Below are 134,697 nucleotides of genomic sequence, written 5' to 3'. Positions count from 1 at the left end.
ACATTCACCATGGATTATGGGCTAAAAGGGAACCGTGACATCATTTCATGTGCCCTCCTATCATGATGATCCATCATTCAGTCTAGTGCAAAGTACTTAACAACCACTTTGCTTTCCAAATGTAAAAAGAGGGTAACAAATGCTACTTCATATTAATAACATGCTTTGATGACAAAATATAATACAGCACACCCCAAATACCTTTCCTACCTTGAAAACAGAAGTACAGGTTTTAATTTCTGGTACCACATCTATGCATTGACCCACTGCGAGGGCAGGGGAGCAGATTTACACCAGAGGCCTTCTGAATTGCCTCACACCAAGCAGCTTGTGAAAAAACAGAAATCCTCAGAAGACCAAATCACCAGCAACATGTGCAGTGCCACCATTACCTTAGCAGAAACTCTCCAAGAGGCTACCAAGAAATTAAACTGCACTGTCTTCCCAGTGCTTTCCTGACACGCAGCAGTGACTGAGCACCCTTATTTTCATCTTTGAGGCAAGCTACACATGTTGGCCTGTACACAGAACAGCCAGCTGGGCCAGGCTGACATGGAAATATTTCTGTCCATTAAACACGGAATTTTACCATTAGCATCCTGAAGACAATACTGATCTGGGCAGAGTGAAAACAAAAATAAACACCGGACTGTCATTAATTCAAGCAAATACACCACTGTGTACGTGGTTCTGAGCTACACTCTGCTTCAGTCCTCATCATCAATTTTGTGCTCCTGAACAGAACAAGGTTTTATACCAGCTGTTTATTAACAGGACTATCATTTTCCTAAAACAGCAGCAGAGATTTGGACACACAAAATTATTTCCTTCAAAACATCATATTGCATTTGAATGCAAGTCTGTTTTTAAGATAAAATAAAAAAGAAACAAATAATTTCCTTCCCTAGAACCACAACCAGTCTGGTGCCGCCTGGGATAGCCACACTTACATGCTTGAAGTGTGGCTGCAGCCCGTTGAACACTTCTCAAACCCACTTCTCAGCTCCTCTTACTCTCCTCCTGGCATCACGCCCAGGCAGGGAAGGCTAAAATGAGGGTACATCCCTCAGGAAAGGGAGTCATGGCCCTCAGCAGGGTACTGTGCCTGCCCACCCCAGCCAGGTGCATCTCGTTGCTGTAAGCCCCTCCCTGGGGGAGCAAGGAAGTCCCCAGCACAATGAAATGAGGAACAAGTTCCCAACGGGAAAGTCACAGTGATACTGAACACACAAACACCACCTGCTGAGGTGGCCAGCAGGACATTGTCAACAGAGGGATGCCACTACAGCTCTCACTTCCTCTGCTCAGCATCACATAAACTGTCTCTTGTCAGGCTGTTGGAAACAACACAGCAGTTAATTGATCCCTGAAGGAAATGCCAAGGAGGCAGGGGCCAGCTCACATAAAGCCCTCTAACTGCACCTGCACCAAGTGCCATGGAAAAGCACCTACCCCAGTTACTCATGCTCAGGAAGCTCATCTGCTTGGAAGAGAGCAGATTAGAGAGAGAGAAGTTATTGATCATGTTCTGCTTGTTTTACAGGGCTTCCTCAAAAGAAAACACATACCTGAGTTGTCTTAACACTAAGACATTCAAGAACCAAGGGGCAAAAGAAGAAAAGAAAACCCTACAAAGCCCACTTACTAAATGAAGCTAAGGACATCTGCTTTGAAGAAAGACTGATGTGGATGCACTGCTACTAAAAATGGTCATCACACCTTATGCTAAGCCAGGAAAACAAGGGGCTGTCTGCCCAGGAGGTTTGATACTCGAAGACAGCCACATGCCCTGTATCTGCAAGGAGACTGCAGTCACGGGCTTGCCAAGCTCTGGTGAGAAACAGGAGCAGCACACATTTATATGCACACACCAATATGACTGAGCAGAAAAACCTCTGAGCGCTTAGCTGGGCTTTCTATTTTAAGAACTGGTATGATTCACGTTACCTTGGCTCTAAGTGTTTTTCAGTCTTCACCATATCTACCCTCATGATAAGCTCATATTAAGCAAGCACTGAAAGCCCTGACATTTCAGAGCTGCAGCGCAGAGCAGCCGTACATCATGCCGGAGCCTCGGGCATCAGCAGGCAGCTGCATCCAGGTCTCCCAAGTGCATACTCTGTGACCTTGCCACTCACTGCCCTTCCTGCTGATGTACATGTGGAAACAAACAGAAGAAAGATCAGAAAAATCCCTGCGATGCACTAAGTATTGTTCTGGTGTGGCACAGTGATGAAACTTGCAGGGGAGGGGGAGATGGGGACAAAAAAAACCCCAGAGAAGTGTCACCACTTAATTGAAAATTAAGAAATAACCAGTATTAACTAGTTTAAGTGAAGCCTCCCTTTGCCTCATCTGCCTGACGCTGCCAGCAGTTGCCCACTTGTATCTTTTTCTGTTCTTCAGCTGTATTAATGCATGCTTTCATGACAAAATACAGGTGGACCTAGTATTGCAGCTAGGGTCATAGGCAGGAAATACTGTCAAAGAAGGAAGGATCTAGAAATGCATGCACTATTTGGGATTATGAAAAACAACTTTTCTATTAATAGCATAGGCAAAAGTTCTTATATCCTACAAAACACTTACTTAAAATAATAATTTAAATTTTTGTACTTGCTAATAAATATATTAAAGTGGGTTTCACTGTTCTTGCTTTGTTCTTTTCAAATCTCAAATAAAATAATCAACAACAGCACTCTGCATTAAATATTTTATCTGTTTTGACTCATTTTTTTTTTTACTTATAATGCTTTGAAGAGGCTAACCACTTCACTGCAAAATTTTGCACCACCAACAAAACCCAAAGGATTGTAAAAGGCAGAAAGCATTAATATGCATCTTTATACCCTACTCAAAGAATGTAAGAACACAAACATTTTTCCTGCAAGAAACTTTAGGTTGATCTGACAAGAAATGGCTGTCATTAGAAGTTGAAATAAACAATCTGCATGCTAAAGTTTTCCTCAGGTAAGAAGAGGGCACTGAGAGGATCATTGGATAGGAACAATTAAAGGAAAGTACTGTCACAGCCAGAACTCTAAGTAGTATTTGGAATATTTCAAATCTCTGGTTGAATACTAACATTCTACTACATTTTCTAGCATTTCACACAACATGTATATATGCAATTGCATTATTATTTTGGTCCTCTATGTCAAAACATCATAGTACGAGAAAACATTTACTGTAAGGTTTCTTAAAATACTTTTTAGTTTAAAAAACCTTTTAAACAGACAAAAAGATCTGTCTTAATAACTAGAGATTTAAAATTAGTTTTAATGTCTGGTCAAATAAATTAATGTCATGTACTACAATCTGTAATATACAACACATTAAAGGATACAGAGGGTCTTTTAGTCAAAGAGATTTAAAATAGATTTATAAAAATAAATACCATTCCAGGTTTCTCTATATCACCAAACTGAGATGGGGAAAAAACACTATGAAAGAGATGCTGTGGTCAAGTGATGCTTGTCCATTTTTATGTACAAAGTAGAGGCAAAAAAAGTATTTTTCTCTGTCATAACATGAGCTGCAGCGATGGCTAAATAAATAACAGACCTGTCCACTGGAGCTGATGCTATCCTGAAAAGAGGAAAGGATGATTCTATTTGTCCAAGGTTTCAAAAATGTCACATCTTGTTTGGGAAAGCAGTCAAGAGATGCATCCTGAAAACCACATAAGATTCAATTTCTCTTCAAATGGCCAAGTTGAAGCCAAAGTACTTTTATATTTTTTAATGAGGGGACATACTGATCAGGACTGACCATTAACAGTCCTCTAAATTCCTCCTTCCTCTTCTGTCCTGTGGAAATAAGCAAGATTTCAACAAGTAAGATTAGACCACCACTTCCTACTGTTCCTAGGAGAAAATACGTCCTTCTCAAGCTGCACTGAAGCTGAGCTGATGCAGGTGGCTTTTTTGGCACAGGAGAAAAGGTGCCAACCCATAGGGTTGATTGCAAAGAACATTGGGACTTGAAGGGGTGGACTCTGAAAGTAGAGGAGAACACTCTGTGACAAAGAACTATCACAGCTGACCCTCCAAAACTGCCAATGTATGAGGCAATGCAGGTCTCTTGTCCACTCCGTACTCCTGTGCTGGCAAGAATGGAAATGCCTACAAGCCATGGAAGTGGAAGGTGTTTCACCACATGTTTATTCACATGGTAAGAGCTACAGGATGCTGCAGCTGCTGCAATTGAATCCCACGCTGTCAAGAGCAGTACTGAAATCTCTGCTGAGAAACAGGAAGAGAAAAGAAGTTCCAACTGAAAGTACAACTGTGAAACTGAACAAAACAAACAAAACCACCTTTACAGCATCATCACCCTTAAGACTCCATGATGCAATGCAAAACCTGCAGCTAGGATGTTTTGTACATGCAACTCCACCCGGTCAGGGAGGTTTCATGGACCTGTAAAGAAGCTGCCTTCTCTGCAGGACTTGAGGCAGACTGCAGCTGTACCAGTTACCAGGGGCTCTGCAAAGGAGAGAAGGCACAATCAAGCCTGCACTTGGACTGGGGCAGAATAAAGCCACCCCAGACTCTGGCCATCCACCTCCTCAGCTCTGCAACACCTAGTGACTGGCTGTTCACACAGAAGCTGTGAGCTCAGAGCAGATCACAGATCAGGCATGTGCAGCTGCTCCCTCAGACATCCCTGCTGCTGAGGCAGAGCACTGCTGGCCTATCCCAACATCGACTATGGTTTCCATTTAATACATACACAGCCACGCCACAACACCTGTGAGACGCTTCTAGGTCTGAAGAAGATGAAAACACACACATTAATTGAATGTCTTCAAAAATACGGTACTTGAACATTCTCAAATCACCTGTAGCAAACTACTGCAGGAGGAGAACAGCACATTGATGCAAGAGAGGCATCCTTCTGGGGAGGCCCAAGAGCAGCAGTGACAAGCACTGACACGAGCCTGTCTGGTTTCATTTGCTATACCCACACAGCAACAGAGAGAGCTTTATGGATGAGCAACCTTAGTGGATCACTCATTTGGGCTAAGTGCAAGGCAGTATCTTCTAGCTCCCTCAACACCATTGGAGAAGTACTTGCAGAATGTCAACTCCCAACTATAGCTCTAAGGAAAGTTTGTCATGGCTTCAGGGTAAAAGAGGAAACAAGACTGAGACTATCCATAGAAGAAGGATGCAGAAGAGGGGAGAACTGTTTTAAGTGGCAAAGAGAAGAAACAATGAATTGACTACTCACAGCTTCTCATGGCCCAGGATGAGACAAGGAAAACAAAAAGTTACAGAAGAAACTTCAAGAGATAGTAATTGGGTGAAGAAAAAAAAAAGTCATTATGTACAAAACGACTTTGAGAAGCTCCATGCTATGGCATATTGCAGAGATTGAAAAGCAAACCGATTGAAGAAAATTAGGCAAAATGGAGAACAAGGGCTATTAAACATAGTGTCATGTCAATCTGCTGGAAATCCCAAAATCAAAATTTTACAAGAAACAGTCAATAGAATTGAAAATGCCTTTTTCCCCTAGGTGTCCACTGCCAACCATTATCTGAGACAGCAACTGGCCTAACTGAGTAAGGTAAATCATCTGAAACCACACACACTCATAACCCATTAATTCCTCTCTGTGCTATGGATTTCATTGTTTTTTAATTCATCGCTTCCTAACCTGACCTCTGTGGACTACAGATCAGATGGGCATCTATAAGGCTGTGATAAATATTGAAATGAGTATGTTTATCAAATAAGATTTTGCGTATGATAAGCACAACCAACAGAGATTCTGACACTTGACATACTGTTGCCCTTAAAGTTTGTTGATTGCTGTTCATGGAACTATCCTGGTCAAAATTATTAAGTAAAAGATTAGATCATTTCAGTGTACTTGAGTTGTTGATTTTTAATTTTTTTAAAGGAAAAATCAAATAAACAGTTGTACAAATTTAGTATACATCCACCTTAGAGTCCTATCCACTAGGGATTTTCTTTTGGATTCTCTTCTATTCTGTAGAGATTCAATCCCTTTAACAACGAGACTTCCAATTCTATGCCTTAAGTTTAAGAACCCACTTCATTTTCTTACAGTTTGCCAAATCTGGATAACTAACAGTGTTCTCATGTGATTCTTACAGGTTTATTATCTCAAACCTTTCCAAGATACACATCTGAAGCTATTCTGTCTCTCTCCTCCCTCATAAGGAAATAAGTCAAAACCTTTAGCCATCATTGTATTGCTGCATGCTTGAATTCTACAAGCTAAATGCTTAAAAACCCGTTTAAACTATTTAGAAAAACATAACCATGCTTAAATTTTTGCCTGTAAAGCCCAAATGTGGTGGTGATCTATCTCATCTGAGCCACTCATTTCATCGGTAAAATCTGTCTGAGCTTCTTTTCCAACCGCAATGGCAAAGCACAATGCAGCGCAGCCCTGCTAACAGCACAGAATCAGGTGGGAGGAGAGGCTAATGCTGGTTTTGTGTAGAACAGAATTGCTAAGCCCTGACCCCTCGAAGACAAAGCCATGGTGCAAGAGTAGTCAAGGCCAAAGCTCTATTTGCAGAAAATCAATGGGTTATGCACAATAGCAGCTGCACTCAGATGTTCACAGCTCAGCTGGAGTCTGTAGATCTGGTCTCTAAATTCAGAGTATTTGACGTTGAAAACTTAAAAAAAAAAAACTCCAAAAAAGCAGTCCCCCCCCTCGCCCCGCTTTTTTACAAATTTAAACAGTCAAAACAGAAGCAAGCTTTGAACTAAAATTCTTGAAATTGAGATGAGTGAATCCCTTCTCTTTGCCACTCCTTATGATCTTTGGTAGCCAGCCAAATGGCTCAGCTTAGCTTCACTTTCCACATCAGTCCAAAAGTTGAATAAGTAATAAAACTTGCATGAGGAGAGGGCTTTATAATCACATTAGAGACATACAAGGGAGACCGGTTACCTCGGTTCACCGGACAGCTTGAACAAGGCTTCATAATGAGGGACAGGTGTTGGCACCAATTAGGAACACTCAGCTCACCACTGACATTGGCCCCTCAAAGCACTGACTGCACTTTAATCCTCTAAGCAACATAAAAGAAAAGCAGAGTGGGCAGAAAAAAAAAAAATCTAAAAATGCCTCTGCAGAGGATTGAAATATTTTTGCTTACTTAAGGGAATAAAATAGAAGTGTCACAAAGCTGCAGAAAGTTCACTATGAAGAATCTTGAGTATATCAAGAATCTAAATCTTCTGCACAAAAAAGCACGGTATTTAATTTTAGGAAGGGTATCACCCTGTATAGTATGCATTCATCATAACTATCAGAATTTATCTTCAGAAAAGAAGCACAAAATAAAAAGGAGTAGAAGCAGCACACGTAAATACTGAGGTAAGATAAAATTATTCCATCTATGCCTACCAGCATTTCAAGCATTATGGGATACACAAGACAGATTTTAACTGAGATTATTAAGGAGTCCTGCAGGCTGAAATGTTACTGTTAACAGCTTCTTTTATGACTTCCTCCCCTTTAAAAGACCTTATATTCCTTTAAAATTCAGAAAGCTTTCATTCAAAAGGTGATATCTGAAAGTTGAAGGTATATAGATTCAATTTACACATTGTAAACACCAACACACACATATTTATTTATTTATTTATAAGTACCAGCTCCTCCTTCACTTACATGCCAGGTCATGAGGTAGATGTTTTCACTTCAGCTGATGACATCACAAGCTCCTAAAAAAATGAAAGGAGTGCTTTTAGGTAGTAGGAGTGACATCAGGCATTTTATGTTTGAGCTACAATTTAATTTTTGGCAAGTAAGTGAAGGTTGTATTATATTTTCATTGCAACTTTCCCAAGCAAACAATATGCCCAGAATATAAAGCTTTAAATTCCACAATTCTCATTCGATATGTGGAAAATTTAAAGGTATCAGCTATATGTGCACATACTGTGATAGAAATGCAGTAAGTACTACAGCTAAAAACATTATAAGAATAATTATAAGAATATTCTCAAAGTTGATTTTGCTATCCTCTTAAAATAAATGAGAACCAACTTTACTAATAGCAACAAAATGAAATTTTAATTAGTATCTTCTCTATGCTGTTTTGGGAATAAAAACTCTTCAACAAACACATTCAGACAGATACACACTTATTCAGCTGGCTTAAGGTGTTGATTTCTCCTTATACACTGATGCTTTCTTCATTCAAGAGGGTCTTCTATGAACCACGCATGCTTAGAAATTCATAGGAGGGCAAACAAAATAAGCATAGAGGCAAAGCTCCATGTGGCTCCTGATTTAATTCCTCACAACATTCCTCCATCCTCTCCTTGACAATCTCGAATAGCTTTGCTATCCTGGCAGGGATTCTGCTTACTCGCCCTTTTTAATCTAGTCCTGAGCCTCGAGCAATATTAAATATGGGAATAGAGGAATTTTTCCCTCCACCAACTGCTCACATTCCCCTCCTGCAGGATCATGCACATGTATGTTTTGTGCCCTATTGTAATGCACATGGCAAACACACCCAACAGATGAGCTGCAGCGCTCCTCAGAGATGTCAGCAGTCCACCCCATGCCTTGGAGCAAAAAGTTAACAAAAACAGGACAGCTAAGAGCTGTGGAGGAAAGTATTAGAGAGCAAAAATGCAAGTAAAAACTAAGGAAGCGATAACTGCATACCCTGCCAGAACAAAAAGAATTAAAAAAGGGGATATGACAGTGGTTTTACAACTGAAATAAGGCAGTTTATGGCTAAAATGTCAGCACCATGCTCTAACATCTGCGCTCCTCCACCCATCTGGAGCACAAGAAAAAGATACAACCACCCATCCACTGAGGAGTGGCACAGATCCCATTACTCATTACAACTATTGTTGCTCAACTTAGGCTGTGGCATCAAAGGAAAACAGTTCCTTACAATCTGGGGGGTGAGGAAGAGAAGGGGAACATATAATATATTGCAGCTCCTATATGCTGACTATGCAAAATTTTGAAATTTTTGGCTCTACTAATTCTCTTCGATTTAAAGTTTCACCTTTGGGCATTTTTTGTCTTTGTGTATTTGGTGGGGTTTTTTTGGTTTGTTTTGTTTGGGGGTTTTTGGTTTTTGTGGGGTTTTTTGTTTGGTTTGGGGTTTTTGGGTGTTGTTTTGTTTTCGGGGTTTTTTTTGGGGGGGGGGGCAGCAGAGGTGCTTGGTTGGTTTGGATTGGGTTTTTTGGGTTTTTTTTTTTTTTTAATCTTCCTCTTCCCATCTTCCTGACATTCTCCGGCTATACCCCACATTAAGCAATTAACTTTGAGCAACACAAGAAGATCTGTAGATCAAAGCAGCACCAGAGCCAAGGTTGTTGAAACATGAATCACACTATGTGGGTCGGGTTTTTAACTTCAGATAAGCAGACACACTCTTCCACCACCACACAGATGGCCCGAAGCAATCCACAGAGTCGGTGCAGGAGCCTCCCCCAATTCAGAAGGACCCAGCTCAGGGGCAGCAGGAACACCTGGCACACAGAGAGTGGGGGTGACCACAGGGCTGGCTTCAACAGCCTACTGCTGCTCTGCCTATTACTACCCCTCATGGTACTCTGCCTCTACCCTCCAGCTAAGAAATGCCAAGAACCTCACCCACAAAATGCACTGGAGGAGGGAGGGCAAGTGAAGAAAAAAAAGTAAATAATTAACAAATGGCTGGCTAAATTTTCCAAACATGACTTTGAATGAATTTTTCTTATGACATATTTCATTATGGGATAATTCTTTAATGTCCCAATTGAACTCATTTAATATAAGTTTTCCATAGAAACACAAGCAAAGCCCTGGTTGTGGCAACTCAAATGGCACCATTAAAATGCAACACAGCCTACAACTTTTAAGTGTGAACAAAACCACAGCTTTTGCCTCCCAGCTGAACTACAAAAACTAATATATTTTTGAACTCTTCATTAAAAACACATTTATTTGCTCAGCCAAATGCCAAGATGAACTCTGAAGTACTGGAAGGTTCAACTAAAATTTTTTTCTTTCTCTAATCCTTACAGTATACAGTCATAACCTTCAGTCCCAACTTTATTTATTTCACAACCATGAACAAATATACAAAATGGGATGATACAGTTTCCCCCACAAAATACTAATTTCCCCTCCTTGTTTTAAAAGCTGTCTTAACATATTGATTGAGAAATACTAAATTAAGTCACCTCAAATTAATGATCAGAGGGTTCTTCCCCAATAGATTTAAAAAAAAATGGAAGAATGCCTACCTCCCTGTGAGCAGCAAGTTCAGGAACAGGGAAAAGAATGCACAGGAGATATTCACCCTCTCCTCCAGACTGCCAACAGACTTAACCCCTACTTCCCAGGAGCATTTGAAAAAGTAATGGGCCAGAAACAGAAATTGTGGCATGAAGGAACAGAAAAAAAAATATAGGAACAAAAGGACAGTGTAGACACAGAAAACAAACTTAGAAATGCACAGTAGCTTTTTATAAATACTGCCTGAAAACTAAGCATCACCAGGGAAAAAAGCAAGATTTATTTCTTAAAATACAACTTAAAACAACAGAAGGCCACTTGGAACACAGATCTATTTTGGTAGTTATCACTACTGTTATACCATCTCTCTCTGTGTAATTTACCACAGTGCTTACCAACAGCCAAACCACCAAAACAAGAATTTGACTGGTTGAAAATAGAGCTTCACGCTTTTCTCGTCAACCATCCCACATACTGCACTGCCATTTGCAAAAACAGAGATGGTCACAGAAAAAAGACCTGCCAGGGTGCTGAAAAAGGACAGCCAGGTAGGACCAAGAACTCAGACTCTGCGTAACAGAGGCTCCTCAGCCTCTCCAGGAGAGCCCCTTCCATGCTGTGTGAAGAAAGTTTGTCCAAGCACTTTAAGCACACCTTTCCCCATGCTGCTCAAGTCTTTACCAGGTCTCTCCCAGCACTGGACCTGATGATTTCATCTATTCCTTCTAGACACAGTTTGAACACCAACTTAACTCTCTTGTTAATAGGTCCTTGTCTTTTCTCCAGACTAAATAATGTCTGCTTATAGGACATCATCTACATTTCTGATTCTTCTAGTTGCTGCTGTCCACCACCCTTTCCAGGGCTGGCACAGAAAACCAGTATGAAGCTGTGATGTCCTGAACAAAGTCTCCTACCTGGATCCTTCTCTACACAGAAAGTGCTATTCTCTTTTGATAGAAAAATATCCTTTACTGTCATGAGTTGCAGATAGCAATCCTACATATAAACTCCAGTGCATTTGCTTTTGCAATAGCACGACTGTTTTCTCAAATCCTGGCTGTGAGCAGTTACTGTTGCTGGGGCCCACTGCTCCCAGCCTGCAGGCATGCAGCCAAACCTTTATACCACAGAGCTGCCCCTCTATGCCCTGCTCAGCCCCATCCAACCCCTCCTTCCAGACTCCTCCAATCTAAGTAACTCTGAGTTCAAAGCATCTTCTCAAGTAGGCACGCAGCTCCACCCAGCTCGATTCAGGTATTGAATGAACAGAGTCCTCATTCCTTCACCCACATCATTAATTGCAAATATTAATTCACCTGTCTCGCTTGAAACTAATTAGCAATTATCCTCTCAGTTTTCTCAGGAGCTACAAACATTCCTGTGAGCATTTCAGCTAATCCATGCTTCCTTAGCTAGCTTCAGGTAATATTGACTGCCTGATAAATATTGTGCAATTCCTACCTCAAAGATTTGAAGTTTCAAAGCTAAATTAGAAAGCTGGTCTTGGGTTGTTTCACATATCCTCCATAAATAATCACAGGGATATAACACATCTTAGGTGGGAAAGGTATTAGAAAATAATTTTATGATTTCATGGGATTTTTTACAGACTGTTTTAGATATCTAGCACATACAGACAGATCTCCATGGACTACCAGTAAATGCCACAAAGACCTCTTACAAAAGGCAGATCAAAAATTTAATACTACAAGACAGCAAAAGAAATAAAGCCAGTAGTTTTTGAGATTATAAATATAGTATGAAGCAGAAAGGTAATGGTACTCTTTCCCTTATAGTTCTGAAAAATCATAACAGAACAAGTATCCAAATACCAACACAGTATCCATCATATTTAACTGAAGAGCTATTTCCAGGCAATACTTATCCTACAGGGATTAGAGGTAGAAAAGAAAGAGCCAGTAAGCTTTAAGAAAAGTCTTGTAAAATCCCTACAAAATCTTTATAGCAAACAGTGTTGGATTTTGCTTGTAGTAAACTGATGTGTTGTTTATTCTTCTTCTTCACAAGCTTCTAAACAGTCCTGACTACCGTGAGTACTCTGCAGCTTCTCTATTTTTATTTCTCTTCCACATTGGCTTAGCCAACAAAGTAATTCAGTATAAATTCACAATTTCATTGTAAAAATCTAAAGATAGCCCATCTCACCTTAAGGCAGATCAGAGACACTGAAAGCATTTAGTAAAGCCTGCAACTCTCTACCACCTTCACTTCTTTCCACTGTCACAAAACTATTTCATGACACCTCTATGCAGCAACAAGACTATTCTTAATAAGAGCCGCTGATTTAGTAATTCCCAGCAACCAATTAAAACTTGCTGGAAAAACAATTTCCCACAGTGGCTTACCCCACTTTCAGACAAACAATGCAGCAAGATGTCTAGAAGGATAGGTTTCATAAAGCAAGTAACAAGTAACATCAAGACATTTTATGAAATGCTCTGAAGTGCTGGGCCCCAGGCACTCAGATGGTGACCCAACACAGCAGTTATTTAGCTTGTGTGTAGTGCCAACCATTCTGCAAAACACTGGAAACATCTTATCGATTACTTGAAAATAATTATTACACAACATAAGTAACATATACATGCAAGAAACTGAGTCAGGCTGAAAAAACTGCCCTTACAGGGAAAAAACTACTAAGAACGACATAAACAAACACCTACTTTAAAATGCAAAGTTGTTTACATCCTTCATGTACAGGTAGATCAGCATTAGTCAAACAAAAACCTGGGTCTGTAGGAGATGAAATGTAATGAAATAATTTTTAAGAAATTCATTTAAATGAAATTCAAGAAAGAAAAAACAAAAAAGCTTAGGCTTAGCATTAAGGAAACATCCTGAGAGTCAGAACTGCTGACCCATGTCCCCAGGGGAGCACTAGAGGCTGTAGCTCTTGACGTTTAAACAAAGATTGGACAAGAGTCCTGGTTGCTGTGCTGCCAACACAACATGCTCCGCAGAGCTCAGCTCTTCTCAACCCAGCCGGAGGGCAAGGCAACAATAAACGGGACTTGAGTATAAAGAGCACTGCACAAAGTGGTTTGTTGGGACTGTCTGCACTGAAGACTGGACCTCACCATGCAGACATGGTGCTGTGGAGAAGCAAGTACTGTGCTACTACTACATCAGCTACTCCACAGAACTTACTGCTGCATGCTAGAGAGAGCAAAGTAATCCCAGGCAGCTATTCCACCATTCCATCCCTCTTCCCTACATCAGAAACTGAGGGACATATATATATATATATATTACAGACATATATATACACACACACACATATACAAATCCCTGACAGATGCTATGGTGTACAGTGGCATGCAAGGACAGTTAGTGCACAGCAGCTCAGATCCCTGCTCCTCTTTTGTGGGATGAAATACTAGGGAGATGTGTTACTTCAGCCTGGTGCAAGATGCATCTCTCTCTGAAGAGCAGGTATTCTCTGCAGCAGGACACACCTCAAGGCAGAGGAATGTAGCAGAAAGACAAGACAAATGCATGAGGCAGAAGGCTGCAGTACAAGATCTAAACTAAGATAAAAACATCGAAAACTGGCAGGAGGCTTCCTGATGCACAAAGTCTGGAATGGGGTACAGGCAGAAACAACAAAAGTATTTTGGCACTACCTACTATTCAGAACTTGAAAACAGCTCTATGAGCCACAGAGCAGCAAAAACAAGCTCTTTAGGAGGATCTGGAGCAAAACAAAATAGATGCAGTTCTTGAGGAAGGAGAACATTACATGTCCTGCTATTAGCCACAGCCACATGTTGGCCAGTTGGATTTTAATTATCAACCCACCTCATTCGACTTTTACCTCCTGTACTTAACAGATGTGCTTGTGTGCTTTTCCTGTAGCTGAGTGATGGCAGTACTGTTCCATGCTATTTTCTGAAGGGAGGTTCAAACAAACATTGCAGAAGCAATAATCTAGATGACCTAGAAGCATCTTTTTTTCCATAGCCAAGTTCTATTACTTAATGCAACTATATTTGTACAAAATTAGGGACCTTTAGTGGAGATCTTAAAATAAAAAATAAAACTATTTAAGTCTGAGAATCTCTAAAGTATGGTAAGATAACAGATGCTATGTTTCTGATGGCACAACTATGCCACTTCCATATTCTACACAGCAAGTCCCATGACGCCACCACACACACAAGAGTCACAAATGCTAAAAGCAGTGTGCAGATCCTCCACACAATGACAATATGAAATATGAAAGGACTTACTTAAACTTCGGACCAAAGTAATACCAAACTGTGCACCTCACTGCATTCAAGCTAGAGCTCCAGAACAAGAAACAGCAAACCCCACAAGGTTTTAAATCCCCATGCAGCAAATGGAAAGGTCTTTACAGTGGGATTCAAAGTGCCTAGCATGTTCAGGACAGCCAGCTCACACATCAAGTAGGGAATGATGCCAAGAATCTCTCTTCTCACAGATTCAACTACTGATTTGCAGCCCTGTAAATGGATACCTTCAGGAACCAGATACATGCTTGGACTTTTCTTCCTCCTCTCCTCACATGCACTCTTCAGGCATCAAATTCAACATCACACAAGGTGTCAGCAGTTGCCACATCTGCAAAGGCTGTCCTTATTTTTCACCCCGTCTTCCCAGCCCTCCTCTCCTGTCCATCAAGAGTCTGCCCTAGTGCTTTCTCCCTTTTCCTCAAACCTCTTCCATTGCACAACTGCTGCTGCCTACCTACAGCACTTAAGCATCTACTGTCATTCCCATCACTTCACAGGAAGACCACACTGTGCAAGCATTTCTTATCTATGTTGTGGTATTTTGCTTCAACCATCTACTTGCAGGATGACCAATTACCAGTTGCTGGAGAGTGTCAGGAGGAGCCCCTGGCTCAAACCACCACTCGCTTTTACACAACAAATGAACCTGTTGAGCCTCTGTTTCAATCCTAGCCAATGCAAATAGGGAAAAAAAGGAAACTACAAACAAAATGATTGAAAATAATTTATGCCTGGATTACAGGAGGAACGTTATCTAACAACTGGATGACAGCAAGAAAAGATTTTGTCTCCTTTTCTGGATACATTAAGTTGTGATGCTCACCAGTGTACAACACAAGGATTCAGAAAAGCTACAAAGCACATGCTTTCGAGTTTCTTCAACTGCTCAGGCTATATGGAATTTGAGTTAAGAGCAGCGTAGATATACAAAATATTTCCTGGCCCTTAAGGGGGGTCTCAGTGGCCACAGAAAAATAACCCTCATAAACAGCTCAGTACTAAGAATACTCACATAAAACCATTTAGTCAGTATTTAACTGAATGACAGCTCCCAGAGGAAAAAAAAAAAGAGAGCAAGAAAAAGGTAACTGTTAATTTCACTTGCTTATCAGAGTGATTTAAAGTACTTCTGACATCCTTTATGAAACCTGGGACATTGGTATTTGTGATTTTTCATAAGGAAAGCTTTGTTCTTTCATGGTCAAACATCACCCCAGCACCCAAACTGTCACCTTCCCCTGCAAAGAAACTGCATAAATAAATAAAGCACCCAAGCTTTGCACTTAGACCACAAAAACACAAGGCTTGGAGCACAATCAAATGATGATTAATGAAGCAGCAGACACTAGAACACAGTAAACAAGACTTCATCAGCTTCAGCCTCTGTGGCTGCAAATCCCATAGCAGCAACCAAATATGCCTTCTTCCTTGAAGATGATCTTAAATGGTTTGAAAGGGTTATGTTGGACTTCTTTTTTTTTTTTTTTTTTTTTTACTGCTATGAAGGAGAAACTCGTGTCAATCCTTTTCCAAAGTCATTCCCACTCAGTTAGACAAAACACATGACAAGCTCTGAGGAACAAGCAGGGAAACTTTGGTCTTGGTGGAGTCAATGGCAATTAAAGCCAGCGCCAAAATAAAGCCAGAAATTAGCAAAACATTTATCTGACGAATTTGTGAGCAGAATTTCTAAATGACAAAACTGAGTTTATTTCTTCTTTAAATTTCTGATGCAAATATATTTGGGAAGGGTGGAGGATTGCAAGACCAAGTTGTAATGAAAGAAAACTATTCTTTTTTTAAAGCACTCATGGTCAGAAAAACTTACAGTCAAAAGGAAAAACCTTTAACAGAATTGTCTAAAATATTTAGATCTTTCTGATTTCTTGTAGTTTATTAACATAAGACTTCCACTATACAAAACTGTTACCTTTATGGAGGCAAAACTTCTGATACTGTTTAACAAGGGATAAAACTAGACTTGGATAGTCTCCCACTCACATCATTACGGATGGGCTTCCACCAGTTCCAAGAAGGACAGCAGGCAACACTGCCCTTCACAATACACTGGCATTTAAAAATAAATAAATAAAAGAGAAAACTGGCCTTAATAGGTTTGCTCTTGTAAGAGTTTTACATTACTTCTGCTTACCTGAAGTACAAAAACCTTTATAATCCTGCCAGACCTGGGAAGCTCAAAAGCAGAAGTTAACAATGGAGCTGAACTTCTTCTCCTTTGAGCGTTGCCATCATCCAGTTAAATCCACAATTCTGACTGACTAAATCCCTATGAACCTAGAAGAGACCACAAACAGGCAGAGGTGCCATAGAGTACCCTATTGTGTCATAAAAAACTTTAAAAGATAGATCTAAAGACACTTTGTTATGGCCAAAGGAATCTGGTACAGGAGTGAAGCTGACTCAACTGGTACAGCCCTTGTGCAAAGACTGACACTAATGTCACTTCAGAATTAGGTGTACATGACCAGTCGGATCATTATAAGAGTTACACCAGAGCAACACCTTCAAAGCATTATGAAAGCTGGCTTCTTTGATAGAATGATCTTAGGGTAGAGTCCCTAAAATTATTTACAGGGGGAAAGAAAAAAAAGCATTTTGACAAAATTATAATAAGGTAGCAAATGGTTAAAAAGGGTTTGATACAAGTAACCACGAAATATTTAAATGTTTTAAAAGTTACTCCACTAAACCAATGCTTTGCCGCTGCCTCACTTTTTCTAGCAGTTCCTCCTCCCTATATAAAAGCAAGTTTGCTTTGAAACACTCCTATTATCTGCACCCAAGTAAATACAATTGCTGATGTGTGTTTAAGTCAAACATACAGATTTAACTTCCTTAACCAAGCAGAATTTATCTATGTACTGGCATAACACAGAAGGGTTTTTGTTAAACACTAGCTGAATAGTTATCACACAAATACCAACATTCACCAGGAAAAAAGCTTTATATCACAAATGCTTCTTTTAATGAATTTTTAAAAACACAACTTGAATGTGCAGTGCATGATGCTTTTGTACATACACATATGTAAATCCCCACAAACATACCAGCCACAAAAAATAAAACCTCAGAAAAAAACACTGGTGAAGGAAAAGGCCCCCTTTATCAGACTGAGCAAACTTACACCAAAAAAAGCCAAACCAACAAGTCTCCCAAAATACTTTCAGGTTGACTGCAAATAATCTGGAAGTTCATACTGTGTGTAGTCCGGTACAGGAGACAAATTTAATTTTACCTCAATGATTTATAAGGTTTCAAGGAGACTGTGAGATATTCACTGGAAACACTGTTTTCTCCAATACCAAGGAAAAAGTTGGAAAGTTAAGTCAAAAAAAAGGAGGGACAGCTAAAGGGAGACTACAAAGGCATCAAAGACACAGATGGCTGAAAGAGAAGTAAGAACTACAAACCACGTTCAAGTTTTCATCTGCCATTGAGGCATTACTTTTTCCTTTTTCTAAGTTTCTTCAGAATTTATTTCCAACTCTTAACCCATTCATACTTCAAAAATGGATTGATTCAAATACAGAAGTCAAGCACACAGAAGTGAACACAGAAAGTAGTTCAATAATCTTAAAAAGAGAATGGCACCTGCAAAAGCTACTAGACTTTAGTAACCTAAATTAATGTACATCCCTGTTTGCTGCTACATACAGAGGCTTCTGAAAATCCAGAACAAGTACATAGAAGATGCCAAACAAAGGACCTAAAACAGCACTTAAACCAGATTAATTCACATAATGGGAATCACAGGGCTCTGACTGATACTGAGCTGACTGGCAGGAGTGTAAGCTTTCTAACAACTTATGTTCCACCTTCTGAAGTTTTATGGCATTTACAGAGGAAGAAAAATGAAAACATCATGCATCAGATCCACATGTATTCCGTTTTAGGCAACGGAGGAAAGAGTATTAAGAATACTAAGTACGGAAACAAAGTTTAACCTCCTCTTTCATGAAGCTCAGTGTAGAGTCCCATTTTCTACAGTATTATAGCACAGATATTCTGTCTCTGTATAGGTGTACACAACCAAATAAGTCAAGTCAGATCTCTATCAAAACTGCAGAAACACACATGAATGTAACCTGCCAGTCACTGGCAAAATCTCATTCAGTTGCCATTTTAAGTAAATGCTTTGTACACTAGCTGTACACTTAAGTATTTGGATCAAAAATACGTTTACTACTAACTTCAGCAAACTTAGGCAACTGAAAAATAATTGAATAAAGAACAATTTCCACAATTTTCATAAAATATCACTAGAAATTAAAGTATGATACAATAAAAAGTACAAAACTACAAGAATCAAAATTAAAACACCTGAATTTATGGATACCAGTTGCCAAGGGCATACAAAATCATTATGCATCATTTGCATTTATATAAAAATACGGAATTATTTCATCCCATGGATTTTTTCATACTTTTCTTTTTTGGCCCAAAAAAGTGAACAAGCACTAACCAAAGAAAGTGAAGAAAATTAGTATCTGTTATACTTCCTAGGTATGCCAATAGCCATTACAATATTGTTGCTCATAACATGTACCTTATATTAAGACCTACTTTTGGTTCCTCCCTCACTCTTAGCACATTCTGTTGCAGAGCTGCAAGTTCAAATTTGTCAAGCAAAATGCTTCACTTACTTCTTAAGATTGTTCATTTCATGCTACAATGGAAATGATTACATTGTCAACGTAAGGAAGACTGCAACTTCATTATCAGGTTTAAGTATCTCCCTTTCAATTACTTAAATGACAGGCAATTTGATTTTTGTAAAAGAACACAGCTGCTCTTGAATTAGGCCCAAGCCTCAGAGTTGCTAGACCTCCCCCAAACAAGGTTAAGGCTGTCAAGGCATAGCAGCAACGCTGACAACCAGTACCCCTTCCTTTTTCAGTGCTCCAGTCAGCAGTTTAGGGAAAAAAAAAAAAAACAACAAAACAAACAAAAAGCTAACATAAAAAGCTGTTATCTGTGCCTGAAATGAGCGGTTTTTTCCCTCCCTCCTATCAAACAGCATCTAACAAGTTTACATTGCACTGCAGAGTAATCACTCGTTATCACTATTTCAGTCACTATTCTCCTGCTGGGAAAAGAGTCAATTAGTATGAAAGGAGGAAGAGGAGCACCACTTTGCTACTGCTCTTTCTATCCAAGTATTAATAAAAGTGGGAGAGGTACTAGTCCTACCTCTCTGCTGAGGCTCCTCCTGGCCAGATAATTGCTGAGCCTAACATTTTCCTGTGTGTCTCTAGCACACTCACATACTGAGTATTTCAGCTCCACCAGGTCTTTGGTTGGCTTGGCTTCTTGCTAAAGCCAAAACCTGGGCAGGACATGGGCACTATTTCCTATGACGAGTCCTGTACTTGAGGACTTTGATATGAAAACCTGCAGATTAACACTGAGAGAATGTTAAATAAATACAAGCAATTAAAAGCAAAACAAACAAAAAAGAGAATTAAACAACACAAGGAGTCCCCCTAGGGACATCTGTTTCCTCCCTTGACAGGGTACACATTTCTCCTATACACTTGTGTATCCAGTGGTTCAAGATATCAGGTTTTCTGATGTCAGCAGATAGAAAATATTACCATTTTATTCTGCTATACTTGATATGTAGGGGAAGATTTAAATAGCTGCACGCTAAAAATACTAATTTTCTCAATACCACCACAGTCTATAGAGGAAGCGTTATTTAAAAACTGTCTGATCCATTAAACCAAGACTTACATTTTTAAGTGGTATGAATGAAAGATCATAGTTTAGTTATGGTTTTCAAGGGCTTGTGAACAGTCATGTTACTGTAACCCTTGTCTAACACTTGTAGTAAATCCATAATTTATCCCCAGATTTAAAAAATTTCAGTCATTCAATATTACGTCACAAACTATACAGCACAATTAAAGGCACACGTTCTCCTATGCAGTTCTCCTCTCACTATTCTGTCATCAATCCAACAGCACATTCCAAAATAAGAACTACTTGAAAATATTAAACACAGCTTGGAAAACTTCACAACAGAGTCACACAAAATTAACTACTTCCAACCAATGTTCCTGGTCAGTTGTTTCACTTTGCAGCACCTTGTGTGTGGGGTATCACCTCTCCCTCTGGAGAGGACCTCAGGCACACCAGCCTCTGCTCACCCACCGCACTGCGCTAACGCACAGAAGCTGTTGGACTTGCTGTGCACCAAACAACTTGTGCAGGCATGAAACTGCTCCCTAGGACATGAGCAAGAGCCTGAGCCTTTCACCAGCAAAGGCTATCAACAGTCAGGAGCTTTAAGCAGATAAGATAGACCCTCAGAAAATATTTGAGCAAGAACTTTTTAGAGCAAGGTGGGAAAAAAAGGAAAAAAGAAAGAAAGGGAGCTGGGGGAAGCCCAGAACAGTAGATTAGCAAAATAATACAGAATTCCCTCAAGACTGTGTGACAAGCATATTCAGTTTAGCAACCAGTCAGGCATGTGTATAAACCTGTTTCTTAGCATCTCCTAGAGCTCTAATTAAAACACAAAGAGGCATTAACGACACGATATGTTCACTATTCAATTCAATAGTCAAGAAACACAGCACTTTAATCTAATGCTGTAACAGGTGTACTTTGAAGAAGAAAAGCACTCTAAAGTTTTCAAAGTTTAACATGCTAAGGCAAGCATCCCAGTATTTAATCCAGGAGAAAGTTATAACAAATAGCATCAGCAGTCACGAGCTTATCCTCCCACCTTCTCCTGCTTCTCTGAAGAGGGCGACTAAGCAAGTGCCAGTGGAGCCTCCGCAGTCATGCCCACAGCTCTGGGTCTCTTCCATTCTTTAAATCCTGTAACGCCTGCATTACAGCTCTACAAATGCAGGAGCTTTCCTTAGGTCCAAGATCATGCATCCCAGACTGCTCTAATCCCCAAATTCTTGATCTCCTACACACTAAGATATTAAATGTTGGAAAAGTTCAGATGTCACCTAGAAAAGGGTAACTTGGAAGCAAATTAATATGAAAGAGTGAACAGCCCAGGGAAACAGGGAGGTGCTTGGTAATTACATCGGCATCTTTCTACAGAAGGCAACACCCAATTCGTCACATTACATTTCTAAAATTTATTTGCCAGATACCTTCTTGTAGTCAAAATAAGTTGAAGTACCAATAAAAGTAGTATCTATAGACACAATTTTTAGGTGTTCTGAACATCACAGGTGCAGTTGTGGCTAGAAAATAGCATAAAGAAAAGTACTTTTAAAGTGACAGATGTAATTGATCATTTAACATGAATAAATATAGAATAAATCAATTCTCAAACCAAATCTGCTCTTTTTATTAGCAGCATTAGATTAAAATAAGCTATGTGCTAAAATGCAAAATTTCATACAGTTATCTCACTTTTCAGAGCTGCCATAAAGTCCTCCAGATCTCCAGCATCTCTCACTCCCACCTGACCCAGCCTCCGCCAGCACAAAACCTGCCAGGGCCTTGACATAACATTTTGTACATCAGCTCTTCAAAATGCAAATAGCATCTGTTGGCTTCCATTACATAAATATCCCCAATAAGAGCTATTATTAACTTGTTAGTTTCCATTTTAAGTAAAGTATGTAAAAATTGTATTTATATCTCCAATTACATGAAGCCTTGAGCATGATAGGCACTTCAAATCTTCAGAAAAGAGAAACACCACACAATTTCAGAGGTTCCCCTCTCCATAAAATTCAAAAGCCCCGGAGTCCCCTTATCTATAGCTCCCACAAAAACTGTGGGAGTGGAGAGATTAAGTAGCGTGTGCAAACAGCAAGTTTTGGTTCAGTTCATTTCGGTCCATAACAAAAGAAGTCACCAATCAAAACACAACATTGCTACTGATCTAGACAAAACAGTAAATTTTTGGTTATAAAATTCATTGAGAGAATGATACCTATACTTAATAGAATATTAACTTTTAAATTTTGGTTGAATACAACATTCTTTGCTATGAAATTGCCCAGTATTTTCTGAAGAGTGTGCATAACACTGCACCATCAAACCCATTCAAGTAACAGCCCCCCAAAGCACATACCAACTTCTGAAGGAGACTTCTAGGGACTAAAGGAGAAAGACAAACCACAGAAACAGATGATTACATGACATTTCCATCCATGGATGATAAAAGATGCACTTCAGAAATGGGTGGACATTCCTTCTCCAGATGCATCCCATGTCTTGCCAAGCTAACCAAAAATATGCAGGCACTATGCCCTGCTTCTCACTCACTGGGGCATGATGGTCAGAAATTAATTACAAAGATTGAAACAAGCGACCTAAATAGATCATAGGGAACACTGTAGGAGTGTTTCAAACTCAAGTCATCTCATACAGGGTATAGCTTCACTTCTCCCCATCAGGTCTAACAAATCCAACCATTTTCACCATGGCCTTGGACTTGCCAACACACTAGCCAGGAGCTGAGGTCACCAGTCAAGACATCTCCCAGGCCAGCTGCAGCAAGCTCTTGGGGAAAATGCTCTACGGCGTTCAGCACGTGGTAGATACAACAGTGACCATGCACACGTGTCTCTGTCCATGTGTATATACATGTAAAGTTGTACAGGTAAAAATAATACTCAGTTGTAGATAAGAAGACATCATATAAATTCTTCTCCACAAGCAAATCATCCAGGTCTATGAAAAGTATGTATATACTAAAAATCAAAAGGCCCACAACAATCCAAGTTATCCCAATAAATCCCAAACACAAACTTCCTGATCTTCCGCCGTTGAGAGGAAGTCTGCAGAAATGCAGAGAAGAAAACAGCTGGGTTTATTCTAACACTCACTGAGATCTCTCTATCTATCCCAGGTTCTTACATTTACAGTGGATTTTCATGGTTTTAACGAGATCCCAAATGAACACGCATCCTTGCCAATAAATGCACTGCACATGTTCCTAGATCAGCTCTCTAGCAAACCTTTGTGGGTATCTGCTACATGTACATAAGGCAAATATAACAAAAAAAGACCTACAGTCGGGCCCACCTCAGGAATTTTTCCCGCTGGGGGAGGGAGGCTTGCTCTGTAAAAGGAACTCAGAAAGAGGAAACATCGAAGCAGGGACAGGTAACAGAAACAGTTCTGCTATTTTGATTACTTTTACTGCATCTAAAGTCCAAGTTTTGCAAATAAAGCTTTCTTCTCCTCCTCTCTGCAATAAAAACCGGGCATGTCATGTCTAGTCTGAAAAGAGGTCAGAAGTTCAGTTAAAAAAAGAAAAACAAACTTTAGATCCTAAAAGTACTAATTTACTTTTACTTTGAAAAGGTACATTCTTAACTAAAGAGACTTCAAAGTGCATTTTCTCCCATTGGTAAGTGCAGGTAAAGATTTTTCCGATGTCTTCTTAAGGAACTCTGTGGGAAGCTTGAAAGTTATGCAAACGTGCCTTCATCCAGGTCGACCTTTTCGGCCCAAGGCTCTCACATTTTCAAGCCAGCTCTCTAACCATCACTAAGATGCAGTCTCACTGTGTAGAGATGAGCAAGCGTGCTTAAGATGCTCTACACAACAGCCCACAACAAGCACCAACCTGATGTAAAAAATCGGCTGCTGATTAAGCATCTTGCAAGCATCAGGACAAAATACATTCCTCTAAATCTTTCAGTTTCAGTGCAAAGGCTCTTTTACAATAATAGAGAGGCACAACAGCTTTCAAGTATCTAGTGTGCAGTAATTGAAGGCTTTCTAATCACACTTGAATGTTATCTTCAGCATCCCTTTTCTCCTGAACATGAAAAAAAGCCATAGGGCTTTGAAGTACACTGCAAATTTAATGATGTTTTAATAAAAATACATAGCTACTCATTATAACAATTTGCAAACAATAGCTGAACTCCTCAAGTAACTACAAATGCTTTTTATAAAATAACTCTAGTTAAAAGACAGAAAAAAGTGGCGTTTATTTGCCTGTTAAGATGCATTTTGGGGTGCCCTGTACCAAATTCTCCCATCAACCATCCCATTATTATTTGCAATGATACTTTTTCCCCATCTCCAGCCGCTAACCATGCCGGTCGCGGAAGCCATGCCTTTGCAGGAAGATGAACAGCACTAAGGAGAACAGCACGCAAAGGAGGAAGGTTTGACCCGGAGAAGTGAAGCCGGGACCTTGCCGCTCCTCTGCCTCCAGCACAGGGGGCACGGAGGCGCCATCCGCCCCCGCCGCTCAGGAGAAAACTTACCTCGGCGGCGCGGCCGGGCGGGCTGCGCTAGCGCTTCATTGTCAAACTCAGTTCTAGCAAGTTCCTCGACATACCGGCGGAGCGGTGCTCGGCGGCGGACAAGCGCCCGGCTGTCTGTCTGTCTGTCTGCCCGCCCGCCAGCCACGCCCAGCCGCGCTCCGCAGGGCCCCGCCGGCCCGGGCACCGCCGGCTCGCCGCCCCTCCGGGCTGCGCCGAACAAAAGGGCGCTTGGCCGGGGGTCGCCCGGCCCCCGCCGGCCCCCGCCGGTCCCCGCGGGCGCAGCGCCCGCCCGGCTCCGGAGCCGCCGCAACTTTTCCCTCCGGACGCGGCCGGGGCCGCAGCGCCCACCCCGGACGGACGGGCCGCCCCCGGCGCGGCTCCGCGCTCCCCGCCGGTGCCCACGTACCCGCGGCGCCCGATGCCTCCCCGCGCCCGCCGCCGCTGCCTCCTGCCCGGCCTTGGCGCCAAACGCCGCCGCCGCAGGCCCGGCGCCTCCCCCGCACAGGCCCGGCGCGGCGGCCCCGGCGCCCGCCCCCCGCCCCGCCTCCATGCGGGCAGCCCGGGCCGCGCTCACCTCCCGCCGCCGGCCCGGCCCGGCGCGCCGCCGCCTCCTCCTCCTCCTCCTGCCTCGGTCGCTGCCGTGGGCGGCCGCGGCCGTCAGGGCTGGCGCTCCCGCCGCGGCGGCGGCTCCTGCTGCGGGTGCTGCCTGTGCCGTCCCGCGCCGGCGCGCATCGCCCCCGCCCGCCCGCCCGGGCTCTGGCCGGCGGCGGCTCCCGCCCTGCTGCCCGCGGCCCGGCCCGCTCCTCCTCCGGCGGCGGCGGCCGCACAAGAGCCCTATTGTATTATTGACACTGCTGGGCTCCAGGCCCCGCCTCTTCCCCTTCCCTCCCTGCCCGCGCCGGGCCTTCCTGCCAGCTGCGCCGGCAGAGCCGCCCCCCGCCCGGGGAGCGAGCGGGAAGGGGGAAGGGGGAAGCGGGAAGGATGAAGGGCAGCGTGTCCGGGGAAGGTGCGGAGCGCATGGCCTGGGAAGAGCGGCTGGGGGAGCCGGGGATGTTCAGCCTGGAGAGAGGAGGCTCAAGGGTGACCTTATCACTTTCTACAACCACGGGAGGAGGCTGAGCCAGGTGGGGGGCCCACCTCCTCTCCCAGGCAACCAGCGACAGGACTAGAGGGCATCATCCAGAACTGTGATGGGAGGTTCAGGTCGGGCGTGAGGAAGAATTTTTCCACAGAAAGGGCGGTTAGACATTAGAATGGGCTGCCCAGGGAGGCGGTGCAGTCACGGTCCCTGGAGGTGTTTTAAGAAAAGACTGACCGTGTCACTCAGTGGTCTGGTTGACAGGATGGTGTTCATGGGTTGGATTCGATGTTCCCAGGTTTTTTTCCAGCCTAAATCATTCTGTGATTTTGTGAAGGGGCTGGAAGAGAAGGTCACAGTCTCAGTCCTTCCAGTGGGTGTCGGGGGCTGAGAGGAGAGAACCATACCTGAAACCGGGTGAGAGACTGAGCTGGTCCCGCTGCTCCCCTGTATTACTTTTCCCTTTGCCGCTCAGAAGATGAGCCAAGGGGCAATGCCTGATCTGCATCCCTGAAACCACTGGCTACCGAGATTCAGCTTTGAACTGGGTATCTGGTGGCAGGGACAGAGGTGGCCAAGCTCCTCAACACATGCCTCTTACCTTGCAGCAGCTTCTGAGGACACAGTCACCCATCTCAGCCCAGTCCAGCATTAAACTGAGAACATACTGCCTAAGTGGCAAAATTTGTAAAATAATGAGTATAAAGTTTATCTTAGGGCAGCTTTTAGCCAGCTATCAGTGTTAAATCATTCAGTCCATGACAATGAAACAACATTAGATAGAAAGCACAGTAGGAAGCATCAGAATAAAGGAAACAGTGGCAAAAATTCAGCAAACCTCCTCCGTCGTTACGCCCCACACCCACACTCATTTCCCATACTGCTATTATCGAGTATCATTTGCGTCAAACCCTCTGGAAACCCCTTTTGCCTTCCTTACCAGAAGGACTGCTGCAAAGAGTCTTAGCTGGAGATGATCCTTCAGCTGCTGCAGCCCCGTTTCTCCATGCACACAGTAACAGGCATGGAAAGGCTATGGAGACTCGGCAAAAAAAAAATTGGAACCTGGGGACTCTGGGGTCCAGGCCTTCTCTCGAGGCCGGGCACAGAGAAGAAACAGCAAGATTATAATAAGTGCAAAGGAGAAAAAGGAAGAAATAAGCAGCAAGCACAGAAAGGATAGTTTGGCATGCCTGAACTGCATTTCTACAGTGTTTCCTGACAGCAGCCGAAAGATGAAGAGAAACAGATCGTAAGGAGACACTGCTTCAGCCAAATGTTCCATCTAGCTCAGTCGAGCCTCCCACCTGCTCTACCAAGTCACGGGCACCTTGCACTGACTTCCTCTTGGCCCATGTGGGCATCCACAGTAAGATACATCCCCTGAGTACTCTCCAAGCCTCCAAGTACTTAATCACATTTCACAAGCAGTATGTGAAGCGTCTGTTTAGTAACCCTCAACAAATCACTTCTCCAAGTACTTGTCCAAGTCAGCTCTCACTGAATTCTTGTAGGCTTCTGACTGTAAATCACTGCTGGCAAGGACTTCCATGCATCTACTACCTGCTTCAAAACAAAAACAAATAGTCTTTTTTTCTTTACAATAACTAGTTCACATTCCTGAGTGTAATATGAGGCTTTCTCCAAATGCAGTTAGACCACAACTAAACAGCAATGCTGACACATATGACTTCCTTCACACACCAGCAATCACCTCATTTGCCTTCAGTTCATTTACCTGCCAGAAAAGCACTCTGAGCAGCTTCAGGAAACCACAATATCGAGTAAAACACCAAGAATGCTGCCCCTACCACTGCCTCTTGTAGAATCCTCTATATTAAACCAGGTGGACCAGGCAGCAGGGCAGGCAATACTGAATTTAAGATGAGATTTGAAGACCCAAATGAAGGAATTCAGAGTGATAAAACCAAGTTCATGTACTACAGACCTGTTACCTAAACATAAAAGAAATAAAGTCTGAATGAGTTAAACTAAACAAAAACCATTTTCAAGTACCAATATCCTCGTTAGGATTTCAGAACAATTTATAATTTCTGTGTGTCCATGAAACCTGCTTAGTAGAGTATACACACACACACACACACACATATAGTGTTTAAAGTATCCATCATTCTGAAGGACAATAAAGAATGTATATTCCCATCAGTGAAGGAAACATCCCTACAAGAAGTTTCCTGCCAGATTACTTTATACATTAATCACTTCATCAGGAACAGATGCGGTCCAACCCAGGAAAGGTGTTTAGCAGATATCTTCATTTCCCATGACTGGAATCACACACACCTCCCTACACTGGCTGTCACATGTCATGAGAAAATGACATCCAAGCTTCTAATTCTATAGTCGATCCACAACTGTATATGGTGAGCTCATAGCCAAAAGATAAATGACATAGGAAAACCTGCGTCAGAAAGTCTGTGGGGCTACCTATTTCAATAAATGCTTTACATTCACTGTGTATTTCTACAGGAAAACCAAGCAAGATGAATAAATAGGAAGCCGATTGTACATTTTTGTTCCTCTTAAAGATATGCAACACAGTTTCTACATTTGCTCCCAAAAGGATGAACTACAGATGTTCTTATGCACCTAGAGAATATAAGGAATTTACAAAGCCAGATGTTAACATGTTGATAAAATGTAGCACAAACAGGAAGTCTTCCCAAGGACAGAATGACCTGGAAACTAGAAGAGGTATGAACAGGGTAAAATAATGTATGCACATATACCATACCCAAACTGAACCATGTCCTAACTCAGCTATACAAAAGCTGCCTGTGGTATATTAGGATATTCAGAAAGTTGCACCGAAGTAATAATTAACGTTTGAGAAGATGGTCACACAGTTTAACGTGGATCTGAGCCACAAAAGGAGCACCTCTAACTGAAATACCTAGAAGTACTCCAGTGAATTTCAACAACAACAACAAAAAGTATTTTTTATGCTGCATCTGCTATTGTTAATCAGATGCCAGAGAATAAAAAGGCAACAAACACATCACAGAGGAATAGTCGGGGGAAATAAGCATTAGAAAGGCCTGGTAAGTTAATTCAAACCCCTGACCTCCAAGTCTTTGTGGCATTCCCAGCCTGCACACAGAAGCCTCCATGGCCAGTGATTCTAGTTGACTCTGATAAAAGAAATACACGGATACCAAAGGCTGGTATACCAATTTTCTTTGAAATCTGTAGATGCTGCATAAAACTCCCTTCATCAGCAGAGCAGATACCATTGATGAAACCTTGATACAATGTCCTTGAAATCAGAGCAAGCATCGGCAGTTACTGGCAGGAGACAGAAAAGCTTAACTCCTTTATTTTCCTTTCACAGTGAGCAAAATTACTGAATCGTTACCATAAAGTAGAAACATGCACCTACAAACAAGAGCATGTATTATGACTGTGGAGAAACTTTCATTCTTCTGTGGAAAAAATGCAAAGCAGAATCTCAAGGATGGCTAGCCATCTTTAAACCCTTGTGACTAAAAATGTTTCTGATACTCACTAGTAGAAATAGAAGCAAAGAACACTCAGAGCTTCAAAAGATAGTTTTTAAACACTGAATCCAATCCTTTAGCACTTGTTGTGGCAGCTATCAAAAGATGCCCTCAGGTCATAGTACAGCCCTTCCATTTTATCTCCAGTACCCTAGAAAAAAAGGCCCCTGAAGTGTTTTGCGTTTTTTTTCTGTGGTGGGACTTCAGAAATGGGGGGGAGGATCTCCCTTCATAAAAAGATCAGCACATTCAGACAAAAAAAAAGTAGTACTTTCACAATCACAGACCATTTACTCTCTCAAGAGCAAAATGTGCCAGCTTCACTTCCCAGGATCTGACAAGTTCAAAGTTCTGTGCTTAGGGAGATCTTTGATTTATCTTTCTCCTTCTAAGACAGTAGCACAGAATGGAGAAGGCTACCAGTAGCTTTCAAAACCGATAGTATATACAGCTCTGTACCTTAAATGCATGGAAGTAAGTACCTAACAAAAAAAAAAAGAATCAAAGAATACATCTTACACTTGTATTAGTGAGGAAATAAAATTGCCTAAAAGACCTGGAACGTTAGCTGCCTCTCTGGTGATGTACATCAGTTTGGGGGAAATCCCCGCACAGCAGACAGCATCCATGTAAGTAGGGGAGTAGGGCTGCTGTTCCCTTCAGTGCTCAAAAATCAGAGCTCTGTGGTCACTCACCTTTCCATATGCCCCAAAAGGTTTAATTTTTTTTTTTTTTTTTTTTTTTTTTTTTTTTTTTTTTTGAGACACATGTGTTTAATGGCTTAAACAGGGAAGAAAATAAAAAAAGAGAGAAAACAAAATAAACAAACCCAGGCTTTCCACGTTTTCTGCCCTACGACAAAAGGTTCCTAAAAATAAATGTGTAGACTCTCAAATGATATTATGAACGGTGACTTCACTACCACAATACTTGTGCTAAAATGAAGTTGGAAAAGCAGAGATACATACCACTGTCATCTAGACCCAGTCCTCTGAGCTCCCAGTACTTCAGAGGTGCTTTGCCTTAAATTCTGCCTCATCATTTGGGTAGAACCTATAATAGCACATTGCTTTCAACCTTTGCAGTTTGGGAACATCAGACAAACACTCATTTAAACACTATTCAAGAGCCTTTAACCATCACTGTAATTTCCTATCTATCAACTTTACCTGTTTGAGGGACAAACTTTCTACAGCTGTTTTAACAAAAGGATACAAGCAAAATCCACACATATTTGAAAGATCTAGACCCTTGCAGCACTGGCAATTTTACAGCCTTGAGCAATTGGAAAGAGGATGACTTGTACTTGACACATGCTGGTCACGTTGCTTAATATACATTCTGGGAAAGTACCCAGATACTCTGGCCATGAAATTGTACATAGCTGGGGATTATCGCTAAAATGCATTAAAAAAAGAGGAATGAGCAGTTGCACATTTTTCTTTATGTACTCAGAAAACTTCAGAGCTCTTTTAAAAGCTCCTCTCACTTCCCCCTCCTTTTCTTCTCTCTTACTCAGAAGCAGTGATGACTACATGTGCCTCAGGAAGACTCTGACCACAAACATTACCAGCAACAGTCTTACAGCAAGTGGGCATGCTGAAGAGATGAAAGCAGTAAAAAGCATTTTTCTATCAACCTGGACACCAAGATATTAATGTCTGGACTGTTAATGCTCCATGACTCCCAGGAATTCAGTTAATCCTCCTGCACATCCTGTTTCTACCAGGTTTGATGTTTGCAAAGTTTTGCATATGTAGATGGCTGTGTTGAGAGACAGAACTCAGAATAGACAGCTTTAAGAAAAACCTCCAGGATGGCAATACAGCAAGTGATTACTTTCCAGAAATTGTTGTCCTCAGCAAATTACTACAGCTCTTACTGCAAGCTCTGCAGTCAATGCCCAGGGAATGGGGTGGACTCCCAGAGTTAGCTGCCTTCCAACATATTCTACAGCAAAATGCAGTACTTCAGCACACAGCTTCAGGAAGTGCTACGGCCAGTTGCACCACCCCACTCAAATCCATAGAGGCTAGAGACAATACGTGCAATCGGCACTTATTCATAGCTTTTGAAACTGTTGGACTAGAATTTACATGTTTTAGATCAGATTTAAACGTGCCTTGGAAGAGCTGTTCCTGCAGACCTCCAGAGACCTGTGTCACCTTTGTGGATTCAGGAGACTTATGCATTAATTCAGAAAAGAAATGGCACAAAGGTCCCAACAAGTTAACAAGGAACTTGATAGCAAAAGATCTAGAGTTTAGGAACTAATCAGGCAGGCAACTGGGCTGCCCCTAGGTGTTAAAAGATTTATTTCACTATGTCCTGCATTAAATTTTTAGGAAAACAGTATCTTCCGAAAGATGTTGATTTCACAGGCTATTATGAATGCTGATTTAAATTTGTGCAGAACGCCAAATTCTGTATTAATAAAACCTAAACACTTAAAAGCCAGCATTTAAATAAGAAAATATTCAGCTACAGAGTTTTACTCATGCTTAAGTCAGTTAAACTTTTCTTCCCCTTATTAGTCAGAATGACTTAAGCATATATTTTGTAATAAAAGTTTAAGGCTGCTTTATGGAATTGAAAAAAATCTGTCCAAGTTACGTAAGTGCAGCCTGGTATTTGGATTAAAGTCATGTAAAAACCACATGTATATTAGATATGACAAAAGAAAGTTCTAGCAGCTGGAGCACAGATACTTATTCATGTTCATATTCAAAGATGTGATTGGTAAAAATGGTGAAAATACTTAAGGGCAGCTTTGCTATGACTCTGACACTACATAAGAAAAGATTATTAGGCAACTTGGATCCAGCTGGTGTAACATGATAGTTTTTAAACTGTAAAATTGTATAATAATAGCTAAAGGTATACCAAAAGCTTCGATACTTTAAAGCTTCACAATTTTACTCAATTTCTTCAAAAGACAATTGTATTGACACAGTACTTTATATTCTGTCCAAACATTTATGCTTAGTGAGAGTTACCCTAGACCACCTCTGCTTGGAAGAGTCACATTTCTGACCAGTTTAAAGCTACGTTTGCAAATTTATTAAAGGTTTACCTATTTTCAGGAAGATTTTACCATTTTCAGATATTAAATAGACCTGCTTTCTAAATTAACAATTTTACTACTATAAGCACAACCATCTCTGACTGAGGAAAAATCCCTGCTGTCAAAAAATCACCTTTTTCAGAGGATGAATGCCTAGAGAGTTAATGCTTATTTTCTACTAGCTATGAGTATCTATTTCAAGATATATCCCTGTTTAGGCGTGGAAATTAGTTTTTATACCTACTATAATGTAATTGTTTTTCAATATGCTATAATTTTAAAAAGTCTTCAGAATCCAGAGTTCAAATATTTCAAATGTTTATTATGAATCATATTCACAGTGTAATACAAATTACATTAAAAGCTACACAAGAAATGTACAAAGAATACATGAAACACGTACCATTCTATAATGCAAAGAATTCCTGGCTCTTAAGCTAGAAGTGTTCTTAACACCTGTTAGCAAGAAATTAAAATCAAAAGATAGATAAATAACTGAATTGAGAATCTCCTTCATTATTCAGGGACTTTTAATTAAAAATTCTTGATGTCAGTAAACAGACCATCCATGTTAAAAACAAAAAAGCAACACTGCTGTTTCCCAGCATGTAGAAAAGTTATTCCATTGTTTCAAGCCTAGATTAATTTTCAATTAATCATCCTGTCCTCCAGCAAAAAGAGTCACAAAAGTCCATTTAGCACTTTGTTTCCAGAGCAGGTTGATGATACAAAAAATAAGCTATAAACATACACATGATCATGTGTCAGCATGTAACTTTGGAAATCTTACATGTGAAAGTTTAGAGACCAAGGTAGTCTGGTAAATGTACTGCTGATAAAAATCACACAATGACAGCCCTGAAGTACATTATACAATTTCAATGTACTGTCCATACCAAAATAATACATTTATTGTACATATCTAGATTAATTACTGTACATGTTTATTGATGAATTGTGCTAGTACTTTGGAAAGTAAGATAAAATTTTTAGTTCTTTTTACAGCCTCACCTCACGCTTACCAAAAAAAAAAAAAAAAAAAAAAAAAAAAAAAAAAAAAAAAAATTCCTGGCTGGCTAAGTGCAAGTAAGTGGTAATTTCTACTACCAGTTGGATCCTGATGGTGGCTTGATTTTTTTTCACTTTGTCAAATAAAAACATTTCAAAGAAGTGGCAATTTTCTTACCTCCAGTACAGCAATGGTTTATTTTATTCAGGAGATATTATTCCTTATTTAATCTATGCATAACTATAACAAGAGGTCCTACATATTCTCTAATTTAAACTAATGGCAAGCATTTGCCCAGTAGCAACAAAATGACAGCTCAGAACCTCTCTTGGGCATTACAGAATTATGAATTTCAGAAGAAGAGATTCTTTCATGTGCTAATTCAAAAAAAAAAAAAAATAGAGATGTGTTTTTAGCCACCCACTTTGGAGCTCCAGAGCTGTGCAAGTGATGAGTCAAAACTTATTTTCAGTTAAGATTTGCAAGATGTTCCCTTTTGATAGATGACCATAATGAGGAAATTGCTTTAGCACCTCAACACAGACTCAATCCATTCAGTGAATTGTCAAGGCCATGCAAACTGGCAAGCCATGTTTTAATTATGAAATTTGGTTTTGTGTGTCTGCATGCACAATTGGTTCAAGTATTACAGTGGGCTTGGAAACCTGGACTAAAGCTTTAAGTTCGTGTAGAAAAATCAGTAAGGATGTAATATGCAAAAATAAATCAATCACGTATTTAATACCCATATAGATTTGTATTCTAAAATGCATTATTTAGCAATAAGCATTATTACTGAACACTATTCAAAGGTATCTCACGAAACACTAGTAGCACTTCTTCAGTCTGTCTTTAGAATTAATACAAAATAAATCTTATGGCAGTGTGTAGCACTTTACAGCACTTTTTATATTACTGCTGCATGTAAAAGCCTTCCCTTGGGGTCTAGCAAGGAAGAAGGGGGTTTTAATGCCATCAAAGTCCTTCTTGTCTACTGGCTATGTCCCTTCTAGTAAACAACAATATGCCAGAGGTTTATTGCTTCAAATGCAAAGAAACCTAATGTATATCCCATGTATGAGCTGGCAGCTGTGTCACCGAAGAACCTGAGCAGACCTCAGAGTAGCTTCAGCAGAGCACTCATGCTCAGGATTCACCTCAAAGCAGAAAAACCTGGCAAGTGCTCACTTACCAGAATGCTGTTGTGACAACTCTCACCATAAATGGTGCTGCAAACAACTTTATTCAAAAAGTGTGCTGAAGCAGAGTAAGCCAAAATCGCAAACTGCTTTTGAAAGCATGCTACAAGGACAACTAATTTCAGACTAAGTTTCAGAAAAAGTCAATGACTACAGCTTCCTTCCTGGACCCCAGTAAAGACAAATTTGCATGTGGAAAAATTTTGAGGGGCGAGTTTCACATAAATACACTTTCTAAAAATGTGAAAGATAACAACTACTACTGCATCAAAGTTGGATCAGGATGCACTTTTAAAATATGTATAACCATTAGATCTCAAGAAACATTCAAGTGTCAATAGATGTTTAGAAATCACTGTAAAAAAGTTAGTAGAAAAGTTCAATTGGTTTTTGAAGTTAAACTTAAGTTTCAAACACAATGCACGTGGCTAGCTATGCAGTTTACTCCAGTTCAGATAACACAGTATCAAAAACCACCAGTGGCTTTATAAAAGGGATGTATGAGAAATACAAAATTAAATAACAAAATTACTGCAATATTCAAGCCAAGTGACATCCAAGTGCTGAGACAAACCGTATGTGAGCACCTTCATGCTAAACTTTACATTCCCATCTGCATGTCAGCAAAGTTGTAGAAATTGTCTACATCCTGAGATGCTGATGCTTTGCTTTCCGATACAAAAACCTGTTTTATTAAACAAGAAAATAGTTATGCATCAGTAAAAAGCAGTCATGCTCATTTGAAATCAGTAATGCTTATTTTTAGTCTTGCATTTCCTGAGAGACAACACTGTTGGTTCCCACTGTGTGACAGAACAAGTTCTAGTATTCTCTTAGCCCTGATGGGCATCCACCATTTATTATCATCACCCTTTCCTAGCACACATACTGGCTGCATTAACCCTTGCCTTCAGGATCAGGAGTTTGGGGGTTCATTATTCAGGGGTCACAGCTTCAGTTAGTATCTATTTAGATGTATTTTGATTGGTAAAGTCAAATCTCTCCAGGAGAGCAGGGGAAAAATAAATACACAAAATCCTTAGACTACTACTTTCCTTTAACAGAGAGTTTGTAAGAAAGACTTCCTTGTGTTATATTACCCTCAAAAAAACTCTGCTGCTTCTCCAGACTATTTTTTTAAAAAGTAACTTCAATTACTTTTGCATTTTTCAAGATTTATCAATGTATGTGAAAGTCCAAGGCCCAGGACAGCTACCTTTGAAAGCTTTCAGCAGATCAACAATAGTTGTCTTAATCAATACCCAATCAGTTGAGTAACAGAGACCATTGTGGCTGTTCACCCATCTCAACATGCATGGAATAGCCTCAATCAAAAAATTAAATGAGATTACTTATTACAAGATGACTGTTTTCCAGAAACTGGGCAGCCTAGCTCCAAGTAAGTCTTTTGAAAGGAACTGAAAGACAGCAAGGAGCTTCATGGATGCTACGTCTCAAAGGCATTCTAGTCCTTTTTGAACAGCTGCCTGAAAGCAGAGTTTGTCACTCTCCTGTTACCAGGAGTGGTCTAAATGTTCCTATAAACTTTCTCAAAACCATTGCCATTTAGAGAAAGAGAACAGCAAGGAAAGAGGAGGTGTGGTGTAAGGAAGCTAAAGAGAAAGAAGCTGACAGAAGAAATAAGAACACTGTCTTTGAAGGAAGGCCTTGTGTGGTATCCTACACAGCAAAAGTAAACATGGAAAAAAGTTGAAATCCCACCATATTATCTTTGTCATGGTTTAATAGACAGGACACCACAAAGTTAAGTGACTAAATCCAAGACTTGAAGTGGAACTTCTTTGTACTATAATTATAGAACTTGACTTTTCTATTATGTGAAAAAACAGCTTTAAGTGGAAATCTTGTATTCTTCAGTGGATATGGGGATTCAGAACTCTCTTTCCCAGGACAATTTTCTTATCACCAACAAGTAACTTCTGTTTTGAAGACAAAAAAACCAAAACAACTACAAACGTATATTCCAATTTTGTTACCCATAAACCTAAAAAGATTGTGTAGTATGTCAACACCATATCTTGACCATGACATAGCTCAGACATTCTGTAATACTTTCTGTGAATAAAACAATACACCACCTTACCTTGGTCCCACTAAAAACTTCATTTATAGTGCTTTGACACTGTTCCACAGCACCATCTCCATTGAATTCCAAAGCAACCACTGGACCTAGAAAATAGTTTCATCTAAAAATCAATAGTACTTTCAAGCTTGGCATTGAAACAGAAGATTTCTCAACCCACAGGGAATTGTGAAGCTTGCAAGAAGCATTTTATTTTTTTGCTTGAGCAGCCCCATAACAGCAGATAAGGAATTAAAAAGACTTAAACACATTAGAGAAAAAAAACTACAGTGTTATTACATACAGTGCAATTCCATGCTTTTTTTTTTTTTTTTTTTCTCAGAGATTTGGGCAGGATTCCAGTTTTACTTCTTGAAAGGCAGCAATAGCACAAAAATGCTAAGGAGTGCAAGGCATCATGGAAGTGAGTCAGACTATGCTGCTCAAATAGTGAGCCATTTCACAGACATCTGGAGTGGGACTGAGTCATTCAAGCATTTTTGCCTAAGCCCCAAGACAGAAAATTGCCTGATTCTTAGACTTGTTCTCACCCACTGTTTGCAGATCTGCTTTCTCTGGTTTCATTCTGACATGGTATTTCTTCCCACATGACTGCAATATAGCCCATAAGCTAGACTATCATCTTATAAGTGCAATGACTTTTGTCCTATTCTTGCAATGAGCATCACAGACCTCTCATGTCACCATGAAAAAACCTGCATGTTGCTACCAAGTTTGGGAATGTGTAGTGAACTTTAGCATATAACACATAACAAGATGTCGGTACTTCTGCAAGAAGAGACAAAACCCAAATGCAACCATATCAATAGAAAGGCTTTTGAAATACTCTGACAGTACACCAGTTATAAACAAGAATTTTAAACACTTATCTGCTTTATGTACACCCATACTGATTTCCTTAAATAATTTATACAGAAACACTGAACAGCCCAGTGGTTGAGCAGCACAGGTGACAAGCTAGAAACAGTCTAAAAGCATGAGCTTTTTTTGACCACTCCAGGCAGACCTGTATGTGGCACTGCTCCTGAGATATACGACTGGACCACTAGAGGGGGAGCAGAAACACAAAATACGTGTGAAATAACTCATTTCTGATGCCTTCAGGAGTTTTGGCTGGTTTAGGGCCTCACTGAGGCTTCCAAAACTCATCACAACAAGGTTTTACAGTATGTCCTTGAAATACAGATTTGTCCTTCATTCTTCTTTCTTCTCCAGAACTCTCTAGTGACAAATTTCTATATCAAGAGGAGAAAGAAAACACAAACTGACCTTTTTCCAGGAGTGGAATGAATTCTAATGCACTCTGCTGGAACACTCTGTGAGCATCCTCTGCCTTCATTAAGACTTCTTTAGTCTGCACCAGCTGAAAGCCTTTACTAGTCATCTGTTAACAGAGGAAGAATTCATGTTAAAAATGCTTCTAAGGCAGAGTTCAACTTGAGTATTACACTGTAATAGACTCATTTTTCCCATACACATTAAATCTCAGAGCAAAGGGACCCTTTTTGCTCTTTTCAGAGACCATTTGCTTTTTCTACCCTTCTGTTTATTTTCATTCCATTCATCCAGATTTTCTCTTCTGCCCTAGTGCACCTAGCGGAATAAATGTGAATGTTTTTGTTTTATACATTAGGGCCCAGGGTTATGTGTTTTTCCCCACAATCCCTCACAAGCAGAAACTAATGGGAGTCAAAGGCATTCAGCATCTGGAAACAAGCAGTCAGTTCTCTTTACTCTGCCATCATTCAGTCAAGCATTAGCTCAAATTCTCATCTATCCACTGCTGATGTTTTCAGTTTTGGAACAATAGTTAACAATGCTTGAAAACACATATACACATCTCACCCCCTCATTTTTACTCCAAATCTAATATGAAAATAAAAGCATGTGGGAAAGGAGCAAATACATTTTTACTTCCACAACCTCCATTAATCTACAGAGCAGTTAGATTTCTACAGAAACTCACTAACTAGTCCTCTAGCATCTTCTTAACTCTAACTTCTAAATAACTATTAACAGAGGAGAACACATCTATTACCATCCTCCTGTAGCTATTCATTCATCAGAAAAAAAAAACCACCCATAAGTATCATTATCTCCTTTCACCCAAGTAACTCAGTAGCTCAGTCCCATAAAAGTTCAACTGGGCAATGGGGAGAGAAGGAGACACTGTACAGCTTTCTTTCCTTGCAGATAAAAACCCAAGGGAAAGGGCTCCACTAGATGTTTAGTTGACCACACAACACTGTGATCAGCAGCTTTTACAGATTCTCTCAGATGCTGTAGCCCATGGTTACTGGCTCTGCTCTGTGACATCCTTGGCACTCGAGGATGGTGAAAGCAGCCAGCCACTCCCAGGTTTTAGCCCCAGGAAAGTACAAACTCAGCAAGCTTGGAAGCTGTGGTCTCATAGGAGAAAAAAAAAAAAAAGAAAAAAAAAAAGAAAAAAAGACAAAGAAAGGGGGGGAAAAAAGACCAATAAAAAATCTATTTAAGTCATTGAAGACCAGTCATGACAAACACTCACTGCCCCTTTCAGAAAAAAAAAGTTCCAACAATGGATGACATGGGGATACATTTTAACAATTTTTTTTTTTTTTTTTTTTTTTTTTTTTTTTTTTTTTTTTTTAGACTCTCTGATAGTACTGGAAAAACTTTCAGGACAAACTTTTGTTAGCTGAGACTTTCAATACAATAAGCTAACAAGTTAATTGGTTACATCTCTTTCACAAGCATTGTCAATCACTTACCCTATATTTGACCAAGTTCATCAAATCAACTACACATTTTCTTCAGAGCATCACTTTGCTGTGCTATGATGGAAAAGTACACCAGAACTGTTAGAGGACACATGTGCTACTCACAAGATGTCAACTGTAAAGCAACTGACTGATCAAATGAGATTCAGTCTCTTATCTTCCTTTAAGGTTTTAAACAATGCAGTTGATCAGTATGGTCAGTAGACAGAGCTTCTATATTTGTCCTTCAGGGAGAATCAGAGGCTGTCTAGAGGAGAGTTTAATTAGGAATTGAAAAACCTGAATGAAGACAAAGGTTGCTTACCTCATCAATTAACTTCCTGGCATTTGCAGTTGTGTAGTCACCAGCAAAAAACACAGTCAGACACGATTCATCACTGTTTTTCTGTCTCCGCCCTCGAGTTATGGGTATTATGCTCTTTGCAGCATCAGTAGAAACCCTGACGACTTTCAGCTCCTCAGAGCTGGGCAGAGGAACGTAATCTTGGACTACAGCAGTTTCAGGCAAAAGGCCCCAGTTATTTTCTCCAGACACAGGGGTAAAGTCATGGATGTTGCTCCATGTGTTATTGAAGATACTCAGACCAGCATCTTTAAATTGTAAAGCCAGCTCGGGATAATAGTACTGGAAACATCCAAATTTCATACCTGTGGAGGACTCAATAATGGGCTGGGTGGCACAGCACAAGAACACCTCCAGCTTTCTGCAGTCCCGCGTGCGGAACTGCTGGCAGGCAACCACACACTTACAATCTTTGCAGTCACGGAAAAACACGCTGCCTTTTATGGGTCCCAAAAAGATTTGGCAATTTACGCAGTCGTCAATCGTGATTGTAGCAGAATGGTCAAATATGTAGATTTTACAGTTCTCGCAGTCCTGTATGACAAATTGTTGTCCTGCTACTTTTCCAGGCAGTCGACCAACAGTTTCATTTTTAAGTCCGGAAAAAGTGTAATCTTTGGGGTCAATCTGAAGGAGGAAAAAAATAAAAAAAGGTTAAATTCTTCAAATGCAGAAAAATATTATAATGCTAAATGCCCATTGACTTGCACTGATTGAAGTACCACTGAATTGTACAGGATAAACTGCCACAATGAGTGATGAAAGATCAGAAGCAACTCTTAACTAAACTACTGGAATACACAGTATTGAGATACATCTAAGAAATGAAACTACACTTCTGAGATGCTCCAGGGGAATAAAAAAAACCAAAACCAAACAACTCAGTTTGTCCTTTAATAAAGAAAGGGGCAAAGGGAGCTAGTTTTAACTGTGGACTTTAAAATGTTTCAACAAAGATGATGGTTCTGAATAGAGTCGTAACTATAACAAATAAACTATCCAACATACTTACAGATTCATAAAGCTGGAGATACAGTATTTCCTTTTTGAGTAGCTTTCTTGGGCATATTTTACTGGACCTCAACATATTGCAAGGAAACCTTGTTGCTGTCAAGCAGTATCTTCTCTATTACGTTTGCAAACTATAGAGAGCTCATTAATCTGTGCCACAGCTTTATCTTATGCCAACAATGATAAGATTTTTGTGCTGACAAAACATATAAGATTGTTTTAGCTATGTCCAAGAAGCGAAAACTGGCAGTGGTGGTACAGGGGGCATGTTTGCAGATCTCCTCCACACTCCAGCATCCCTCTCACTGGGGCAGAACACTTGAGAGAGGCTGTGGTTTTTCCTGGGACTCTCCTTTAAAAAGCAGCAATTCACGAGCCACACAGCACCTAGGATGGATGCAATACAGGTGGCAAAGATGAATAATACAGCCCATGCTGTCCTAGAACCAAAGAAATCTGAGCTGGCTTATTTCTAGGTATGTCTCAAGCCAACTGCAATTCCTGGAGCAAATTCTACTCTGCCCTCTTGTGAAAGCTCATTAAAATAGCACTTGGAAGCATACAAGTGAATGATTAATACAAGATCATTTCACCAGCCTGCTATTTGATTATCTGCCTTGAGGCTCATAAAATTTGCTGTACCATAATCAGTTATTGTGCATTACCACAGTTTCAGTGTAGTGAAATTTCTAAAACAATTTCTTCCTAGCATGTCAAACATTGACACAATCCTTAGAGATCAGCAAAAGGCATAAACCAGAATGGCCTAGCACCAGACATTCATTAAACCAGCCTAGATAGCTTTAGACTGGAACAGTCAAAGGAAGCTAAAAATCTCTACCAGCTGATAAAATATATTTTGTTCTATGCAACCTGTATGACCTTCAGACAGGAAAGGAGGTTTGCAGCTGATGGATCTTCCAAATAAAAAGCAAGTTGAGACAATGAAGATGGCTTCCAGAATTCTCAATCATATTTAATACCACTAGTATACATCCAGGACAGTTAGCTGGAAGTGTTACAAATAAAATTGGGAGACTCAAAAGATAAGGGACACCTCATGGAGACTCAGTCACACAGCATGCTTTGGATTCAAACTCTCTTTAGGTCTTTAGTCTCAAGTAATGTTACATATTTGATCCACATAAAAGTTATTTACCCTCATATTCTCTCTTACTTGAGAATATAAATATTAAAATTGCTTTTGGACATATCCTTCCCAGGCATCTCCTAGAACATTTGTGTATGTTTGTGTATATCTGTGTGTTGGGTTTTTCTTAAATAACCACAGAAGACAGATTTACTGCTTTCAAAAGAGGCACCTAGGAACAGTTAATTCTCTTAGGAATGAGAAGTTCAGTGTTTCCAGAACTTAAAGCTTTTTTGAAACTTGGAACCTAAGCACGTCTTTCTGAATTGCTCTGCTCTACAAAGTCTCTGAAGCAGCACTAGCTCATCCTGCCCAGTGGCCTTTGCAAGGACATGTGAAACTTCATGTTGCAATTTTATTTAGGCCTAGGTGAAAAACCTCGGTTAGTCAGAAAACTCACAGCTTATAAACAGTTTCAAATGAGAGTTTTTGAGTAAGAAAAGTAGTCAAGTTAAAGATAATTTTTCGGCTTATTATAAGGTTCAAGAGCTTCTCTTTATTTGCCTATTTTCCAGAATTAAGAGTTCCATTCTGACACAGTTTTTACTTCTCAGTTTGTTGACCATGCCAGGGAATTTGCACATTTCCTTTAATTTTGCTTTGCAGTTATCCTTTTAAAGACTAAGGGAATTTATTGATTAACACTGCAGTATAGACCAGAGGGACTGCATGAAATAGATTTGATACTCTTTTCCCCCAACTGGGTTATTGCCCCTGAGAGGAGGGGATATAAGACTATAGCAGATATAAATATTTCACTTCTCCTGGGTAAAAGAAACATGCCAGAGAAACAGGCCTGAAGGCAGAACCATAATTTTCAGGATGCATCCAACAGCTCCTTACATGGTCACAGGATTATAGAATAGTTTAAAAGTTTTAGAAAAGACCTCTAAGTCCATCAAGTGCAACCATTAACGTGACACTGCCAAGTCCACCACTAAACCATGTCCCCAGCTGCCACATCTACACATCTTTTAAATACCTCCAGGCACGGTGACTCAACCACTTCCCTGGGATGCCTGTTCCAACTTTTTCCATTAAGAATTTTTTTCCTAATGTCCAATCTAAGCCTCACCTGGAACAACTTGAGGGCTTTTCATTTTGTCCTGTCACTAGGTACTTGTGAGAAGAGACCAACTCTGACCTCCTACAGCCTCCTTTCAGGTGGTTGTAGGGAGCAAAAAGGTCTCCCCTGAGCCTCCTTTTCTTCCAACTAAACAGCTGCAGCTGCTTCAGCTGCTCCAGACCTTTCACCAGCTCTGTTGCCCTTCTCTGGACATGCTCCAGGACTTCAGTGTGCTTACTTCTTTCTTGAAGTAAGGAATCCAGAATTCAACACAGGATTTGAGGTACAACCTCAACGATGCCAAGTACAGGTCATGGCCCTAGTCCTGCTGGCCACACTACTTTTGATACAAGCCAGGATCAGCCATCGGCCTTCTTGGTTCATGTTCACCATCTCTGAATTCTTCAGGTATCATCAACAGATTAATATTAAATCACTGCAACCACCTTCCTTCCCCTGACAGTGGAAACCAACTGTTTCTTAAGCTCTATCTTGGCAACATAGCAAAAAAAGCGGGCTAGGAAAGCCAAAAGAAGCTGAAGAAATGCATCTGCAGTCTCATACAACCATAACCAGGGCTATGTACATCTCTCTGCCCATTCATTTGGTGCTCCATTGGCTATAAAATCTTAAGCACATGGCAGGTCAGGAAAACTCAACTATTTGATAACTCATTTACTTGTCCTTTTCAAAAAACTTTGTCCAAATCCACCCATCTCACTCAGACAGATGGTTTACTCTACAGCCCATAACAGGTTTTTTAAATGTCTTTTTTTCCCCAGGCTGATATAAGTTCAAAAGGTGACAGTATTCATAGCAGTAACTTTTAATATTTTCAGCTGAATTTAAAGAGTTCTTGAAGTAGACGAGAGTCATACATTAATAGATATTGGCACAGCTCAAGAGCTGAAACCTTCTAACTGAAGTGGCTATGCACAGGTTCAGGAATTACTCCATAGAATGACCTAAAATAACCAGATGTGATGATGAAAAAGCAAGCCCTTCTTACAGGGCTAACATTTTTCCTTCTCTAAACAGGCACAGAAGCCTAATCTTTGGTTATTAGCAATTACAGTGGTGAGAAGTCTGTTACAAAGAGCTAGAGGACAAATTGTAAGGAGCAAGGATTTTAAAGAACAAACAAAAGGAGAGAAGTGAACATAGGAGTTTGTCGTGGCTGCTTACAGCTCTAGGACATCCTGTTACAAGTGCAAGGTGCTTTAAGCAGCTTTCCTTCCTGCAAACACTTGTCCTGCAAGAAGGTCAGGGGCTATGTGAAAGTGGCACATGACGTGCATCTCTTCGGCCACCATTACGCAGTTTCCTGGCACCAAAACTGGGCAGCTCCCACTTGGAAGAAGATTTGGAACAACTAGACTCTCACAGTTGTTAGTGGTAACCGTACCTAGAATCATAAAGGATCCCACCACCTTGAAGTGTTTCTGGTATGAGTTCATGTCTCAGCAAGAACTTTTTCATAGGGTTCTTCAGGGAAGGAGTTTCAGTCAACAGTGGTATGCCCCTACAAATATGAGCAGGTACTGCTGCTCTTAACAGCTTACAGTTCTGCTCTAGTTACTCATGTCTAGGCTGCTGAGAAAACAGTTTGTAAGGTATTTCTAAACCACTACACTAAAGTCTTCTCTTTTAAATTTTTTCTCAAAAATTCATCCCCTATCTCTCTATGTCACTACAGATAGCAGTTCAGAAATGAACTTATATACAGCTGATGACATACAAAAGTTGGCTGCTGACCCAGTAACATTAAAAGCTGCACCTACAGGGTAAGCACACCAACTTAAGAAGCTTTAAGCACTATTTTTGTCAGCAGGGGAATTAACATAAGGGAAATAAGAAAGAAAAGTGCATTCCCAGGCCTAGACACTTCTGCATATTCATACTTAGATGGGTTTGGTGCCCTCAAGTAATGAGTTGCAACATCCTCTGGAGATTGGTTGTTGAAGTTACTCACCCACTGGCAGATTTCAAGATTCTTGCACAACAAGAAAAGGTGGAAAGAGTAGAGCAGGTTCCTGTCACTAGCAAACAGTTTTTCATTTTGGAGCATGTCCTGCACACCTTGACTTTAAAAGTGGCCAATACAACAGTCTGAATGCTCATTTCATTCTATTCTTGGGAATCTTCATGCTTTTCCATAATGCCCATAACAGCATAAAATGGTCATTCACATTCAGCAAACCACAGCTAATTACTGCATACAGAAAAAGTGAAAGAAGAAAGGAAGTTATCACAAGCCTGCATTTGATCTAACAGGAGATATTGCTTAATACAAATCTTCTGACTGTTTCTCAGTTGATCTAACCACATTTGAGAAATACAGCAGTAGTTCTTCTGGTGCACCAAGAAGCATAAGGGAGATACACTGGATTTAAGGACAAAATAATTCATTGTTTAGAGAAAAAAAAAGTTATTTTATTAATATTCCAAAATAAAACATGAAGTGGCTACTAAAGAAGATCTAGACGGTTCAAGATACCCAAGTCAGCTCAGACCATTCATGAAGAATCCTCAAATGTAAGGTAACTAACAAAATACTATCTAGGATTTAGGCAAAAAGTTTAACCTCTTGAGGTTTTTTAACTGCTTAAATACAGCTACACAACACAATAACAATGATGCATGTTTCCTATCAACTAAACCAGTTAAGTTGCAAATCAGTTGACATAAAACAAAACTTTACTTGTTCCTCCTAAAACTAAAAAAAAAAAATATATGGGAAGGAAAGTTCCTCTAAGCTCTAAATGCCACTGTGATAATAATTAATCTAATCCTACTTCTTTGAACATGAGACAACAGCAAAAAAGATGATGCAGCTATTGTGTTTCTTCTGCTGTGGAGGTCATGAGTGTATCTGCCACCACAAGACACAAAAGCCCCAGTTCCTTTCTGTACGTACCCACATTCAGTTACTGCTGTTAGTCATACAGTGTGAAAGGAAAGCAATCCAGATGGAAAGCTGCCTGAAGAAGGCTGAGAAAGGCTGAGAGAGACTCTCACGACAGCCCAAAGACATCAAGAGACATAACAAGTCCTCAGGATGCAATGCAGTAATATCAGACTGGAATAAACTGTGCTCTGCTTACACTCATGGACTGAGAATCCCAAAGCAAGAAACTGAATACTCATCCTTCTCCTCTCTGTTTTCAAGATAATCTGATCCTTTGGTTCTTCTACTGTGCCATAAGTAATCTTCACACAGTTCTCTGAACTCAAGGCTCAGTAAGCATTACAGACACTCCAGCAGATTTACAGTACAATCTAAATTTGATTAAATTTAAAATTTTTAAATTTTAAATTTGATTAAATTCATACCTTAAAACTTCTCTCCTCACTTAATAAAGTCACACAGAAATCTGAAAAGACTCCTCAAAGTCATATACTTTCCTTAATTTCAGTTCAACTATCAGCATCTTATAATATTTTCTATTTAAAATTTTCTACCACATGGTCCATTTTTGGGACCATTACACAGGAGTTACATGGTCACTGGGATATCATCATATTACTCTTTGTCTAGAGCTACACTAGCAGGCAGTATCAATACTAATCATCTTTTACCATCAGAACATGGTTAAAATAGGCTCAACTGGCAATCATGTCCTTCAGAGGCAAAAGAAATAGTTTCGTTGGAGGAACCCCTCAGGTTCAGTCACTGTCTACACATCCCTAATCACACAAATAGGCACACAAGTGTGCCTACAATTTCTACCATGTTAGCATGGCATTAGTTTACAGGAAGACAGCTGGAGTGTCTGAGAAGCAAAGACATACTCACCTGCAAGAACATACAGAACATAGTTTACAAAAACTACAGACAATTGCCAAACCTGCTTGTTAAACTGCACTATATAAACACAACTGCATGACTGGGTAGGAGAGCCTAAAATTAGAAACACATCACCAACCCAAATGGTGGAAATAAACATCAAAAGACAACATATCTGCTGACAAAGTTGAGGTTTTCAGGGTTTAGAATACAATTCAATGCACTTGATGAACAAAAAGGAGTCTTGATGCCACAAGTTTTTCAACTGACTTCAATTTAACTTTGTGTACAAACACAAACTTGTGAAATAAATAAGTATATGTGAAGCATCAGAAATTATAAAGAAATAGACAACAGGACAAGGTATTACAGACAACATTTAAAGCTATTACATTAACACTAACAGGGTATCACTTAATACAAACTGGGATCAACAACTTTAGTGCATCAAGCGCTCGGTACTCCTTCACCTAAGATAAGGTGACTCCAGGTGCTTTCCTGGTTTAATATATTAATCTTACACCCAAAAAAAACAGTGAAAAACAAGGCTGCAAAGAAGAAGAGAAATTAACTTAGACATTAAATAGCCATCCTTAGGCTGTACAGTACAAAATTAGGCAGCTAATTTGATGGTTTACACAGTTCACTAGCACAGCCCAAACTCACTGATTCTCCTGGTTTCTAAGAGTCTTTTATAAAAAAGAAGGAAGTTTTACATGCAATACATAATAACAGTTTTTTTACTCCACAGAGATAGATTGTTGGTGCTGTAACAGTTTCATATGTTATCTTGAGCCTACTTCCAGCAAGTTAACAACAATCATCTCCTTAGCAACAAGGCTGGCTATTCTCTGAATCAAGTCTTTCTATACCCCGACTTTCCTTCTTTTAGTTTTCAAAGTTAGCTTTATATAAGTAGATGGGGTAAAAATTGTCATACCTGTTGTGCTTTAGCTGGTGAATTTGCTCTAAAACTAAAAAATAATATTCCAAAGGCTGATTTAGTAATTTACTTTTAGACAGACTAAGTTTTGTTCTGTCACTCTAAAATATGGCTTCACTACAGCCCCTCCCGCTGTGAGAACAGTCTCCGTACAAGTGACAGGCTGTAATCCTCCCCTGCTCTTGTCTGCTCCCTAAATATCCGCTATCCACTCAAGGCAACAAGCCCAACACAGATTGCTCATCTTTATCCCCGAGGAACCCATTCCTCCAGGCCACGCACACACTCTCCAGCTCATCTCCATCCACGCTTGTCTTAATCTACTTGGAGAGACTTAAGGGACACCCTAGAGCACCTGGCCAAGTTTAAAAAACAAGCAAGCTAAACATTCAAATAAGTTCACACATTTTCTTCCCCGTACTTGTAAAATATGGCCTAAAGGTTTGAGGATTTTGTTTGTTGAAACCACATCAATTAAGTTTATCACCTGCCCCAGTTTCTGCTTCCCCCACCCGAAGGCAGCTGGAGAGGCAAAGGAAGGAGGCCCAGTAAGGCTACAATGACATGACATATTTAGGAAGTGAAACTTGAAATGAGCCTAGGAAGAGATACATTTTATCCAGCATTTAAATGCTTTCCCGCTTGAGTCTTCATGACTGCCTCCAGGAGCTCTGGGAACAGCATGGGAAGGGATTTGTCTTCTTCATCTGTCATTTTAGGGCCGAATAAGCCTGTTCTACTTCCTCTTTTAAAAACCCCAAATCTTTAAATTATTAAAAATATATATATAAAATAAACGAGCGGAAACAGCCAAGCAGGAAGCATCAATGTAGACAGTCAGGACACACGGCAGGAGTTGCATGCCCCGCTGCAATGCCAGCCGGGGGGGCTCTCCCGGGCACAGGCAGCTCCCCAGCCATCAATCCCGGTTTGCCCGAGTGAAGCGGCACCCAGGGGACCCCGCGCTGTACCGGGAACCCCGGCGGCAGGCAGGCAGACACCCGCGGGGACTGTCACAGCCGAGCCGCCTGCCCTGCCCTGCCCACAGGGCGCTGTCCCGCCGGGAGGCAGCGCCAGCCTCGGGAGACCCCCGCGCCGGGGACCGATATTCGCACCGCGGCATCCCGCCTGCACAATTGGAGACTGCCTGGTAAAATCCTTAGGCTAAACACTTTTTAATTGCTCAAATGAACGCTCTGAACTGCGCGGACCGAGCCGTAGCAGCGGGGCCGGGGAAGGCGCGCTCCCTGCCGGAGCACACGCCCCGCCGCAAACAGCGGGCGGCCGGAGAGGGCGAGACGCTGAGAGAGGCGATACCCCAGCCCCAGCCCCAGCCTCTGCCCTTGCCCCAGCCCCGGCCCCAGCCGCCGGGGCGGTACCTTGGCTCGCAGGTCCCAGCTGTACTGCGGCGCCTTCGGCTCGCCGGTGGCCGCGCCCTGCCCGGCTCCCTGCTGCTGCGGCAGCTGCCCGTCCTGGGCCGGCTTCCTGCGGCGGGAGAACAAACACCCCATGGCGCTGCTGCTGCCGCCGCCGCCCGGCGGGGAGAGGCCGGGGAAGGGCTCGCCAGCTCCGCGCCGCCCCGCCCCGCCGGCTTCCGGTTTTCCCCCGTCTCCCGGAGCGACCGCGACATTTCCCCCGCCTTCCCCTTCCCCCTCCCCGCCCCGTCCCGCTCCAACCATCGCCCGGAGGCGCCTGGCGGGGCGGTGCCTGCAGCGGGCGGGGCCGGGACGAGAGGGACAGCGCGGTTTGTCACCGAGGTGTGTCAGTGATGGCCATCGCTCCCTGGCCCCGGGAAGGGTTCCCCCGCCTGGCCCGGCCCGGCCCGGCCCGGCCCGCGGGAGCGGCTCGGGAGAGGCGGCGGCCGCTCGCAAACCCGGTACCGAGGTGACCCTGTGCCCCGCCCGGAGCCGTGTGCGGGTTCAGCTGTGGAGGTCGGGGGCAGAACGCCCGGTACGGTACAAACCGACTGATCCTGCACCACGGCCTTTTCCTATGGATACGCCGGCGCGGTGCCCTCGGGACGCGCCACCGCCGTGCTCGCCTCCTGAAAGGGCTGCCCCGGCAAACGCGGCTTTTTGCAGGTGTTTCAGAGCAGCAGAAGCAGCGAGTGGCGGCAGGAGAACCCCCGGCATTCTACTGCTTTGTGCCTCCTTTTGCAAATAGTTGAGCTTCCTATGTTGGGTTGTGGTTTGTGAGTTTGTTGTTTGGCTTGGTTTTCTTTGGCTGTTTTTTCCCCCCAGAGGAAAAAAACCCACCCTTTTTTTTTTTTTTTTTTTTTTATTATTATTATTATTATTATTATTATTTAATCAGACTGTCCAACCAGTCAAAAACAATTTTCTCGAGATTTTACAGATTTGTTATCTGTGGTTGAGGCAAAGTATTTCAAAATTGTCTGTGATGCTTTGTTCAGTTCCTTCAGAAAGTACCCACCTGCTCTGTTGGTAGTCCCCCATGGGCCACACTGCAGATATTTGCAACCACTTTTCATGGACTACAGGGAAATCCTTGCTCCAGCACCTGCAGCACCTCCATCCCCTCCTTCTTTTTCGACCTTGCTGTTCACAGTGGTATTCCCCACTTTTTTGTCCTCATTCCTCTCTCTTTCATTGGTACTTAGTGGTTTTGCTCTTCCTTAAATGTTTTCCCAGAGGTGCCACTGGTGTTACCGGTGGGGCTCAGCCATTCCCCATCTGTTGGAGCTGTCTGGAAGTGGCTGTGTCCGGCATGGGACAGCCCTGTTTCCTTACAGAGACTACCCGTGCTGCCAGCACCTGACCTACACCCGGTCCATACCCACCAACAAAAATTCAGAGACATTTCGTGATGAACAAAGGATGATATTCCTGCTGTAGGAACAGAAGAGATAAGAAGTCAGGAAATGTGGCAGAGCAGTGCTGTGCCAGCTGAGCAGGCTGAAAGGCTTGTCCAGCCCAGGGCCCCGAGAACAGCAGAAAGGAGGAAGTGAAACCAATTGCTCATAAACGGTAGCTGAGGAGGAGGGGTGACTGACACCCTTTTTGGCATCATCTGTACTGCAAAACCATATGCCTGGGCAGTAGTGAAGCCTGCTCTGAGCTTTTGAAGCTACAGTTCAAGTCAATAGCTACCCTCAACACCACTAAGCACAGTTTTATGTCTCAGTCAAAAAGTGGATTTGCTCTATGAGTTGTTTTCCTGGATTTCTTGGGCACCGGTTTGTTTATCTTCATCTAATCCTGTGTGCACCAGCTCTTTCCTCCCAAATTTTGTCTCAAACCAGGACACACAGTGTGTCCAGCTAGGACAGTTTGAGACTGTTTGCAAATGCAGGAGTCTGATACACCCTCCCCTCTTCTAGCTCACTCTATGGAAGTCTAACAGTCCTCCCAGACCCCTGTGTATTTCCTACAGATTAGCTGAGTTCTGCAGCATTTAGGCAATCAGGCCCCTCTCTCTGTGCATCCATTAAAAAACAATAGAAGGAATAAAAAGCAACATTTGATACATTTTTGTTAAAAACTAAAATCCCATTTAATTAATCTAAAATTAATAAAACCTAAAACTATGTTACCAGAACATTGTTATCTCACCTCATCTATTGGATTACCTGTTGTTACAGAAAACTTTATAGTCTCTGTGTGTAAAGAGACATCTTTTCCTGCTGAGATGTATTCAGCTCTATAATGCTTTATAATGCTTAGCTCTATACTCTCATTGCTGTAGTAATGCTTTAGAAAGATTCAAATGCAAGAAAAATAAAGTTACTTTTACATTACTAATGAGAAGAGGCAAGGCAAGTACAAGTTTCTGAGTTGGGATTTTCCCATGTTGCCATGATTGATATACTTGTCTAGCAAAATTATCAATCCCATAAGAACACAGGGGTTTTGTATGACTACAGCTGATCAAGAGAGGCCATAGGTTTTATTTCTCTGACATAACACAGCCTCTCAAGCTCTAGGCTGTTTCCTGACACCAAAGCCCCAGAGTACTTATTCCTAAACAAATTAATATGACTTATGATTTATGAGCACATAACTTGTTAAGAAATCACAAATGGGTAGTTCAGTTCTTCATTCTCTATATTCATCTGCCAGCCAGACCCAACCCTCTTGGCTTCTGAGATTTGATACAATCATAGCCTGAAGTGCAATGATACAAGGTTGCAATTGTATCATAGTCACTACCAACCATGACTACACTCACCTGAACTTCAACAAACTGCTGTAACTAGTGATTTCCCTCATGGGGATGTTGTGAAATATATCTAATTACAGTGTAAAACAAAATTTTGTGATCTCCAGATGTGGTATCTAGGTAACTGAAAAGTAAAGCATTTTGTTTGTAAAGGTTATATTGTAAGGCATTTGGTGAAAGAGACTTGCTCTATCGATAACTTCTGGGCACACGCAGCTGGCAAGGAACCTTTCAGATCCCTGCTGTCCTTCCCTGGGGGGCACTGATGCCATTCTCAGGCACATGGGCAAAGCATGTGCATGGGCTGTGTCTCCATATGGACTGGCTCTTATCCCCACATTGCTTGGTAGTGCTTGAATGCCCACAGGTGAGATCTGGCTCCTTTTGTTTGACACTCTTCTGCATTGCCCCAAAAGCACAGAGAGGAAGTTCTCAGTAAACATCACGACCTGGACTTGAGCAAGTATCTTAAGGAAGCAAGAGCTCACTGTGTGCACATCTGCACTTCTGTCATGGGTTAGAATCTCCTTGTCTTGGTGGTGTTGGAAGCTTGACAAAATGCACAAAGCCAAACTCTCAGACCCTTCTTCTTAATGAGATTCATTGCATTCTGTGTGTGTCTTAAAGCTCTTGTAATCATACCTTTGTGACAAAATTGAAGTGTGTCTTGTTTAAAGCAAGTTTTTAATCCTGTTGGTTATAGAGAAGATTTTCAAAATATAATTTCTAAGACATGAAAATAAAGAAAACAAAAGAGCTTAAATACTATTACTTTCTAAAAGCTCCTTTCATGTTTTCTATCAGGAAAGGTTTTAAATCCTGTGTTTGGGATCTTAGCAACTTATCTAAAATTGGTATAAAACTTTGAAAAGAGTTCCTAGTTAAGATTAGATTAACCTATACTCATACAAAATCATGAATTACCGATGAATCCTTTCACAATATTCAATTCCTTACATAGTATTCAACTATGGGAAAGGAAGGGAAGGATACTTTACTGCTGGGTTCACTCCCTGAGACTGTTTTCATACACATTTAAGACAGAACTGTCACAGAAAGCATCCCTTTCCTCCAGCAGGTTATTTAAATCCCCAATCACCTATGCAGTGGGACAGCACAATGTTTGCACAGGCTTGGTAAACTGTGTTGGGAAACAGTTGAATGTGTAAAACAACCATTTCAATCAGACATCTGTGCATTTCAGTCTCCTTTTTTCCTTTTTTTTCTTTTTTCCCTTTTATTTCTTTTTCAGAAGCAGATGATGAATATATAGACTATGATTTTCACACAGAGTCATCACATGCTATGATATCATATTGGCCTTTTTCAGTCTCTTTAGCAGATTCTCTACTGCTGGAGATTCTTGCCAGACTGAACACCAAGAGAAGCTAGTCTGCAACTTGAGACTGGGTAGAAGAAATAATATGGCTAATTTTGCGGCAAGATGTACTAGAATCTATTTTGCATTGCTAAGGGTGATTTTGGACTAATGTTCTCCCCATTTTCAAGCAATATATGGCTTTTCAGCATCTCCTTGCATACAGAAATTAGCCCTGGTCACCAGTAACTTTCTGAATCACATTACTGCTGGTCATCAAGGAAATGCACTCTTTTATTATAGGGTTTTTTTGGAGGGGATAGCTGTCCCTAGCATAGAATCTGATAAGCACCTTTAATGCTGGGGTTCTTTAAGTGGTAACAATGGATAGGTGTGTCTCTGTCCCAGGTTACTGTGAACTTACCTGATAGGACGAGGAAAAGCACAAACAGCCAAACTAAATAGTTCATGTTTGCTAAGTTGTTTGTTCAAAAATTACCTTCCACATACTTCCAACAAAAATTACCCTCCCTGTAAGAAATTACATCTTGTGTACTGATCTTTCCCTTTCACTGGTGTTCAGAACCAAAGTGAGCAGTGTTCTATGCAGTACATGAGATGCAACAGCACAGTATTTAAAATCATTCTTAAAAGGCACCACATAGAACTACAAGTCATTTTAGAACTGTTTTTTACTGAAGATCCAAATAGTCGATAATTTTTAAAAGGCATAAATTAAATATTATCTGAGGGAATGAAAGATGACATCCTAATATTAGCATAAAGGACAGCATAATGCATAATACAAACCTCACACTAATTCTGAACTTTGCCTCAAGCTGTCTCTGAGACAGAAATTCTGCAGCTGGAAAGGTCACAATTGGCTTAAGGGCTGCTAATGTAGTGGGTGCAGTTACTCAAACAGAGCACAATTAAGTTTTCAGCTATAAAGCACATTCTTATGCAACACTTACAGGTTGATAGATCTCACACAAGTGTCTATATCCGAGATCCAGTTTTGTAATATGAAGAGAGCTGCCATAATGAGGGTATTGCCCAACATTCAGGTTTCTAGAAAGCCTTGTGTTCCATCTGAACCTCTAGCTGAAGCAGGCAGACCCTTCAGTTTAATGTTAAATGAAAATGCAATGTAGTTACATTAAAGTTTATGAAGTGTTATCTCCAGTTCATGTTTAATAGGGCAACAATTCAGATAACAAGCTGCAGTGCTGATTCAGCAAGGCATGTGTGCACATGCTAAAACCTACAGATTTCAGTGGGATTTGTGAGTGTGAAGAGTTAGGCACATAGTTAAAATTAAGATGTGTTTTAACAGCTTGCTGCATCATAGCCCCACAGCCCTTAATTTTTTCCCAAGCTTAGAGTTTTGTTTGTTTGTTTTTATGGTAAAAGTGAGAGGTGCTCTAATTTCCCATGTATCTGAGTTAAAATTGACAAAATCGTCTGCCAGTATCTGTCTCCAGTTACATCTCTTTATCCTTTATCCAGGTCTCTAGCATCTGACATCAGGGTGCTCAGTGGAGTATTGTTGCAAAGGTAGGGTCATAGAAAATTTCCCTCTGTCACAGTTCTAATGCAGAAAAGTCTAGAAAACATTTAGAAAAGGTGGCTTGCTCTTATCACTTGGAATTTTTTGAGCCTTTTTGACTGTACATTCTATTTCTTTGGAGCGGGGTTTCTTGCTTAGTGTCTGACATAATACCAGTCTTCTTTCACTCTTGGTTGCACCTGCTGCTGTGGCACAGAAAAAGAATTGCTGAGACCTGGAGTAGAGACTGTCCTCCTAATTCTGGTGCAGCAGACCATGACAAATGGGTAATCGGAAGAGGCAACGTGTTAATTCATTATTGCACAATTTATCATAATTTGTCTATCTGAAGTTTCATTTTATATTGTTGCACAGTTTATTGATGCTCTTCCAATATGAAGCTCTTACCATTAGTTTTGTGGGAAGTCTTTATCTATGGTGCCAACCTGCCATACATGTTGTTCCTGTGGGTGTGAACAGTGGCTGCCTGATGCTCCCAGTGAGACTGGAAAAAAGTGAGAAAATTGGGAACCTCAACAAAAATGTAGAAGACATCACTGATCTGAACCTTGTAATCCTGCCAAAATATAGTGATGGGCTGCAGTAAGGCTGTAGTACTCTGCCTACATTTCCTTTTGGGAATTACACAGGAATCTATAAGCCTGAGCAACTCTCACACAGGTCAAGACTTTATAAAACTTCATCAGCATAGTAATGAGCTGCTGAATCAGATCTAAACTGCACATTTAAATATTCAGTGTTAACCGTGAAAAAAATCCTGCTGTTAAAGTAAACAAACATAGGATTCTATTTGTTTTGCCTTTTCTTCCCTTTCTGTCTTTCAGCAGAATGTGAAATAAACATTCTAGACACTGTTTTTGGAAATAGTGCTATGTCACTGTAAGACTCTGAGGAATAAATTAGTTAAACTGTGGATAATACAAAACAGCAAGGGATACTGCAGAGACAGCAGATGGAAAGAAAATACTGAAGTAATTATTATTGGGAAGAGATTAAACTCTAGAGCTTGCTTTACTATTAGGAAGACTCGCACTAAGACTGGTTTTCAAATAATGTATTTTGCACCGAAGGAGCAAAAATGTTCAGTATAGAAATCAGTAAATAAAATGCTCAGACAAAGAGGAACTGGAGTGGAATGAAAAATATATTCTCTTGCAAAATAGACTCATTCATTACAGACAAATATGAATTCTAATAGTAAGCTGAAATCCCAAAGGAATCCTGTGATCATAAACAGGATTATGTACACTACACACGACCTGCATGTAGTCAGGCAAATTGGTCCAGAGTTAAAAGTCAAAGAGGGGAAGCACAGCCAAGTCATGAAAAACTGATGCAGAGCTGGCCACTGAGCAATGTGAAAATGGGGAATATCTTTGATTTAAGACAAATTAAGTATTTTCTCATTCAACCTTCTGCTGTTTGACGATTTTCAATCCTTCTCTTTTTAGGAGCTCATGGGTTATTCAAACTGCAGTAACCTCTCTAAAAATTTTCATCCAGAGAGGCATCAGGACAAAGCCAATTAAAAAAAAAAGAACCAAAATCCAATATTGATAGCTGAGTTTGGGACTCACACTTTACTCTGTTTCAGACCTATTGAGCAAGACCTATGTAGCCAGAAAAACAATCTAATAGTTGTCTCTGGTTTTAATAATATAAGGAAAAACCCGTCTCTCCTGTACTTCTGTTAGTGGCTAAACATATTCAGTACAGGCATGTGATCAAAAAAAGCCTTTTTTTTTTTCAGTTCACAGTACTCACTGGAATCTGTTGTTGCCAAATAAACTAGAGTCCTGGGTAGACTTCCTCAGCCATAGTCTAGTAGGTCTACTAGTTAGATAGGGGGCTCTGAGTTTGTCACCCAAAGAATCATTTTCTAGGCCATGAAAAAAAAAGTGGGGGTGGCAATTCATCTCAGATAAGTACTTTTGGATGGTAGCTAACCAGACCTGTCTCAACTTCCAATTTTTCTTTCTTAGTAAAGGAAACAGTGATGAACACCAACATAGACACCAAAACTTTAGGCTGGTTTAGGTTAATCACACTTCCTATGTTCAATTGTTTGTCATTGATTATTTCCAGGAGTTCTCTGTAAGTTATAGGTGCTATACATAAATGAAACCACAGTTCATGCCAGAAATGGCTTACATCTGGAAAACAGCTAAGTCACACACACAATAAAAGGTCAAATCAACCCATACACACATCAAAGAAGTGCCTGCTATAACAACTCGGCTTCAAACAACTGGTTAAATTATACTCAGTTGCTATTTATGAAGGTGACATATCTGTTGAGATAAATATAGTGAGTAAATAATCCTGGATCATACCCTGAAACAAATCCATTTAAGATATTATTCAGGCATACAAAAAATGTTATAATTTAAATGAGTTATGGTAAACACAATATTAATTTTCTGGATTAAACTGGCTTGAGGTCAATTTTTTGCATTGCCTATTTAAAATTATTACTTTTTAAAATAATTTGCTTTGAAGTCCCTCTCTCTATTTACACACCAAAGACTAAAGAGTAAATAATAGAAAACAACTGGAATATAATTAGAAAACATCAAAATAGCCTGGTGGCATGAATGTAAACGAAGTGCACTAGAGAAAACCCCAAACACCAGAATGTGAGTGAAACCAAACTTAAGAGCAAATGAAACAAAATATATCTTTCATAATGAGCAATTGCACTTCATCAAAATGTGAGTGCATCTCTCTCAGTTGTGGCTGAGCACTGAAATACTCTCCATGGATGGGCTGTTGGGGAGTGACTTACTGCACACTCTGCATGTCTCAGGGGCCACAGAATATCATGTTTGAGAAGGGAAACCATGGGAACAGGTTCCATAACTTTAAAGGACCTAACTTGTCTGTCTCAAGGTGTCCAGCAACTTCCTGTTTGTTGCTTCCAGAGGCTGCATTAGAACTCATAAGAGCAGGCTTCACCAACCAGCCCTGTGGGAAAGCCTGGCTTCCTAATCACACAATTGATAAGTGTTCAGTGTCTTCTGTTGCCACACTCGTTGCCAGTTCCACCTCATCTTCATGTCAGTAGCGTCTTTCTGGCAGACCTGGTCCTGCCTTTCCCTGCTGCCAAAATTGATATCCCACGCAGCAGAAAATGATCCCAGATAATTTCTGGATTCTTTTTCAAGCTGTGGGGATTCCAGACCCTCTGAGAGGATGTCTGCAATGACGGCTGCACCTCTTCCATGAAATAGAGACCACCAAAATGGGGAATCAGAACATTATTCTTCTGCTGATGTTAACAGGAATCCTTACTCCTCTTTGACTTTCAGAGTCACTGAAGAGGAAGCACTGCCAATTTTACCTCCTGGCTCTCATTGTCATTCTTTCTTGCACTGGTGTTTCCATGTTCCTTATTTCTCTACATGAGGATAATAGCAGGTGGGCTGGTTTTGGCCAAGATAGAATTAATTTTCTTCACAGTATCTCGTGTGGGGCTGTGTTCTGCATTTGTGCTGGAAACAGCGTTGATAGCACAGGAATATTCTCCTCATTGCTCAGCAGTGCTTGCACAGAGTCAAGGCCTTTTCTGCTCCTCAGCCCACCAGGGAGGAGGCTGGGCTGCACAAGGAGTTGGGTGGAGTCACAGCTGGGACAGCTGGCCCCAGCTGGCCACAGGGATATGCCACACCATATGGTTTCATGCTTGGGATGTAAAGCTGGGAGGAACTAAAAATAGAGGGGGGGCATTGAGAGTGATGGTGTTTGTCTTCCCAAGTCACTGTTACATGTGAAGGAGGTCAACTTCCCTGGAGATGACTGAACACCTGTCTCTCCATGGGAAGCAGTGAATTAATTCCTTATTTCATTTTCCATGGCCTTTGCTTTCCCTATTAAACTGTCTTTGTCTCAAGCCCAGAGTTTTTTCACTTTTACCCTTCTGATTCTCTTTTCCATCCCACTGTGGAAGAAGTGAGCAAGTGCCTTGGTCAGGCTGAGCTGCTGGCTGGGGTTAAACCATGACACCAGGAAAGATTAATGATGCTGTGTTATTAGCTGACAATGAAAACATTGCTGCAAAACATTCAGTCTGCTGAGTGTTTGGAATTATTGCTGAATTAAAAACTTTTATCAGTCTTTCCCTGGCAATGGGACAAAATTAAGGCTGGCATAAATCTGGCAGTAAGGTGGGGCACAGCAGCACAGAACTATCACATATGTGATAATTCCTCTGTGACCTTGGCTTTTCCCCAGCAGCAGGAAACTGCTGTGAGTGACTTTGACAGTGCCTGGAGCTTAATACCACTAGAGGTCATGAGATGTACTTATTATCTAAGCTGCTTTTGAAAAACGCTCTAATATCCACATCTAGTAGATGTATTTGTACTGACGGTATCTGCAGACACTGCTCTGGCCTCTAGATGTCCCAGCTTTGTATGCAAGAACTGCACCACAATAGATCACCCCATCTATTCTACTGCCCAAACCTGCAATTTATCTCAACTAGCACACAACGGGGGAAGCATGAGGAACTGGGAATATGCAAATAATATAACATGAAAAACCTTCTTTATAGGATAAAATACTCTATTTACTAAAGTGAGGAATAAACAGGTGAAGACAGTGCAGTATAACATCAAATCCTTCCTTACAATACTGTAGGTGGTGTCTGTTCCCACAATGCCCATTATGTCTGATCTGACTATTGTGATGCTGATTCCACTAACACATCTGCCTTGGATGTTTCCTATCTTGTGGTTAAAGCTGGCCATTATATTGATTGCACCTCGAAGCAGCTGATGACTGCTCTCTGTCTTTTGATTCAGTCTTTTGTATCTTTCTCCTCTTTGCCTTTGGCCAGCAGCCTAGCAATCAACCAAATTACAAACACCCCTATCTGCATCATCCACATGAAAGCTCCATGTACAATAAGCATGTTTTAGGAAGCTGTCAGACTTCTCATCCTGACACAACTTGGCCCAGACCTATTATCATAATTTTTCCAGTAGACACAGATCTCAGGTGAGAACCAGCATGTTTCCCTTTAGAGCTTTCCATTGATATTAGCCAGGGTCCACCAGGAGCTAAAACTTGACCAATAGCACTTGCCTGCACCAGCCCAAATTTTCTTATTCTTGGAAAAGAACAACCAGTTCCCAGTACTGGCATCACCTGGTCTTGTTTTGGACTTATGTCTAATCCTCATCTTTCAGCTAAGCAGCCGCTTTTGCCTCCCTGACTCAGGGTTCTCCCAAATTGTGTGGAACTCAAAATGAGCTCGTATTAGTCAATCAGTTTTTTAGTTTCTACAGAAATAAAAGTTTACAGATAAATTTGGTTTTGAAACACTCACAGACTTTTGCCGGTATGGAAAGCTCAGGAGATAAATATTGTTGCTAAATTAGATTTTATGTTCACAATCTCATAATTGATAATCAAATCTCATTTTATCATCTATTGATAATTTCATTAATGTCTATAAATATCTGAAGGAAAATTGTAAAGAAGATGGAGCCAGGCTGTGCTCAGTAGCAGGACCAGAGGAAATGGACACAAACTGAAACACAGAAGGTTCCCTCTGACCACCAGAACAGATTTTACTCTGAAGGTGACTGAGCACTGGCACAGGCTGCCCAGAGAGGTTGTAGAATCTCCATCTTTGGGATTGTTTAAAGGCTTTATGGACATGGTCCTGGCCAACCAGCTCTGAGTGTTTCTACTTAAGCAGGGGGGTTATGCAAGATGGACTACAGGGATCTCTTCCAACTTCAGCCATCCTAGGGTTTCTGGCCAGTTAGCTGACATTCTGTCTCTCCCTTAGTAAGTAATTTCTAATTTGTGCAGAAAATTGCTTTGATTATATGAATTGACTGTATTAGTATACTGTTATTAAGTCAGCCCTTTCAGCAGAAATAGAGCCTATGCTAGCCAAGTTATACCTTCTTACCTCTAGTTACACCTCAAATCTCTACGTTTCTTTCAAAACTGCAGAGCAGTTGTTGTCCAGCATGATGGGAATCATTTATCCATGGGTGTTTTAGGATCTCATAATTCTAGGAAAACTTATTTTCCCGTAGGAGAAACTAGAAGTTTTCTGTTTGATCACTTCTTTCCAGAACAAGAGCAAAAATAAACACCTTCAGACATAACTTCTCAAGACAGATCCAACTTTTTTCTGTCCAATGTCTTGCCATGCCTCTGGGCTGCCTAATTCAGATGAAACCAAGATACTTAGCATAACTTAACTGACTAAGATTCATTTTCTGGCCTGTGCAATGCCTGCAGATGTACATATTGAGCATAGTCAAGATTTATTGGAACATAGTTTTGACTTTCTCTTTCTTTATCAGGAAGAGAACAGAGGATGGTCGGGGTTTTTTTGTTGTTGTTGTTGTTGTTTTCCTTTTCTTTTGTCATAAGGTTTGGTATAATTGTGTAAATATGGAATAGAAATATTTTACAACAAATTTGAATGCCACAACATTGTGCCTACATTTTTCCCAATCCTTCCTCCTTTGCAGTTCAGAACTGAATTCAGGGAAACTTTTTGTAGACATTGTTTCTGGTAGCGGTCAACTGCCAGCTGTCACTAATAGAACATCTATGTGCATGCTCACAGTTTCAAATGATGTTCACATAGCCCCTTCTTTTGTGCACAAGGTCAAATCATAATTCACAAGCCTCAACTGAGGCTCACTTACTCTTTTCCATAATGTTTCTGCAGACTCTTCTGGCACAGGTTGAGTTGTGGCACTTGTTGAGCTCTGTTATTCACTTGTTTTAATATTTATGGGAAACATGGTGGGAAGTGACGAGAGGAATGATTGCTTAGCTTCTTCTTTGAGTGATTACTGCTTTGAAAGTCATAACTGTGATGTGCACCTGCAAAGGGTAATGAACTGCCTTCTTCTGATGAATAAGAGACAACTTGCTTTGCCCCTAGTAGAATGACACTTGCTGATATCACATACAGCTAGAAGGGGAAATAAATCTTTTTGGGTACAAGGGAGATGACAGAGGACTCTTATATAGATAAAATTTCTAGTCATATCCCTTTCAGACACTTTGAAAGTTTACCATAACTCAGAAGCTGTGAGCTGTGGCTGCACAATGAGTGAATATTGCACCTTGCAAATAACACAAAAGAGCTTTTACTCTAGTTAGACTTTTGTCAGCTGGAAAAGCTAATTGTGATTACTGTACTTGCATTGATGGAAAATGGCAGTTCTGACATTTTATCAGCTATATCACACCTCTGCAGAACTGGTACAAGCAGAGAAATCTGTTACAATTGTTAGCACTTCCAACAAGCTGGAGATTTGAAAAGAAATTATTTTTATTTCATCATAAAAACATGACGTTCTTCAGAATTCAATTGCAGAACACTTAGTTGTCTTGAACCTCACATGTCAATAGGATGTGTTTTATGGGATCTTGGGATACGTGAATATCTTACATGGACACAGGAGTGCTGCCCACAAGATGATGCCACTGGTATCAGAAGTTAGCTATAGGTTCAAAACGGTATGCCATTTTAAAGCACAGTGATGGGAGGGTTTGGCATAAAAGGGAAGAAAGAAGAAAACAAAACAAAACAAAACAAAAAACAAACAAACAAACAAAAAATTACAGGGAGAAAATGTGGCTGACATGGCAGCTGCTCTACAAGGCTGACCTGACAGCTAATCAACTTGCTACTGCATTCTGGACAAATGTGCTAGAAAATATGAATGTGCAAAGGCAGTTGCATAAACATGCCATATATTAAGATAAGGATTTGTTTGATTTCCCATTCTTTATAAGCCCAGGCAACAGTGAGACCTTTCTCTACCAGAATCAGACCTACAACAGCATGTTAGATCAGAGAAAATCTCAAAACTGCTGCTTTCAGCAACACAAAAGGCCAGTCTCAACAGACTTGCATAATACAGAAAAGGTCTCAATAGAGCACCAGTTCTCCAGTGTGATTGACAAGGAGTGGATGATGTTACCACCAACAGTTGGAGAGAGAGAGATAGAAAATAGGACCTTGCATTTGCCTTACATTCAACTCTGGCAATAAGAATAAACCCAAAGTGTGTATCAGTTCATGTGATAACAATGACTTTCTTGACAAACAAAGCTATAAAAATGCTGAATGGACTCTTTGATGGTGCTTGTGGCAGAATGAATATTTTAATTAGACAAGACTGTAGGCAAAGGGTAGGCTGAACCATATTGGTCTCTGTGGTGTTTTGGCTCATGTGACTCAATCCTGCGAGTCAAGTGCCAGCTATGTGCAAGCCTAAATATTTATTAGCATTCAATACAAAAATCCTCCTGCATCCTTCCCAGTATGGCTGAGCTCTGTTGAATGGCTGTATTTTGTCCTCTGACCTATTTCACTGCCATCTTATAGTTTAGTTCAAAGCTTTTTATACCTCTGTTGTTATCCATTTGGCCTTCCATCTCCCAAAGCACACCTCATTGTTTCTGCCTCAAGAAGGGCCTCTCAAACAGCAAGCAGATCAAAGACCTCTGCCTGGGTCCAGATCAAAATTAACAAATGGAAAGAAAGCAGGAATAGGATCAAATGGCAGTTTTGCTAAGCAGGCAGGCTGACTTCTGCAACATATGTGGTGGCTGTCAGGCAGAGGTCCCACCTGTAGAGTACATGAAGTTTTAGTGCAAAACAGCTTGGGAAGGCAGCTGGAGGCCTGCCAAAAAAAAAGTCTGGAACAAAAACTGTAACTGCAGGGCTATTACAGTGGTGGAGCTACCTCTCGAGGTGAGATTCCTGATGTTCCTAATGGACTGAAAACAGCGTAGAGACCTGGGAGTTACACCACTGCCACAAACTGAACTGTGTCAACATGGCTCTCTTACCTGGATGCAGCCTGGTTTACAGAGGTGTAGAAAGAAGCTCAACTTGATACCTTTCTTCCTTAGTTGATCCCCTTTGAATCAGTTTAAGTATTTATGCACTATGATCTCAACCTATGAGTGTAAAGAGACAGCAAGTTTTGGTCTGTACAAACCAAATAAGCTCTGCATATCAAGTTCCCTGGCAACAACTTATTAGATGGAACACTGAGTTGAAGAGAAGTCAATTACATCACTATTAAACTTTGATGCTCTACACAGACAGAAGGAATCATGCTCCCATCACCATCTTAAATACAGGGTTTAGTTACACCCACACAGTCCAGAGAAAGAATAAGCTATACTCACTTTCATGCACATCAGTAGTGAACATTATATTTTTAATTTGATAAAAATAATTGGGGAAAGATTCCTAGGAGTAGGTAATACCTGTACAAGGCTACAAGGAGCAGGACAGCAGTGAAAAAAGTACATGTGAATGTGGGAGTTCAAGGCTTGAGCTGATGGTAGCACTGACATATCAAACCATGGATGAATGCTTTCTTCCATGAACAACAGAGTTCAGCTGGAAAAAAAGGAAAAATTTTTCTATTATCCTAAAGTATTTAAAAAATTTGCCAGACTATTTCTCATTGTTGCATGGAGAGGCATAGTATGTAGTGAACTGTAGAATAAAACACAGGTTACTGGTGGAAGACTTGGCAGGAAGTAACTTAAGACACTGACTGCAGCTCAACTGAGAGCTGGATAAAATTACAATATACATGGAAATTGTCTCCTTAAAAAGAGCATCACATAGTGACAGACTTTGCCCTGCACTATGCAGCACATAAAACCTAAACCCACAGAGGAGAGCCTGTTATTGCTATCCAGTTTTTTTATTTTACAACTTTATTAGCACAACAAATTGCACTGTAGTGCATAACTCCACTCTGCTAGGAGGCCTGTAGGTTGTTATATCCTAAAGATATGTTACATTGTATGTAGATTGTACATCCTAAAGATACACAGTAAAGATTTAGTGGTATAATGCTCTCATTATAACAGAAATGTTAAATTTGAATGTGAGATTTAACATAAGTCAGTCTTGAGGCAGTAATTTTTAATGATTCACATAGGTTTAAGAGCTAGGTCTTCAAGGCAAATTACTTCTTTTCATCTCTAATAGGTTTACAAATGATGGCACTATCAAAGTAAGCTTTCAGCCCTGCACAATCAAATATTTAAATATAATTGCACCTAATTACTCTGGATTTTTTAAGGTTGTTAAGGAGAGTTTGCATAAATACTGTTTTTAAAAGGACTACATACAAATAGAGGTGTAGATTTACATAGCTGTCATCTTGAAATATTTATAAAAGAGAATTTCTAAAAAGTAGCATATGACACAAAGACAATTCCAGATTCATGAGCAGGAGAAAAACGTTTTTTATAGCTAGAGCATCCCGATAAATACTCTCAGAAACATGGCAACAATGTTAAGAAAGAGCACAACACTAAAGGAGATAACTAATTAAAGATGTGGCCAAAGTTATTGTGCTTTCTTTTTATGCAAAATAATGGCTAAAAACACATGTCAGATGTTGTGATTGAAAGTAACTGTGGGAGAAAGGCCCCAGGAGCAGAAGTGTAAGCAGCACTGCTGACACCACCACTGAAAGGTGAGGGGTATTCCTCTGGTAGCCAAAGGCAAAATACTCTCCTGCCAAGGCTGATAAAACAAAAAAACCAAAACCAACCAACCAAAAAAAAACCACCAAAAGAAAACACAAATTCAGTTTTACAGCTTTTAGTATTTCTTTAAACTCAAACAATTTCACTGCTCAATATTTCATCTTTTAAAGGGGTTGTGATTCATTTAAGAAAAAGGAGAAAAAAAAAAAATAAAGGAAAAGTGCTGGGTTTGAGTTGTTTGCAAAAAGTGACTTTTCTTTCCTCCCCCTAACTCGAGATGATTTTCAAACAGTAAACATACGCTCTTCTTCCTTTCAGAAAAAAAAAAAAAATCAAATTAAAATCGCTGACTAGCTCTCTATTTGTTTCCTACAATTGTCTTGCTTCCTAGAAGCAAATGTCCAGTAGGATGTACCTGGATGAAAACCTCTAAGCTGGCAATTTGCGTTTAGTAACTTTTCCTACGTCTTATTAAAAAAAAAAAAAAAAACCAAAAAAAAAAAAAAAAAAACAAACAAAAAAAAACACCCCACCACGCTTATTCCCTGCTAGTTCTCACTGGGGCCGTCTGCTCCTGGCCCAGCCCGAGCGCGGCCGTGGGCAGGGTGGGCTCTGTGTGATGATTTCCCCCGCTGCCCGGTGTAAGGGCCGCTCACTCACAGGTTGGCTCCGCAGCTCTGCCCACAGCTCTGCCCGCGCCTCCGGGGCGGCGCCTGGAGCTCCCGGAGCAGAGCCAGCCCCGCGGGGACAGGCAGGAATCTCACCCACCCCTGCACCTCCGCCAGCGGGGCCGGCCGGGCCGGGCCCGGGGGAAACAGCCGCGTCCTCCCGGCGGGCCGGCACCCGCTGCCCGGCCGAGGCAGCGCCGGCGGGGCTGCGCCTTTAAGGGGCCGGGGGAGGCGGTGGCGGGCGGGCTCCTGTGCGCCGGGGCCGCTCCCTCCCGCCGTCCTTCTTTCCCTCCCAGCTCCCTCCCCCGGCGGCCGGGCGGGCCGTGGGCAGTGCCCGTGGGCGCCGCCGCGGGAGTGGGACGGGGCGGCGCGGCATCCCGGCTCCCGCAGCCATGGCCGAGCCCCTGCGCCGCCGGCTCCCGCCGCTCCCGCTGCTCCTGCTGCTCCTGCTGGCAGCCGGGGGGCTGCGGGCGGCCGAGCGGAGCGGCGGCAGCAGCAGCGCCATGGAGGAGCTCGCCACCGAGAAGGAGGCGGAGGAGAGCCACCGGCAGGATAGCGTGAGCCTGCTCACCTTCATCCTGCTCCTCACCCTCACCATCCTCACCATCTGGCTCTTCAAACACCGGCGCGTCCGCTTCCTCCACGAGACCGGCCTGGCCATGATCTACGGTGAGTCCCGCCGGGGCCGCGGCCCCGCCCGCGCCCAGCCCGGTGTCAGCCCCGGTGTCAGCCCCGGCAGGTGCCGGCAGGGGCGGGGGCAGGGGCCCGGTACCCGCCGCGCCCCTCCGTGCCGCCGGGGGAGCACCGAGCCCCTGCGGCTGCGGGCGGAGGGCCCGGGTAGGCCGAGCCCCGGGCAGGGGAGCCCCTCGCCGCAGAGCCCCACCGCCTCCGCCGGTGCTCCCGGGTCCCCTCCCCTCGCCGGCGCCTTTGCAGGGCTTGGGGACAGAAGGACGCTGAGGAGGATACGCGGTGCGCAGCCTCCCGTGCGCTGTCCTGCGGGAAGGAGCTCTCCGCCGCTCCGGCCGTGGTGCCGGGGACAGCGCTCCAGTAACCTTCCCCGCCGCAAAAAGGCGGCTGCCGGCCGTCCTTCCAGCAGCACGGAGTGTCGAGCCGTGCAGGTCACTGCAGTGATGACTTTGGAAAGCGCCATCTCGCTGCCCTCGCCGTGGCCGCACCACGCGGGAAGGAGCGTGTTGAGCCTCTGTCCGGGTTCGCTCCGGCTGTGGGCGCGCTGCTGTCACCGCGGGCCGCGTTTGCGGGTCCCGACCGACCGCGGTCACGCTGGCCTGACAGCCTGACACTGCTCCCGGCTCGCCCCGAGCCCTCCTGGTGGAACGAGGGCTCTACTGATCGGAGTTCGCTCACTCCAGGCCCCTCTTCTCGGTGGATGTGAGTTAAGGGAAAGTAAATCCTTCAGGAGAAACTGTGTGTCTCCCCTGCGTTTGTGGGGCTGATGGTCCGGAGGAGCTGGGCTCTGCTGGGTAATGTTAATGGTGCTGGTCTGCTCTTCCTGGCACTATCAGTGCCTGCAGCGAGGGGCGGCAGTTGAGCCTGGACTGGGGACGCAGAGCCCTCACTCCACGGGGAACTCCACGGTTGTATTGGGTGTGCAGTTTGCTACACGGAGCATAGTGGGTTGTGGTGAAGAGCAGCCATCCATTTGAAAAATTATTTGTCTGCTGGTGATTGGCTACTGCCGGAAGCGCCGGGGGCACTTCTCCTTCGCCAGCGGAATCTGTTCCTGCTGAACCGTGTGAAACACCTGCCCGATGTTGGTCGGGATAAGCATATTGAGGGTAACCACACATGAGAAATTCAGCACTCGAGTGGAGGGGGAAAGTGAAGCATTTCCTCCCCGATGAGTACTACTGCTCTTGAGAGCTAAGTGATTGCTTGCAAAGCAGTGGAATTTTCCTCTGCTGATGCTTCTCTTAAACCATCCCAATTTGCTCTTAGTCACTGATCTCTTTGCTGCATTGCTGTGTACTTCACGTTTGCTCATTGCTGAAAACCGACATGAAAAACAACTGGACATATAAGTAAGTTATGTACTGGTATGATAATGCTTAGCAGCTGAAGAGTGCCCAGGAGACAGTAGATTAACTGTCTGTATTGATTGGAAAAGAGACAGGGTAAGGTGGAATTGAAGATGTTTAGATACTACACTAGCGTTGTCACCTTTGGAAAGTTCATTTATGATGTTTTATGGTCATTTCAGTAGTTTAGTTTATGCTGAAAATCTTGTGTATGTGAGTGTGCTAACGCATGCAGTACAAGTGTCAGGGCATCAAGGGCATTTGGGTTTGTGTTTTGATGAGCTGTGTGGGAAATGAGAAGTTGTTCGGCTGGAGAGATTCTGCCTCTCATTAAACTCAAATTAGTTTGCTCTAATATGCAGTTCCTGATCTGTGAAAGGGGTGTTAGGATCCCAATTTGATGTGCAAATGCTGAAATTTTGTCTTAGGAAAGGCAGTATGCTATATCTCTTTCAGCCTCACTGGCAGCATCCAGAAGAAAGAATAATTGGCTCCAACTATTACATGTTCTATATGTGCCCTCACTTAATTTTGCTTTCATGGATTGTTCCTCAATATAGTTGCCTTCTAAACGACTCCCCTTTTTATATCAAAATACATGTTGTTCTCCTCCCAAACAAATGGACTCTTGCCTTTTCATGGCAAGCATCCTAGGAAACATGTTTAGTGAGTTAAGTTCCTACCTAACATGGTTAACCTCCATGCTGGTAAAGCTCTGCTGAGACCTGGTTTCACTTTAACATTCCACAGGCTTTCTACAGAGCAAAAAGAACAACCTAGCAAGTGCTGTAGTAACTTTCTGTTATACTTTTGATAACTGGGCTTAAATCTCCTCTTCCTTCCTTGTTCTTTAAAAGACAGTGGTTAAACTGATAGATGGGTTTCTATTTTGCTGATAACTGGCTGAGAAATGAACTTTAAAACAAGCTACACATATATTTAAAGTGCATATGTTTGATCACTCTGCCTTAAAAACAAAATCATAAAGCAATATGTCAAAGAAAGAGTTTGTAGTCCTAAAAGACAAGTATCTATTAGTGCTAAACAGAATTTAATTGTAGTGTTGAAACTGTAACAAGGGTGCTGCTCTGTGGAAGTTTAAACACTACCAAATATCATCTGCTCCAGCAACAGTATTGCTAATATTGCTAATGCAAGTCATTATGGAGCAATTTAAAAAATCCAACACAACCTGAGCAAACACCAATCCACAACAGAGAAGTAAGGGAATTGAAGCTTGGCTGACACATGTATTTAAGCTTGTGATAATGATTATGATGCTTACTCTTAGTGTTGGTATGAGTTGGAGGATAAAGTGTTGTGAGGCACGTTTTTCTTGAAGAGGTTTGGTGGCGACTTGGCTTTGCAGGTCTCTTGGTTCTCTGCCGAGAAATTTCACCATGTGGTAGGAGGAACAGGACATGGACCATGCACCTGGACAGCTCAGGGTGGATTTAAGGGTGGGAAGTGATGGTGGCCCCCCAGTACTCTGCTCCTTAGGAGGCCGCCACCTGGATAAGTAGATGTTTCTCAGCAGATCCAGTGGTATCACTGCCACTCTGCCCCTTTTCATAAGTGGTAATTCAGGCAACTGGCCACCATGGATCAGCACAGGTGTCAATCCTATCAGGTACCTTCTTGTCTGTGGGTTGTTCTAGAATGTCTGGGGGCCACGCGTGCTACTGCTGCAGATAAAAGGAAAAGCAAACTGGACGTGGGTGCAGTGAAAGAAAAGTAGTATATGAAGAGGAATATAACGCTTCAGTTGCCCCTTGTGGGGCACAAATGAGAGAGAAGCTGTAAATCTTCAGGATAAAAACCTTATATCTGTTCTGGAATACTCTGTATCAGACTAAGTTTCTGTATCTACAGAGTAGATACAGTAAAGGTCTATTTTTAGCTCATCTGGCTGCAGTGCTCTCTGTTAGAATTCTACTATCTATCTACACATGCTAGAGATGACCTAACTCATCTCTACTGCCAGCAAAATAATGTCTTGATTTTTAATAAGCCACTTTGACATAAGCCTCCTATTACTAGATTTTAGGATCATAACTGAGCACCCAGTTTTAAGAACATTATCCTTTCTCTGGCAACCTGCTTGTTCTTCCTGAATATTATTTTAAATCACTTCATTACAGGCTTTTAAAGAAAGTCTTGCTCAATTTTTTTGGCTGCTCAGTATGTTTTAATCGTAATACAAATCTTTTCTGTAACTTTGCTTTATGGCCTGTGGCTGAGTGGGAAAAATATAAATTTTTCTTGTGAGAGAAATTTAGAAGAAATGCTATATAGCTTTTATTAATCTGCATGTATTTTGGATCTGCTCTTCAGGCAGGGGTAGCTGGATAGCTTATAATTGCTTGTGTTTCTGAAATATCTTTGGAGTACAATTCATCTTTAGTCCTCTGGGCAGTGATTTTGGGTTTCTTTCTTTGTTTCTGTGGGTTTGGGCTTTGTTGCTTCTGTGGGTTTGGGGGTTTTGTTCATTTGTTTCTATAAGATTAGTGTATTTAATTAAGATAAATTAGTCTGTTAACTTCATCTTCATGAGAAGTTCTGTCAAATCAGCACCAGAATACCGTCTGATCATGGCATAAGCCAAAGAAGAGAGAAACGGCATCTTGGATTTCTTTTGTATGAGGAAGCCTTTGGTGACACACCTGGCTGTTCAAGTCGGTACTGCTCTGCAGCACCGTGTAATTGTAGGAACCACAGAGAGGCTGAAGGGGGAAGGTGTTCCTCTGCATGTACTGCATTTCTAATCTGAATTAGAAAGTTATCACAAACAGATAGATGCCAGTTGTGTAGTACTGCAGAGCTCACATGCCTGCCTGCCTTCTGCTCCTGTGTGAGTGCTCTGGTGTTGGCTGGAGCGTGCTGAGCTGAGGGGAGGTAACCTGATGTCTGGTGCACAGGCTTCTTGTCAGAGTGAGGTGGTTCCATGAGAGATTAATGTTACCCATGTGTAGGAGCTTGAGGTTTTCCTTTGTCCACTTCAGAAAATTCCTTTTGAAACAACTTCCAGTTTTTCTTTACTACTTTGCAATAGAAATAAGTCTCTAAACAGGTCTGCCTGTGGTTCTCCCTGAAAGAACACAACGACTGAACTGCTTTCTAGATGCAGAGCATCTGCTGCAGCTCTAGTGACTTCTACTCTTAGTTTAGATGAGAAAACAGAAAATGAGATGGTGAGGGAGCATATAAAAGCTATGAAGTCCAACAGGATGCCCAGAATTACTTGTCAGATGCTGGTGGTGTCCCCATCTCAGTGCTTCTTTCCTTAGTCTTTGGGGGTCTATGTTTTTGGCAAGAGGTTGATGGGAGAGAGGCCTGGGTTCTCACCTGTCTCCTTTTTGTTTGGTAAAGTATGCCTTTGTTTTGAAGACCGTCATAGAAAGGTGATAGTGCAAGTTTCCTTGGCTGTGTTAACAAAAATCTATGTGGCAACTAGTGTGTAATCTTATCTCTGGATTTCACAATACTGCATTGTAAATTTTCTGTAATGAACTGTAAATGGTCATTTAAACAGAATGAACAATGCAGATACTGTTCCTTCAGAAATTTAATTTTAAAATGTGCTGAACAGAAGTAATTATTCCTTTGCAGTGTATCTTTAATAAACCTGTCTCAATTCCTGTGAGAAGAAACCTTCCTCAATTCCAAACACAAAAATTGCCTTCACAGGAAGCAATTATCCACAGAGCAGGAAGTGCTTCTGGGTCACCTGTACAGGCAGTCCTGGGCACCGTTTAGGGGTATCTGTGCAACCTGGGAAACACGTTTATGAAGTACTACGTGTCCTGTGCTCACTAACAGTGACTAGAGAGAACCCCAGACCTCTGCTCTGTGTGCTCCCAGCACAACTGGAAGCAGATTTAAGCCTTGCCTCTGACTTACCCAAACGCTCCCTTTTCCAGGGGTTGGCCTTGGCTCTAAGCTGGAGTGGTTTCCTGCAGAGCTTGTAAATAGCTCTGGAAGCAGTGATGGGAAGGCTCGAATCCCTGTGACAGAAAATTGTCATGGTTCAGCTAGCTATGATCCTCTTGTATCCTCAGTCCCTCTAACCTTGCTGTGTGGGTGCATAGCAGCCCTTTCCCCCGCTCCTTTCGTCTGAAAGTTTGGCTCCCCTTACCAACTGGCTCTGTTCAAAACATCTTAGGGGGTAGGGTGAAACCTTTTACTTGCTTCTGGTAGGGAGTTTTTCCACCCCCATCTGCTGCTATCTGATCAACCATTATCTCCATTAGGCAGAGGTGGCAGCTTCACCCTCAACTGATCTAGAAACCAGATATCTGAAACAGGAACCTCAGCTCCACCATTATTAAAGAAAAAAAAACAAAAAACAGTTAGAGGACAGAGTTTGCCGTCCAGAACCAGGTATCTTGGCCTGTTAGGGGTCGGAAGTAAAAATATTTTGCAGTCCCTCTCTAGGCCTTAAACAGGTGTTGTGTACCATGGATGCTCTCCTTGCTTACGTGCTGAATGCTGTGAGTCCAGCACTGGGCTGCTGAACTGTTCCTGTGTGTTCAAGACACAGTCTCAGTATTTAACTCAAGTCTGTTGTTTCCGTGCTTTCCAAGCCAGAAATACCAGCTTGTAGACTTTTTTTTCCCCTCCAACACTGAGTACTTATCTGTGACTCAGGATTAAAGCTTTATCCCCATTAAATACTGAATATAGCCTTTCTCGCCCTGCTTTAGACTGAGTGGTGTCTACAACGAAAGAATGTGATACAAGCAATTTTTTAGAAGAGTATTTATGTTGAAGGGTTTTTTACTAGTGTTGTAAGAAATACACAGTCATTCTTAGCAGTTCAGATTTTTTCTGTCTACCAGAGACAGATAATTTAGCTAAAATGCACTGCTTTTTTCTCCCCTATTAAAAAGCATTTCAGCCTGCAATTAACTGAATGTGAAGGGAGAAAAGCAAAATTGTGGGAAACTGTTGGTTTGGGTTTTTTTTCCATGTCCTGAAATCAGACAAATCACTTTTCTTTAAAAGTACCTAAACAGCTTTGAGAGCTATGGTGGAAGAAACTGTTGGTGTTGTGTTTTTTTTTTTTTTTTTTTTTTTTTTTTTTTTTTTTTTGGTTTTTGTTTTTGTTTTGTTTGTTTGTTTTTCCTTTTACTGAGGATAAAGAGCTGAAGGCTCCTTCTAAATTAAAGTTGAGGAGATGAACTCTGCTCTTAGCCCAAGGAGATGTGTGGTTTCCCCTGTTTTCTTCATGGCATTGATATTCCATGTTGCTTTTCAAAGGCTGGGTGAAAGCTCCTCGTTTCTCTTGATGCCAATGTAGGTGTGAGTGATCCATGGAGAAAGATCACAGCCTCTCCTGGCACAGCTCCTGTGGGTGCAGCACTGCTGCCAGGGGTGTCTGTGGGCTTGGCTACACTGAGCCCTGATGGCACAGCAGCTCAGCCATGGGAGGGTCCTGGCCCTAATGCCACACTGGTGGGACTTGTTGGCTTGCTGTAGCCTGGGTCACTTCTCCACAGCTGCCACTTTCTCTGTTTGCAGCTTTTTTCAAAATGCCTCTTCCTCATTGAAATAGGTCTGTAGTAGATGGTTTTAAAGGCAGCTGAAGCCACTAGAATACCTGCTGCATATTTTAAGTGTATTACTGGTTCCTCCTCTGTTACCTTGTAAGCTCCTTGGAGAGGGGAGTTTGAACAGCAGAGCTGTGGGTCTTGGTGTACTGGATTTGTGGAAATGTTTAAACAGAGTGGTCTGCTTATTCAGAATGCCGTGCCTTTCCATAGCAGTCTTCACTTCTCACTTACACCTAAAACAATAAGTTAGGATTGAGGAGATTTTTTTAAAGTAAGTTCGACATGTCCACCTTCTCTTTTATTATGAAATTGGGGGACTGTTATTTACAAAAAGAAAAAAAAGGGATGGAAACAAAGGAACATGCTGCAAATGTGTTCTAAAATGTAATTAACTTGCCTGTGCCTAAGAGGACAGTCTTTTATGTGCTGACTGTCTATGGAAGTGTGATGTGTGCACCTGCATCTCTTGCCATCAGTAGGTAGGTGAAGAGAAATCTGATTGTGTGGCTTGGTGTCACCTACATGTGAGACTTCCCTGTGTGAGCTCTGCAGCAGGGCATGCCACGTCCATGAGTGGTGCCAACACACCGGGAATGAAGTTACTGCTTCTGAAGCTCAGAGGCTGTTCCATTAATTCAAGAACTGGATTAAATATGAAAACTGCTGTTAACCTTTGCCATTGCTTTGAATATGAGATACTAACAGAAAGATGTTGTAACTGATGATAGTTTAAAAATAGCAGGTGTCCCTCATGGCTATGACTAGCTTTTGGTTTTTATTCAGAATCCATTAGAATGAGTGCTCTGTGCTTCCACACCAAGAAATGATTTCCCCCACATATATACCTCTTAGCTATCAAGTCCTTCACTAGTGAGAGGGGACCTGCATTTTAAGTGCCATATCCCTCTCTGCTGTTGTTTTACTGCTGTACAATCCTTCCTATTTCTCATTCCTTTATGACAGTCTTCCTTGTACTTACTGATTGTGGCCTTTCTCCTGAAAAGATTTTCCTTATCCATGGAAAACTTGACTGTTCTTAAAATGCCTTCTTAGTGAGTGAATATCAACTTATTTTAATTGGCTTTTAGCCTTGCTGTGTATTTTATGCTTTCAAAGTAGCCATTAGAAGTTAAGCTCCCTAGAAGAGTTCAAAGTGGCAAACACAGAGGGCTTCCTGGCTAGGTGGGAGGAAGGAGTGTTCGCAGGAGAATTAGAGCAGTGAGTGGAGTTGGCATCACTGGCTACACTGCAGTTTTGCACTGTCTGGAAAATACAGGAATGATATGGAAGAAGAAAACAGATGTAAAGGCTTATTTCTGTTGGGGAAGTGCCACCTGATTGTTTCCCCTGGGTTATCTTTTGGTATTTTAGCTGATTATTATGTAATGTTATATATTAAGAGAAGAGGAAGCTGACTGTAAGTGACCTTCCACAGACATGCCTGGCAGGGTTGGCTGTAGCATCCTCTCCACATCCTCTTGCCCACAAAATTCAAGTGGGCACTTCTTGTTTGGTTTGTCCTGAAGATTTATACTTTCAGAGTCATCTTTAAATTCTGCACAGCATAAAGGATGTGACTTTTTCATACCTATCTGCAATACTAGTGTCTTACAGGGAACATATTCCCACCAGACATGGGTTACAGTGTATCATTCTTGGAAGAAGATGATTATTTTGAAGACATGTTGGTGTGTGTGAAATAACCTTAATGCTGGAATAGACTTTTATATAGGCAGCTGAGTGTCAGGACATTGTTTCAGGCTAACCTTTATTGCTTTTGAGCTCTGCACAGCAGTATGCCTGACGTGGCAAAAATTGGTTTAGGTAGTTGATTTTTATATCTAGAGACTTTTAACCTTCTTTCATCCATGTTCATTTGTGTTAAAGCAATGTGCATACACACACACAATCTTTCTGATTATCTTTTACAGAGATATATAGATATAAAACTAATCTTTTCCTCAGCACTACGTGACTGATGAGTTAGTGAGTGATTTCCTAATGATGATCTGCTTGTTAAGCTGCAGTAACAAAATATAATTGCAGCATAGTCTGATTATACATGTGCCTGCATGAAACAGAGAAATGTCAACATAGATATCATGGTGATACTTAGTTCTTGATTATGTCCCCCATTTCCTCAGGGAGCCATAAAAACAGTTTATTGCTTTTGCTGGCAAATGCTCGAGTCTACTTATTTCAACATTTTCATTTTTTGATCCTAATGGTTTTGGGTTCTCTTCCAAAGTATAAAAGATGGGACAGTTACATTTATTTTTTGTTCTTTGTATTTCAAACACAAATATCTAATCTCATTGCACCAGGTGTTTATGATGTTAGATAGTGTTTTGTCAACCCTAATTACAGATAGGGGAAACTTTGCATTATTTTTTTGTTCATACATATGATATAGCCCCTCTTTTAAAGACTGACAGGTTGGGGCAGGAGGTATAAGCATAATCTACCCTGCATTTATGATCACTTTATCCTTAGTCTGTGAAAGCTAAGGCTAAGGATCAGGATCTCAATCTTCTAGATACTGCTTAAACTTATAGTTATGTTCTTAAAACAAAAACTAGACCAACAACCCTAAAATCTGCCTCTGAAGCATTTGGTTTGCTAAGCTCACTTGCCAGAGTAAGAGGTTGTCTTTACTTCTCTATTACCAGGCCACAAGCCTTTTTTCTGCATTAGGTGCTGCCTTTACCACAGGTCTAAAAGAAAGTTGAGATTCCCACAATTTTTTGGAGCATGATGTCTATAAAAATATTTAACCTCCTTTTGCTCTTCTTTCTTCATTCATATGATGATGATACATAAGCCTTGCTCTCCAATGGTTCCTGTGGGTATTATTATTATCATGTATTTTAGCTCTCTGAGAAATTGTATTATGCTGACTGCCTGCTTTTTTTGTGGGAAACTCAATACTCTTTCCTTGTTATTTTACTTCTCCCCATGGTGCATCCAATAGCTTATTTAAAGCTGACAGCCTGGATTCCTCTTCATACGCCAGACCTACTTTTTTTCTCTAGTTTAAACTAAAAACCTTTGCTCTCTTCCCTGCCTCATGGGAATGTGAAGATTGGTTCAATATCAGAATGGCTGAAAGAGTTTGTAATTTTTATCTTTCTCCTGCTACCACAGTCTTCATCACTGAGACTGGTTCCCCTGAGCACTAATGAAACTATCTGTGCCTTGTCTTCACCTGCAAGCTGTTTAAGCTGTGGGAGTTATTTCTAGGTAACATATGAGTAAGGCATGATTTCCTATGTCTCTCTACACATCTACAGTGCAGGCTTTCATTTCAACATTGGCTCCTTTGCTGTTCTTGTTCTCAAGGCACAGGAGTGTTTAATACTTATAACACTGTTTGTTTTATAAGAAACCTTTTTCCCTGACCCTCTCTTGCTTTGTTTCTGTGTTCTCAGCTGTCCTCAGTAAACTGAAAGATAAAGATATCACTGTCTCTAGGACCATTTAATCATAATAAGAATCAAACTAACATTTTTTAACTTGCTAATAGACTGTGTCAAGACCAAGACTTAGTTTTTAGCCCTTATACCTTAAAAAAAAAAGGTTAAAAGTTTGACTCATGAGCAATGTATAGATTTCACAGCTATGAGAAGAAAACTTGGGCCATTGAAACTATTTACCACCAGGGTTAGGTTACAGAATTTTCCTTGAACAGTCAGCAAGGAAATTTGAGTTAATTTGTAACATTTATAATAAGTAACAAATTTATAACAAGTTTCTAAAGAAACCAATCTTTCAGTAAGTTAAAGCTTCCAAGATCTTCAGAACACTCAAGTGCAGAAAAGAGCAATGCATAAGAACAATAATTGGAACCTTTGTAATTATGTCCAGAATCCAAATGATGCAATATGTGCATGGCATTTTTGATCCTTGAACAGATCACATTTGACCCATGTGCTCACCCACACACAACATGCACACCTCAGAGCTGAATTGCTCACTTTCCAGAATAGCCTGTTCTTGTGTAATACTCTGTCTGAGTGCAGAGACAGATTTCTGATGCTTCACTTGATTGGAAACAGTATTTATTTGCATTTGACTTTGACCATTTTACTTATGGATGTGACATTTTTTTTAATTACTCCAGAAAAACTTGGATTTAAACGTTATGTTCTTCTTTCAATTGTCCTGATACATAAACTGAGTGTATGTTGTGTGGAGAATATAAAAAGTCCATGAATCATATACTGAGATAAATATATGACTGGTGGAAAGCTGATACATCTCCAGTTAATAGTTAGGTATATTCCTAAATTTAACTGCTCTTACTGGAGGTGGTTTTCCTGTTACATTGTATTTCCCTTATTGGTTGAGAGGCTTGAAAGAGCAGCTTGTTGACAGACACAGATTTATGGGAAGTTCCTGCTCAAACAGGGGCTTTCTGAGGTTTGGAGGCAGTGGGCTGGTGCAACCAGGAAGGAGTTGTAGAGCTCTTAAAAAGGTTTGGGAAGACATTACTTATTTCTGTTAGCAGCAGCTTGCCAGAGGTCCATTCCATAATGCTGGGCTTCAAAGTTAAGGAAAGTTAATTTTAAAACAGTATCATATTTTTTAAATGTGTGTAATGTCTGGAACAAAGCTCATTTTCATACTGTAACTTGGACTGACCAAATTCCTTGGATTAGGAGTTACTATTGGGATGTCACATTTGCAGGACATGTTCTGTTAGACATTTCCTGGTCGCATTGGCCAGGAAAATTTATCTGTGACTTAGCGATTAAATCACATTAAATCTGTGATTTAATGGGCTTGAGAATCAAGCAGTCTTGCTGTAAACTTCAGTGAGCAAGAAGAAGTCACCTAATGTGGCCAGAAGAACTTACAGAACAGATTCCTGCAGCAGCAGGTACCCCAAGGAGAAATGCTTGGCTACATTGTGTCTGCAGAGAGAGATGAAGGCAGAAGACTCAGTCAGGCTTATTGAAATGGACTGAGATGCTGAATATGGGAGAACAGAAATATTTGGGAAGGGATATGAAATTTTTTAGTGGTGGCAAATCAATGGCTAAAAAATTAGAATTTTTCTGCAAAGAAAAAAAAAAAATTCTGATTTACTGCTCTAGTTTTCCTTGCTATATTTCTGTGCTATTTGTTTGACCTTTCTACTTTGTTTGTGGGTCACAGTCCAGTAACCTAAAATCTTTGAGATAATAAATAGGAAATCCTGAAAAAGAACACTTTCTCTCAGGAACTTAACTAAGGAAGGGGTCCTGGCTGTGACTGGGGTTTGGCTGCTGAGGTATATAGTGACAAAGGTTTTCAGAAGTCAGTATCAGTTGCACCATCTCTGAACCAACACAAGTAAATTGCTCAGTCTTTAAAAATTATTTAGTCATCTGCTTATGCTGCTACTTTTTTTCTTTGTATTCCTCCTTGCTTGGTACACCTACAGGAATTGTATGATAGCAGGCAGTAGGGGAATAATTGGGCTAATGCTGCTCACCAGCCAGAACCCAGTTTTTATCACTGCCTGTTTATATGGGATGGAAATAAAAATGTGTCTGTGTGTATTTACAGCTCCATGAAATACCAAGTATCCAAGCACTGTAAAACCTTTTCATTTTAATTTTTGCCTCTTCAAGATGGAAAATAATACTGTGTCTGAAGTGCAACAGGAAAGGTTTGCTCAAGATTGCTTGGGAAACTCACCGCTGAATCAGATCACAAGCTGTGATTCTGTCCTTACTCGGTGATTTCCATCAGTGTTGTCTTTGCAGTTCCAGGAAAAGCAGAACCTCTACTCTGAAGCAGTTGATGCTGTGCAGGCTCTTTGTGTGATCTTGTAATGATCACACAGGGCCCCAGCTAAGCATGATCTGACTTTGCATATCTACCTGTGCTTGCACAAATCTGTACTTTTTTCTTTATAACAGCCATGCAAAGCAGGCAGCTGCCACGGCTCTTATGGGAGAAGTGCAAGTTAGAGAGTGTGGGCTGCTGGAGTTCCTGATGGCTGACTTAACCTGGCACAGAGAAGTGGAGTCACTTCTTGTGGCCCCTTTTTTCTAGTCAACAATTATGAAAAGAGGTGACTAATTTTTTTTTCAAGGGTGTCTGAGTATAGGTAAAACAATTAATGGGGGGTTTCCTGATGTTTCCTGCCTTGTGGGGTTTTGGTGTTTGCCACAAGTGTCTTAATATTGGGCATTGTGCATTACTCATGTTGCAAGATCCTCTCAGTCCTTTATTTCCATTTGATTTGGTGCAAATTTTTATTTACTGTTGTAGCAGAAGGATTGTGGCACACTGTGTCAACTTTCAGCAGAATGGAATGGTAAGTTTTCCAGTTAGACTGCTGGAAAATACAGTCTTTTACACAAAGAGTAATCAAAACTAAATCCAGTCCTCAAAGCAAATACTTGAGTAGTGACCAGTGATTATGCAGGATAATGGATATCTGAATTTATATATGTAATAATATTGTCTGACAACTTTTTTTTCCTAAAATTGCTGTGGTTTTGACCTACACCTTGGTAGCCTAAAACTCTGTTTTCCCAATGATCTGGCAGTTCAGTCTGTTTTCCCAATGATCTGGCAGTTCAGTCTGTCATCATTTAGCATGAACAACTGAGCATACCTTTTGTCAGTGCTTTGCTATTATAACAAATATGACACTTTCCCTGCACCCATCTGGATCTCATAGTCTGAAACATTATGGTAGCAATGATAATGCTGTGCTCATCCCCAAAGCTCTGTTGTTCCTTTTGAAATATTACAGCTATTTATTCCAGAAGAATATGGTAGTCTGAAGAGTCTATTTGCTTTCTCAGCAAATAGAATGCCATAATTAGCTCCAATCCCAAAATTGGCTCTCTATACCTAAGTCTAACAGCTAGGCAACACTTCACTGTAAGGAGCTGTTATCCAATTTGATCTCCCATTCATTGTTGCTTAACCTGCTCATATTTCATAACAATTACTCTTGCTTAAATTGATACAGCTTGTTAAAAGAAAAAAAAAAAAAGTCTTTTTACAGGGTTGTATTTGCAATTGTGTAATTTATTTTTAGAATTTGGGAGGAACTTTTTTTATTTGTGTTGGGCTCTAGCAAAAGCACTGTTAAGCTGGTTTGTCTCCTACTGGGGAAAGGTTCACTCAAGCAGTAATTCTCTTGAGGTGCTTGGCATGAATAGGCATTGCAGCAATAATTTCTCTTTTCTCAAGAGCTATTTTAATTGCTGCAGCTCCAGAACACATCATTTTCAGGACCTGACATGAACATATTTTTGTACAGAAGCAGCAGAAAGCTCCACAATACCTGCAACTATGTTTCAGCATATCTGTAATCTCTATTTTTGTCATTCCTTCTTTCTGTGAGTTACTGATCCCTAAATAAAAAGGAATGGGGAAAGGTAGCCCTTCTGTGTATTTGGGAGGGAATGTACTGTGAAAAAACTTTACACAGAAGCACATGGGGTTTTTGAAATACAACACTTAAATGTTGCAGTGCTTCATAAGCCCATTTTTACTCTATTTCAACCATTTTCGTGTTTAATTTGTAATGTGTATGTTTTCTAGCTGACCATTGTACAGATCAGCAAATCCTCAGTGCATGCTTTGAAAGCTTGCATTTTCTTTGGATTGATTTTCATTATGGCCTTATTGCCATTCTTTACAATCTGAAGAAAGCCTGCATTCATAAGGATTACTGCATCTGCAAAGGATGAAGAATAAGTAGGAATGATGAACTCTAGCGGTCATGAATGGGCAGATTGTCCCAGGCATTTATTCAGTTGTCAGTATATTGTGGAGTATTTGGGCTGAAAAAAATGTTAGTATTGGGTAACATACTCTTTTTATTAAAAGCACAGTAGAGTACTCAGAGAGGGTGTATAGTCCAAGACACACTAGTACAGCACATGCTGTCTCTCTTCCTAAGTGTGATTGATTTGTTTATTTCTCATTGAAAGCTTGCAATTTTAGATTTTAATTCTACTTTCCATTGCTAGCTGTGCTTATCTTATCAGACAAGACTTATCAAAAAGGTGCTTGCAATTCTGAGTGGGATGCTGCACTGTGTTATGCCAGGAGCACATGAACAAGGAACACTCTGCTGTGCTGGCTGAAGATCAGAGTTGATTATGGAGCCTGAAATGTTCTCTGTGTCTCTCAAATGTAAATAGTACTGTGACCAAGAGTTGTGTTCCTTCAGATTCCAATTTGCCCTTGATGGGGTAGGTGTTGGTAAATGCAGATTTTTTTTTTCCATGATGTTTGGATAAAGTACTTTAACATCTTATGCAGAAGAGACTGTTATCACTGAGGATAGAACTGCTAATCAGGAATAAATGACCACTGGGAAGTTGCTGTACTTTCAGGTGCCATGCAGCACTTCCCTGTGCTGTATTGCGGGAGCAATTTAGGAGTATCTCATGTTAACCATCTGGTTCAACTACAACAACACTTCAAACAGATAAAACATAGGAAGCTAGTACAGTATCATTTGAAGTAGAGAATTACAATGAAATTGTTTGGTAAGTGTTTTGGAGGGTATGTGTGAGTAGTGTGTCTGGTACAGACATGTGTTGATTGCCTGGGGGCTCTGATTCCATTGGCAGTACCTGGCTTAGCAACTGCACAAACCAAATATATGCAGTAAAATTACAGCATTTAAGTGAGTGTCATTTATTGAGCACAGTATTAATATTCTGGTCTGAAGAAGGTTTTCTTGCCTTTGAGATTTCACTATGGAATCTCTTCTGGTTGAGTCAATGAGCAAATATAGCCAGATGTTGAGGCAGCTACTGAAGTGGTGAATATTAGTGATGCTTTTTGAAAACAATCTTCTCTGAACAGTATTTTGCTACTGGTAGTTTGTTACTGACAACTCTTGCCTGAAAGCCTTTGAACAGCAAACTAAGAGCTTGAAAATAGCAGCTTTTTCAGAGGGAGTGAGAGAGAGGGAAGGAAGCAAGCAATGGGGAAAAGATTTTCTCTTGATGAAGACACAGTGCTATATAAGCCACTTAGGTGCATATTTTAAACACTGTTTTCTTCAGCTTTTCAGAGAAATTATTTTGTATGTACTTGCCATAGGTTCTTTGCTAGTGCTAGACTTGAGCACACAGTGGTGTGCTTTTTTGCAGTTCTCTGCTAATGTACTTGTGTTCCCTAGTTTGACAGGAATTGGTGTGACTGCATTTCCTGATATCAGGACATCTGTGATTATTGCTCAGAGATGTTGTTAATTGAATATTTGCACTTCTGTAGACATCAGTTGCCCAGCTGTTATCTGTCAGGCTGGATTTGTGTTACTAACAGCCATGTCACAGATAAATGTTTTTTCATGTTCCTACTTGATGATTTTGCCAGGTCACACTGAAGGAACTGGACTTTATTGTACAGTTATGTGAACCAGCTTCCGTGCTACTTCTGGCACAGAAAATTTAATAACAGTGTCCAATATTACTATACCCCATGTTCATGTGGACTCCTAGGATATTTTACCAGGTCTCTGGACACTGCAGAAATAATGACTGTTATACTCTGAAAGTGTGCCAGATCAACCTGTGCACTGCTTCTGTCCATTCTAAGAAAATGTGTCATTGTGTTTGTGCCACTGTGCCTCACCTGTGCTTCAGCTGCACTAGTCCAACTTGTCTTTTATCTTAGACTCAAGGATATTGTGCTTCCAGCAGCAGTGAGGAACAGCTCCTAGATACAGTTAGAGACAGTGTATCCAAAATAGGAAATCACCTGGATCAGTTGACTTGAAAGGCCTATTTTACTCATGGTGGTGTCTGTTAGCTTCTAGCAGAGAGCTTGCATGTGGTATATCAAGCTGTTATCATGTAACATATGTCTGAAAAGTTTTCTTCCTTCCTTCTATTCTTTGGGAATGTGATGGCTGCTCCCGAGGTTCACATGATCATTAAACCCTAAGATGCATTTGCAGAGCTTCACCTTGCAGGTGAGCAGATGTGGCAAGGAACAAGATCTAAGCCATTCGCTGCGGCTTTCAGCTGTTCTTTTCTGATGCCTGCAATTGGGATTTTCTTTTCTTATGCTCTCACATATACTCTCATGTATCAGTGAAACATGAGAGTAGGCCCACATGAAATTAGGCCCACTAGTCTTCTCAACCAAACCCCTAAATACTTATTTTTTCAAGAATGCCAAGTCATGTCCCCTGCTGAAAAGAGGCTTGTGGTTGTTGGCATCACCTGGTAGCTCTTACAGGCTCAAGCCTGGAATCTAACTCTGCAGACAGCCTGACTTTCCTTGAAGGGTTTGTCACTCTTACAAGAGACCCATCTGGCTGGTCGCTTTAACAAATTTCAACAAACTGGACATGATTCTAGTGCATAGCAACCTTCTGTGAGGTGTACTAAGGCTAATCTTAGAGCAAATCCAAAGCACGTGTTGGAATGAGGCTGGGTTTTGTGTTTGAGCTGTCCAACCCAGCGCAGTGTTCTCATGTTCTGCCTGCTGATTTCTGGGAGTGGAGAGCAATTTTCTAAAGCAAAGTGAAATTAAGTTTATTGTGCTGCTTGTGCAGAGTGGAACATTTCAGTCTGCTTTAGAAAATTGGTTCTGCACAGAAATGTGCTATTGGAGCTAAGATGAAGTAATGATACCAGTGATGGAGGGAATAGAAAAGCCAGGAGATGCAGCCACATGTCGTTTTGGTTACAGCTTCCTTGCACTTTGCTTCTTGGGAAGTGTTTTTGTCCTTGCTTTGTTGTCAGTCAGTTTGCCATCACCCAGCCCTTTTCCTCGCTCTCTGTCCCAGTGCCCTCCCTGCCTCATCATCCATGGGTTTTCTGGTGTCTCCTGAGTCAGCCCTGTAGTTTTGATCAAGGTAAATGTGGAAGTCAAGCTAAATATACAGAATTGGTTTTAATCTTTCATAACTAATAGCAGATATGTGATGGAAGCCTCTTTGGAAATATTCATAGCTTTATTTGGATTTTTTTCCTCCTAGTGTAGTAAGTGATTCTTTTAACAGCTAAAAAAAGCTGTTCTTACGATTGTCACTTTTTTGGTTTGTTTTTTTATCTAAGAAGTCTTGACTTTTTTAAAATCCCCTTTAAAAATCTGTTATGGAGGTCTCTAGTTAATCTTTTACAGTAAATTGATTTTAAAGCAGAGGCATCAATGAGGATAGGGCTTAAGTCTAGCAAGATAGGATTATACAAATTTTATTTGATAGAACTTGCCTTGCTTTCATGAGACATTTCCTCAGAAACTGGAACTGTGAAATGTTGTTCTGACAGAAATATTTTCTACTCCTTGTCTGAAAAAGAAATCAAATCACTTTTTATGCAATCACACCTTTTGCAAAATCCACAGCAACATTAGATGAGGATACCACAGTGACTGCTCAGCCTGTCAGTATTGGATTGCAAAGCCTTGATTCTTGTTGGCATCTCTGCAATTTGTCTGCCCTTAATATTTAATAAGCCTTATACTCTGTGACCTTAGAGTGAGAGCAGTTCTTTTAAAAACCACCTTTTATTTTTGTCAGAGTTCTTACCAGACTCTTTAAAGTTAGAGGTGTTCTTGCAACATCATGTGTGATGGGTAGAGCAGTCATCAATTTCATGGCTGCATGCTTCCATTGTATTAAACTTTTAAGGAGTTTGCAGAATGAATACTTTGTATAGCACATCAGGACTTTGGATTTGCTCCTGACCAGTGGGGGCAAGGCTCAAGTTGCCTTTTTAGGAGGATGAGTATTAGAAGTGTCCAGGTAGTGCTGCAGCCTGCATGTTCTGGTTGTCCACTTGTTGCTGAATGGTTCACTGGGACCTAGATTTTCCACAGGGAGCAGAGGAGATGAACGAGAGGGCCAAACCATATCTGTCAGTGAAATGGCAACAGTGAAAGCAGCAGATAAAGGAATGCTGATGTGCTAGGAGAAAGCAGCTGAGTCTGCTCCATAAAGACAATTTTTTGTGTTTCTCTCCAAAAGAAAAAAAAGCAAAAAGCCATGGGCAATCTTAGAGAAATAGAGTCTGAATAAACTTGTTTTGGCAGCATCTCTGAATATAAGGGCTCTTTCATTCCAAACTCCTGATCTGAACTCTGTTTTTGTCTTTGTATACACAGGAGTCAATTTTTAGGATTGCTAATCATTTCTAGGTTCCCACTAGTTGGACTGACTTGTCATAGTGGAAAGTGTTCATCCTTTGCATTGTGTACTCTAAATTTGTCTCTCCCAGTTTTTGGACAGTCTAAGTGAAGAATCTGACTTTTTTCATTCTGCAAACCCTTAACCAGTAGAAAATAATATGCAAATTAAAAGTATTTGTTATTACATTGGTGTATTTCACCAAGGCAATCCATGCTATACGTAATAACATTTTGAATTATTTTTGTGTAAGAAGCTGCATAGCTGAAATTGAAAAGCTCTATTATGTGGTTTGGGAGTTTTCTAAAACTCTTCCAAAACATTTCAGTCTTTAAACCCACAGAAATGGCTTTTTTTAGGTCTCAAAAGTGGTTTTAGCAAGTAACATTCAGCTGACATCTGAGGTAAAAAAAAGTAATTTTTCGTTTTATTTTCTTTTTTCCAAGGAGGCTTGAGTAAATTTTTGGTAATTTTTTTTTTCTCTGTAGTTATGACAGCTGCAAGTTGCAAATGCTTTGTCCTAATAGGTCCTTAAATTTTGAATTTGAGCTTAAACTTTTAGATTTGTTTGTCAGACTTAAGTCAGTTCTAACTCTTCAACATTTAGTTTTGTTTGCAGATGTGCTTTTCTTTTTTCCCCACCCATCGTGATGAACAGCCTGAAAGATAAATGTGTGGGAAGCTGCTGCAAACTGCTAATGGTTTTTAAAAGGCAAATCGTTATATCAGAACTCTCTTCAAGTGCACCAGTGTCTGAAAAAAATGAACTTCATTTAAAGCACATCTGTGGATTTTTTAACATGAATTGCACAAAAGACATTCAGTGTCTGCCTATGAGGTGTATACTAACTCAACTGTAATATTTCAAGACATAATAAAACGTGTCTTCTGAGATGTAAAAAGTATCATGTTGTGCTGAAAATGCTCCATTGAACTGGAAGCCTCAAGTAGTGGGTTGAAAGGAAAAGTTATTTATCTTCTGACTTGGTGCTTTGAGCAGCAAGGGGAGAAATGGGATATCCTAGGCTGGTTTCTCTTTGTTTTAATGCTTGGAAGAGGAAGACATGACAGCTGTGTTTCCTGCTGGCTCTGGGCAGGTGCCATTCACCACTTCTAGTGGCTTCCCTAAAATGTCAAGGTATACAGAGTGCTGGTACCAAACCAAAGCTTGGTGGAGGCAAAATAGGAGCTGCAATGAGTTGCCCTAGATACTTTACCTCCACTGAAGTAAATCTGAGGTCTTTATGTGTTAGCTACTGGTCAAGCTTTTGTGTTGTGAGGATATTAATAAGTGCACATACACTGCCACTTACCCTGCAAATTCACATAGTAAAAAATCTTAGAATAAGTACTTTTTAAAGTTTCAAGAGGAGTTTCTCCGAGTGTCTAATTAGGCATCTATCTCTTCACATGTTGTCCAAAAGCAGCAGTATTAGCACATAATTTTTAAAAACAAAAATCCTGTTGCGTGCTCTCCAAGGTAGCTCTCTCTGTGAGCAGTGTTGATGGATATAGATTGTCTCAGCACTTAGGGCGGGGTGGAGAAACCTATTATCTATATGTACCATTGTTCTGTGGGGTTTTTTGTTCTGTTAGTTTCAACAACTTATCTGATACCAGGGCCCTAACAGGCACATTGCTATTAAATGAGATGCTTTTCCTGTGGTTTGGAATGGCCGTTGCGAGCTGGACAAAATACATTATAATATATTGCATGTTGCTGTCACTGGCTCTTGTATTATTCTGTCATGCAATTTTCTTAGTCTTTGGAGAAGTGAAATTGAATAGAAGCCAGAATTAGCTGATACTGTATTTTACTTGGAAAGTGTAAATGGGAAAGTGGAAAGAAAAGGCTGTGAAGGTTACACCTGAGCAGTGATGTGGCAGGTTACTTAAACTCATGTATGCAAAAAGGGTAAAGGATGTGCATGGTGAGCAGCAGTGCTTGGTTTCATGGCCTGCTACTCTCTGTTCTTCATCATGATCATGGGTGTGGGTCTATCCCATCCTCCAGTTTTGTGTCAAGGGAGAGTTGTTCATATTTCTGGTGGCAAATGTACAAATTTGTGGATTTTTATAAGTATCATGTGTGGTTAATTATCTAAAGAGAAAGTTGACTTAAGCAATTTTTCAACTGAACTGGTTAGACATAGTTTTATTGATGAAAATGGATATTTTCAAATTCATATAAATCATGAATATCACAAGAAAATAATTAAGGAATTTTGGAGGGTATTCTGGTGACGCTTATCTGAAACAGCCCTGAAAGTGCCATGATATGAAAAAAGTGAAATCTGTAGAGCTGAGAGCTGTTGTGTTGAAACTGTATGGGAAAACCTACTGTCTTAACCTGAGAGTTTCTTATGTTTGTTGTTGAGGTCGCATTTGTTCAAGAGAATATGCAGGGGAGAGGAATGAATGGCCAAAACACAGCATAAATAAAAAGTAAGGTTTACACACTTAAAATGGGTTGTTTAGGAAGAAGCTCATGGGGTCCACAGTGGTTCTGCTGGCATAGGTGCCATCAATCTTTGGAAGGGAGTTTTACTCCTTACCTTTTTCTGTCCTCCCAAGGGGTCTTGCACCAAACCCCCGCGGTGTCAGTAACTGCCCTGGATGTCAGTGGGTCAGATTATTCCATGTAGCAGTGATTGGCTGCTTTTCATCTCCAGGAAATCTGATTTTATTAGCCCTCGCGGGAGGAAACATGAAATCATAGGTTCTCGTCTATTTCTGTGCCTCAGAGACATGCTGGGGTTAGAGTTGAGGTGGAATGCAAAGAGATGAAATGCATGTGATTGCTTGGACACCTTGTTGGCACCACTGGAGCTAAAAAAAAGTAAGAGATGGCAGAAATGTTAGGGTGCAGCAGCACCTGAGATCTGTTGGGAGCAGGCAAAGAGGCATCAGTGTGTAGTGGGAGCAGAGCAAGAATTTAGTGGCTAGGAACTGTAGTGTGAGCTCGTCTGGAAAAAGATAAAGCTTGTGCCAATTTAGGAGGAAAGAAGGAGGATGGTAACAGGCTGTGTAGGAGGTCAGAAATTGCAGCTGTGGGACCTCTGGACAATGTGCTGCTTGTAAGCAGGGTGAGCTTTTGGATGAATTATTTTCGTGACAGCTCAAAGTGCATTTTTTCCTCTTCTCCAACTCATGGGAATCAGTCAGCAAGGCAGAAGTGTCGTGAAACTGTTCACACACTGCAGGCTGTGGCAGAAGTCATTTGCTGGCTTCTGCAGCTAGTACTAAAACAACTGCTTAATTTTGAGCTACATATGAAAACATGTAATAGCAGATTCCTTTGCTCCTCTGGACAGCTGTCCATAAGGTCCTAGAAGATCATTTTTTGACTCTTTTTTTTGGTTCAAAGCACATAGAGTGGGATGGATGTTAGAACAGCTTGTACAGTGGGATTGACAATTGTGGTGTGGTTGTGAGAAGGCCATGGTCAGTGAAGTGCCTGTGCTCAGACTGGTCACCCAGAAAGGAGAAATGGGGAACATGGGGCTTCTGCTTTGGGACATGTCTATAAGGGGCAAATTGCTTCTATGAGATGGGATAGATCTTCTGTTGGGCTGTGTGTTAGGATGCTGTAATAACAAGGCCTCTATGGTCAGACATAATGATCATGAAAAGCCAGAGTTGTTATCTTGCTGCTATTTGTGTCTTTTGGGTCAGTGCATTTCTCTGTAAGCCACAAGCTGTTTTATCTACAAGTGCTGGTTGGTTTTCTGTCCACAGCTACAGACCATAGGGCTTGCCTCAGCAAAAAACTATTTTCTCGAAAATTCATTCAACTTGAAACCTTTGTCTCTTCTACACGTAGAAGGTTATGCTGTTAGTAACTGGAAAGGGCTTGGTGCAAAAAATCTTTGGGAAGAGAGAACTACTGGAATGTTTTCAGTTGTCTCCAGGAGAACTTTTCTGGTACAAGTTTTATTTCATTCACCTTGCTCAAATTTCCTCTTGTCCTTTTCCTCCTTTATTTTGGCCTCTATCCTAATCAGAAGTTCCCAGAAATGGTATTTAGGATGAAGGCCTCCACACTTTTTACAAATGAGCAAAGGCCTGAGGCTGGGATGTCAAAATGTTCCTAGTAAGAAAACAGACCTAGCTACACTCCTTGTAGCTATTGTGGGATCTCTGAACCCAAAACTGTACAAGATGGATGTATTTCCTGCCCCTTCCCCCTTCCTCCTCTCCTTAAGTCAAACCGTCAAAATTAAGTGACAGTGTCAGCAAAGAGATTGTTGCTGCTTAATGAATTTTAATTGGGTTACAGATTGAAGCCTGACTCCTTGCAATGACAGATTAATAACTCCTTCTGCTGAAGCTTTAGTGGGGGGGATAATTATTTTCTGGGCTCTTGTTTTATTTTTTTTTTTTTTAACTGGAAAGCTCATTTCTTGCTAGTGTCTGAGCCAGGTGCTATTACTGTAATCTTTTTGTAACAAAATAAGTGCCTGAGCCAGGTGCTATTACTGTAAATCTTTTTGTAACAAAAGACTTGGCATTATTATTTTTCAGACTCTGAGGCACTTGTGGCCTCCTGTGTGAGATATGCTGAGTGTTCTAACATGCAAATGGGAGAAAAAGCAGTAACAGGACACAAGGATTAAACAGAAAGCTTTCTTATACACCTTACACACCACTAAAACTGCTGCTAGTCCTGCTGTTCTTCTTGGTGCCTGCCAGCATGGTCACCAATGTGCCTGGGGGAAAGGATCTTGGTGTTTGGGGTTTTACTCATATAGCTGAGAAGTCTGTGTTGAAAGAAATACTTCAGTTCTGCTGCTGCTGCAGGGCAGCTGTTGCAGCTGGCACTTTGTTAGGGAGTCGTTCCTGTGTGAGGGAAGGAAAGGGAAGCCACAGTGGGGCAGAGGTTGGTGTCTTTTGTGCCCATTGCCACTCACACCTCTAGGAACAAATCTGGCATTAGTACATGTATGGCTTTCACTACTTTATTTTATAAATAAGGAGGGAAACTTATATTTTGAGAAGTATTAAGGAGCTTTTAATTTTTTTTATAAAGCACCTAACAGCAAATGCTTTGCTAAATGTGTTGCATGAAACAATGATTATGCAGTAAATAAACTTGAAAACACTTGAGATTAGTTGCAGACTCTGTAATTTCTGACAAATACCTGTGCCCCTTATACCTGTGGTATTTTATTTCTAAGTTGAGATTCTCTCTTTAAGTTGTCTTTTGTGGTTTGTCCAAGGTCTTTCACTGAGGTCATTACCAAGGCTGGGGTTGGCTCAGGAGCCTTGACTCATAGTCCTGTGCTTGGACCAGAGGCCACGTGTGATTACCACAGAACAGCAGCTTCTTCCAGGGCTGCCTGTCACTTCAGGCTGGTTGACAGATGCTGTTGGGTTATTTTTATGCTTCTAAACTTTTTTTTCTTTTTTTTTTTTTCTGGGTTTTAGATTCTAATGGAGAATAAAAAGAGCAATTTCTTCTTACTGGCTATCATTTTGCCACATATTTATTGTCATCTTTCTGTGATAGCACTCTTGCTAATAGGGTCTACTCATCTCTCCAAATTATTTGGAACAAAGTAATTTTTCTAGGGTTAGAGCTCTCCTGTGCAAATGTAAAGCTGTATGTGAAACTTAATAATTCTTCAGAAACTAACTTTTGAAATTCCAAAGCAATCTTCTGTTTAAATCTCTTGATAGCTGTATTTTCAAGTCACTCTTTTACCTTGAACCTGTTCTTTAACCCCACCATCAGTAAGAATGTGCATTACAGAATAAAGCATACCTGCCTGCCTCTGTAGTTCATAATTTTTTTTTTTTACCATTTTGCTATACATGTAAGTATGTACATAACACAACATGACACAACATGAAAAAAAACTAGATCCCTACACTCCTGTGAGTTTTTTTGGAACCAAAGGCTGGCAAGAAGGCATGAGTGCACACTGTATATGTGTCTGGCAGTCCAGAGCCAGCAAGTTAATTTGACATTTTGGTTCTGCACAGTGTGCCAATAACTTTTTTGTGTAATCTGTTTATTCAAATTAAAAGCTATGGTTAGTTTGGCTTATTTTAAAAGTGAATAAAATGCTTATTACAAAGATGCCCTTGTTAGTATACTGCTATGTCTGCCTACAAGGAAGAACTACTCGCTTGTTTACTGTCTTTTAACTTCCTTATCTAAAATAGCCCTAAGGCAATGACAGACCATGACCTGGAATCTGTTACTCAGAATTTTAGGGTTTAGATATCCTCAAAATTTCTTCCAGACTTCAAGAATTGGCATTTTCTGCCTTCCTTTTGTGTTCAAAGGGGCTGGTTTTAATAATTTTATTTTTTTTAACTGAAATGTACTGAGGATTTATCATATGCTTACACTGCTGAATGTGAAATGCTTCCCATTTTTCAAAGTTTGCATCTTCTGCGGCAATGAGACAAGCTGCTGAATGCCACACAGGCAACATTGCACCATTGAGAAAGTAGTTAATAGATTAGCCATGCTGAGTGCAAGACAGAATCACAGAATCACAATTAGGCTGGAAAAGACCTCTGAGACTGAATCCAGTTTGGGACTGAATGCCACCATGTCAATAGACCACAGCACTGGGTGCCACATGCAGTTGTTTCTTAAACACCTCCAGGGATGGTGACTCCACCACCTCCCCGGGCAGTCTGTTCCAATGTCTAATCAGCCTTTCTGTGAAGAAATTCTTCCTAATGTCCAGCTTCAACCTTTCCTGGCACAGCTTGAGGCCGTTTCCTCTTTTCCTGTCTCTGGTTGCCTAGGAGAAGAGGTGACCTCTCCCTGGATACAGCCTTCTTTCAGGTGGTTCTAGAGAGTGATAAGGTCACCCCTGACCCTCCTTTTCTCCAGGCTAAACAGCCACAGCTCCTCACAGGATTGTGCTCCAGACCCTTCACCAGCTTCTTTCCCCTTATCTGGATCCACTCCAACACCTCAATGTTTTCTTGAAGTGAGGGGCACAGAACTGGGCACAGGACTCAAAGTATGGCCTCACCAGTGCTGAGTACAAGGGAAATACAGAATCTATCAGAGGTCTGGGGTTCTGCAGACACTTGCTTAACCCTTCTTCAAGGGCTTGTATAGTGGTGTTCCTCAGCCCTCCTGTGCAGGGTAGTACAGTAAATGGCAAACAAATTGTATAGAGAATGGTATAGTGCTTTTGGAGATGGTACATAACGTGATCTGAAAAATCACTGTGAAATTTGAAGGTGTGGGCTGTGAGGTTCAAAGGCTGACACAGTAATAGGAAAAATACTTTATCTGTTGGTGTTTAGGCTCTTAAAAGTAAGACTTCCAAGCGTGGCAATATCTTGATGCATGCAAACATCCAGAAGAAAAATTATCTATGTGATAAACACTGTGTATTATTGTTAGTCTTTCACACTGAAAATATATACAGAGCTTGCTTTCATGCTACTTGCCAAGTTCTTTTCTGCTTTGTTTCTTTGCCCTCAAGCTGGTAGAAAGTTCAGTTTGGAAGTAGGGAAGAAAAATCTAGACTTTTAAACGTAAAAAATCCTTTTTTCCCTCCCATATTCTTCGTGAGTATTTTCAAAAGCAAACAGTATTTTACTCTCTATCACCAAAGAAGCTGGAGTCCAGGTACATAAAATGTGCTACTCTTCCTCTATGTGGGCTGCACTAAGGGATGACAAACTCTGCCAAGCCAGGACTGGCTCTCACCACTGACAGTGTTGCCCAGTTTCACAAACCTGTCAGTGGCTTGCTGTAGTGTCACTTCCAAAATAAACTACTATTGCAATTAAAAAAAAAAAAAAAATAAGGTACTATTAACAAGTGCTTTATGTGATGTATCATGTTACCTGTTTTCCTTTACTTAGGTGGAATTAGCTGAATATCTCCTGGCCACCCCTTTTGCTTGCTTTTGGTAGGGTCAAATAGAAGCCCAAGGCAGGTGGCAAGGCAGGGCAGATGGAGGCAGTAAAAGCAGCCCCTTCCTAGTCTGCCGGATTTTTTTAGCTTTTATGATGAGACTCATTGCTATTTCTTTTGCTCTGTCTTACTGAATTAGGTGTGCAGTCAGTCATTTAAACAAAGTAAAAACCCAGTTCCAAAGCAACAGAAAGCCCCAAGATCTGATCCAGAAAGTAATTAAGGTGATTTTAAAGAAATTTTTGCAGTGTGAAGTATCTGTCTGAGGGGTCCAAATGTTCATGGAAAAGATCTTGGGAGGTAGTCTTATCCAGCCCTTTGCTCACAGCAGGCCCTCACAGCTTGGGTTGCTCATTGGCATACTCAAGTGAATTTTGGCTATATGCGAGGAAGGAGATTAGGCAGCCTGTTCTGGTACTTAGCCACTTCATTGTTTTAAAAAACAAGCCTTGCCTAATTTTTTTCAACTGCATTGCAACAAGTTTGTTGCCTTTAGTCTTAATCACTGCACGCTTTCCAGAAGATTCTGTCCCTCTCTTCTCTGTCTCCCTAGAGAGCAGCTGCAAACAGCAGTAAAATCTCGACCAAGGCTCCCTCAGTTGGAAGGCTGGAAGGGAAGGACCCTCAGTTTTCAGCACTTGGCTGTTTACCAGGAGTGTATGTAAGAAACTGTATCTAAACAGGTTTGAGCTCACAGATTGATCCACTCCACTGATTCACGGATCAGGTTGAATTCACTGATCAAACTGTGTGATGTGGAGTGTGAACGCCTCTGGTTCCTGCAGTCAGCTGCCAGCTGGCGCTCCCTGAACCCTCAGGGCTGCTTCAGCAGACAACTGGGCTGGAAATCACACAGACCACAGCTCTTACCAGATAAAGGTACTCGTGGTTATGTGTGTCTTTCTGGATTCATGTTCTCACTTCAGTGATTTCTGTAGTCAAACAAAACCCAAAAGTAAAGATGACATTTTAAGTGGTGTATTGTGAGACTGGTGTTGGCCAATCCAGTTGCATCAAAGGAGATTTAGATTGGATATTAGGATTATTTTATTCACTGAAATGGTGGTCAAGGATTGGAATTACCCTGGAAGGTGGATGAGTAACTATCCCTGGAGGAGTTGAAAAGATGTGTAGGCATGGCACTTAGAACATGGTTTAGTGGTGGACTTGGCAGTGCCAGGTTAAGAGCTGGACTCTGTGATCTTAGGTATTTTCCAACTTAAATGATTCTATGACTATGTCTGAAATCTAATATTTTTCATTATCAAATTTTCAAATCAAATTATAGTGATTTATTTCAGAAGGGACAAAATACTCCCAGGTTTTAACGCTTCATTTTTAGTAAGATGTTCTTTGTGTACAACCTGCAGGATCAGCATTTTACAGGCCAGCTGCTGGCATAAATGCCTTCTCTGTTAAAAGTGAGAATGCCAGTCATGTCATGCATACAGGTTATTAAGTGTTAGTTTTTGAGATAATCCTTCATAAGAGTCCTTGAGCAATGATGTAAACTTGCCCTTGCAGTAGCTACCAGAACCCAAAACTTTGAGAGTAAAGCCCTTCTCAAATTTTGAAGTATTTGTACTAATTTTTAGCTTTTTCTCTCTTGTTGCAGTCTTGCAATAAAAGGCAGTGCTGGATTTATTTGGCCTATTGGTTCTCTTTTTAAAGAGGTAGTGTTCTTGTTTCAGGTTCTCCATAAACTCTTCAGCAGTAACACCTTGGGTAGGAGTAACACAGAGTTTACGTACTGATTTTTCTGTGTCTGTTCCTAGATTCCAGCAACCATTCCTTGCTTCCAAATAAACAACAGAGCTATACTGAATTTATGCTTATGTTAACAGCTTGTAAGTAAGCCTTAGTCTAGGCTTGTCCATTGAAAAATTCCAGGTATCTCTCTTTCTATTTTACTTTTGCTCTCCAGCTGCAGCTCTGATGTTTCAGAATGGTTGAAGTCAAGTATCCAGGAGAATTACAGAGGATGACATGGTCTTCTGTATAACACCAAATGGCAGACAGCTTAGAAGGGCGTCCTTCCTGAGGCTATAAATCAAGCAGTTTCTTCTGCCTGAAAAGTATTTGGGGTTTTAATTTTTTGTGATCTTGGAGTGCTGACTGAGCTGTCTGAGCTCTGTTAATGTTGTTTTATCAAGTGCAATGGGATGTAGCAATCACATAACAAGTCCAGGAACTTTTTACTGTGTAAAAAGACATGATGTTCATTGGAAAATGGAAAATTCTTCCATATAGTTTTCTATGAAGACTTCAAATGTTTTTAAGAAAAGCACAAATGACTTCTGTCAAATGTGTGCTTTAATGTTTCACTTTAATGTTCAAAAGCTGTTGGTTTGGGACTAAATGATATATACAGTAGTATGCCTGTACCTTTGTAAAGTCAAGGAGCTTTCCATTCTTCTAATTCATCTTTTCAACTAACAAATGTCTACTATTTTGCTAATGAAACTAGCTGTGGAATTTGTGTGTGCGCCTTGGGCCCCTTTTGTTTCCATACATATTTCCTTTAATGACTGAGCTGTGGGTAGCTTTACCCACTTGTCTGCTTCTGACAGCCTTTTGCCTCAACAAAGGCACCTGGTCCAGGTGCATCTTGCTGCAAGACAGCACCCTGACAGCAGAGACCACATGTTCCTAAACTGCATGGTGCTCAGTGTAAAAAAATCATCCACTTTGCTGTTTTATCAATAGGAGGTGTTTGAAAGTTCCCTGTAGCTGTGCTACTGGGCCATAGAAGAGTGAGGATATGGGATAGAAGGTTTCACTTCAAATGCTAAATACTAGTAATGAATATAATTTTCATGTAACTGGTATATTTTATTATGGAGGAAAATGTGCAAGTGGATTATATCCAGTTATATAGTGCAATCACTTCCTGCTCTCAGGTTTCTGTTCCTAATGCAATAATAATGGGGTTTCCCATCTGCTTTTGCAATGCATTCAGTAAGGACAGTCTCTGACCCTAAGAAGCTACCTGTGTCCCCCTCTCTATTCTCAGCTGAGTAGCAATATAGAATTGGCTTTATGCCACAGCAATGTGTAAGCTCATCTGTATATTTTTCATTTTTGCAGTCTGATTTACTACAGGATTTCTGGCTGATGTGGGTTAGATCAATTTTTACCACTCAATCTTCCTGATGTATTCTGTGAGCATAGCTCTCCCCAGCTGTGAGTAGGGTGAGAGCAGCAGAAAGCTTAGGCTGCTGGCCTGGTGAAGGTGTCTGTTAGCCATAACTGGTAGTGCAAGTGGCTTGGAGGTGACTGGTTGTAACCTGTCACTTTGTGCAAAGCTGTGTTTCTGCCTCATCCATCATATATAGCTTTAAAATGCTCCGGTGGTATTAGGAGATGCTTCTATAAACCTGTGTGTTTAAATTGTTAGCATTTGAAATTTCAGTAAGTAGATTTATCTTGCTTAGGGACTCTCTTCCCATGTTCTCTCTGAGTATGTACTTCCCTTTTCTAAATAAAAGATATCTTAATATTCTGATTATTCCCCTCTGTTCTTAGAGAAGGAAGTCTAGAAATGAGCCTCCCATTAGTGTCACTGCTGCTACCTGTTCTATCTTCTTGCATTAAAACAGTTTTGTCACTATGGACTTTAGGAAAATGAGGTGTGTTTCTTTGTTGGCTTTTTGGGGGCACGGTTTGGTTACTCTTTGCACTAGTCATAGCAATAACTCTATTTAGGTTTTTGTTGTGTGTGGTAGATTTTTTGTTTGTTTGTTTGTTTTACCTCATTTATTTTTTGGTTATTACCTGTCAGCTTCATTTACTATCTGGGGAAACTATGGATGCAGAGGAAGGGTCACAGAGAGCAAACCCAATATTGACTACTGACTTGTCAACAAAAGCATCAAACATCTGCCTTCATCTTACAGTTGTCTGGAACAAGGATTAAATTGCAGATCATCCTAAGGCAACAGGGGAGTCTTTAGTAAATGGGTATCAATTTGTTTACTTACCAGACCAAAACCACTTTGACCGTTCCTAAATATTCTCTCTGCAGAAGTTCTTTTCTTAGTACGTTGTAATAGGAATGGTGTTCAGTTAGAACTTTGTTCTTCTCCAGCCCCCGGCATTACATTATGAATTATTTTTGCCACTGCATCTGAGGCATTTGTTAGTGATAGTGTTTTCTGGTTGGATTTTTTCTGCTGCCTAAGTAATTTGTCCTATATTCCCGAATCCTGGATTTTTAATGATTGTTCATTTACACCTTATTTTATTTTTGTTCATATGAAACGTGGAAAATGCTTGCAAATGACGTGTAGCAGCTTCTTTGTGCGTGTCATCTGTCTTTTAGTTTTAAAGTTTGTGGAGTACACAGAAGATTGTGCAACAGGCATTGTTTACTTGCCTAAAATTGTAAGACTAAAAACTGCATCCTTGCTGTGGCCATAAAATAATATGGCAAACATCACCATTCCAGATCAGTTATGGTCACGTGTTTCCAGCAGTCGTTGTTTTCTGGCAATAGTGAGTTTGCTCAGTTCTGTCCTAAGGCAGGTGAAATGCATTTGATGTGTCCTAATGTTTAGTCTCTCATGTGACTGGAGGTTTACACTTCCAGAGTGTGAATGAGGCTGAGGAAGACAAAAACTGAAATGGAACCTTTTGTTTGTCACTTCAGTCAGGTACCAGATTCTTCAGATTCATTGGTAGTTTTGATGTGTTCAGGGCCTCTCTTCCTCTGCCGAAAACTGATAGTAACATTTCACTTCAACATGTTTATGATGCCCATGTGCTTGCAAAGTTCATGCATGATCCCTTGGATGATGTCTGAAACATAAAAGTGCAGGAGTAGCAGATCAGCCTCATGAGTCTTTACCTCTCTTCCAGGACTCATAGTTGGGGTGATCCTGAGGTACGGGACCCCCTCCACGAGTGGCCATGACAAGCCGTTCAGCTGCTCTCAGGAGGACCGACCCTTCACCACCCTGCTGGTCAACGTCAGCGGCAAGTTCTTCGAGTACACGCTCAAAGGGGAAATCAGCCCTGGGAAGATCCACAATGTGGAGCAAAATGACATGTTGAGAAAGGTGAAGCTACACTCTTTTGCATGCTTGGCTAAGTGTTTTCCTTCATCTGTGCTTCCCTCCATCCTCCCGTTTTAACCTTAGGCAGTGTCAAGTGTCAGTATTCCTGATGGTAACAGCACTTTAATGCCTGATTCAAAAGCACCTTGTGTATTATATCACTGCTGGAGAAACTGTGCTCTGTTACATGTATGTAGTGCTTTCCTAAAGGCCTTGGCTTGAAGACTTAATGTATGTTTTTAACATCTGTAGAATTCAGAGACCAGCTGAACTGAAAAAAAAAAAAAAAAAAAAAAAAAAAAAAAAAAAAAAAAAAAAAAAAAAAAAAAAAGCCTTGTGCTGCCTTATATAAATGCAGTATAAGGAAAATGATAATTTCTTAGTGAAAAGTGATTGTTTCTTGTTTTGGTTTTTTTCCCTAGGGTTTTAAAATCTGTTTATTGTCAGGAAATAGTTACTGCTTCCACCCTATAAACCACTAAATGAGACAGTCTGGTGTTGGAAGTGAAATTCACATATCAACAGTTATTCAAATGTGTTATTTGCCTTTTTATTCAGTGTCAGGAATTAATCACCTTTTTGTGTGTATCAAAGCTAGACTTTGAAGCATAGGATTGTGATCTAAAAGTACTTCTTTCTGCAGATTATGAAGAGTTTACCTGTCTATGTGTATCTGTCTGCTGTAGGTATCTCAAGTTAGCTGAAATGAGCCCTATGCTGGGAGGGCACAGTTGTGGTGTTTGTCTTCTAACCTGTGCTTAGGCACTGGGTGAAGAGAGCCTAGTTAGCCTCATATGTGTGAAGGTCTTCTGTTTGCATTTTAACTGTTATTTTTTGTTCTCTAGTGTAGTGTAGTCCTTCATGGATATCTGGAACTCCTACTGAAATACATGGAAGAGGAGTATGATCCAAATTTCTGAAAACCAGTCTTGGATCTGACTTGATTGGCTTACAATAACTATTCAGTGGCTAAACTTGCAAAAAAAATGTAAGCTAAAATAGCATTCAATCTGCAGCTGTAGCAGTATCAGGTATCACAACAGGAGAGATCTTCTCCAGTGTCATTTCTACTAGAAATTTTTAATTTAAAATAGGGGACTGTGTGTTTGGGACTGCTGCCACATCACAAGTAATCAGTGTAATGTCTGTTCTTTCTAGACGCTATTTATCAACAAGAGCTGCTGGTTTTTCCTGCCATGTACAAATAGAGCTGGCCGATGTTTTAGAGGCTTGACTTATCTATTTCAGCAAGCAAAAGTAGTGGTTGTCAGAAAATGAATGAGGAACAAGTCCTAATAATTTGTATATGTCTGTTTCTAATTGAAATTTTGTGTTTTATTTTTTAGGTAACATTTGACCCAGAGGTTTTTTTCAACATTCTATTGCCTCCTATTATTTTTCATGCTGGTTATAGCCTGAAGAAAGTAAGTGGAATAACTTCTGAGGAGAATAGATCATTTTTTTTTTTAATGTGAGATTGCTGATTTGTTCAGGATTGTAGTCTCCTTTCAGGCATTTACTTACAGTAAGAAAAATCTCATTTCCTCCAGACATGGTTAGGTCATATTGTTTTAAGGGAAAATACATATACTTTTCAGTATAAATGTATTAAACTCCACTTAATTTTGCTGATTTGTTTTCCTTTGAACTTAGCCAGACATTAATGTCAGTTTCATTTAAAGTAGAAGATGTTCTGTTATGAATTATTTGGTCCTTCTCAAATGTCCAAAATGTAGTAAATTATGCTGAGAGGCAGACCTAACCCTGAATCCCAGTGGAGATGTGCCAGACCCTTAATGGCAGAAGGGCCCAGATTCTGATCTTGCTTTAAGACACCATGAAGTGATGCTGGTTTCTGTCAATAAGCTTCCTGTCAGTAAGCTACATGTAGAATCTAATGCATGGCACAGATCTGGTTTATTCAATTTATTGAAGTTGGATTGAATTTACATAGCAGTAATTGAAATGTTTCTCTGAAACAGAAGTGTGTTTCCATGTTTTGATGCAAGTGAAATAGCGTGCTACCTGGCTCTGAATGGGCAATATAGCTTTTTCTAAAGTACTTACATAAACCTCTTTTTCCTGTGCAGAGACACTTTTTCAGGAATTTGGGGTCCATTTTGGCTTATGCCTTTTTAGGAACAGCAGTGTCTTGCTTTATTATTGGGTAAGTGAACTCCGATATCAGTTTCCCTCTATGCTAAAGTTTAAGCTGATAAAGCACACTCTCTCTCTTTGCCTGCACATATATATTTTATGCATGTATATACACACATTTAGTTTAAGATAGCTAGTCATGTTGCTTTGCTTGCCTACAATCTCTTATGCTGCTCATATTACCATGTCTTGTATATGGATATTCTGAATAATAAAAATCCTGAATTGTATTGGTGGCCTTGGCTCGTCTCAAAGAATTTCACTAAAGAAATAATCTACTGTAACAGACTATTCTTACCTCAGAGTTTTTGGCCTATGCATTGTGTCAAGAGAAATAATACCGAGGGGAATTTTGAGGAGGGAAAATTTGTTGGAAAATGGAAGAAATGTGTAGACTCTGTGCAAATTGTGTGAAGATTTCAGACTTTGCTTACTGGTTTTATATTATGCCTTCTGGATCATGTATTGCTTGATTTGCTTCATAGGAAAAAGAGGAAAGTTCACTTTGAGATCTTTGTGCTTCACTGAAGCAGTGTGCCACTGAGCTGTAGCATAGAAAAGCCTGTCTGAAATACTGTTGCTTGTGCTTTCCCCTGGCCTGTCTGAAATGCACCAGCTTGTTTGACCTGGAATGTTTTATTCTTCTTTCTCTTCAGGAATCTCATGTATGGGGTTGTGAAACTAATGAAGTTGGTGGGTCAGCTGTCTGATAAATTCTATTATACAGACTGCCTCCTCTTTGGAGCCATAATATCTGCTACTGATCCAGGTAGCTTAATGAACATTTTTTAATAACCTTCCAAAATAACCCCATTGTTAGGATTTTCAGCTGCATATTAACAGGACTCTATTTTCAGTTATGTCATATTTGTATCTCGGAACCTCTTCCCTGAAATATGTGCAGATTCTGAGCATTTTGAAAGCTGTTCTCTGCTGATTTGTGACTGAACTGGTATGACATCATGGTATATTTGGAGAAAAGTCTAATTCCTGTTCAAGTACTTAAATATGTTTTTTGTTAAGTGCTTTCTTGTTAAGTGTGCATCAAGTTTAAGACCGCAAATAGAATGAAATTACTGCATTTTCTGGAAAGCAGGACTTCCTTCTTCAGCTACATTGCTTGGGGCTGGGTAATTTAAAAGCAATATTTGACACTTTTAGGTTCTTTAGGCGGGGGATTTTCTTTTCCTCTTTCAAATAAACTTCATGTTTTACAAGTTAAGGCAGAAGAATGCCTTTCTGGCCAAGTACTTTCAGCTTTTGCCCAAATAACAGACATCCTTCAGAGTCAAGCAGGCTCACATTGAAGTCTCTGCTTGACAAACCAGTTTGTAGGGCTGGCAAAGGTCATGGGCCAGGGTGGGGAGTGCTGAAGTATGAAGCTTGACATTTAAAGCAGTTTATTTGAGGTGCTTGGTGGTGATTAGTGTGAAAATGGGAAGTAGCTCCTGTGATTGAGCTGAGCTCTGAACAGCTGGTGGTTGCATACAATTTCTGCAAAATATCACCATGTGATTTTTGAAGTGCATATATGTGAACATCTTCTAGATCATGGTCTTTCATCTCAGAATTTTCTTGGAAGAATGATTATAAATATTTAGCACTCTTGTCCTTTTTAATTATGTGAAAATTAACACCTGTGGCACAGTGTATACTTAGGGGAACACTTAGGATTATTTGTACTATTTTACAATGGCTGAAATAATAAACATGTGTCAACAATCCATACAGCTTTTAAAAGCAGGAAGAGCTGCACAACATTTTGCTTACTGTTTCATATGGAACATGTTCTAAAATAATGTCAGGGCTTTGGTAGAAGAGCTTTGTCTGCCCCATGCCCCTTGATCATGGAGGCCTTGCTATAAGCACTGCGCAGATGGGAGGACAAAAGAGCCACCTCCTAATGGAGCTCCCCTAAAACTGATGGAGGAATTGCTTATTTGTAGGTAAACATGACTAGGGTTTCCCATTTAATTTTGATCCTGTACTTCAGTTCCTGGATTTTGTTGCTTTAGCCAAACTGGAAAGTCTGCTCCACAGCTCATGCATTTGTTCCAGTGTTGTTTTCCTCTTTTCTTTCTGCAGTTACCGTGCTAGCAATATTTAATGAGCTGCATGCTGATGTCGATCTCTATGCCCTTCTGTTTGGAGAGAGTGTGTTGAATGATGCTGTTGCCATTGTATTATCCTCGTAAGTAACTGTGTGAATTTCTACTCTGAAATTACTAAATTGCTTTTGGCATTTGTCTAAAATAAATGCTTTTTCTGAGAAACATTATTTTAAGTTTAAATGCATTGCCTTTAACTGGATTGATAACCACTGCAAACATTTGCCAAGGCCCCTAATGCACACATAGGCCAAAATGACACATACGCCTTCAGCATAGGATTGTCTTCCCAAAGCTCAGGTAGTGTTATTACAGAAAAAATCTTCTCTGATGCCACTTGTCATTGTGTTCTCTCTTTATAGATCTATAGTTGCCTACCAGCCAACAGGTGAAAATACTCATGCTTTTGATGCTGCAGCATTTTTCAAGTCTGTTGGTGTTTTCCTGGGAATATTCAGCGGTTCTTTCATGATGGGAGCAGTGACAGGGGTTGTGACAGCTCTGATATCCTTTTTCATGTTTGGTTATTCCAGCTGAGATGGCACGTGTAGATTTTATCAGGGCTTTCCTGTTTCCCATTATAGCAGAATTGACTCTAGCTTGTTTAATTCTGAGTGTGAAGATGTGATCAGTATTCATGCGACTTCTTTTCTAGAGAAAGACATTATAGGTACCCACAGAAATCAGCAGTTTCCAATAAAATTGAGGTCATAGTAGTTGTTTTAGTGATGTTGCTGAAACAAACCAAGAGAGAGCCTTAAACAGGCATGTCCTAATAATGTTTAGTTTCTTTTTATGGAGTTAGAAAACCTAGATTTTGTTATTAGTCTTGAAAGGTATCTCCTATGATAGATTGTATTTGATTCTGTCTTCAGCAGAATCTCAGTAATTTCTGACCCCCACAGCATTCTTTGAGTCCCACATTTAAACTTTTTGCCAGAAATCTGATGCCATACATCTTGGGTAAGACTGTATCTCTATGAGAGTTTAACTTAAACACATGATGTGCCTTGAATGATCTATTCAGTTCTCTTGATGCTTGTTGCTGCTATTTGGTTACATCTCTGAGGGGCTTAGCAAGCAATTTGTGTGGGTTTTGTTTTAGGCTCAGGCAGCAGACGTTCAGCCTGACCTGCTCCAGGAGTCATGAGGCTTCTTCTGGAAAATATTAAGTCTTTGCTCTCTGACTGGCTAGTATAACCATATCTGCACATATCCCAGGCTGCTCTGATGTGCTGGACTTTTGAACACTGACCTGAAAGGGGTAAAATGTGATGTTTTGTACAGTAATCGTGAACCTGTGACTCTGAAGCAGTAATGTTTGAACCATATCTTATATACACACTCTGCAGATTTTCCTTCCATGTCTGCATAATGGAAACCCTTTAAGTATAATGGGGAAGATGTGCTGTTGGTGCTTTAACATTCAGTTTCAGAATTGCAATCAATGTGACCCAGAATCACTATTCTTCCTCTGGCTTTTACCAGCCATCTATAGCTCTCACTGCTCAAATGCAGTTGTGGGTTTTGGCTTGTTGGTTGGCTACTAATTAAGGCTGAAATGTATTCAGATCCACTTTGTATAATTGTGCTTCTGAAGCAGCAAACAATTCTTGCTTCTTCTAGTGCTTGTGCTTAGGAAGGTGATGTGAGGCTGTTCAGAACAAAGCCTCTCTGGTGGCGTTTTGTGTGTGTGGTGGGGATGTTTTTGTTCTGTTTGGGTTTTGTTTTGTTCTTTTTCTTTGGTTGTTTAATTATATGACTATTTTCTTTTGGAAACATCCTTAATGTCATGCAATGCTGTAGAAGCAAACAAAATTTGCATTTAACTATTCATAGCTGATTAGAACCCATAAATTATGGATTAAATTAATATTCCTATAGTGTGAAGTACTTATACCTGTCCCTCTCTGAGTAAGATGTTTCATTCAGTCATGCACTGTCCTTTGAGAATAGATAAAATACTTGGTTTACAAATGATGCAGATAATATACAAGAACTTACTCTGGCTTTCAGCAAGGTAGGGGTGTTTTTTTTTTTTTTTTTTTTTTTTTTTTGTTTTTTTGTTTTTGTTTTTGTTTTTGTTTTTGTTTTTGTTTTTTTGGGGGGGGTTTTTTTGGGTTTTTTTTTAATAGTTAAATTATAGCACCACATTATATATATTTACTAAACTGTAGCATCTGAAGGTTGAAAAGATGTGAAATACAAGGCCATGTCTAGCAAATAAAGAAAAGAGTTAAGAAAAAAATAAATAATAGTTTCATTTCAGTTAACATTTCAATTTGATAATTTATAAGAAATAATACAATGTTGTTCTTTTCCTGCCTTTCTCTCACCTTAATCTTCCTCCAAAATTATGAGCACAGGTTTTAGTTTCAGATCTAATGAAATATTTTGGTATGATCACTTACAATAACAGCAAGGGGAATAAATAGTTTGATTCAGAAAACTGCCAGAAAAGACTGGAAATAAGGATCTGGTTCTGACAAGGCCCCTTGCCTCACTTCAGGGAACAAGGTTCAACCTCTTCCTCTCCCATGGAGTGACTGTGGCTTTCCAGTTTCCTTAGACATCTATGAATGTCCCTTGAGCCAGGCACTGGGATTATCTGAGTACTCTGTGGGGAAATGGATTCCAATTTTTGTTATGGTGGATGTTGCTGCTTCAGAAGCATGATTTTAGAAAATAGATCTGTTTGGGTGGTGTGATGGGGAGGAATTCAGCTGAGCTCAAAAGTTTTACAGGTGGTTTCTGTGCAGAATTAACAGATGTTTAAAAAGTAGGCTGTGTTTTATATTTGGTGTAATGCCAACACAGAGAATTTTTTTTTAACTATGCTCTGGGCTTTCTTTTGAGGGCAACCTTTTGACAAAGTAAGGTCATGGCTGAAGGTGTTTCTGGAGTATATGTTTGCCCTAGTCCAAGTCAGCAAAGCATGTCAGCAAGAAGTAGGTGTGAGTGGAGAGTTGGTACTGATTGCCTTCATATGAACTGTGCATAGCTGTTTGCACCTCAGACACAGTGTGCTGTTCAGTGTTTACCTGCTGCCAGAGTAGTGCTTAAGAAAAATCATCAAAAGGATTCTGTAAATAGAACTTATAGAATTTTTTCTATATTCAACTATCTTTTGTAGTGTGTGAAGAGCTAAATTTAACACTACTGAAATCTATTCCGCTTCTCCGGTAGCTGTATGAATTGTTAATTCAGTGTGCTTTGATGTTACTCAGGTTTTGCTCTCCTCTGCAAGATGAACTTGTTTTTCTTTCCTTTGAAAGACTAGGCTGCTCTGAGTTGGCTTTTTGCTAAAACACATCAGCACAAAGAGAGGAAATACATTTGTAGGCAGCAATTTTTTTTGCCTTAAAAGTACTAAAGTAGCCACGCTTGCTGGAAAATACTTATTAACAAATCTGGGAAGAAAAATTCTTGTAAATCTTACTGATCTTAGGGTTGCTGTAGTCAAGAACAGCTCTGTAAATTAAATGCTCTTGAATGCATTTTATGCTTTATTTGAAGGTGAGAGTGGGACTCATAATTGAGGTTGGTAGGGGGAAAAAAACCCATCATTCCCCAACAAATCCCCTGAAAAGCCAAGGCACACACAGTCTAAAAGGAACAGAAGGTTCCCTTCCTTGATAGCACTTCAAAGGGAACAATAGAATAAGGTATATATTACCTCTAAGAGGTGGAGCCACACTTCATGCCATGGATATACAACAAAAATATCCAAAACTGATGGTTGCAAGTTGAGTCTGAAATTTGCCTTGATGTGTTGGAATTTGCATTATTTCTCTGTATCGAAAGTGTTTTCTTTTCCAACAAGCATGGGCTGTCAGTACACAAAAGTGTTTTTCATAAACACTGGGAACAGAGAAGCCAAAGGATTTCTTTTTGATCCCTTAACGAGTGACTTAACGTGACAAAGTTTACCAAGTTGCACTGCTTCCCCCTGCTGGAAACGGCTCTCTTCTTCTTGATGTCCTGGAGTACTTTCTTGCTTGCAGAAGCTTGCGGATTTACTGGTGAGTTGCTTGGATTCAAGCACATGGAGACAGAAGTCCATCTCAGCAGCCATTTTTCCACCTTCTCACTAAAGCTTTTCAATGAGAAATATGCCTGTGCTTAAAGCTGGGTTGTTTTCTTTGCATTCTGTTCAATGTTGAAGCTGCAGCTCATTGTGTAACAAAGGCAATAGTTTAGTTCAGACACCATCTCCCAAACTGGAATCTCCCTCACTTGAATGGAAGAGTCATAAAATCTCAAGGTTAAGAATGATGTACAAATTAAATGGAGCACATGGAGGGAAAGTGTGGTGAGCTGACAGTAAACAGGCTGATTTTTACATGTGGTTCTGTTCACAGGTGTGGTGGCTGTCCTCTTCTGTGGAATTACCCAGGCACATTATACATACAATAACTTGTCAGTTGAGTCAAGGAGTCGCACCAAGCAGGCAAGGATGTCTTTTACATTTTTTAAAATGCATTGCTGTAGTAGTCCATGAATTTTTGTTTTTACAGGATCTTTTTTTACTTAGCCTTTAACATGTGATTGTTTTCTCTCTAGCTCTTTGAGGTGTTGCACTTCCTGGCTGAGAACTTCATATTTTCTTATATGGGCTTGGCACTGTTTACTTTCCAGAAGCACATATTCAGCCCAATTTTCATTATTGGAGCTTTTGTATCCTTTTCCACATTATGTGAGGTTTCTGTATTGTCTTACGTGCCCAAAAACTTGTGATGTCTGTTGGCTTTACCAAACAGAGGATGGTGGCTGGCCTAAGTTTCTCTAATGTCTTGCAGACGCAATGATTTTGAGAAAAATCTTTGGTTACACCTTCCATCAAAGCCCTAAGGCCTCTGTGCCACACAGTTGTTGGCTCTGTACCTGAAAGTTAGAAGCCATATAATTTCAGTAGATAAATTAAATGAATATGCTTTACTGCATGCTTTGACCATTGATAGCCAACACTGCTTGTGTTGTTCTTGTATTTGAACTTTGGAGACCTGGAAAAGGATTAATTTTTCTCTCCCCTTCCAGTGGCCCCTTCAGAAAGCAAGGGACAAACTTGCAATACATAAAAAGAAATGTGGGTGAATAGATCATCTTTGAGCAATGCCCCAGAGGTCAGCATCTCAGGTGATGGGAGGAGAAAGGAACTGAGAGCTGGGATGCAGACCATGACATGAAGGGTACACAATTAAAATCAAAGGTTCTGCCATTGTCTCTGGTTGACTTGGTACCTGACTCTCAAATTCCCCAGAACTGAACACTTTGTAGTAGTCACACTTGTGCAAGCTCTGCATGCTGCCCCTGTTGAAATAGATTGTGTAACTCTCTCCTCACTATATTCCTGGCTGTTGAAAATTCGACAGAATTTTAAGTATGTATGAAGAAATGGGAACTAGTCTTCCAGTCTTCATTTCCCTCTGCCTGCTGTAGGAGTAGGGCTATTGACAATGGAGGTAAAACCCCGTAAGGCGGCCATGCATGAGATGTACTTATTTTCTCTTCTTTCTGTTTTCTGTACTACTTCTCAGGATTTATCACATTTGTCTTTGTTTTCCTTTGGCCATTTACTTTTTTCTGGAACAGTAATAAATTTTCTCCTGTGTCGCCTCACATCTACTTTTCTGACCTAAGAAATGCTCCAGAGCCCTGCAGACATTGGATAAAGATATGAACAGAATAGTCGCATCTGGTATAATATTAAGCAATGCAATTTTTCATGCTTACTGTGGCCTTCCATCTTCTCTCAAGTTGTGCTGTCTGCCTGGGTTTATTTTCAGTAATTGTTTCTCTACCTACTTGCCTTTTAATACATTTTCCACATATTTTTCTACCACTACACTTAACCTCTGTTGCCTCTTGAGTGTTTTTCTACCTTTGTGAGGAGAGCAATGATTACTAGCACCCATCGGGGTCTCCATTGGATTAACAACCTGCAGGGGGGAAACGTAAAGACATCACCAGCTGTTGAAAGTGAAAGGCTGGACTGTAAAGTCAGAGCTAGAGCCTCAGCATCCTTGGCAAAATCTTAGCTATTATTCCTACATATGTTAGTCTTAATGGCTTCTGTCTGATTTCTGCAGTCCTCAAAAGGACTGGTGTAGAAGTTGCTTGGAATAGTTATGTGAGGGTTATTGTACAAAGTAATAATCAAAGCCTGATTTTCCTAGAGATATTCCCTGCTGACAGTATTGCTTTACCTTAGCTATGGCAATAACCCAGTGGTGTCTAGAGCTCTTTTATTCACTTTATTTCTTTTCCATGGGAGATATATTATTCTAATGTTCCGACTCCAGCAGCAAATGATCAATGTTTGTTTGGCTTCTGGCTGTATTGGCATTTTATAGGATCTCAGCCCACAACTCTAGTTTTTTCTAAAGTGCTCCTTATACAGTGGTGAGTGTTTTCAGCTTTCTGCTTCTTCACTGGAACTACTGGGTGTTTTGCACCACAGTGGGGGTGCTTACCACCTACTCTCATGAATTTCTGCAATACTTTTTCACTATTCTTTTTCAACTTTATTCTAGTGCTGACAAATGGCTTTTGGATTTATATTCTTAGTAACTCTGTACTGGTAAGTGTTTGCTGGCCAACAGGAGATTTTGCCTCTGCAGGAGTCATAATGGAGTGGCCACTTGCTGGTCTTAAGCTGGTTTCCCCTCTGTATACAGGGCTGCATTTCTGTTGTTCTAAAACTCAGAACTGAATGGTGGTGGCGATAATTGTTTGAAGTGTGAATTTTCAAAGGGAAGACTTCATTTGTACAATTGATCATTTTAATACCGGGTATAATTTCACTGTGCATCTAAAAACTTAGTTATATTAGTAAAATTTTGCATTTTGTGCAATCATTTTTGAATGCACAAGTTGCATAAAATTGGGGAAAGTCTGCTTTAGATACACAGCTATAGGAAGAACACTTGATATCATGATGTAAATCTCTCACTAAAACAAAAGCTTCATGTTAAAGCCAGGTACCAAAAACTGCATACCTCAGGAAAAAAGAAATCCTTAACCCTCACCTGCGAACAGGTTGCAATCTTTTTGGGCAGAGCTGCACATATCTACCCCCTCTCCTTCTTGCTGAATTTGGGCAGAAGGCATAAGATCAGCTGGAGCTTTCAGCACATGATGATGTTTTCAGGTAAGAGCAAAAATTCTGGGCAATGCAAGTCTTAATTTTAACTCATAAGCAATCGACTTTTGTGCTCCCCACAGTCACGGCTGCACTTCTGAAGCTGTGTTATTTCATTCTTTCTGATAGGTCTCAGGGGAGCCATGGCTTTTGCTCTGGCTATACGAGATACCGCTACCTACTCCCACCAAATGATGTTCTCAACAACTCTGCTCATCGTGTTCTTCACTGTGTGGATTGTTGGTGGAGGTACAACCCCCATGCTGTCATGGCTGAACATCAGGTCAGTGTGCAGCTGTGTGCTGGGGAAAATTCACTTTTCAACAGGCAACTGTGCTAATTTGGGACAGTTCTGTAGAACTTGCTTGATGCTTGCTAGGAATATTTAGAACATGGTATTTATATATATGTAGGTATTTAGACCATGATATTTTATAGAAGAAGGTGCTAGTGCAGTCTGGTGAGGAAAATGGGATTCAGCCTAAAAGTGCTCTTCAAGTAGGTATCTAGGTCTTGGTCAGTCCAGCAGGAGATGCAATAGTGTTGCCTGATAAAGCAGCTCTATATTGAAAAGAAAGAACTCATCTAGTCTCATATAAATTTCATATTATACTAAGAATGTTCCTTTTCTTTTGGCTCGTCATAATAGGCCTGTTAATGTTTTAAGTTCACTGGATTCTTTATAGGGTGGTGCTAAGCTGAATGTACTTTAAACAAAAACTCATGTTATCTAAGTAACTGGGATAAATGGGATCCTGCTGGTCTTCAGGGTGTATTTCTTCCTGTTTTGAGGAGATCTGTGAAAATGGTCAGTTGCATGATTATAGATGTCTGACTGTTAATCCTGGGTAATACTTAGTACTTCTGACTGCATGTACTTTCATATTTGAGAATATTTATCAAGAGATGTAGCTAGAGAATGTATTTAGCTAGAAAATAACAAATTAATTATTATAGACATTTAAAGACATTAATTATTAAAGACATGAATTATAATTTTTGAAGTTTTGGAAGTTTGGGAGACAAAGATAAATAGAGGGGAATCAAAACAATACAAACTATACAAGCCCTGAGTGTAATCAACTATTACCTCTGCCAGAGGGCTCCTTCAGTCATCAGCAGTAGGACAGGACTGAATTCTTACATATGACCCAGCCCTTGGCCAACTGCAAAATCATTCTGAGGTTGCAGCTTTTTTCCTCCCATCCTCCTCCATCGAAACCAGGAAGCATCCAAGGTTATGTGCTTTCTCCTTTAGCTAATCTAGTTCAGTAGTGAGACTCCATAAGCCTGGCTGACAAGCTGGTCCTGCAGGCAGACAGGACTAACTTCAGATCCATTCCAGGCTCATCCCTCAAGGTGGCTAGACTTGCAAAAATCATTAGTGTGACCAACAAGGCAGAACAGCTGTAAAGGCTATGGTACCATCTCTAGAGAAGTATCTACCAAATGGTAGCTGACTGAAGCATAGTTTTGAGTATTTAGCTGTAATTTTAGGGGGAGATTTACCCATCCTTGAGAGTAAGCAGTAATTTTAACTTTTTGTCACTTTTTTGGCATGGTTGAGAGAAAATAAAGGGTTAACCTTCCTGTCAAAGGAAGGATGACATATATAATAAGGGAGCTCTATGTAGGAAGCATTTTAGAGGACTGCATGGGTCTGCCTACAGCTGGGTCGGTAGGCACTGACCTGCCAGAGATGGAGTTTGCACCTTCTGGGAGCACAGGAAATCAGATTTGTGCCAGGAGGTGGCAGCTGTGTGCAGCTGATCGGGAATTAGAAACTCGGTGCTGGTGAGGTAACCTCAGTGGTTAGAACACTTTCTGCTGGAGCGGGGGAGGGAGGCGGGGGGGGGGGGGGGGGGGGGGGAAGAAAAAAAGGGACGAATTATTTTCCAGCTGAATTTTAAAATTATGCCAGTTATCTCTTTTCCATCCCCTTCTCCTCAGTGGAAGAGGAAAACAGGAGGAGATGAAGCTGAGATGCTGTCTCAGTGCCTCACTCAGCAGCAGGGTGTGTAGTGGTGATGCAGTCCTGAGTCTGTACAGTAGGTAACTTGTCCCTAGGATACTTTCTGAGCCTTGGTACTTGCCCATTAAATTCAGTTGCCAGAGGCTGGAAATAAGTAGTGGTCACATACAGGATTATTTAGCAGAAAAGAGATTTTAAAATAAAAGGTGTTTTTCTTCCCAGATGAAGTGAAAGTATGTAGAAAATTAATGCCATGTGTATGTTGGACTTCAATGTCAGGATTTTGGGGACTCCTAGGAGTCCAGTTCTGCTGTGAAGGTCACACCAGTTGTATCAGGAAGGAAGGCAGGCTAGTCAGCCACAACCAAGTCCTCATGAAGTAGTCGGCCTTTCTTCAGCGTGGATGTAAATAGAAGACCCATGTCTGGGCAAGTCAGAGGAGCCAAGACAGACACCAGAACCAAAGGGTGTGTTATTCATTATTCTTATTTAAGGTGGTGCCTGCATGATTTAAGTAGAACTGTACCAGGGAGCTGACTCCAGCCAGGAGTGTCAGCCTGGCCCAATACCACAGAGTTCCTGGGGAAGCAGCTGTGTGCATGCAAGGGGCAACGCCTACACAGGGATCCAGAACTGCTTTGCTGTGGCTTAGAGGAAGAGGCACATGCCTTCCATGCCTTCTGGCCACACTGTTAGTTGTGTAGCATTTGGAGTGCGTGCTTGGTTCTTTACTTAATGTTGGTCCCTTCCCTTCCATGATATGAAATATTAAAAGTTGGTAAAGGGTAGAGAGGCTAACATGAAAATGAGGTTTTGGTAAAGTAAAAAGCAGTATAAGGAGGAAAATAGGCAAAAAATACTCTCTGCCTCCTCTTGCTGTTCTGAAAATTTCAGATATTGGGATGAGCAGGTATCTTTTCAGATGGGGTAGGTTACCAGGGACCACTGACCAGGCTTTCATATGCAGCTAAGCAAGGGATCTATGGTTTGTAGCAGAGGCATAACTTCAGTTTACTGCTTAACTGGTTGGAAAAGTGAGGTCACAACTTCAAAATCTGAATAAAAAACCAACAGGATCTTTAGATGCTTTTGATTTCTGCCACTTGACACTGAGGAAATTAAAAACTAACACCAGAAACTGGAGTTAAAGCCATGATATCATGTGTTAGAGTTCCTTGGCTGACTATCAGTGAGACACATCCAAGCATTTGAGTGGTAAATAGTTACATTTTTTTAGTACTAGATTTTTTTTCTTAGAAACTAAAGCATGACCTGGATATTAAAAATGTAGTCTCATCCTTTAAGACCTAAACAAAAAAACAATTTCCTGGCTGAAGCTTCAACAGTTTCAGCAAACTTGAGAGCTATGTAAATCAAAACCACTGGCAACATTCCTCTTTTCAAAAAAATAGCTGACTTCTTGTTTCATTTATCTGTCACAGGAAAAAAAAAAAAAAGGGAACTCCTAGCATTTGTATTGCAGAACAATGTGTTTTCCATTTTTGATTGGAGGTTAGTGACATGGTTCTTTTCATGTTGAATGAAGCAACACATGGATTGGTGCCTTCCTCTCCTTCATAACCTGCTGCAAATGTGGAAGTTATTGCTTATTTTAATGAAGTAATTTCAGTTATGCTTAGAAACCTTTTTATAAATCTCAAAACATTATACCTTACACTTTAAAATAATTTAGGTTTCTTTTTACCATAAAAGCTAAATGTTGCACAGACAATGTCAACTTAGATATTTAGTGCCTTATGTCTGACTTTGCATATACCATCTTTAAAGAGCTTTCTATTTAGTGATCTTTCTTTTTCTATAAAAAAGCAAACTGAAAAAGAAATGTGGAAGCATTAACTGTCATCCAGCTGCTATGTGAACTACCTAACTATCTGGGATGGTGGTGAAAGTGTTGGCTTGATGGTTTTACTCCATTTTCTTAGTCGGGGTGGTGCAATGATAAAATGCGCATTACATACCACACCTTGGTGTGCTGGGGTGGCAGGAGGCAATGCTGATGCTGGGATCCAGCCTCATACTATGTTCCATGGGGTGGGGGATGTCTGATAGCAGGTTACATCCTCTTGTTCTGCTGCCTGTTTCCATTCTTGTATTACTTAGACCCTTCACTGCCTTCAGCCACTATCTACTGCCCTTGAAGGCAGATGCACAGACACAGAGACTGTCCCTTGCCCTCTGTTGTGGCCTTTTTCCTCGCCCATCTCTTTCTGTACAGTTTCTTCCAGTTGCCTTTCCCTAGTTTTTCTGTTCTTCCTCCTTTTTTCCCAATCTCTAGGTTTTCATCATTGGTCTTGAATCTCCCTTAACAGTGAGGCAGTGCAGCCTCCAAGCCTCCAGCCTCACCCCTCTGGGCCTTTCCCTTAGTAGGAAAGAGATTACCTCTTCCTCTAGAAGTAAGCATGAGAGATGTTTCCTTTTCTCTCTTCTTGTTCTCTGAAACACAGCAATTCACACCACAGAGAAAAAGTGTGGGGAAGACACTGTTGGGTTGAGTCACATCCAGAGCACACAGATGAGATGAGTTGAACTGCCAAGCTCTGGCAAGCCTTGGCCAGCAGTTTCAGTAGTCATTGTCTTGGTTAGGTGAAGTAAACAAATACCCAAAGGCATCCTAAAAACAGTCTGAGACAACTTTTCCTAATTCCAGAGGTTTTTAGGGATTGGATTTTAACTTTTTTCAACACATGATGGTGGAAGTTCTCGTCTTTCTCAACTATCTTCTGAGAAACTGTTGAACTCTTCCAAAATAGCTAAAATTTTCCAAAAATGCTGCACTCATTACAGACATCTGGGAAAACTTTAGTATACTAACTTGGCAAAGATACAGGAAAGAGAAAGAAGTCATAGAAGGGAAGTTATTGGGCAGTTTTTAATTTTAGTTTTTGCTGTACATGCAGAACCATCTCAGTGACGGCCCTAGGGAGCAGAGTACTCTGACCTGGAATATATGTTGGCATGGGAAAAGAGCTATCGAACCTGGAATCCAAAACAAAGCTATCTAAAGTCTGGTATTTGCCTTGATATTCAAGGATTACATGAGTACATGCTCTTTGTATCACAAGCTGTGTGGACTTAAATATTTGGTTAGTCAAGACGTCAGCCTGCAACCAGGGTGTGTACACCTGCTTTTTCCTAAAGTGACACCACTGTGAATTTCTGATCATCTGGGCTTTTATTTCACATAAGAAATATACAGTTCTTGACACAGGCCTTTGTGGAAAAACATGGGGGAAAAAACCCCACAGGCTGCTAAGGAATGTATGTGAAAAATACTGGAAGCCAAAATTGCTTTCATTTCCACCTAAAAAACCCCACAAACACAACTGGAAAAGGGAAAGCAGAGTGTAAAACCAGACCTTGCTATGACCGGAGAATAAATCAAAAACTGATAGTTAATTTTTAGTTAAAGCAATGGAATGATTTAGTGCTTGTTACCACTTGGTTTGGAGTGCTCCAAAACCAGGCAATATTGGTGACCCCTCTCATATGTGTATAGCTTCCCATGACTACATACTTCCTGTGATGTCTCTCTCTCTTTCTGGCCATGTGCAGGTCTGAAGTGGTAGGAATTGTCTAAGATTTGCTCTGTGTGCAGCACCAAAGAGAGCTACTGAAGCTGGTTCTCTGGGGGGTGTAGTCTGTCATTTATATAGATGCATTGCCAGCTGGGATCTGAATGAACGAAGAATATTACTGGATATGTCAATAATAAATTGCTGCTGTTGCTAATGTTGGATTTTTGGTCACTTTGTCGTTGCTCTGCCATTGTTGTTCATGTATGTTTTGTGGTTTTTTGATTGAGTATGGATTTTTTTTGCTGTTGGTTTGCTTTGTTTTGCTGAAGAGCTCTGTAGAGCCCCCATCTCATGAGCATTTTGTTACTCACATTGCATTCTTGTACTGTACCAGAGTTGGTGACCATGTTCCATCGGTGGAAGAGATGAGTGAAAGCCACTGGCTGTATTTCAGGTGACACTGTGCTTTCCTTGATGCCACATTAACCTGGTGCTTGGCTTTTTTCATCTTTGTAACACTGAGTGTGTGCTCTTTTTCTATACTGTGGCATGTTGCTGCTGCTTCTTTTCTGAGAGTGCTGTAGATGCTCCTCAACTCTGAGTCCATTCACTTATTCTGACTGTGAGAGTGTGGATCACACATCATGTCTAAAAAAAATAAAACTATAAAACACATTCTTTCACTCTGTGTATAGATATTTAATAAAGCAAAACTTGAATCTCTGGTCTTGGAAGACTTGAGAGCTGACAACCATGGATTTGATCTTATGATCTTTTATCACAAAGATGTTCTTAAGCATTGCTTGAGGTTATTTTGTATAACTGTTCAGGTTGGAAGAAACCTCATAGATGATTTAACCTAGACTCTTTGGGGATATATTTTAAAAACTGATATCAACCAGAGAAGAGTAGGGATTCTGGTTTGGTGCTTTTAGAACAGATAAATTATTAGAGAGAGAATTAAAGCAAGATAAATCTCTAACTGTCATCTATAGGGGATGTGTATGTTTGTGTGTGTGTGTGTATGTACATAAAAACATACATAATATTTATATAAAGAAAGCTCTTTGGGTTGGGACAATGAAAAGTTTTCATGTACCTTGTCACACTTGAAAGTTTCCAGCAAACTACGAGATTTGCCAGAGATGCAATATGTTAGTTTGTACAGATGATCTGAGAACTATTATCTATCACAATAATTTGTGGCTGTTACCATAGTAATTACACATGCTAAATCTAATGATGCCTGGGATTTTGGTAACTTGTCATCCATGTGTTGTAGGGCCCTGGAAAAGTTTCCAAAGTATCAGAAGAAATCATTCCACCTATTTTAAGATGATGTAGTAGAGCAGTTGATGTAGTTCTATAAGCCTTTTTACCATTCATTTCCATCCACTTAGTTCAGTTTTGTGTGTGAGCCACTTTCTCCCACACAGTTTAAGTTACTGAATTATACATAAGCTTAATGTTTTGAGAGATCAAATCTGAGTAGCTCCTCTCCTACATGTGATGCTAGAGTTGTAGCTATAGGATAAAGACCAGGAAGTCCAGGAGTCAGTTAAGGCCAGAAATGCTGTGTTTTGGTATTGGGAATCAGGACCTCAAGACTAGTCCCTTTGCTATTACAGAGATCTTAAAGCATGAAGAGCCTTTTTTGCCTTAAAAAAAAGTTTTCATTAGGGAGAAATGAAGAAATACATTTAAATTGGATTAATTTTTATACTATATTACATACTCTTGTCTACAGAGTCCAATGACCTTCCCAAGGCTGAGATAAAGGTGCCTGAATTTTACATACTAGTAATTGTCTGTACTGAAGGAATAAGGTGTCTATCAGACACTAAAGTGATTCCAGTGGGGGAAGCAAATGGGTTTTTCACAAATTCTGAAATATATATGCATTGCTACAGCTAAAAGACTGCTCATATTTTTCATCTGAAATCTTCTGTTTAAGAGTTACTTACATGTACAGCCTTGGGGAATCCCCAGACAACTGCTGCAAAGGACTCAGAAAGAGTGGAGGGGAAAAGAGAGATGCTTGCTGGCATCTGCTCTCCCTTGGCTTTGGCCGTGCCCCTCAGACCCCATCACAGAGGTGTCTCTTCAATAAAACACTGTTTTCACCCTGCCTTTCTGCTATGGAGTTTGAGCAAATCGGCCCAGCCTATAGCAAGGCTGCCCTGATGGGCCACTGGGAGGGGATCTGTGTAAATCCATCCAGTTAGAGTTTAATTTATAAAACAGATTCAATAAATGGGAGCTGATATTGACCTTTACAGCACATTTAAATTACAGGAAGCTTTTAGAATAGATAAGCATATGAAATGGATTTTTTTTCTCTTCAGCCTAAGAAGAAAATCAATGTTGAAGACATACATGCATCAGCTTTACTCATACTTTTAATTATTGAAGTAGTTAAGCAAGGATGAAGGAACTAAGTGTTTTCTGTGCGTCTTTTCACTGTAAAGGCAGTTGGTTGGGACAGACTTGACTGGATTTTGGTTTTGTTTTGTTTCAGGTGATAAAGGTGACACTTCCTTAGAATTCTAGGGGCTGGGCCTGCAAAAAAACCCTGATGCTTGTCATGAGATCAGGGTATTTAACCTTGAAACTTAAATAGGCAGGCTTGCTACCAAAAAGTAAAGCCTCCTATACAATGGATGCTAGAATAGAGGATAAGAGCATATTGTTTTAAAGATGCAAAATGTAGTTGTGAGAATTCAAAATGGAAATGTATCTGGTGTTAATTTCTGAACTGAAGAACAGATTCTGAGTGTGAAACTTTTTTTAAAAAATGTGATTTATGGAAAAGAATTAATTATAAAGATTCAAAATATAAATTCATTTGAAGAATAACTTTTAAAAAAATCAAATGAGCAACTCTGTGTGGATGTACTATTTCAATATTGAAAGGAACATCTGTAGTATGATTTTTTTTTCCTAAACTATTGAACCATTCTAATATAGAAAAGTTTTCTTTGCCTCTTCAGCAAAACAGTGAACACAAATTCCTGGTCTGTGATATACTATGACTTTACACTGAGCAGTGTGGTTATCCTGCTTTTGTCCTCTATTAGGCCCCATTCCTCTGCCTAAGGGCAGTTAAAATCCTCAAAACAAATGCACAACCTTGTAAGACAAGCAAAAGCTTGAGGTACTGAATTGTTTGGTTTTCTTATGTACTGTGAAATGAATAGGTAGCCCAGGGAGTAAAAACTATTTGGGGAATGCAAGCTATGTTCATCTTTTGGAAGGAGCTTCTTGAACTCCCCATTCACACTGTCAGCTAACACAGCCAACATGAGCCTGGTTGCTGTGCATAGCACACTGAACCTTTCCCCATGTGCAGTTTGGAAAGCCACAAATATTTTTCTTTTATTTTCATGTGTACTTACAAAGGAATGCATACTCTTATGTATATACATACATTACTGTACTGAGTTGGTTTCCTGATGTTGCTTGTCAGCTTTCTGTAGTAGATAACCAGTTTCCCTGCCAAAACCTGTTCTTATGTAGTGGTAGCCAAAGCAGTAATATTTCAGCCCTTGTAAGCTCTCAGAGCTCTTGTGTGTGGTGTTTTATTTTAGCATGTGTTACAATCCAGTACTCAATCTGTCTATCCAGTGTTTCCTTAAACTGGTGAAGATTTTCAATTCTGAGGCTGGTCAGTGCCAAGGAATTTCCAGGCTAAATGTGCCTAAAGTTTGAGATTACTCTATATGTCAAAAAAGGAAGTGATGAGGAAATAACAAGATGCTCATAAAAAAAGAGAAAAATCCAAGCAAAGGACTGGGTCAGCACTAGTTGTATTAGTTGCAGAGCAACCTTCTGGATTTTCCCTGAACTACATTAACTCATGTGAGGCCTTGAGCTAGCTGTGAGTCCCCAAGGATGACTTAAAACTTTTCTTCTTCTATTGTTTTATAAAAAAAAAAGATGCTGCCCTGGAAGCTATTTGAAAGTGTTTTCTTTTTATTTGATCCAAGCATGGTGTCCCTGGGACAAACCAATGATAAGGTCTGACCAGCAAGCTTCTCATGATTTCTGGTGATTCTTAGGGCTGTTGCATAAACACCACGGCAATAAATAGCTGACAAAAAGTCTAAATAACAAGGAAATTGCACCAAAGCAGCTCAGTCCCTTCTAAGAGAGTAGAAGTGACGACGTTAACAAAATCTTATTGTCTGAAATGGCTGTTTGCATGTGTTTTCCCACACTTCTTATGCAACATGGTCAAACTGAAACACAACACATTTGAGACTGAGAATCTTATCTAACTTTTGAGGTTGGAGCTTTAGGTTCTACAAGAGATGACAGAGATCAGGACATGAATAGGATATAAAATAGACAAGTCCAGTCTACCCCCAAACCAGACCAGCAAAACCTGAACATAATTACAAGGATTAAATGCCAATCTTCGATAGGAGCCCTATGTGCATGGATAGCTCAGTAATAAGATGCTTTCTAACTATGCAAAAGCCAGTAGACAGTTTCTTCTTAACATATTATTCTGTCAACACCCACCATCTCTTTACACAAACCCTGCCTCACTCAGGTGGGAGGCTGGACTACAGGCCACTTGTTAGCCCACTGTTTGTGTTGTGTTAGGTGAATGAAACTAGCAGAAAATTAATGTTGTGATCCTTTATAAAATATATTTGTGCTTCCCATAGTGCATTAAAACATGGAGCGTGTGTGTCTTTTTAAAATCATGTATTTCAGCCATTCTCAGGTTTATCTGGCAGTTATTTGGTGTGGGAAATATTTAAGCTGGGCTTTATCCTTAGTTTCTGTTTTCTTTCTGCTGGAAATGAGGGATACTTTCCACTGAAGAGGATGCCATCCACTTTTTAAGGCAAAAATAGTATTTTCCAGTGTTCTAAAAAATTGTCAACAAAGGTAAGCAGTTTAAGTTGATGACAACATAGAGTTAAAGCAGTTACGTCAGTGAAAAAGTATCTTATTTATAGCTGTGTAACTGCAGGGGAGTAATGAACAGCTCTTCCTCAATCTATTCTTATAACCTCTCTGATGCAGCTTTGCTGGGTGCTTAAAGTGCTTTTAAAATGCATTCTGCCAAACTTACAGCATTTGCAACCCTCAGTGACACCACTTGCTTTGTTTTCCTAATGTTTTCTGTAGGGTTGGGGTTGACCCAGATCAGGATCCTCCACCTACTAACGACAGCTTTCAAGTCTTACAAGGAGTAAGTAATCACATAACTTCTCTATTAGGCTAATCTTATATTATAACCAAGACAATAGAAAACCGCAGAAGTTGTATGCATGGATAAAACTTTTCTCTCCTAGCTGGCAAGTCAGTAGGGGGTTTTGCTTTGTAATATTCAAGTAATGCCCACTGAAAAATATTCATTGATTTTGGGTGTAACTCTGCCGTGGTCACATTTTTGTGTATATGTAAGGCATCACAAACCTTCCCAAATCTACTAATACACTCCATGTAACAATGCACTTTCCTCTTCACCCACCTACCCAACATGCTTGCTCTTAGCATGCTGCTGCATTAATAGTTCCTCTCAGTTCAGAGATAATACTTTTGGCTCCTCTTCCTTAACTGATACCAAATTTTGGCCCTTGGACTTGCTTTGAATCCAAGATGAAGTTTGCTAATCTGATCTTGACTCTTGTGTACCAAACCACATGCCAGCTGGACTACCTATCACCTGGCTGAAGTAGAAGGAGCACAAGAAAATTGCCATTCGTATTCAGCAAACTGTGAATCTTTAGTGGAGCTTTCCAGGCATCAGTAACAACCCAAGAGCTGACTTTTTTCCCCCTGAAATATGCTATTGACAAACAAGATCTTTGGAAGAATGTTGTTCATAGCAGAATTTTCAGTTTTGCTCATCTATAAACTCAAGTTGATTCACAGGAGGAGTGAAAAGTCTGGAAAAAAACAAAACAACTCAAAAATTCCTCAGGCTTAAATGGGAGTTTCCTCTGTCCAGACCTTGGTTTCCACTCTTCCAGAGTTCTGCTTGACACTGATTGTTCAGCAGCACAGCTGTTGCTTATGTAGGAACATACCTGAGGAAGTTGAATGATGGGTAACTCTGGATCTAGAGGATGCTTAGGGAAAAAGTGCTGTATGATGATGCTGGTGTTCAGGCTGGTCAGAGATAGATGAATGTATTTGGGATTAGCTTTTTTCACAGTGGTTTCTCCTGCCTTCTTTTTTTTTTTTTTTTTTTTTTTTTCTGTTTCATTTTGGTTTGGGTTTTTGGTTGATTATTTTTGCTTGTTTTGTTTGTTTGTTTGTTTGTTTGTTTTTTGTTGGTTGCTGTGGGGGGTTTGTTTGTTTTTGTTTTTTTGTTCTTGTTTTTGGGGGAAGGTTGGTGGGGTTTTTTTGTTGTTGGGTTTTGTTGTTGTTGTTTGGGTTCTTTTTTGTTGTTGGTTGATTGGTTGTGGGTTTTTGGGTTTTGGTTTTTGTTTTTTTTTTTCAGTCTTTTCCTGTTACATGTTGTACAGATAAGAGATACTTGCTCAGGAAGCATCTCTTTTATTTCAGAAACTGCACTTGGCATCTCTGTGTTCTCTTTGTAAAAGCCTGTGTCCAGCACACAAAATAGATCTGAAATGGTGGAGCTGGCTACCAGTAAGGGTGAACTTTGTTTTGTAACTATCTGGAAGCAACCAGAAGTCCAGGCTTCAAAACACCTTTTACAGTGAAGGCCACAATTATAGCTTATAACCAAGGTTAGGAAGTGATATTGTGGAAAGATGGCTTGGCTAGTTCAGACTGAGCTTGTCAGTAATTGAGGAATTGCTTTAAGAGGAAACAGAGCTTGGGTATTCTGTTCTCATTCAGTGTCTGCGGTGGAAATATCATGTTTGCTTTTTCCCATGTAAACATAAAGAACTTACCCATTTGTTTCCCTCTTTAGCTGTGCATTGCCTGGCTAATGTAGTCCATTAGTCAGTTCCCTTTGGATTCATCTTTCTTTCACCAAGCCAAGATTAACAGTATGTCACAGTTAAAGAAAATATATCATTTGAGATGGGGAGGGAGTGAAAATGTATTAGGTTTAACTCTTGGTGGATCGTGGATTTTTTGCAGGTCAGAAGTACACCGTGTAATCCTGTCTTGTTCTTTCCCAGTAGTTTGGAAGATGATTCATACAAGGCATTCATTTGTTTTCCAGTGTTTAACTCTGGCCTCTGGCCATAAACAACCCCCTCCCCCCATCTGAACAACAAACAACAAAACAAAAACACAAAGCAAAGTACTCATACCCTGAACAGTAACAAAAGTAAAAATAAATGCAGCTGCAGACCAGCTGGTGTGACAATTTGCAGCACAGCTAGTTAAGAGATTATATTTAACACAGTTAGCCCTTTCAAGGTTGATCCAGCATTTCTGAGATTTGCACGATCTCCCTCAATTGTGATCTTTATATGGATTCTCTGTTTGGTACATTTTCTTTAAATGTGATATATTTTATCAGGTTTCTCAGAATTTATCAGATATTATAATTTCCCTTGCTCTTCCAAGGAAGCAACATGCTTAAGAAAAAAAAACATTAAAAAACCCCCATCTAGAGTTAGACCTAGACCTAGAGTTAAGAAAGCCTACCAAGCAATCAAGAGGAATCTGTCTTGGAATATCAGTTGGGCTTATTTGTCAGTTTAGAAGTTATTTCTGTATCTGTTACTATACTAACAGTGAGATAAGGTTTTAGGCTCCAGGAAACATGGTGGTAGAGGAGTTGTTAAGGTATCTTGAGTGCAATGAAGACAGCCTGGTTCTCTGCAGTAATTTCTGGTGGTTTTAGGGAAAGTAAACTCAGTATAAGTAAGTCTCTAAACAGATTTCTTCTGCATTTCAAATACAGTATTGAAATAATCTGGCTTCTTTTTTTTTTTTTTTTTTGACAGGACATTATATTATGAACTATTGGAGTGTATAGTTCTGCATTTTTCTGCCTGATGTAATTGAATATGTTTTTGTCTTACTTTTAGGATGGCCAAGATTCTGCACGAAGGAACAGGACGAAGCAGGAAAGTGCTTGGCTCTTCAGGCTGTGGTACAGCTTTGATCATAAGTATCCTTTTGAAAACACAGCTTAGTTTCAAGGCATGAAATGTTCACTTAGTCTCTTTCCATGTACCAATTGACTCCTGTTTGACTCTCTCAAGTATTTGACAGGCTCGAGGCACAGAACTAAAGCTTGAACTCGCTGGCTCAGCAGTCAGACCCTTCCTTTCCCTAATGCAGGGTGTGTGACACTTGCTGGAAGACAGAAACCAGTCAGAGATGAAGTACCTTCCTAAACAATAAGACAGACAATTAACTATTGCAGGTCCTCTGATTTGTTTTATTAATCTGTTCTTATTTTCAATGATGCTTATAGCACAAACTAGGTTTCCAGTTCATTGTACATGTCTAAGCCTCGACTCATTGCTCTGCAGAGCCATCTGCTTTTGTGATCAAGTCCCAAAATCTGTAGTTGATTTCTAAAGAGGAAGTTCTGGAACTAAAAATCTACATGAGATCCAGCTTATCCCCTCAAGTATATCCAGAAGGTACTATGGGTGTTAAAGCAGTGTGTCTCTGAGTGTATATAGTACTTTAACAACCTTTCTGAAGCTATTATTATACTATTTAGATAACCTTAAGATTCTGGGCAACTTTTGTGTAGCTGTCCTGTATTTCATACTTGTGGGTTTGGATTTTTTCCTATTCTACTTAATCAGTATGTCATTAATTATGACACATTAAGTGTGCCACAGCTGCTCCTCCTCAACAGCTTATAGTCACTTAGTAGAAAATGGCATAGATAATCTTGTAGCCATGACAAGTCACTTACACCTAGAAATGCAAAGAAATTTCAATACTGAACTCCTAATAATTTCTGGGGCAGTTAAATATACACAGTGACCAGTGATAGGGCCCTAATGCTCTTGCAGCTTGCATGTGACTCTCTTCACTGGGGTTTGGCCTTTTATTGATGGGAGATTGCTGGGCTGGTTGGAGCATAGTAGTTTCCTTCCATGCCTTGTGCATGAGGCTTTCACACCAGGCAAACCCAGCTAACCTGTTGAAAATGTTTGGATACTAATAGCATCTTTGGGATAAAATCTGTGACCAATGCTTTCAGATGCAGTTGTACTGACCCAAAGTACAGAAGGGAGTGTATGTGCTATTTTAAATATTCATAAATGTTCGTAATTCCAAGTTAACTCTTCAAATTTTAGTGACTGGCCTTGAAGTGCCTGAAGGTCAAATTTTATTATTAAAAAAAAAAACAAAAAAAAAAACCAAAAAAAAAAAAAAAACAACAACAAAAAAAACCCAAACAAACAAACAAAAAGAACTTTGGTGTTAAAAGCATGAAAGGATCTGGCTGTGGCTGACTGCTTCTTTTTTGTCATTTTAAGAAGGAAGCAGAGCTGTCCTCTTCCCCTGCCTTTACAAAAGGGATGTGCTTGATGAAAAGAGTAGTTGGCAATGCTGACTTCCTTCAGCTGATGCTTGCAGTGAACGGTCCCTCCCTAGCAGCTGCAGCAAAGGTGGGGGGTAGTGCCTGGAGAAAATGACAGCCTAACTACCTGTTTCACAGAAACCTAAAGGATCCTGACAGTGCATTCCTTTTTTTTCCCAGTGGTGACTAGCAATACTTAGGAAAAGTTTCTGTGAAGCTTGTGCCAAGGAAACTGACAGTGAGAGGCAGAACTGTCTTACTGGGGTGTAGACATAAAAGTCTGCTCCTTCTGTTGGAAGAGGGCATGCAGATAAGCATTGCCTGGGTGGCCTTAAATTGTACAGATGGGATGATCTTTAGAATTTCCACCTCTATATCCATGGCTATTTTTTTTTTTCTGGAAGTTAAGAGAGCTTAACTTGAAAAAGATTTAAGTTAGTGATGGAAAAGCATGCTCCAAAGCTCACTATGGCATGGATAAGTGGGAACTTCATTCCTGTGGAATGCAGAGTTCACTTAATGCTGTGGGCTGTTCCCTGGGTTCACCCACAACTGTTAAACATGGAGAAAACTGCAACTTTGATGAAGTAGCAGTTGTCTTTAACTGGGTTTGTTTTTTCAGTGCTGAGTTCCTGCCTGTCTGGCACAGGGCAGCCTGGAGCCTGGGTTGGTGCGAGGGCGAAGACCTTGTTTCTTTCCAGGAATGGGTGTAACCACACTTTAAGTGAAGGAGGAAAGGAGGAAATATAACTCTGCTGGAGTAAACAGCTATGCCAGGCCCTGCTAAAGGGAAGGGATAGCTCTCTGCTAAAACAGAGAGCTTTTAACCCCCTCTTTGCCTTAAGCATCTTAATGGATTTGGAGGGAAACTGTTATATTTACAAATGGACTTGATTCTCTCTGGGCTTAGAGGCCTAAGAAAGTAACTAGAATGCCTGTAACTTATATATTTGTATTTAAAATAAAATTGATTGATTCATGTTCTAGTCAAGATCAACATGCTGCTCTTTAACAGACAGATATTTTGACTCTTGGGTATTTTTTCAAGCATATCATCAGTGTGGAGGACTCATGTGAAAAGTGCGGATTTACCAGGCACCAACTTGTAAAACAGGGCTAAAAACGCTTTCCTTTCCCATGCCCACATCCCCTCAGTGTCATCTAGGTAGCACTGCTTTCCTTCAACACTGTGGTACATGGTTCTTGCATACAATTTTCCCTTTGCCTTTCTGAGGCTCTGTTTGATAAACATAGGTGTACTGCAGTAACGTCTGTGAGCATTACCAGGGTAATATCTCTGGTTGCACCTCTGTGGTTCAATAACCAGCAGATCAAGTGGCTATATTGCTTTTAGGATGTCGAATGAACAGAATTTCTGTATTTCCCTCTATTGAGCCACACAGGAATGTCACCTTGCTACCTATAGCTTGCAACTGTGACACCATACTCACATCTTCAGAGCAGAAACACCCTTGGTCCTTTCAACACTAAAGCACCTTTGCTTTCTCCCTTTTACTTGAGCACAGAAGTTGGAAACATTGCAACTGTTTTAAACTTGTAAGAAGAAAGTTAGCTAGTGGTCCTTGCAGATTAGTGAGTGAAGAAACTGCCCTTGAAACCATCAAGGGGAAAATGCTGAGAGGGTGTTTTATATCACAGTTCAAAGACAGAACCACATTTATGTACAATTGTGTCTTTATTTTCAGTAGTGGTTTTTGAGCACTGGTGTGTTTTCCTTAACTTCTCAAGTTATTTAAAGCCAATTCTCACTCACAGTGGCCCTCCGTTGACCACAACGCTGCCCAGCTGGTGTGGCCTGATAGCCCGCTGTCTGACAAGTCCCCAGGTTTATGATGTAAGTAAAACAATTCAATACTTCTTGGTTTTGTTTTTTATTTATTAAACTTCAGTAAATTGCTGTTTTTTCCTTTTAGGTAATGTCCTAGTTTCAGCTGGTCTGGTGTAGACATACTGCAAGAAAAGTGCTGGTTTTCCTAGGCAGAAACAATTTAAGATACTCTCCCCTGCGTCAAAAGCTTATGTTGTTTGAGATCAGAAATATCTTATTGTTCAAATACTACATTAGAAAAATAACATTTAAGGATATGGGGAAATTATATGCTAGTCAATAACTCAGTTCAGTGAATCACTTCAAAATATTCACTTGCTGAAGTGAATATACACTTCTCAAGACTTTTGGACAAGATTCTTTGCCTGTTACTGCTAAACTGTGAGGTCTCCTTAGAGATGTCATTGACACACTTACCCAGCTGGAAAAAAGCCTGGTAGCACTTCCTTTCATTGTTTCCACTGTGAAATTTGAGAACAGATTTCAGAAACTGTTAATCAGTTACTTATCTCAGTCTAGCAGGTCACTACACTGTCTAAACAGCCCCGTCTTGCAATAATTAATGTTCCATTTTATTATTCTTGCAGGATCCTGATACTTGTCATTCTTATCTGTACAGTGCTTCTGAAATCTACAACTTTTCATGAGCTGCTTGTAAATAAAACTATTATACTATGTGGGACATCTCAAATTTGCAGGTTATCTGGGATATTAATATCTCTGTTCTCAAGTAGTCTTGGACCAGATGTCTATTAATCCTTTCCTAGAGAGTTATGAATTCTAATTGCAGCTTTGAAATATTTCCCTACATTTCTTTCTGGGTATCATTAGCATCTTACTTGTACCTGACAGAAAAATTTCAAAGGCCTTTGAGATACCTGTTGCCCATTTGAAACTATAGTAATGCAAGAAATTGGCCTAGTTCCCATCTTTGCAATGGCACTGGAGGTCTTAAAACGTGTCTAGATTGGAAGGCATGCATCAGACCAATTAGCCCATCTGTGCATTACCCATTGGTCTGTCTATGTATGATCTTATGAGAGTAATTGTCCAGTAATTGAGGGTCTAACCAAACATGAATGTGCAAGCTTTGACTCTCATTTTCTCTTATAGTTGGCTCTTATCTTTTTTTTTTTTCTTATTACTCACAATTGTTGGCTACTACCTGATGTGGAAACTTATTATTTAATGGATTGGCTCAGTGATATGCACAAGACATTAACCTCATTAAAAGTGCTTGTAAGGTTGTATACTTCGTTAAGGTGTATAATGTGGAACATTCCTATTCTATTCTCTTTCCTGTTCCTATTTCTTTGCAGTGCTGCATTTGTCTTAGGAAAGAATATAATTTTGAAGTTTTATTTCTAGCTTCTTTTCAAGATTTCTGAGCCCTGCAGTTTCTTTGCGTCTTTTTTTGTTATTTTACACAGCTGACTTAGCTACAGCACTTGACTTTGACATTTCATTACTGGCTGATAAGCTGTGGAATCTTTTTGCCTTTCTATTAAATGCAGGTGAAGCAACAGGGACAGCCATGTCTTTGTGGGGTAAGAAACTGCTTGGAATAGTGCTTTTGAGAGGTATTTCCAGGAAAATTAAATGGTACACTTGTGAGAATTCAAGACTGAAGATTTTCAGTTAAACAAGAAAAAAATAGTTTGTAAATACTTAATAAATTATCACATAGCTGTAAAATATGTTTCCCAAACAAGTATTAAACCCTCTATCTCAGTCCAGGTGCATGTCTGAGTTATGGTATCTATATAGAGAAGAAAGCAATAATTATGTGGCTATGCTGACTGTATATTTGTAGATTGTTCTTAGCTTTTGTTGTTTCAGGGTTTTTTTTCTTCTCTGACTTTATCACAACCTTACTTAGAATTCACTTCCATATGTTGGAGTAGGTCTTTTTTATTAAATGCCAAAGGGGAGTTTGGAAGTCTGAAAGTCAATCCTACAGTGCTGCACAGTGCCCACCCACAACTTATTCCTCAGCACGAGATCATGTCCTCTGAGTCTCAATTTGCATGGAGTATGTGTAGAGCTCTGAGTCAGCCCACAGGGGTGAGGTACAGTGGATTTTTTCCAGAGATGATGTTACTGTTCCTTGCTGACATTCACCCACTGCTTTAAGGCTGTGCCACTAGGCTGTTTCCAACCCAGACGGACAAGTTGGAATTTAAAGCATGAAAAGTTGCTGCAGTTAGCAGTCAAGTTTTGAAAGTTATAATTTTAATCCCTATTTTTCTCTTCTGGTGTTATCTTCAGTGCCTGGCCAGTTGGCAGGGCTTTCCAGCTTATCCTAAACTGATGTCACTCAGTTATTTTGCTTTTCCCTTTGAAATGTCCTTTGAAACTTCTAGTAATTTTCTGTTCTATCAGTCATTTATTCCAACTGAACAAAGCACTCCTGGGAATACTTTTTTGTTGTTTGTTTGGGGGCTCTTTCACACTTTTAAAAAAGTATATTTCTTGCATATACACCGTATGACAACTTGGTATGAAACTAGAAGGAATTGAAGTAATTTATAAATATGCAAGCCCAGTGAAGAAATTTGATTTGCAAACTTTGAAGGAGGTAACTCTCAAAATTGATTAGAAAACTGTTCAGCCAGGCTTCCTTCTTCCCCCTCCTTAGTGGCTCTAGCTTCATAGCAAAAATTACTTCGTTTCCTTGGTGAATTTAAATTCAGCTGAGAAAGAGAAACTAAATGAAGCATCAGGTTTAAGTTGGAATATATTTTGCATGGATGGTACTTAAGCTTTCATTTTGGAGCCACAAGATAAGTAACTTCTAATGCAAGTTTTGTTATCTGTGATGCCTGTGCTGTGTTCAGCACCAGCATTTGTGATGACTGCCAGCACTTCGCACATGCATCATACTTTGCTTGTGCTTTTTTTTTTACATTATCTTAGGAGGCAGTAAAGATTGGCTTTGTAAGCAGTAACTCATTTTTATAACAAAAAAAATCTCCAGCATGCATTCTTAGGAGCATGAACAGCTTTTACCACAAAGAGGATAGTCTACAGGGAGATCCCTCTAGGTTAGGGTCAGAACATCAAAGCAGAACTTAGGCTTTTGCAGAGTTTTGGCCATTTAACCATTCTAGTGTGTCAGTTTATGTAGTGTCATTCAGACCTGTGTTTTCTGAGTGAATTGAAGTTTTTCCTACAGAACCGTAGGGGATTGCAGAGGCCTGTTTAGGGTTATTCTTGGGAGTATTTCAAGTCTCTGTGGATCTATCTGGATACATTTCCTGTCTTTCTTGAAAGAATTGTTCATGCTGCATGAAGCACGATAGGTTTATTCACCAATCCTCTTTGTTTGCAAACATAGCAAATCTGTATAGTACATGAGATTTTTCGTGGGTGTTCTCTGGGGAAATGTATGAAATAAAATCCATGCTGCTTGCAGTACTATTCAGAATGGAAACAAATGAGTGGACCTTGGCTTGTAAGAAGCAATGTTTGTTCACTACTTTGAGAGAAAGCTCAGTGTTTTCTCTGGAACTGATCATGTTTGGGTACGTGTAAGTGCAGCCTGGGACAAACCAAGACAGTCAGGATTTGCCCTACAGTATAAAGACCCACTCTTTCAGCATCATGCTTCCAAGAGCTCTTCAGCCTTTTGGGGAGCTCAAGTATAGTGTGTTCTTACCAGTTTCTTATCTGAGAGGTGGCTGCAAGGGTTCACTGTTCAATAGCATTGTGGAGACAGGAGGTGCTTTGGGAGCTTGCTGCAGCCACTTCACACATGGCCCTGGTACAGCAATACCTTCTGGTGCTCTGTTAGCTCTGCCTTCCTTCCTTGGTGCCTCTCCAAGGGCAAACACCATGAAGGGGAACGTGTGATAGACCTTTGCAGCTTCTTCAACTTTTTAAAACATAATCAGTCAACACAGTCACAAACTGCCTGCTTCTTGCTCATTTTTCTGATTTTCATCCTTATTTGAATGCTGCCTCTTCAAAACAATATATATCTAGATAGCAGATTTTCTTAAATTAATTATTTTGTGACCCTTTTAATTATTTTCTTCTCAGACTTTTATTTTTTTTGCAACAAAAAGATTGCAAAGGCTGTTTCTGCTGATTGTAGCTGAACCCTTTAATTTCTGCTTTTTTTTTCCATTTAGGATGGTGCCAGTAGTTCAGTGTTTCCTTTGCAATCAAAAAAAACAAGTGTCCTAACCTGTATTTGCTCTTTGAGAACAGTGCTCTCTATCAGACTAACCCTGTCAAAAAAAGCAGTGATAAATTTGGATGCCATGAAGGTTCTAATAATTAGCATTCCTTCAAAGTAGAGCTTGTCTTGCGCCTAACCCTGAACTGCACCATTTCTTTTGTGGATTTTGGCAAACTCCTGACACATCTTCTAGTCCTTGTTAGTTATATATTCTGTATCATCTAGAGGCTTCTGCTGCTTTATTTTGTCTGACTATCTTTCTGACATAATGACAGGAAGCTTTCCCAGGAAGTTTTATTTAGCCAGGAGCTGCATATTTCATCATGGACAGGTTAATCAGCTTTTTCAATCTCCAGTGCCCTGAACTCCTGTTCTGCAGTAGAGGCAGAGCTTTCTGTTCACGTTGATCACAGACATCCCATCTCACATGGCCTTTGCCGCAGTGGGAGAAAATAATGTATTTGAGAACGCAGCCTGATCCGTGTCCAGCCTACTGAGGGAACACCAACACACATTTCAGCTCCTGCTAAGCAGTACAGAGCCATTCATGTGGAGAAATAATTGCTTTCAGTTGCAAGAAAGCAAGCTTATAGTACAGATTAGAATTTTCTTCAAATATGAAGAAAGCCCATTTTCTGACCAGTTCAGCTATTTTGCCATGTTAAACAGGAGTGGAACATGACAGTTGCTTGTTGTTGTATTATGCTGTGATAGAGAAATTAAGTGCTTTATTGCACTTTAGCATTTTCTATTCTCTGACTATATATTTCATTCCATGCCTGCTAAAATAAATCCACAGTGTTATGTGAGCCACTTTCTTAAATGATTTTGAGAAGAAAACACATCAGAATTAGTTACAAAACTATGAAGCAAGCACTTTGTAATATCCATCCTTTATGGTTCAGGAGCATTCTGAAGAACTAGGTCAAGTAATTCTTTATTTAGTAACAGGTAAAAGTGAGGAGATAGTTTGAAAGAATATTGTTAGTTCTTGATGTATAACAAAAAAGTGTTGAGGAATCCTTGAATATAGAGATTTTGGGCTTTCTGAGTTCTTATCAACTTGCATGAAAAGTTTACTAATGAATTTGAATAATTAGCAACATATGCAGCTTTGTATCTGGAGTGGCCAACCGTGCTTGATCTCTACTGCCTTCTAAATTGTCCTGCAAAACCCAGTATGTACCACTCATCTCTTGTACTTCTGATGTACTCCCAGTTCTACTAAATCCCTGGTTACCTGTTCCATAACCTAGTTCTTGGCTTCAGCTCCCTCTCCTCTCTCCCCAGTAGCAGCAGTTATACAGGGAACACTAAGCTGATTTGCAAACACTGGGTTCAAGGTTATTTTTAACATTTCTTAAGGTGGAACCTTATCTCTTCTGTATTGACATGTAGGTAAATTCTTCAGTTATGTTCTGGGCAAAGAAAGGTGCTGTGCACTGTATAAAGATTTTTTTTTTCTTTATTCAGAATCAGGAACAGCTTCGAGAAGAGGATTCTGATTTTATTCTGAATGATGGTGACCTTACCGTGACATATGGTGATACAACAATAACTGCAAATGGTTCTTCTGGCCCCCACACAGCTACCACTAATCTTGACAGCAGGAGAACAAAAAGTAGTTCAGAGGAAGCACTGGAACGTGATTTGGGAGCAACAGATCATGAAGTTACAAGCAGGGGTACCCAGCTAGTATTTCCTCTGGAATACAATGCATGATTACTGACTCAGTAAAAATAACTCTTGGTCTGTGAATGGATCAAGGAAGACTGCAGGCCACTGTGTCACTTGAGGTGGGGGTGTTTATTTAAACAAGTTAACATGCATAAGTGGTTTTACTAGGGGCTGAAGATGTCACCTATTTTTTACTCAAGATGCTGACAGTGGGGTTTTCTATATGTCTGAAAATAGACAAATGAGAAAACTGGTTATTCTCCTCTTTCCAACTGCTTATCAAATCCAAGTATAACTAGCATGCTGCAATTGTCTTGTTCAGCTGCAGCAGCTCTCTCTTTCAAGAGAGGTACATGAAAATGTCATAGAACTGAGCTTGTCTTGGCTTAGCTTGAGAATGTGAAAGGACAACTGTAAACTTGATAATTATTAAGAGACAAAAATGATTGTGTTTGTATCTGAATGTGGAGAGATCCATTGTTAACTCCTATGATGAGGTTGAGGAAACTCAAGTGAAATGGGACAGTAAACATTAGGGTTACAGATGTGTGAATGAAAAATTGGGGAATCTGTTACTGCAAAATGTACTTAATCTATTTCAGGGACAAAAAAGGAAAATAAGATTTCTTTGCTGGCCAGCTATTTAAATAGGAAGGCAATGAGAGCTACTTGTCCCTCTGGCTTTGGGCAACTTGACTATTACTCTTAGCCTAACTTCTAGTGCCTCAAAAGAACATCCATCTAAGATGTACCTGAAGTCGACATGAGCCTGGAGCCAGGCTCTCTCGTGTAGCAGCCATGAAGTAAAACTTTCTTTCATATGAAGATAGTTGGAAACTTGGGCTGGAGAAAACAGCAGATAGGAGGAGGAGAGAAAAAAGAGAGAGAGAGAGAGGTAGTATTGAATTTGCATGGAACCAGGAGGTTTCATATTGCTCAGAAGAATCCATGGACTCTGCTTACAGTTCTTGTGTGTGATAAACAGCAAACATCTAATTAAACAGACAAACAAATACTACTGTTTTTACCATTTGTGACTATCCTAAAAGAAAGCTGTTTACCCTTGTTCTCTTTCGCAGAGTAGATGTGAAACTTCAGTGGGGCATTGCACAACAGCATATAAGCTACAGAAGTGATGAACTGTAGTATCATTTTAAATGTGAAAAGGGAAAAATCTCTGACTAGTATTTAGCCCACTTACATGTAGGCTAGCTTTAACTTATTGCTAAATGCTTTTTAATTTCCAGATGAGGAGATAATAATTGTCTTTACCAATAGCTGAAAAATGTATGCTTTGAAGAGCCTTTCAGCTATTTAAAGCATGCTAAAATGTGATTTCATTCTCATGTCTCAAAAGATTTATTTTTTTAAAGAGTTTGTGGCCCACTAATGTGATGTAATATCAGTTTGTCCAAAAAAGTGTGTTTTTCTTGCTGCCATTTCAGTTGTTCCTCTCATAAAACTTGTGTGTGAGTAAATACCCACTCTGTTTTTCCTTAACTATTAAACTTATTGGGCTAACCTCAGTATGTGAACTTCCTGCTGCAGAGAAACTTTGCAGTCATGTTGTCTAGTCTGCTTTCTTTTAAATGTGTTCTCTAATGAGCGATCTACCTCCCTGTCTGTGCCTCCAAGGTAAATCTATAAAGGGTATTGACCTGTAATGACTGTCTTACATTATTAAGAGACTAGGAAACCAGGAGTCTTTTTGGAAAAATTGTAAGACTAATATAGAATATTCCCACTTGGAAGGGACATACAAGGATCATCAAAGTCCAACTCCTGGCCTTCCATAGCACCATCCCCAAGGGTCACATTGTGTGCCTGAGAGTATTGTCCAAATGCTTCTTGAGGTCTATCAGGCTTGGTGCTGTGACCACTTCCCTGGGGAGCCTGTTCAGTGCCCGACCATGCTTTGGGTGAACATCCTTTTTCTAATATCCAACCTAAACCTCCCC

General features: G+C 40.5%; 3 protein-coding genes across 7 annotated transcripts in view; 1 reads left to right on the top strand and 2 right to left on the bottom strand.

Moving 5' to 3' along the window:
* The window catches only part of JADE3 (jade family PHD finger 3), a 63,640-nt gene extending 38,272 nt beyond the window's left edge, over positions 1-25,368 (bottom strand). Inside the window, exons 1-2 of one of the 4 annotated variants that reach the window (XM_083855919.1) lie at positions 25,326-25,368; positions 7,666-7,718 (exon numbers count right to left, since the gene is read on the bottom strand). The gene's annotated coding sequence lies outside the window, so the exon portion shown is untranslated. Of the gene's footprint in view, positions 1-7,665; positions 7,719-16,677; positions 16,730-25,157; positions 25,198-25,325 lie in introns of those variants that run through there. The other 3 variants (XM_083855920.1, XM_083855922.1, XM_083855921.1) reach the window with 3 other exon arrangements.
* Positions 25,369-32,707: 7,339 nt separating this feature from the next.
* Positions 32,708-49,293, bottom strand: RP2 (RP2 activator of ARL3 GTPase; the record flags this gene model as incomplete). The annotated part of the gene is made up of 5 exons (XM_083884876.1): positions 32,708-35,304; positions 36,724-36,809; positions 37,993-38,107; positions 39,787-40,452; positions 49,162-49,293. 5 exons carry the CDS (start codon positions 49,291-49,293, stop codon positions 35,221-35,223), a joined length of 1,083 nt encoding a protein of 360 aa, XP_083741002.1. The 3' UTR covers positions 32,708-35,220.
* A 17,128-nt stretch (positions 49,294-66,421) lies between these two features.
* On the top strand, positions 66,422-134,274 carry SLC9A7 (solute carrier family 9 member A7; the record flags this gene model as incomplete). 2 transcript variants are annotated; one of them, XM_083885238.1, is made up of 17 exons in its annotated part: positions 66,422-66,698; positions 98,478-98,677; positions 100,021-100,098; positions 100,765-100,841; positions 101,488-101,600; positions 102,917-103,022; positions 103,302-103,443; positions 106,856-106,961; positions 107,301-107,389; positions 107,503-107,616; positions 109,978-110,089; positions 110,210-110,363; positions 115,983-116,042; positions 120,731-120,794; positions 123,568-123,650; positions 126,780-126,885; positions 132,536-134,274. In XM_083885238.1, 17 exons carry the CDS (start codon positions 66,422-66,424, stop codon positions 132,782-132,784), a joined length of 2,130 nt encoding a protein of 709 aa, XP_083741364.1. In that variant the 3' UTR covers positions 132,785-134,274. The 2 variants fall into 2 exon arrangements, with proteins under 2 accessions (XP_083741364.1, XP_083741365.1); XM_083885239.1 differs by lacking the exon at positions 115,983-116,042.
* Positions 134,275-134,697: the final 423 nt, after the last annotated feature.

Source organism: Zosterops lateralis, assembly GCF_965231275.1.
Source record: "Zosterops lateralis genome assembly, chromosome: 2".
NCBI lineage: Eukaryota > Metazoa > Chordata > Aves > Passeriformes > Zosteropidae > Zosterops > Zosterops lateralis.
Note: the sequence above shows the minus strand (reverse complement) of the source record. Positions and strands in the feature narration are given on the sequence as shown.